The 118,561-nt window shown below is 40.9% G+C and overlaps 5 protein-coding genes across 9 annotated transcripts; 3 read left to right on the top strand and 2 right to left on the bottom strand.

Annotated features, from left to right (window-relative positions):
- Positions 1 to 425: 425 nt before the first annotated feature.
- Positions 426 to 9,521, bottom strand: pafah1b2 (platelet-activating factor acetylhydrolase 1b, catalytic subunit 2). Of its 2 annotated transcripts, none has more exons than XM_030746804.1 (6): positions 9,421 to 9,521; positions 8,626 to 8,707; positions 7,399 to 7,488; positions 6,865 to 6,981; positions 5,009 to 5,131; positions 426 to 1,077 (listed from the first exon to the last, which is right to left on the bottom strand). In XM_030746804.1, exons 2-6 carry the CDS (start codon positions 8,704 to 8,706, stop codon positions 799 to 801), a joined length of 690 nt encoding a protein of 229 aa, XP_030602664.1. In that variant the 5' UTR covers position 8,707; positions 9,421 to 9,521; the 3' UTR covers positions 426 to 798. The 2 variants fall into 2 exon arrangements, with proteins under 2 accessions (XP_030602664.1, XP_030602663.1); XM_030746803.1 differs by lacking the exon at positions 9,421 to 9,521 and adding an exon at positions 9,120 to 9,383.
- A 5,017-nt stretch (positions 9,522 to 14,538) lies between these two features.
- On the top strand, positions 14,539 to 22,737 carry mpzl2b (myelin protein zero-like 2b). Its single transcript, XM_030745620.1, has 4 exons — positions 14,539 to 14,727; positions 18,935 to 19,104; positions 19,370 to 19,580; positions 20,081 to 22,737. The coding sequence occupies exons 1-4, from the start codon at positions 14,667 to 14,669 to the stop codon at positions 20,239 to 20,241; spliced, it is 603 nt and encodes a 200-aa protein (XP_030601480.1). The 5' UTR covers positions 14,539 to 14,666; the 3' UTR covers positions 20,242 to 22,737.
- Positions 22,738 to 29,502: 6,765 nt separating this feature from the next.
- Positions 29,503 to 44,040, top strand: scn4bb (sodium channel, voltage-gated, type IV, beta b). The gene is made up of 6 exons (XM_030746582.1): positions 29,503 to 29,889; positions 30,161 to 30,428; positions 38,474 to 38,637; positions 38,740 to 38,959; positions 39,402 to 39,531; positions 39,713 to 44,040. The coding sequence occupies exons 2-6, from the start codon at positions 30,344 to 30,346 to the stop codon at positions 39,807 to 39,809; spliced, it is 696 nt and encodes a 231-aa protein (XP_030602442.1). The 5' UTR covers positions 29,503 to 29,889; positions 30,161 to 30,343; the 3' UTR covers positions 39,810 to 44,040.
- Positions 44,041 to 49,958: 5,918 nt separating this feature from the next.
- LOC115791815 (Down syndrome cell adhesion molecule-like protein 1 homolog) lies at positions 49,959 to 102,758 on the top strand. 4 transcript variants are annotated; one of them, XM_030746079.1, is made up of 33 exons: positions 49,959 to 50,181; positions 60,836 to 61,156; positions 63,523 to 63,669; positions 80,922 to 81,068; positions 81,154 to 81,432; positions 82,668 to 82,943; positions 83,115 to 83,411; positions 83,904 to 84,176; positions 85,027 to 85,311; positions 85,476 to 85,595; positions 85,697 to 85,873; positions 86,450 to 86,649; positions 86,952 to 87,048; positions 87,228 to 87,356; positions 87,449 to 87,616; positions 87,714 to 87,784; positions 88,109 to 88,349; positions 89,346 to 89,492; positions 90,710 to 90,865; positions 92,503 to 92,642; positions 94,859 to 95,012; positions 95,577 to 95,694; positions 95,836 to 95,999; positions 96,102 to 96,200; positions 96,454 to 96,642; positions 96,843 to 97,130; positions 97,245 to 97,400; positions 97,521 to 97,551; positions 97,671 to 97,789; positions 97,915 to 98,067; positions 98,310 to 98,510; positions 98,636 to 98,947; positions 99,690 to 100,446. In XM_030746079.1, exons 1-33 carry the CDS (start codon positions 49,959 to 49,961, stop codon positions 100,118 to 100,120), a joined length of 6,309 nt encoding a protein of 2,102 aa, XP_030601939.1. In that variant the 3' UTR covers positions 100,121 to 100,446. The 4 variants fall into 4 exon arrangements, with proteins under 4 accessions (XP_030601939.1, XP_030601940.1, XP_030601941.1 ...); XM_030746080.1 differs by lacking the exons at positions 98,310 to 98,510; positions 98,636 to 98,947; positions 99,690 to 100,446 and adding an exon at positions 101,513 to 102,758 and having other exon boundaries at positions 97,915 to 98,044; XM_030746081.1 differs by lacking the exons at positions 85,476 to 85,595; positions 85,697 to 85,873; positions 86,450 to 86,649; ... (18 more) ...; positions 98,310 to 98,510; positions 98,636 to 98,947 and having other exon boundaries at positions 50,060 to 50,181; positions 85,027 to 85,112; positions 100,327 to 102,758.
- Positions 102,759 to 106,549: 3,791 nt separating this feature from the next.
- arhgap35b (Rho GTPase activating protein 35b) lies at positions 106,550 to 115,388 on the bottom strand. Its single transcript, XM_030747069.1, has 7 exons — positions 114,724 to 115,388; positions 109,084 to 112,989; positions 108,779 to 108,920; positions 108,285 to 108,362; positions 107,985 to 108,116; positions 107,672 to 107,777; positions 106,550 to 107,575 (listed from the first exon to the last, which is right to left on the bottom strand). The coding sequence occupies exons 2-7, from the start codon at positions 112,795 to 112,797 to the stop codon at positions 107,164 to 107,166; spliced, it is 4,584 nt and encodes a 1,527-aa protein (XP_030602929.1). The 5' UTR covers positions 112,798 to 112,989; positions 114,724 to 115,388; the 3' UTR covers positions 106,550 to 107,163.
- Between the last annotated feature and the right edge of the window lie 3,173 nt (positions 115,389 to 118,561).

Consider the following 118,561-nt stretch of genomic DNA (forward strand, 5'->3'; position numbering starts at 1 on the left):
GTTTACTCCAGGCTTTTTGTCTTGTGCACTGCTGATAGGATATAAGTCTGAGGGGTGTTTCTTTGATTTTTTGGGATTTGGTGATACTGAGAAACATTTGAGTGTAACAAAAAATTCTTTTTATTCTTAAAACTGACTTGTGATTAATTAAAATGTATTTGTACCTTCAAGGGATGGCTCTGACCACAGCTCTTTGGTGTACTGGCCACAGTCATAACATTGTACAATGCTGAATAAGGCTCCGCCAAGTATGCACACGCTGTGTACTGGACATGTGTTTGACAGAGCCGTGCCAAGGAATTGTTCTGTGGATATTAACACATGAAGGAATAAATTAGATGCTGTTTTCTTTCCCTGTGGTACAGGTGACAGGTGGGGGCGGGGGGGGGGGGGGGGGGGGGGGGGGGGGGGCACATTTTATCCACAGGCCAAGATTAAGTTGTGTGCATGTGCCACTGCAGTCCCTCATGATCTCATTAAATCTGTCTAAAATGAAGAGTTACATGACCTTGGTGTATCATTTTCACATTACTGCTGCAATCACAGTGTCTACATCTGTAATGAGGTCTCTCTCTCCCTCTTCAGCACCTCTCCACTCCCAACCCTCCGCTCGTGAATGTGTGATCCGACGCCCCACGTGGGCCCACTCACATCAGGTTTCCTCATCCCCCTGAGAGTGAGCCCTTCCTCCTTCAGGTACCAGGGGCATGTCTCCCCTACAGCAGCAGCAGCAGCAGCAACAGCAACAGCAGCAGATGAGACATGCCTCTGGAGAAATGTGCTTCGTGGCCACAGCCCTCAAACCAGCGACGCCCGTCTCTCCTCTGGTGTCTCCTCAAGTATCTGCAGCAGCAGGTCGCTGAGGGGCTTGGCCACGCTGTTGTAACCTGCCGATGTAAGGTGAAGGAAGTCAAACATGTCCTGAAGGCTGATGGTTCCATCAGAGTGGACAAACTCCCTGCTCACATCCAAGAACTGAGCCTGGCTCAGCTGCGGCAGCCAAGAGCGCAGATGAGTGTTAACAGCAGCATTCTTCTCCCTGAGTGGATTGGGCCGTTCCCCTCGAGGCAGCAAACCCTGAGAACCACAAAAAAACAGTGTTGACTCATTTATGAAGATTATTATATTAAAGGACACATAATACGCTTACCATATTTTTATTCTTGGACTCCACTAGACAAGGCCTGCATTATTCAGAGTTCAAAATATTCTTCAAAATACTCCTTAGGCCTCCAGGGCCTAAGGAGTATTGAAGAGTAGCTGAAGGACATTTACCCTGAAGTATTTAGTTTGCTCAAGAGAAGAGCTTCTTTCACTAAAATGGAGTAAATCTGGAAGATACCACCCTATTCCAGCTGAGATAAAGAGGTGTTTTCGTGGTTGTCGTGCTGGTGCAAAAGTGAAGGTTTGAAAGTGGAGATATAAGCCCTTTCTGCCAGCAGTCATCAACTCTGTGCCCAACAAAAGTGATGAGCTGGAGAACTCAGAAAGTGTACCATAAGTGAAGTCTCATGTGTTTTACTGAAACATGGCTGAATCAAAACATCTTAGACTCTAATGTGGACCTACCTGGTTTCACCCTCATACAGTCAGACAGAGATGCTAAAGCTAGCGGCAAGAAAAAAGGTGGAGGTCTGGCTTTATTTGTGAACCAGAGATGGTTCGCTGGCTGCAACAAACAGAAACGACCAGAGTTATAATAGTTTTGGATTTTACATTATAGTTTAGTTTTAGTTAGTTTTTACTTTTTTTTCTCTAATTCAGTTAGTTTTAATTCGTTTTCAGAGTGGTTTTTATCGTTTTTATTAGTTTTTATTTTTGGTTTCATGCTTAGTTTTAGTTAGTTTCAGTATTAGTTTTAGTATTTTCATACCTGATCAGGTGCAAGATTCAAGGCGCAAAAGTGACTATTGTGTAATGAAAACTTGACAAAAGATACAGTTTACAGAAATATAGTCAACAACCAACTGTTCACAAGACATGCTAAATTTGTGTATTATTAAGGACACACATGAACATCAACAGGGAGAAACAAAGAAAAACATGAACTCCCAAACTCAATAAATTCTACAATAAACTCCACAATAAACTTCAGCATCAGTGCAGCAGATTAATAACACCTACATGTGGTGTTAAACAAAAACAAACTCTTTGAAGGAGTCAAAGGTCAAATCCATCTGCATCCTGATGTTCTCACCACCTGAAGCTGCTTCTGTTTTGGAGCTAGCTTGGTTAGATGCTCGCTAATTAAACCTGCAGGGTCTTTGCGGCCGCAGCCATTACTTTGCGGACCAGCGCGGTGAGCGCACGCACATGCGCACTCACACAGTTGTCCTGTGGCGCTCCCAGCTTAAACTCCGAGAGCGGAAACAATGATTTCATATCAATCCACAAGGCTTAAAATGAAAGTCAGTTTATCGATAATTTCAGTTAGTTTTAGTTAGTTTTGTAAACTCACAATTCAGTTTTAATTAGTTATCGTTTTTTCCTTTTAATTATAGTTTTTATTTATTTCAGTTAACGACAATGTTTTTTCAATTTCAGTTTTCGTTATTTCGTTCGTTTTCGTTAACTATAATAACCCTGGAAACGACAGCCACTTATGGGTGATGTGGAAAGAGCTGATAAACACATTTAGTTCTTCAATAGATTTGACTCTGCAGCCACACCCATTTCCACTGCTACTCTTCAGTCTTCTCCAAATTCTCCTCAACATGTGGGCATCCTCACTGCTACTCAGTCTTCTCCTCCACAAGTGTTTTCTCCACCACAGATACCCCATCTCCTTGCATCTCTAATGTGGCAGCTATATACATCCTGTATTGTACTGGTACCAAAAATAAAGCGGCCAACTGAACTAAATGACTACAGACCAGAGGCCCTTACGTCATACATGATGAAAACCTTGGAACGGCTGATTCTACACCTACTGAGACTCGAGGTTAAAGACAAACTCAATTCCTTGCCATTTGCATACAAACAACACATTGGAGTAAATGATGCTGTCCTCTACATGCTTCTCTGAGACCTAGCTCATCTGGAGGAATCTAATGCTTATGTGAGAGTTATGTTCTTTGATTTTTTTCAGGCACTTTCAATACCATCCAACCAAATATACTCAAAGACAAGCTCACAGAGATGGGTGCAGATTCTTCCTTTGTTTCCCTGATAACAGACTACTACAGACAGAAAAACCACAGTTTATCAGGTTGGGGAACTGTGTTTCTGGGACATTAACGAGCAGCATGGGGGCGCCATAGGGGACTGTCCTGGCTCCATTCCTTTTCACATTGTATACAACAGACTTCAAATACAATTCAGAGTCCTGCCACATCCAGAAATACTTGGATGGCGCTGCCATTTGGCGTGTATCAGGAATGGACAGGAATGTGAATATAGGGCTCTCGTTAATGCCTTAAGCGACTGGAGTCACAAAAACCACCTCACACTGAACACCTCTAAGACAAATGAAATGATAGATTTCCTAAGATTAAAACCTCTCTACACTGTCAGAGTTTGTGAGGTAGGTGTACAACTAGATAACTGGACTGATCCCTGAATACAGATGAACTATACAAAAAGGGCAGAGCCATCTCTTTTTGTTAAGGAAACTAAGATCTCTGCAGTAAAATGCTGAATATGTTCTCTCAGTCTGTGGTGGTAAGTGTGCTGTTCTACGCTGCACTCTGCTGGGGTGGCAGCATCAGAAACAAAGATTTAAGGAGACTGGACAAACTAGTAAGGAAAGCTGGCTCTGTAACTGTAGTCATAATGGACACGCTGGGAGAGGTGGTGGAAAAATGCACACTAAAAATGTGAGAAGCCATCCTGAACAACTCTGATCACCCACTTTATAACATCTTTACAGAACAAAACAAAACAAACAAAAAAAAACAGCACTTAAAGACTCCTCTCTCTCTCTCTCTGCTGTAAAACAGATAGATACAGAAAATCATTTGTACCCACAGCCATCAGACTTTTTAGTTCTTATACAAATAACAGAGCATGTCTGACATATGAATTTCACTCTGAGATCAATAAAGTTATTCTTGTAAAAAGCTGTTGCAGCTTCCTCCTCTGTTTTCGAGCCAACTTTCTTCTGACTGATGCTGCTGAAACAAAAGATTTGAATAACAGATGGGTGGGGGTTCTGTGCTCACATTCAGAGTTACCTTAGTGATAACCACGTAACACAGATCCACAGTCCTGGATTTATATATTTTGCAGGTGTGTAAAAAAAAAAAAATCACATTTCTCAGCTTTAGGTGAGGAGCGTGAATATTTCCAACAGCGGGGCGAGTAACACGAGGTGAAGGCTGTAGGTCTGGGAGCTGCCTAGGCTGAGGCTGACTCTTCCCTTTGGTTACAAAATGTTTCAGCGTCTCTTTCACGTTTTAACGCTTTGAGAGTTGATTGTGGTCTCCACCTTCCAGGTCAAAAACGTGTCGAGCCTGACTTATTGTATTTTGCACGCTTATCCGTGGGATCCATTTTAAATTGCCATTCAAATGTTGGATTGGCGCCTGAAGCCGGCGACCACATACATATGCCGTGTTGCGGTGCGGGCGGCGTGGGTTCGCGTCCCGGCACGTCACCAATTTGCCCATGTGTCTTTTCATGTATCTTTCCCCCATTTCCCGTCTCTCTCCACTGTCACAAAAAAAGCCGCTGTGGCCAAAAATGCAAAAAAAAAAAAAGAAAAAATTTTGGATTGTCTAATAGGCCGCCGCTGATTGGTTGGAGCAGAAAAATATGTTGCAGAACGGCCAGTCACGCAGCCAAGCAAGTTACTACTTCAGAGCATGTGACCAAATCTTTAAACAACCCCCCCGCCCCCAAAAAAGGATATACACACTCTTTCAGCATGAACGGCTGATTGCTGGTGTGGGTTACCCATTTATAAAGGTTGATGCAAGGTGTGCTGTACACAGTGATGTGTGAGTGTGATTTTTCTCTTGTCAAAGAAGGTTTGTTAGCAACATAAGATGAAACACGCAACTAAACTTACCAGGACAACTATCTTTGCCTTTGGGAGGCGGGAAGTGAGCAGTTCTGCAATGGCAAGAATTCCTCCTGCAACCTGCTCTGCTGTGTGTTCATAATTGTTGGTTCCTACCCACAACACCACCACCTGGACAAGAGGACAGACAATGTATTTACTTTTGCTAAACACATTAAACTCTGCAGAATTAATATGAAAGCAAAAAACATAATATATCACACGTAACATAATAATTAAGCAACACATTGGTTTGTTTTTAGAGCACTGTCCAAGCCTAATGGACAGATATCAAGTTTAACTAAGAAATTAAACATAAGCAGAAAGTGCACCAGATGGTGTCTCATTGTACACTATATTGCCAAAAGTATTCACTCACTCATCCAATTCATTGAATTCAGGTGTTCCAATCTCTTCCATGGCCACAGGGGTATAAACCAAGCATCTAAGCATGCAGACTGCTTCTACAAACATTTGTGAAAGAATGGGTCGCTCTCATGGGCTCAGTGAATTCCAGCGTGGTATCTTGAAAGGATGTCACCTGTGTAACAAGTCCAGTTGTAAAATTTCCTCACTACTAAATATTCCACAGTCAACTGTTAGTGGTATTATAACAAAGTGGAAGTGATTGGGAACGACAGCAACTCAGCCATGAAGTGGTCAGCCACGTAAAATGACAGAGCGGGGTCAGCGGACGCTGAGGCGCATAATGTGCAGAGATTGCCAACTTTCTGCTGAGTCAATCGCTACAGAGTCAAATGTGTGGTACAAGAACAGTACGTAGAAAGCTTCATGGAATGGATTTCTATGGCCGAGCAGCTGCATCCAAGCCTTAAATCACTATGTGCAATGCAAAGTGATGGATGAAGTAGTGTAAAGCACACCGTCACTAGAGCGACGAATCACGCTTCAATCTGATGGCTGAGTCTGGGTTTGGTGGTTGCCAGGAGAACCGTACTTGTCTGACTGCATTGTGCCAAGTGTAAAGTTTGGTGGTGGGGATTATGGTGTGGGGTTGTTCTTCAGGAGTTGAGCTCAGCTCTTTAGTTCCAGTGAAAGGAACTCTTAATGCGTCAGCATACCAAGACATTTTGGACCATTTCATGCTCCCAACTTTGTGGGAACAGTTTAGGGATGGCCCCTTCCTGTTCCAACATGACTGTGCACCAGTGCACAAAGCAATAACCATAAAGACATGGATGAGTGAGTTTGATGTGGAAGAACTTGACTGGCCTGCAGAGTCCTGACCTCAATTTGATAAAATACCTTTGGGATGAATTAGAGCAGAGACTGTGAGAAGGCCTTCTCATCCAACCTCACAAATGCACTTCTGGAAGTATGGGTAAAAACATTTCCCATAAACACACTCCTAAAACTTGTGGAAAGCCTTTCCAGAGGAGTTGAAGCTGTTATAGCTGCAAAGGGTGGGCTGACATTGTATTAAACCCTATGGATTAAGAATGGGATGTCACTAAAGTTCACATGCGTGTGAAGGCAGACGAGCGAATACTTTTGGTAGTATAATGTATGTGTATCAAACCAGAAGCCACTCAGAGGACATCCTCTGGCAAGGTCAATACTGAAACTCGTAATTATAAAGAAAGAGCTCAGGGTCTGCATCAAAATTTTATGGGTTCTCTCTCTGCCCGTACTCCACCTGTCAACAGAGTTTCATGGACTTTCAACAAAGTTACAGGCTGTTGCCAGGTTAATGCTTTCTAAACATACATTAACCCTGAATAACATGGCTAATGGAGTCACAAAACTCAAAAGCAGTCAGAGTGTGTGAGATTTAAAATTGTGTGCATCAATGTGAATACATTATACTGTTCTCAACTGCCTTCCTCTCAGTGGGCTCGTCTCACCTTGGGACGAATGTTCTCCAGCTCTCCGTTCTGCAGCCTCCACAGTACATTACAGGTGGTGTCCCCGCCAATGCCAAAGTTAAGCGCATGAAGAGGAGAGAACAACTCCCTCCACACCTTTGGACAGAAAACCATAAATCTGCATCTTAAATGAGCTGATTGTGATAACTAACAAGATGCTTTACATCATGCATCATCAATGAAGACAAACATATGGCTTTTATTTCTGTCTTTGCTGTCCATTTAAATACACATGAATCATATGGCAAACTGAATTAAATATTATCCACACACACATTTTTCACATTCAAATTCACTGCAACTGAAATTGTAATGTGCAGTACCCTCATTCTAACTTTTCCCGCATTGGTACTGCTAAGATTACGAAAACATCTTTGGATAGCACAGTATGTGAGTTTGGTTTATATGGAAAAAAAGAATATACGCACTATCTGAGATATTATTTTAGTGGCAGCTGATGTCACAGGTGCATCAGGCTTAGTTTAAAAATGTTTTCTAAGATTTTACTCTCACCTCATACTGCTGCATTAGTTGCACCATGGAATCCCCCACAAAAAGCACATCTGGCTCAGCATCCTTGCACTCCTGTACAAACCTTGAGTGCTGCAAAAACACAAGCGAGCCGGTGATATAGTGCATTAAAAAAAAAAAAAGAACATCTACAATTTATTAGAAGAAAAAAAAAACTCTGCTGGAATCAGTAGCATATGAGAAATTTCCATCGGATGTAAAACTCTTACCAGTAGGATAACACTCGTTGAGCCATCAGAGTCAGACAAACACGCAAGCTCATTATAGTCAAGACACACTTGGTGCCACATCTGATAGAAAGCTTTGCGTAAAGCAGGCCGTCTCATTGACAGTCCTATAATAGCTTTGGGAGGATTAACTTTGTGCAGACTTTCTAGGAAGACCCACTAATGAAGTGCTGCACTGAAACAAATAAAGTCGTGAAAATGATTATAAATTGTAAGCAAATGGTTATTATTTATTAGGTTTTTTTTAGTCTGATCATGAGCTCATGACTAATATAATAATGATTATCCATGTTAACCTCCACTTTCAATCAGACACTAATATTATTAAGAATGCCATCAAAACATCAACTGAAAACACAGTAACTGGTTTCACCAGATCGCAGCACAATCATGAACATCAGTAGTTAAGAATCAAAAGTTTAAGAAAAAAAATCTAAGAATAAGGTCACATAATCCAAGCCGAGTCACATGTTAGCCTAATATGAGAAAAGTACAGAACACTAAGCTTTGGTTTATAGGTGTGAATGTGAGTGTGAAGGGTTGTCTGTCTGAGTGTTAGCCCTGCGACAGACTGTCGTCCTGTCCAGGGTGAACAGCAGAAGATGGATAAGAGTGAAAGTCCCACGACACCATCCTCCTGTCCACTGTAGGAACTAAAAAATGTCACACAGAAACTCCCGATGGTGAAAAGCGTGCAAAACTGTGAAGATCACTGCACAGGTGCAGGTCCACAGTACCGGCCCATGCCAATAATGTTACATCTGAGTTGAAATATACAAAAACTATTTTTCCAGTTAAGTTTTGTTTGTTTAAACACTGATTTACTACCAGTATTTACCATGGAAACACATAAATGTGCCCAAGACTAGGGAACTATCTTTGATAAATAATGCAAATCGCTCAGACTGCTTCCACACATACTGAAGATATCAGGTATAAATCACACACAGGGATAAAGAGTGAATGTTAACACTAACACTACCTGTGACAACCACCGTCCATCTCCTTGAACATCTTCTACAGGCTGAGGGACTGCAGCTGGGTTCACGTCATCCCCACTCATCCTGAAAGAGATCCCAGCGCTTATTTACACATGGAATAACACGCAGATTTTGACGGTGCTACCTACGGGAGGAGGAAAGGAGTTCATACTGGTATAGGCTAGAGAGGAAAGCATCTGCACCGCCTAGCTGACGCAGGAGCTTAACGTTTTAGGCGCAGACAGACTGGCCTAATGCGGATTGCAGGCCACTTTCGCTCTCAGTGCGGGTGTTCATAAATCACAGAGCATATCGCATTAACTCCGCTAGGGTCCTGTTTATCTGACGTTAGCTTGTTAGCTTCTAGCTAATGACCGGAGACTGTTGTGTGCATCTCTGATACACGTTTGCCATGCCCGTCGTTAATTGGGGGGAAAACAAAGAAAAGAGAAAAAAAAAACCCTGAAATTAGTTATTAATTTACAAGGCAAGCTACCTGGCAGGGTGTCAATTATCGGCTCCCTCGTCTGACTGTTAACTTTTTACGCCCCGGCTTTGCTGCACTGCTGTCGGGTAGTCGACGCGTATGATGCTTGCTAGCATGTGTTAGCAGCCTCAAGCTAAATGAGACAACAAAAGGTGTGTCAAAAGGGAAAGAGCACAGAGACGGTTTTAGTGGGAAGAGTGCACGTTTAACACCATGAGCCGTAACACCGATGGAAGGCAGCGGACACTCTCACCGGGTCAACGTCTTACCACCGCAATAATGCACATAACCTAAACCTGAACACAGGTACCTTCTGTAATCTGTGGAGACCAAAAAACACAGATTCAAGGCGAGTTTTCCCCCTCAGGACGAACCGCAGGACGAGAAACACACCACCGCAACAGCTGATCGCGCAAGGAATCATGGGTAGCTCGTGTGCTTGGAAAAATTCACTTTTTTTTTTTAACAATACAAAGGATTAAGTTTTTTTTTTTTTTTTTTTTTTTTTTTTTTTAAGATGGTTGTAATTAGTGTAACACCGGCCATGAAGATGTGCTCCTGTGTCGTGCAGTGTAGTTTTTAGAGCGTGGCAGTGATCTCTCCCTGATCCCCCAGCCCGGTGTCAGCTGATCGCAATGCATCACGGTCACGTTAGAGCAAACGCTGCCGTGGAAAAGACAGGAAATAACACATTCCTTTTCTCTAGCTGCAGCGCCACATTTGGCGGAAATGTGGTTTACATGGATAGATAGATATTTAATTGCTACAGCATTATTATTAATAATAGTGCCACAGGCCCATACTGAAGGCCTTATTGCGAGAGTTTGTACAACAGTGATAAATCAGAATCAGAATCAGAATACTTTATTGATCCCAGAGGGAAATTTCTGTTGTTACAGCAGCAACCGTTTATAGAAAAAATAAAACACTAATAATTTAAATAAATTAAAACTAAAACAGAGAAAATATAAAACCAAAAAGATCAATTTGAAATATATACACATGTACAACAATTAAGGCAGTGGCTGATATTGATATAAATCTGGAACATTCTGTCTGTATATGTACACATAATAAATTACACTGGTGAATCGTAGTGTCACCTATTTAGGGAGGAGTTATAGAGTTTGATGGCCACAGGTAGGAATGACCTCCTGTGGCGCTCTGTGGTGCATTTTGGTGTAATGAGTCTTGCACTGAATGTGCTCCTGTGTCTCATCACTGTGTTGTAGAGTGGGTGGGAGCCATTGTCCATAATGGCCTGCAGGTTAGACAGCATCCTCCTCTCTTACACTGCCATCAGCGAGTCCAGCTCCTCTCCCACATCACTGGCTTTGTGGATCAGTTTATTGAGTCTGTTGGCACCAGCCACCCTCAGCCTGCTGCCCCAGCATGCAACAGCATAGAGGATGGCACTCGCCACCACAGACTCATAGAAGATCCTGAGCATAGTTCGGCAGACGTTGGAGGACCTCAGCGTCTCAGAAAATAGAGACTACTTTGACCCTTACTGTATAGGCATCAGTGTTCTTAGCCCAGTCCAGTTTAAAATAAGATAATAAAGAAATTAAGTTAAATAAAAATAAAATAAAAGATTGAGATTATGGCAAAATACAATTCTAGCAAATAGTAGTGCAAATGGTATTAATAAATAACATGCACAATATAAATCTAAGAAAAACAGCAGCGAGAAGCTTTGATATAGAAATGCCTGTGGAATCTTATGTCCTGACAGGTGTGTTCACCTGTCACAAAAAGGAGAGCAGTTTTACACTTTTATTGAAAACAGCAGGAGTGACTTCCTGAAGTGTTATTTATGGCAGCAGGATTGAATAAGTCGGACGGAGAATGGGCTCTTCTGCCTCTGTAGTGTGGAATGGAGAATCATGGATGCAGTTTGTTCAGTGACCTCCTGTCCCTCACTGACTCAAACGTGTCCAGATTCCCGCTAAACAAACTGAGCCTCGATCACTGCTAACACCCATTTTTTTCTTTTCAGTGTAGACATTCTGTGTTACTCATTAAAAGTTTGTGGCTTTTTCAATGACACGTGGAGTGAAATGAGCTTTATAATAGCTTTTCTTCATTTGTTGAAACCTTTGAGGTTGCTTTTGTTTTGCAGAATTTCACAGTTTCTTCTTCTTTCAGCTGCTCCCTTTAGGGGTCCCCACAGTGGATCATCTTCATCCATCTCACCCTATCCCTAGCATCCTCCTCTGTCACATCAACCCTCTGCATGTCCTCCACCACTATATCCATGAACCTCCTCTGAGATCTTCTTTTCTTACAGGTCTCTCTTGCAAATGAGACACTGAGTCTCAATGGGATTACCTGTATAAATAAAGGTTAAATAAAAAAATAAAAAAAACATAGCAACTTCATCTTCAGCATCCTTTGTCCAGTATATCCACTATCCCTCCTCTGCACACTTTCGACCTATCTCAGCCTTGCCTCTCTAACTTTGTCTCCAAACCACTCAACCCTAGCTGTACCTCTAATATACTTATTTCTAATCCTGTCCATTCTGATCATTCCCAGTGAAAATCTAAACATCTTCAGCTTTGCTACCTCCAGCTCTGCCTCCTGTCTTTTTGTTAGTGCCACCTTCTCCAAGCCATACATCATAGTAGGTCTCAATACCATCTTGTAAACCTCCCCTGTAACTCTTGCTGCTATCCTCCTGTCACAAATCACCCTGACACTCATCTTCACCTACTCTACTCTGCCTGCCCTCTCTTCTTCACCTCTTGTGCAATGTCTGTTTCTTTGGATGGTTGACTCGAGATGTTTAAACTCATCTACCTTAACGACCTCTGCTCATTGGGGCTTTTTCTCTGCCACCCCCAACAGTTCCTCTCTCTCTGGAGCCCAAGAGCTTATCCCAGCTGTCATAGGGTGAGAGGCAGGGTGCACCCTGGACAGGTCACACTCACATTCATACCTATGAATCACCAATTAATCTAACCCCACAAACTGCATGTCTTTGGACTGTGGGAGGAAACTAGAGTACCTGGAGAAGAAAACACAGGGAGCACAAGAAAACTTTACACAGAAAGGCACCAGCCAAGATGGATTTGAACCTAGGCCGTTTTTGCTGTGAGGCAACAGTGGTAGCCACCACACCACCGTGCTGCTAAAAAGTCCACTGACCTCTCTCCTAGGCATCTCCATCCCTCCATGGGTATGTCAATTGGACCAACCACCTTTCCACTCTTCATCTTCTTTATTGTTGCTCTCACTTCCTACTTACTAATTTTCTGCACTTTTTGTTTGTTTTCCTATGCAGACATGCCCTGAAAGCTCTGTACCAGGTTAGGAAAAGTCTCCCTACTTTTAGGCGCAGGGAAAATAACATACTAAAATCAACCACCAGATGGAGGCCCTGCACATCTCTGCACAAGATTTCAGTATTTTTTTTTAAAGAGGAAGTGGAGCTCAGCCATGGAAACAAACCGTTTCTCAAATACCTCTCCAATAGTGTAAAATAATGGCAAAGCTGGTGTAGGATCATCTCATGTCCATCAAAGAAAAAGACATGCAAGTGGTGCCTTAACTTTTTTTCTGGTCTGCTTAAAGGATTTAACTAATTTGTTAAGGAAGACAAAACCTTTGTCATGTGCTTTAGATATTTTACCCATGTCTTGTTTTTAAATTAAGCTTTTTAATTCTTTTGATTAGTTGTGACTTTCAACTGGATGTGTTACAAGCTATTTCAATCATGCCATTGTTGATCCTGCACTAACTAAATTGCCATTTTGTCAATGATTCTGGAGAAAGGTGCTGCGATGCAGCTTCCATCTTTTTTAGATAAATTTCAGTCAGGTTACTGTAAAATGCATTTGACTGAAACTTGTCTTCTTAAAATTAAAAATTATATTATAATAACTGCAGATGCCGGTGATTGTTCTGTGCTGGTCTTATTACATCTCAGCTCAGCTTTCAATACAGTGGATCACAGTATTCTCATTGATAGGTTAAAACATTCACTGGGAATTACTGGTGATCCACTGAATTATTTTCTTTGCTTTATGGTCAGGTAAATGCCAATTTAAATAATATTTCTTATATTTTTTTATCTGATGATATTTAGCTGTGTTCTTTTAAAGCTCTTTTTAAGCACATGTGCTTTCTACACTTACATTTTTGACTGACTGTTTATCAGCTATTAAGGACTGGCTGCCTGCATTTTTTCTGCAGTTAAATGAAGAAAAAAACAGAGATTTTTCTTCATTTAACTGAAAAATCTCAGTCTGATCCCAAAAATTAAAGCATCCACTGAGTTCTTTGGTTCTTCCATCAAACCATCTGTAAGTAACCTTTGTTGTACTGGATAGTTCTTTGTCTCTGAATGCTCAAGTGAAATGGTAAATAGACCAGTTCTTATATAGCACTCTTCTACTCTACATGAGCACTCAAAGCACTCTATACAGCATTTCTCATTCACTTTCAAGTGTTTTTTTTTTTTTTTTTTTAAATCTAACACTCACACACACACAATCACAAGCTAATGAACGAGTCAAGACCAACTCGGGGTTCAGTATCTTCCCTGAGGATACTTTGGCATGCGGACTGGAGAAGCCAGGGACTGAACCACCAACCAGTTAGTGGGTGACCTGCTCTACCGCCACCCACTTTAGCTGTTGACTCATTGTTCTTTATATTGGCCACAAGGTGGTAGCAGTTAGCAAACAACTGACTTTATAGACTAACAGAATGCGCATGCTTGTAAGGCTTTACTGATGCACTTGATATACCAGATCCATAATTTGCAAAACTTTAGTGATATCTTCCTGGGATTTGGTGTATAGACCAGAGGTATTAGCTATAACATGGGCATTACAGTGGGCAGAGGAAGTCAGCCTCAGCCTCAACTCTAATGACATTAAAATAGAATAAGTTGGAGGCCTGGCGAGACCTAATGGCAGAGCTTCTGATTTTGCAGTACAGAATGATCAGTGGGTTTTCTTCTGGTTCCAGAGGATGCTAGGGTACAAGGGAATGAAGCAAGACGCATTATAACAGAGCGGGAGCGTGCGTCAGAACAACTGAATGTAAATTTACAAGACTAAGACCTGCCAATTATAGGCTGCATTATAAAAGATGGATGTAGCTTCTAGGAACTGAGCTGAAATTTGACTACTTTTGATCGTTTTTTATGTTGGTTTGTGACACAGACCTGGCACATATTTTGACTGGAGGAAGAAGAGAGTGAGAGTTTATTTTTTGTTTCTATTATATTATTTCCTGTTTTCTATAGAGGTTGTGTTCGGAAAAAGATAAAGGTACAGCCTTTAAACAAAGTTAAAAACGAACTAGCCCTTACCGAGCCCGAAGACAGAGCTCTCCAAATGTGGCAAAGTTTGCGCTTACAGGTTACAGGTTGTACAGGCCTGTGTTATGCAATAAGGTAAAACTCCGCCCATCAGGTGGTACAGAGAGGGTGAAGTCACATTTTCTCCTCACCGAGCAGCTCTTTGGCGGCGAGAATCGGGGTCCTGACTCTCTTTAATTAATTACATGAAGAGATTTTTACAGCGGAATTAATCGGAAGCCTAAATGTTTTATCCTATATGTTGGATATTACCTCTGCTTCTCCTGGGAGGGTTCGTGGTGCCAGGTGAGAACAACTTCCGGGAGGTAGATCACTTTATTAACGTGGGGTCCCGAACACAAAAACCGTGTTTAATAAAACGAAACACAACAAAGTAGGTAACTTGCTTTGTCTCTGGACCATGGCGACCTGTAAAGGCTTGTAGTGGCCTATTGTATGGTAGCTCGCTTTTCAGTGTAAAGAGTATAAAGTACACTTACTGCAAGCAGTTTCTGCTCAGTTTCTGTCATAGGCGTGGATTATTTCTTTGAGACTGTACTATACACTGACTAGTCATTTTATTAGGCACACCTGTTCAGCCGGTTGAAATACGCATCGGCCAATCACATGGCAGGAAATCGACACGGTAAACTCAACCTGCTGAAGTTCAAACTAAAGAATGGGAAAGAACGGTGATTTTAAGTGACCGTGAACGTGACATTTTTTGTTGTTGCCAAATGGGCTGGTCTGAGTATTTCAGAAACTGCTGATCTAGTGGGATTTTTCCACACAACCATCCCTAGGGTTTACAGAGGATGGTCCAAATAAGAGAAAATATCCAGTGAGTTGCAGTTCTCCACGGCAGAGATCAGACTACAGGCAGAAATGAGGGGGCCTGACAGTGAGACGCAACAGTTGCTGGTAAACAAGTTGTGAGAATAGCCAGGAAGACTGCCAGCAAGTTGTATGGTAAAACATACTTTGGCTAATTATTCCAAAAGCGTAATGACACCAAATTCGTTGTGCTTCCTCAGGGAGGGGCCCAAAACCCTACTGTGAAGTTTTCTGCATAAATCAGCATTGCTGAGGTATAGACTCACTTCCTTTTTGGCAGCTTTGCCATCATTAGTTGTTGCGGGCAAATGCTTCTCAAATCAAAATGAAATGTAATAACTTTTGTGAGGCTTTTGTGACAAGATGTGAAGACTTTATTTCACTATGTATAAAATCCAATATGGCAGCTCAGGCAATTGAGTCACCATCAAAACTTGGCACTTATATCAGGCTCGGACATCTGATAGTATTAGTAGGCACTCAAATGTCATTATAAATTTGAACACATAAGCCAAACATGTTTTTACTAATTATAGCGTCCCCTAAAGGTCAGAAGGAATTCTTGTGCTTTCTTCTGAGGAGGTTAAGTTTGGTTTTGATAGGTTAAAACATTGCTGAGATATTTTGTTTGGCAACTTTGCCACTGATTTTGATTGGCTCTGATGGACAAGCACTTTGGAAAATCTAAAATCCATCTGATAACTTTTGCCAGGCTTAGCTTGAAAATGATCTGAATCCATTATGTGAACGTTGGACAAACTTTGTGACCTGTGAAAACTTTTGAAGGATTTCCATAAAATCAAGCATGGCCGAAAGTGACGTCAAAGGGTAACGTTGAACTTGGCTACATCCAAGGATGCCTCGATTTCCAAAATTGGTCTCACTTGTCACAAATGCAAGTCCAACTTTGCCCTAATGGTGGCACTAAAGTGCTCAAGGTAGTGGCATATAACTTGATGAAAATGATAATGAGACTGTCCTGACTGTGCCAAATTTTTCAACTTTTGACCAGATGGTTCTAGGGGCTGCCATAGACTCCCATTGGAGAGGAAAAAAGTTGATGTTAATGATGATGATGATGAATAAGAAAACCTAGAATCACTATGGGTGCCCACAGCCTTGCTGCTTGGTCACCAGTAACTGGTTGTTACAACCATGGTATGCAGAAGAGCATCTCTGAATGCACAATACATCAATTGTTGAAGCACATGGGCTACAGCAGCAGTGTACCCATCTTCTGATGACTGGGACCTCTGGGATGAGGAGTTAGGGGAGATTCACATCATGGGTGTGTAGCTGACAAATATACAGCAAGAGAAAGTTGGGATTCCACTCACTGCAAACACACGACTTTCCATTAGTGAAAACTAAGGTCACATGTGTATTGTCTGCGTTAACTGATCATTTCAGCAGTGATCTAAACTGTTTTGATTACCAGTTTTTCAGAGCCAAGTAGAGAAACCGGGTGTACAGCTCTATTCAGGACTGGAGAACAATTTTACCTGCTCTCTCCCACATATTGAAACAATGTCCCATATTTTTAGTTTACAAAAGTGAACACGTCTCACAGAAAGTGTTTGACTCAAAAAGCAGTCTTGTCTATGGATGCATCCCTAATAAAACCCAGAAAACAATTACCAGACAGAGCAGCAGCTGAAATAACAGTTAACAGTTTTAACAGCAACTGCAATAGAAAGACTTTATGCATAATGCTATAAAAAGAAACTTTAGCTTTAATTTATGCTCATAAGAAGTTGGAGCAAATGCATTCAAATTAAATATAGTATGTTTGTCCTGCACACAATGGATGCCAAACCTTTATATTGGATTATCTGTGTATCGGTAATCTTCCGCACCTTTTTGCCACTTTTAGTTTGGTGAGGTCTGGTCACCTTAATGTTGAATGCCCACCTAACAGGAAACATGTCTGGGTCCAACATTCATCTTTACTGTAGCCTTGTTGCGCTTCCTTTTGTTTCAGTGTTTCTCTGCACAGATGTGTCGTCTGATAAGTGTTGTTAAGAATGCCAGTGTCTCTTTCCTCATCGTTGTGTCATTCTGAGCAGTTGATGCCAAAATCCAGTTGAACCTGCTGCTGCGTGTGGAGCCTGTTGGGTGTTGTTTGGAACGTGAATCCAGGCAACACACAGCGTGGATTTTTGAATGAACTCTCATTAAGAGTATTTAACATGTGATATTTAAAGTCGTTTTTGGCATATAATTGTGAAAGTTAATGCTGCACAGCATTTGGTCATACAAAGCCATCTCTATCATCTAGTTTAGTTTACTTAATTTTTTCAATTTTTTTTATTTTAAGAAAACAGAAATGAGCAAACTGCTTAATGTATATGCAATATCATGTGTATGAATGATATTGCATATACAATATCATGTGTATGCATAATGTATATGCAATATAATATAGTTTAACACAGTTATCCATGTGTTGGTTGGTCAATTAGGCTGACAGTTATGAATGTGCAGGAGCTGTTTGAACACATAAACTTGAAAACAATCAGCTGACTCACAGACATCCAAAGTCTCAATAACCATCTCCATCAAAGCCTCATCAGGCACTTTGGGATAGCAATTTCTTAGGCTTAACCAAATTAACAAAATTTAAGGATATTTTAATTGTATTTTAGTTTTCAGGGTTCACAAAATTGTTTCAATTTGAATGTTTTTCAAAAGTCAAATTTTTATTTTAGTGCATTAAATGTTTAATTTTTTCTCCCCATATCAAGTTTTAGTGTTCAATTTAATTGTAGCCAACTATATTAACCTTGGTTTTGTGTAATCCCAGTGGCTACAGTGACAGGTTTTCTGATTAAAAGTAGTAATTTGTAAATGTTCCCACATTCGCTGCAGTGAAGGAGATATTTGGGAGGAGAACTGAAACTAAACTTGTTTGTATTTGAAGTGTATCAGCAGTATGCTCCCACATAGCCTTGGAAGGGCTTGATAAGCTTTCCAGTAGTTTGGTGAACAGATTAAATGGTTATTTCTAAAACAAATTCTGATGGGGACTGAATGCATTTTGTAAGTTTCACTTCCATTTTTGAATCTGTTGTCTCACTTGGATACTTTATTATTATTCATAAGGGGTCGGCACAGTGGATGGATATGTGTATTATGTTTTGCACAGATTCTTAAGCCAGATACACCTCCTGACACAACCATCCCTGGGATTTGTGAAGAGAATCTTTCATGTGTTAGGAGAATTTGTTTGCCACTACACTATGGAGCCATAATAGGAGCTAAAATACTGCTTTTAAAAAAACTATCACAAATTTAGGAATGTTTCTATCTTCATGGCTTCTGTAAAAGCAGATTAATTAACCTCAAAGTAGGTGTGCTGTAGCAGCTGTTGTTAAATTAGTATTAGTATTTGCATTTGTTTGTTGCATTTGTTGTTGTATTGGCAGGCAGTGCCTCGATAGTTGATTTCATATGGAAACAACACTACGCAAACTCACACTTTATATTTAAAGGCTATAACCACTAAAGGCCTGAGGCACGTGGCATGTTGCTTTTAACTGGCAAGGACATTCCTGTGTTTAATGACATAACGTCACCTGCAGAATGACACAGTGAAGCTCATAATGTGGAATTTAAGAGCTGTTTAGTGCAGCAAGCTGGGGAAGCTGTGATCGTCCTCACTTGGTTGTCTTTATTTCAGGAGTGCGGCATGTTACTGGGATAGAAATTAAAACTGAGAGGGAAGTGGTAGCAGTCAATGGGACCGATGTGAAACTAAGCTGCACCTTCAGTTCCAGCCATCCGGTGTCACCTGATTCTGTCTCAGTTTCCTGGCACTTCCGACCCCTCAATTTAGGATTGGAGGAGTCTGTAAGTTGAAAAATCATCTTTCTATAAAAAATGTAATGAAATGCAGTCCAGAGTTTAAAATTTCAACAATTTTGTTATATTTTCTGTGTGTGTGTGTGTGTGTGTGTGTGTGTGTGTGTGTGTGTGTGTGTGTGTGTGTGTGTGTGTGTGTGTGTGTCGCCAAAAGTTTGGAGACACTTAGCATGTCCAAACTTTTGACTGATACTATACATATAATTTCTGCACTTTTTACCCTTTTAGTAATTTTCTGTATTGTGCGTGGCAGCTGTTTTACTACCATGAAACACCATACCCTCCAGAGTCTGGGCGCTTCAAAGATCATGTAGTGTGGTCAGGAGATGTCACGAGAAAAGATGCTTCCATCACTCTCCAAGAGGTGAATCCAACCTTTAATGGTACCTACAGCTGTCAGGTGAAAAACCCCCCAGATGTGCACGGCACTCATGGAGAGATCAGCCTCAAAGTTGTCAACAAAGGTTAGACTATTAGATCTCAACCCTCACTAAAATGACACCTGATGGACTGAATGATTTGATTTAAGTTTAAAATGTTTAAATTACCATGTGACGTGGCATGCCAGAAACATGGGCATGTTTGTTGGCACGGTAAGAGTAAATTGGTGATTTATTTATTTTTTAATTTAATTTAATTAAATTTTTTGTGCAAATGCAGTATATTTACCTTTGTGTAATTGGCACTGGAGTTACATGATTTAAGAGATGGAAAAAGTTAGACAGACTCAATAAACACTTATTACCTTCTGTGTTTTCAGTTTCTATTTAGAGAGTGATACATTATTGATCGTGGAAGAAAAATTCAGCCTATTATCCAGGCTTCATATAGAGGTCATAGAGGTCAAACCATGAAACATTTAAGCACATGATGCAAGCACTACATCGTGAAGCAGTAGAACAGTGTGGTAAACCACTGGGATGCTCATTTGTTTTTACTTTGTTCTCTTCTCTCTTGTTGCTAGTGTCCCTGTCTGAGATAAGCTTGCTGGCGATCATAGTTGGAGGTGCCTGTGGTGCAGCTTTGGTCCTGCTTAGTATCTTTATGGTAGTGAGGTTCTACAGTAATAGGAGGAAGGAAAATGACATTGAACTGCACGAGTCGAAAGACCCAACTGTGTGGTGAGGGCCCGAGAACTGGAACTGCTCTGCTCCTCTTCCTCTTGGTAATGGAGTCGTATTAGCTGTTGAGTTTATTTTGCTGGAGGAGACAAATTAGGGCATCTTCTTCTACCATTTTTTTCCTCTATTGTGAACTGCTTGAATATTACTGTATTTTATTCAGCTATTTCAGTATTAGAGACGAAACACCTGTCTGCTTAATAGATACACTTTGTATGGATATATACTGTAAATATACTGAAATCTTTTTACAAAGTTGCTACTGCTTATGACTACTGAATTCTTTGTATCAGAATGTTTCAAATGTAGATTATGAGATGTAAATATGGATGTTTTTTGTTTTGTTTTTTATAAATGTGGCTACTAATACTTGTTCATTACCCTCAATTCACAGCAGCAGTGCTGACTAAATAAGTGAGGCTGTATTACTGTATCACACAAGTTATTTGACTGTAAGTTTTATAGATATATATTTAACTGGAGCACCCCTTCAAGGTAATTGTTGTCTTCCACATAAAGAAAAGCAAGAAATGCTCAGTAGCACTTCATGCATGATACTGCTGCGGTGAACTGACTAAATACTCTATGCTGCCTGCTACTAACACATTATGTTAAAGCTCTGGCAGATAAAAGCTGAGTGTCTGGGTAAACTCTTATATAACCCAGCCGTTGAACCCAGCAGTGAAGATGGCGATAATGGTGATGACCACAATGATGATTAGATAGATGCACTTATTTGAGTAGTATTTTCATTGTTCATTAACATAACTTTATTGTTTTGATATCTACAAGATCCATTCAGAAAGTTTTTTTGACCACCTATAAAAATCAAAAACTTTTGCTGATTGAAGTCTAATCTTCCCTTAAAAGAACTTTCCCCGTGCACCTCTGGAACACTTGCAGCTTGGAGGCTTTTTTAGATGCTTTTCGTCTGCAGAGTCTGAAAACTTTCTGTTAACATCTTGTAATTTATTTTATTTATATATTGTAATGTACAGCATACCGTACATTACAGTAAATGATAAAGTAGTTCTCCGTCAGTTTAGCATTGTGCTTCTGAAGCATCTGCCCACTTCTTCAACAAAGGCGGGATGTTGTAAAATGTGATTTAAAAACAGAATGCAATGATTTAAACCATTTAAAGATTTTTATATTTGAAAATTTTAAAAAAAAGTATTTGCTCATTTTAAATTTGACATCAGCAACATGTTTCATAAAATCTGAACTTATTTTGCAGCACTTCTTCATTTCATAATGCTCCAAATTGTTTTCAGTGGGTGACAGGTCCAGACTGGGTGGTTCAGGCTGTTTATCACCCTCACTCTTTTTTACTATGGAGCCATGCTGCTGGAGTATCTGCAGAATGTGCTTTGGTATTTTTTGTCTGAAATAAGACTTTCATTGCACCAAACTAGGCACTGACATCAAGTCAAATGGTGTCCTCCTCCCAATATTTTCCTACAAAATTCAAGTTGGGCAACTTCCCACTCTGCCTCGGTGCATCTTAAATGAGCTTGAGCCCAGAGAGCTAGAGCCTGGCAGCTTTTATGGAGCTTATTTATGTGTTTTTCCTTTAACATCAAGTACTCTGGATGATAAAATTGTCAACATTGTTTGCTTCTTAACTTTATGTCAGAAATCTGTTTTCCCACAGGACCAAAAGTCTTTTTGCAGCCAAATGTATTTGGCTGAAACACAGAGAACTGTTTGTACATTATCAACAGCACAGTTCAACCAATGACATTTCAACTAAAAAAATCAAGTGTGTTTAGCAGCTAGAGCATTAAGCTCTAAGTCTTAAACAGAAATAATATCCAGGTTATAACAGTCTGCTAAGCTCACTCCTTTTTAACTATTACAAATTGTTTTCATTTTGAAACTTGAAAAAAAAAACCCCACAGTTGACTCAAGTTTCATCACATGAAGCTTTTGCTGCATGAATAAAGGACGTATACAACTATTTTACTTATGTATTAATACTCCCATACTTCTGTAAAAGGCACTGGTGTCTAAAATATGTAGAGTTCTCATTTAATTTTAATTATGGGGACTAATGGCTGCAATCCTTGTTTGCTTTAATGTTTATGATCGCTGTGCTGTTTTGTCATTTGTGCTAATCTCATGGAATTTCCACCCAAACACTGGACATGTATTGCCCTCAAACAAATGAGCTGTAGATTTTTAAGGCATAGGGTCTAGTGAAGTGGTTCTTTGCTAACACCACCCCTTGCCAGTGTAGTGGTTGTCTGTCTGTGCTGCTGCCACAAGAAAATGTGTCTTTACAGATACTGCTAAAATAAACAAACAAAATAAAAACAGGAGAACTGATGCTGTCTTTCAATTTTCAGCTTCCTGTAAGTTTACCAGCAGATTTCTGAGCAATAAGCAAAGATTACTATGTATTTTTCCTTTTGTATATACTATAAAATAAGCAGGACTTTAGAGTTTTGATCAAGTCTTCAATTGTTATTGCTTTTGTCTGTGTAGCAACTTTTGAATAAAGAACATCTTTTAAAAAAAATCATAAAGGATTATGAATTATTTTTGAAAAGAAGGGGTAAGGGTGTGGACAGAGAGGCTCTGAACTGAACTGAGTTGCGTGGGAGAATTCAGCATACCAACTGTCAGTCATTCCTGTGTAACAGACACAACAATGAATTACTGCAAGTCAGTCTTCCCTAAAATGGTTCAGTGAAGCTTGCAGCTTATATCCTCAAAAGTCACTTTGTTGATGTTTTTTGTGTCTTGAAATGACTGGAAATCCTCTCACTAGAATAGAAAGGATACTGATGACTTTGCTTTGACTGCTCACAACTGACTGGAAAAATCTGAGAGTATCTTTCTAGAGAGCTCGAACTTACAAAAACAGCAAAAAAAAGTACGTGGGTCACATCATTGGTATCTTGAACACTCATTTTTCATTTTCCTGAAATTGAATTATATAGTCCATCTGTCCTAAGAAAAACAGCACTCAAGCATGCTGTTAGAACAATAGTTACTAAGGCGGGGTGGAGAGACTAACTTTGGACGTGTAGGGACTTGTCTGGAAGTGTACAAGCTTATAAACCACACTCTTCTCCCTACTGATTAACTTTCTCATTTTATATTGTACTGTAACAGAGTCAGTTAACTTAACCTGCCCCTGACCAGGTTTTCTTCTCTCCGACTACTCCCCTCCTGCTGCACCTGAACCAGTTGTGTACCACTCTGATTCATTTCCTCAGTCATAACAAATTAATCTACACAGCCAGATTACATTGCTGATTTACAATCAGATCAGAATAAATTCTCCATTTTTGTAACTATGTGACTCTGTGTACAGCAATCCAGCTGTCAGACCCATTTACTTTCAATGGAAAAGTTTAGGTTATTGTATGTTACTGTACCAATCATGGTTTAAATCAAACCTATCTGTATCAAGCTTTAGTCACACAACACACTGATCAATGATCAGTCATCTGTCCCATTGTAATCGGAGATTATGTGAATATCTGAGTGAAGATGAAGCTGAAATTACTTTACTACTTTACTTTTCTAAAAATAGAATAAATGTATTTTAAAAAAGTGTAACTTTGATATCAAACTTTTGTACAGGTTGAGGTCTGGACTTTGACTGGGCCACTGCAACACCTTGATTCTTTTCTTTTGCAGCCGTTCTGTTGTAGATTTGCTGCTGTGCTTTGGATCATGACCCAGCTTTGACCAAACTTTAGCAGGTAGATGATTTCATATTTGACTCTAGAATACTTTGGTATACAGAGGATTTCATGGTCGACTCAGAGACTGCAACGTGTCCAGGCACTGTGGCTGCAAAACAAGCCCAAATCATCACCCCTCCACCACCGTGCTTAACAGTTAGTATGAGGCGTTGTGTTTGGATTTCTTCCATGTGTGGTACTGTGCATTACAGTCAGACATCTCTTCTTTGGTTCCAGAAATGTTATGGTTTGTTCAGATGCAACTTTACAAACCTAAGTCGTGCTGCAGTATTTTTTTTTTTTTTTTTATTTAGACAGAAGAGGCTTTCTCCTGGCAACCCTTACAAACAAGCCAAACTAGTTCAGACGTTTTCTACTTGTGCTGTCATGAACTTTAACATTTAACATGCTACCTGATGCCTGTAAAGTCTGAAATGTAGTTGATTTCATAATATAAGAGTATTACTAGTATAAGCGTGTTACTACTATTTAATTTATTGCTTTAGTTTCATTGGTTTTGTTTTTAAATATCATTCTAACATTGGTCTTTGCATATATGACTACATCTGTGAAATGTACTTTATGAAGTAAGCTTCCTTACAGTTGTGGTCAGAGGTTTGCCTACACCGATCATAGGCATGAATGTCATGGTAATTTGAGTCCTTTAATGATTCTTTTTGTTTTTTTTCCAGGGTGGAATGAGTGTACAGCATACATCTTTAATGACTTTGAAAAAAAAAAAAGAATTAGGTGCACAAGTTCGAATTTATTTTGGGATTTTTTTTCTAGTCCACACAAGGTCAAATATATACATATATTCTTAAATATTTTAATTTGTTTGACAGAACTCATTGGATTGACCAATACTCAGAACAATGGGAAAATTCAAGGAACAGAGGGAAGATCTAAAAAGGAACTGTAGATTTGCACAAGTGAGGAAGGTCTGTTTCTAAACAAATTTTCCCAACTGATTCTGAGATAATCAGTTCAAACAATTGTACCTAAGTACAAGTTTTTCAGATGTGTCACCACTTTGCCAAGGTCTGGTGAAGACGGCCACCCTCAGATGAGAGGATGTTCATTAACAACCCAGGAACCACCAAGGCACAAGCCTGCTTTGAACTGGAAACAGCAGCATCAGTGTCCACATTGAACCAAGTTTTATATCTCCACGGACTGAGAGAGTGCTGACCAAAAAAGAAGCCCGTGCTCCAAAATGGACACCTTCAAGCTCAACTGAAATTTGCATCTGCCCACGTGGACAAGCCACATGCTTTCTGGATAAACGTTTTAGGGTTAGACAAGACAAAGCTTAAATAATAACTTTATTGTCCACATTAGTGGAAAATTGTCTTCGGTTCACTACTGATGATAATCATCAACACACATTCATACATATATAATCATATAAATACATAAAAACTCCAATAAGACAATAAAAGCCATTAAATCGTATTATTCAGTATACTAATTGCATTTGGCACAAATGATCTTTTATACACCTTTATACTGGCTAGGGGCATCCTATAGGGCATCAATTCAATATCAAAATAAAGAGGGTGCTCTCAGTTAGCAACAATAGACCGGGTTTTCCTTAGGAAGCGTGCTGATACAGCATATCCAGAGAGATTTGTTGTCGGCCAACGATTTTTCCTCCAGTACTAAAAATCCTGTCTAATTTCTTCCTATTTGCCACAGTCAGGATACCATCCCAAAACTGAGATATTGAATGTCAGGATGCTTTCAATCAAGCTGATGTACAATCTTTCCAAAATGTTTTAGCTAATGCCAAAGTCACTTAACATCCTAATGAGAAATGATCTCTGACTAGCTTTCTTACAGATGGAATCAACATTCTCCATAAAATTCATCTTGTCATCAATATATGTTCCCAGGTACCTAAAACAATTAACAACTTCCACAGACTGACCAGAAAGTGAAAGACCTGTAACTGGAGCTGTGCAATTCAAGACAAGCTATTTTGTCTTGTCAACATTAATCAACAAATAGCAAGACTTATACCTCTCCTCCAACCTGTGCACCTGAGCAAAATAATCTGGGTTAAAATTCTTAAAGAAGAGACTAACAACTGATATATCATCAACATATTTTAATATCTTCACATTCCCATTCTGAAGCTGCATGTCATTTATATAAACAGAAAATAACAATGGTGATAAAACACACCCTTGTGGGGCTCCCACGTTAACCATAATTTCATCAGATAAAACATGATTAATGCAAACCCTCTGTGGATGATAAGTTAAAAAAAATCTCTAATCCAGTGAATCAGTCCTGGAATTACCCCATGTTAATTAGGTGTTGCAATAGAATATGTATCCTCATTGTATTAAAAGCCGAAGTCAAATCAACAAATAAAATTCTTGCCTGAGCATCTATTTGCTGTAAATGACGTGCAACTATATTAACTAAACACAGTGTTGCATCTTCTGTACACCTTTGCGACTTATATGCAAACTGCATAGGATCCAGATGATCCACAGTATCTGAGGTAAGATATTTACTAACCACTCGCTCCATACATTTAGCCAGTACAGATGTCAAAGACACTGGCAAAAGTCATTAAGAACTTTGGAAACTGGCCTTTTGGGAAGTGGTTTAATTATACAGTAGAAGTCTTCCACATATTTGGAACTGTACATGTATTCAATAAAAATTGAAACAGTCTGGTCGGGGCACTCTTCAGCTGTACTGAGCACACTTTTTAAATGCGTCCATGCAAATAATCTGGCCCAGGTGCTTTACATGGCTTAATCCTTGCCAAACAATTACCAACCACTCCTTCAGACAGCTGAATTGTCAGGCTCTGAGCTACTCCAGCCATCATGGTACTGGTACTTTTTTTAAGGCCTTCAGTATCAAAACGAGCATAAAATTGATTTAGATTGTTTGCAAAGGAGAGGCTATGAACTGAGCAGCTGTGAACCTGGACATGTTTGGAGGAATAAAGGTGAGATCTTCAAACCTAAAAACACTATACCAACTGTCAAACATGGTGGTGGTAGCATCATGCTCTGGGACTGTTTTGCTGCCACTGGTACTGGTACATTGTACTGATGGAATAATAAAGAAGGAGGACTACCTCCAAATTCTTCAACTTCCTCTCAAACAGCCAGACTGTGAAACATGGACACAACTGGATGTTCCAACAGGACAATGATCCCAAACACACATCAAACCTGGTTTTGTAATGGATAAAGCAGGCTAACATCAAGCTTCTGGAATGGCCTTCCCAAAGTCCCAACTTCAACCCTATTAAAAATTTGTGGACTGTGCTTAAAAGCCGGGTTTGTGCCAGGTGTCCAACCAACTGAAATGAACTTTACCAATTCTGCCAAGAAGATTGATCACAAATTCTGTCAGAATTGTGCCAGAAGCTTGTTGATGGCTACCAAAAGGGTCTGGGCAAGGTGTAACTTTTGAAGGGACATTTAACATTAGTTTTCCACCCTGGAAAAAGAACAGTTCAAAGAAATCATTAAAAGACAAAATTACCATGACACTTATACTCATGATGAGTGTCTGACCACAACTGTCAGTAAGGGTAACAGTAAAGGACCTTTACTTGAAATGGTGCATTTTACAGTCACATGTTTTGCTGCAGTAAATACAGATACCAAGATTTTCTTTTAAAAGCTCGGGGTACATCTACACATCATTTGCAAGTCATAATGCATTATTGGACACACTGTAATAAATATGATGTCAACCAGTAAATACATTTTGTACTGACTGTAAATGGACAGTAGTTACAGTTGTCCTGCACAGGTCTGCAGTAGCTCTCTGTCTTTCTGCAGCAGAATGCTGTTGTTTTTTTTTTTCCCCCCTTATTGCAGTTCTGGAAGAGTTCCCACTGCTGCTGCATTGATACTCCAGTGGAGGGGCCTGGAGAGGAGAGCAGTGAGCTTGCAGCCTGGCCACATTATCTCTCACTTCATGGGAGCTCCACACCCATTAAAAACCGTCTCGACTCTACTGTGACCTTGCACCAGGCATCACCTACCTGTACGGGTTTACAAATGGAGCTATGAATAATCCACATCAGCAATCACTGTTGGTGTATATTTGAAATCCTCTGATTACCTTTTTCATGGCGTGCATGTGATTGCTTTATTCAGTCTCACACTGTTTAAACAAGCACTGAGAAATAACTTTGCTCAATCAGCATCTTATGAATGATACTTCAGTTTACATACCAACATACTGATGCTGTTAGCTTAGTTTTGCTCAACTCTAATAAATCTACTACAGAAATAACAGTAATAACACAAGATTTCTATTAATGGCATTCGAGCTTTTACATGACAAAACACAAAAGCATTTCAAACTGTGTATAAACTTGTAAACTAAAAAAAAAAATGCACTTCAATAGTCCCCAAAATAAAATCCTTCAGTGAATAATCACAGTATCAAATACTTGCAAGTAAGAAAAATACAGTTATAAGCATATAAGGCAGATACCTGCATCTGTCAGTTAAAGCCCTTGGAATGGCAAATTTTTCCATTTCTTTTCTTGTAAATGACAAAATAAAAACAGAAATAAACGTTCTATCAGCAGAGAAAAACAAGCAGGACGTTAAGTATAGATCGGTTATGCGCAGACGTGAGTTGTTCCGGTGTCCTCTATCTGTCTAGCTGTACCTCGACTCAGGTGGCAAGCTCTGTCACATGGTCTCTGCTGCATCCTTGTTAGAACTCGCAAATCTCTCTCTTCTTTCTTTGCTCCAGAATGAAGCTGCATTTATTTTTTTGTATTTTACAAACTTTTATTCTTATAAGGTTATGTTTAATAACATAACCTTATAAGAATAGATGCAGCCACCTCAGATTTTTTGTAACAGATGGAGTTTGACAGTCAAACAAACTTAAATACATGAATATAGTCTTAGTCAGGTCTCAAACTAACTTAAGAGCTGAGGACTTCTCTCCTGTGTCTCCTGTAGTGAATAGTGCAGACATAAGGTATGACTGAGCTCTTGTTGACTGATGGTCTGTGTATGTAATGGGAAAGGAGCTGTCATGCTATTAAAAAAAAATGAGTGCACACACCATCTTGTGTCATAATGTACTTGCAGCTGCTTTGTAACAGATCAAAAGAAAGAACTGAATTCCTTGTGAAACACAAGATAGTGTAGCTTTCTAGTTACACACATAGAATATACACAGCTCATAGCTGTGAATGGTAATAATTTTAAAACAAGTCAGTGGAAAAATTATCTACTTTACTGTTTTCCACCCCTACTGTAATTCTCTCATATTGAGAAAGATTACATTATTGATGAAAGAAGGATGAGAGAATTATTTGTCAAAGGTGTATTTAAATGTGTGTCTAACTGGGGACCAGGGGGCCTATGGCTACAGACCCAACCTCCGCTTCAACCTGCACTGCAGAACTTTTCTTTGAGCTTCATAAACACTGTCAAAAGTGCCTGAGTCTGCATACACACCAACAGAGGGGGTGCAGCGGAGAGGAGGAGTGACTCTCCTCCTGTTGGAGGAGAGAAGGAGAATTAGAGGGACATGGGGGACAGGTAAGGGAGGGGAACCAGAGATGAGGTAAGAGAGAGGTGGCATGTAGCCAACCAAGAGGACGGGGAAAAGTTGGGAGTTTGCTGGGGAGAGGAACAGGGAGATTTGGCTTCACTGGGGCTTTACTTGAAGAGGAATACGAACACTGGCTTTTCCCCTGGATGTTTGTCTCTTTGTATTTCTGTCTTTCTGCTTACCTCCCCCCCTCTCTTATTTAATTGTCTCTCTCCTTGGCTGGCGCTGCGATGTGGCTGTCTCTGCAGTAAAAGTGCTGGCTAGCAGATTCTCCTTGAGTGAACCCTGACTGTGCGCAGTGAGCGCTGCTCTGCCTCCATCCTGTCCACACTGACTCAGCTGTGCATGCAGCTGGTCGGCCCGTGAGTGAGCAGCAGCTGCAGGAGCAGGTAGGCAGTACAAAAGTTAAACTGTACTTACTGTCAGGTCATGTTTATTTTCACTGAACTTCCTTCATTTAAAAAAAAAAAAAAACATTATTGCATGTGCACTAGACTTGCATGTTCTGTGCACAAATGTAACTTTTTACTGTGGTACTGCCTGTGCATTTATTGCGTTCATCACGCAAGATTTCAGTTAATTAACCTTTTCCGTCCTCTCTCATCTCCACGTTCCCTCCATCTTCTCACCCTCCTGCTCTGCCCTCTGTCTAACCTACAGTCCCTTCTATAGGAGTGCTACCCTAAAACAGCTGCAGGTGCAACACTGGGAGTCCACACACCCAAATAGCAGCTTCCTCATTTTTCCGGTACACAGAGAGTTGTGCTGAGGAATATTCTCCTGCCTGCCAGAGCCGAGGCTGGATACTGCAGCATCATTTGTTTCAGAGCAGATCTAGCAGCCATGGGGGTCCGGTGGATTGTGGTTGAACCAGTGAGGCTGGGCCCTCCATACGCAACCTTTGGCCTGGTCTTCTCTTTGCTGCTTGGTAATGTCTGTCTTTATTTTCATATGATATGCACAGTGCTAGAAAACTCGCATCAGCATTTATTTGTGTTTTTAGGTAGAACAAGGCTGCTTTGGGTTTTTTCAGATCTTACACTGACTTTCATCTCTGACCTATGCAGAGCATAAAGATTTGGGGAAGAAATGGGCCATACTGTGATTAGATCTTTTTTTTTGCATGGTGTTCCATTTCATCTTACGGGTAAAATTGATTGCTGGTTTTGCATGGAAACACAGAAAGGACACAATAATCTGTCAGTGTTTGAGGTAAAGTGTATGGATTGTAAAGTTATGTAGGTCTTGCAATTAAATGTTGTTTCAAAAGGAAAATGGAGAAAGCTACAGAAACCTGCATGGGGCACTTAAGGCTGAGCCGTTTGCAGTCTATTTACATTTGGTTCTGGCCCAGATGGGGTGGTAGGGGGTGGGGGTGGGGGTGGGGTAGGTGGATGTCCTGTAAACTGACATATTCTGGTGAATTTATGTGAGTCATAATCTTTTGAATCAAGCAGTTGATGGTACTTACAAGTAAGTGTACAGTAGCAGTACATATCTGAAAGTAACCTTAAAGATAAATTCACATGCTGATGTGAGCCTGAGATTAGTGATCACCAACAGTTAGGTGATCACATGGCTTGACACCTTTTTAGAGTCATCATTTAATTTCTATTTATGCCTCTTCGGGGGCATCAGTGCAGCAAGCAGGCATTAAAAATTGAATGCTCCCTTGTTTGAAACATTATCTGTAGGAGCTCTGGGCTATAAAGTTCCCTTACAGTCCCAGTTCATTTCAAGTCCAGTAAAGTGCATAAAAAAATAATCCTTCACAATAAATATCCTATGTTCATCTCTTTAATACCAAATTCTCCTTTTAACACTGTAATACATTCACACACAGGAGCAGATGTGTCACTGCCAGTGTGCGGGTAGGTTTTTTATTGCTTATTTTCAGAAATAGAATAGCTATTTTTCACAGGTGTTGTCCTTTTTTTCTTAGAATGAACAAAAAATGTTCAAGAAACATGTGCAGAAACTGCACAGTAGACCAAATCAGCAGATGCAGGTGGCCACACAGCAGAGAGAAAGGCGCTACAGCAGTAAAAGGTAGCTAAGGATAGTGATTATATTGTTAGAGTATATAATGATATTTGTATTGCATAATGCATTATGTATAATGCATATATTGTATAATAAACTGTGAGGTATTTTAGAAGACAGAAGATTCAATTCAATTCAATTCAATTCAATTCAGTTCAATTCAATTCAATTCAATTCAATTCAATTCAATTCAATTCAGTTCAATTCAATTCAATTTTATTTATATAGCGCCAAATCACAACAAACTGTCGCCTCAAGGCGCTTTGTATTGTGGGTAAAGACCCTACAATAATACAGAGAACACCCAACAGTCAAAACGACCCCTTATGAGCAGCACTTGGCGACAGTGGGAAGGAAAAACTCCCTTTTAACAGGAAGAAACCTCCAGCAGAACCAGGCTCAGGGAGGGGCAGTCATCTGCCGCGACCGGTTGGGCTGAGGGGAGAGAAAGACATGCTGTGGAAGAGAGCCAGAGATTAATATCAATTAATGATTAAATGCAGAGTGGAGTATAAACAAAGTAAATAAGGTGAATGAAAAGAAACAGCATTATGTGAACCCCCCAGCAGACTAGGCCTATAGCAGCATAACTAAGGGATGGTTCAGGGTCACCTGATCCAGCCCTAACTATAGGCTTTATCATAAAGGAAAGTTTTAAGCCTAATCTTAAAAATAGAGAGGGTGTCTGTCTCCCGAATCCAAGCTGGAAGCTGGTTCCACAGAAGAGGCGCCTGAAAGCTGAAGGCTCTGCCTCCCATTCTACTCTTAAGTATCCTAGGAACCACAAGTAAGCCAGCAGTCTGAGAGCGAAGTGCTCTATTGGGGTGATATGGTACTATGAGGTCTTTGAGATAAGATGGTGCCTGATTATTCAAGACCTTGTATGTGAGGAGAAGAATTTTAAATTCTATTCTAGATTTAAAAGGGAGCCAATGAAGAGAAGCCAATATGGGAGAAATATGCTCTCTCTTTCTAGTCCCTGTCAGTACTCTAGCTGCAGCATTTTGGATCAGCTGAAGGCTTTTCAGGGAGCTTTTAGGACAGCCTGATAATAATGAATTACAATAATCCAGCCTAGAAGTAATAAATGCATGAATGAGCTTTTCAGCATCACTCTGAGAAAGGATGTTTCTAATTTTAGAAATATTGCGCAAATGCAAAAAAGCAGTTCTACATATTTGTTTAATATGTGCATTGAAGGACATATCCTGGTCAAAAATGACTCCAAGATTTCTCACAGTGTTACTGGAGGCCAAAGTAATGCCATCCAGAGTAAGTATCTGGTTAGACACCATGTTTCTAAGATTTGTGGGGCCGAGAACAAGAATTTCAGTTTTATCTGAATTTAGAAGCAGGAAATTAGAGGTCATCCAGGCCTTAATATCTTTAAGACATTCCTGCAGTTTAACTAATTGATGTGTGTCATCTGGCTTCATTGATAGGTAAAGCTGAGTATCATCTGCATAACAATGAAAATTGATGCAGTACTTTCTAATAATACTGCCTAAGGGAAGCATGTATAATGTAAATAAAATTGGTCCTAGCACAGAACCCTGTGGAACTCCATAATTAACCTTAGTGTGTGAAGAAGACTCCCCATTTACATGAACAAATTGGAGTCTATGAGATAAATATGATTCAAACCACTGCAGTGCAGTACCTTTAATACCTATAGCAAGCTCTAATCTCTGTAATAAAATGTTATGGTCAACAGTATCAAAAGCTGCCAACAGACTGAACAGACAGAAAAACAGTTTTAAAGCCACATATGGAATAAAGTGCGGCAGTGACCATGGAAAATAGAGGAATTTTTATATTATTATTATTATCTGAATTGTAACCTAGAAATTTATCTAATGTCATTGCATTATGCCATTCATCCACAGCTTCATTTTTAAACAGTGGTCAGTCATATAAAGCAACTTTCAAAGGTTAGATGTCTTTTTCATGGACGGTATGTTGGTACCCGATCATAAATACCTTTAATCTCCAAAGAATGATCTATTCCTGTCTCTGTGTCACCCTCACAGTAGTTGGTGGGTTTTTGCATATAGTTGTGATTTAAAAAAAATTTGACATATATGGGTTAGAAACTGGAACACCACTGTACTACTTTTATCTGAAGCACCATGACTCATAAAACATGTTTTAATGAACAGCTAGGTAAAAGAAAGAAAGAAAGAAAGAAAGAAAGAAAGAAAGAAAGAATGAATGAAAGACACAGTGTACAGTAGTCTGATTTAATGAGCAGTAATACCAGGAGGTTTTCAATGTGTTGGGGGCAAAACACAAAGAAGATAAAATAGACACTGAATTTCCTGACCTTGTGTCAGCAGCTTCAGTATCTATGCTGATAGCAACACTGTCCTTGTAATGGAAAACATGTTTTTTAATGGCACACAGACTAAGAGGAGACTAAAAGAATGAAAATAAAATCAAATAAATACTGTGAAAAAGCTCTGGCGATGAATGTGAATCAAAATATATGCATATATGATACTGCGGCGTGATGCTGCTGCTCTCTCATTACTCATTTTGCAAGCTTGCTATGCTGCATTGGAGCAGTTGAGGAAAAGATTGGAACGTGTGAGTTTTTGTGAGCAAGAGTGAGATGAGAATGAATCAATAATATTCCCACTTACAGTACACTCCCACCCCCCACCCCTTACACGTTGTCAGTGTGTTTCCTGTTGGCTGCAAGTGGTGCTTGCCAGATGTTGACCTTGAATGTGTTATGAACACAGTGTCCACAAACCAGCGGGCAGATTCACAGGAATGTTAGAAAGAGTGAAACTACTGATCATATTTAGGTCTATGTTAGTGTTTTCTATGCATTCAACCTGCAAAGCACCTTGTCAGCATTTATTTTACCTCACATGCTTCACAGGAAGCATTAAGCAAAAGGCACAGTGGTATAGACGAGAGAGAGAGAAAGAGAGAGAGAGAGAGAGAGAGAGAGAGAGAGAGAGAGAGAGAGAGAGAGAGAGAGAGAGCTTCTGTCTGACCTTGACCTGCTAAAATTACATGCTGTAGCCATCTGCTGTCTGTGACCTTCACACAGAGACACAAAAGTGAGTGATACGTTCTAAGGAGTTACAGCTGTGATCAGAAGTTTACATCTTGGGCATGAATCTCATGGTAATGTTGGGCTTTTAATGATTTCTTTGAACTGTTCTTTTCCCAGGGTGGAACGATTGTACAGCATACACCCTTAATGACTTTAAAAAACAAGAACTGGGTTCACAAGTTTATATTTATTTTTGGATTTTCTCTAATCCACATAGACTCAAAGGTATACATACAGGCTCAAATATATACATACACTCATTTAAATTTTTTAATAAGTATTGCTGAAGGTTCTACAATGTTTTTAAGTCAACAAGGCCAAGGCCTGTTAACATCTCATTAGTGATCGTCTACAACTGGTAGTTTCTCTTTGCCAGTATAAAGCACTCATTGGATTGACCAGTACTGAGAACAATGGGAAAGTCCAAGTAACTCAGTGGAGATCTAAGAAGGTGAATTGTGTATTTACTATTTATACCAGCTGGGGAGGTCTCTTGGAGCCATTTCTAAACAACTGCAGATTCGGAGATCATCAGTTCAAACAACAGTACCCTCAGATGAGAGCAAATTATCTAGGATGTTCATGTTCACCTAGGCAGAAGCCTGTCATGCACTGGAAACTGCTGGAACACTAGTGTCACTGTCCAGAGTGATGCAAGTTTTGTATCACCATGGACTGAGATGGTGCCAACCAAGAAAGAAGCCCCTGTTCCAAAATCAACAACTTAAAGCTCAACTGAGAAAAGTTTGATGGTCAGATCAGACAAAAACTGGGCTAATGACAAGAGTTATGTTTGGAGGAGTACAGCTGAGACTTTCAAACATAAGAACACTGTACCAACTGTCAAGCATGATGGTAGCATCATGCTCTGGGGCTGTTTTGCTGTCAGTGGTACTGGTACATTGTACAAAGTGAATGGTGGAATAATGAAGAAGGAATTTTTCAACTTCACCTTAAATCAATAGGTAAATGGTTGAAACACGGAAATAGGACAGTGATCCCAAACACACATCAAAGCTGGTTTTGGAATGGATAAAGCAGGCTAACATTAAGCTTCTGGAATGGCTTTTCCAAAGCCAGGCTTAAAAGCCGGGTCCATGCCAGGAAACCAACCAGTTTAAATGAACTCTACCAATTCTGCCAAGAAGAGTGATTAAATATCCAGCCTGAATTATGCCAGAAGCTTGTTGATGGCAACCAAAAGTGTCTGATTGAGGTGCAACTTGCTAAGGGACATTTAACCAAATAATAGTGGAGGTGTATCTATATAGCTGAGCTTGAATGTATACTTTTGACCCTGTGTGGATTAGAGAAAATCCTAAATCAATTCAAACTTGTTTTTAAAGTAATTAAAGATGTGTGCTATACAATCTTTCCACCCTGGAAAATGAACAGTTCAAAGAAACTGTTAAAAGCCCAAATTTACCATGACATTTATGCCCATAAAGAGTGTATGTAAACTTCTGACCACAACTACCTGCTTTGTTTATAAATGATGATATACAATTAAATTTTTTTTAAAAAGTCAAAGCCAAATTTTTAAATTGGTGGAAGTAAAAATGTAATCACAGCACTCACTGATGCTGTCTGACACTCCTTGGTGTTCAGTTACAGTTTTCACAGTAAAGTCACAGCAAGGACAGTATGGTGTTGTGTTACCGAGTGTTTGAATTGTTTCATGCTATTCATAGACATGCTATCTATGGTGTTAAATATATTTTCATAAAATAATAACTGAAGTGTTTGGATAAAGAATTTGTGATCTATGCCCATTCCATGTAGTACTAGTGAGTTGTGACTGTGTATGTCTACTTAAAAATGTTTTCAAAATGGTCTTCAAGGTGACTTTTTTTTAATAATAATTATTCACCCCTTTTTACTGTACACTAGTAAAAGTACAGAGCAAAAGAGCATGTGCATTTTGCACCACACTGAAAGACATTTTAATAATTTTATTTCAGTGTTTGGGTGTGTGTGAGGCAGATTTACTTCTGCCCATGAGCATAAAAAAATTAAAGGTTCCCAAATCAATTTTAGCATAATATAGAACTATTTGATTCAAACATTGTCAATTAAGATATAAAACATAAATGAAGGACTAACATTTTGGGAAATACCCCTTATTCACCTCATTGCCCTCAGTGTTACAGATATATTGCATTTCTGATGAATATAAACTAAACCCCAGCCATCAGTATTTTTACACCTCATGAATTTCTACACAATCAATCACAATCACAGTTATTTCTTGACTAAAATCACTGTGAAGCAAAATCTCCACCAGCTGCCTCACGATGACACAAAGTCACTGCTCCCAGGCTAAAAATAGTCCAGCATGTAACCTCCCATTAAATCACAACCAATCTTTTTTCAATTTTTAGTAAGTGTGAAAAAGTCTCAAGCCACCCCTCATTTCTTTATATTTTGTTAGGAAAATGGGAAATAGGTGTTCCAATTTATTGAAACATGCAAACACACATGGAAATAATGTACATAAGGCAAAAACAGAGTCTTGAAAGTCAAGAACATTGAAAGCTCTTCTTTGGATATTGGCTGTCTTTTGTTCTGTTCTCTGTCTAATGATCCCACACTGTTTTGATAATGTTGAAGTCTGAGCTATGGGGAGGCCAATCCAGGACTGATAATATTCTACTGTGTTTTTCTATCCAGGTATGCTTTTACTGCACTGGTAGTGTGTTTAGGACCATTGTCATGCCGAAAATCAGATGATTTCCAGATGGTATTGCATGCTGGATCAAACTCTGGCAGTACTTTTCTGTCAATTTTGACAAGATCCCCAACACCTCTGGTTGGATTGCCGGCTAAAACAGAGCCTCCACCGTGGAGGCGCAGATGACTGCAGACACTCACTGTTGTACCTCCCTCCTGATCTCCTCCATACATATTAATAACAATTTGGAGGAAGAATTTTGACTTATCACACCATCAGACCTGTTTCAGTCTAGTTCTTGTTTCTTTAGGACATGACTTTCAGATACTGTTCATCTGCTGTAGATACTTGTTTAGGCCTGCCACTTCTTCCTTTGTCCTCTGTTTGTCCAGTTTCCTCAAATTTGTTTAAGCACACAATGCACACCATGCCTAGATATGCCACGTTTTCAGCTAATATCTCTTTAGGAATCATCTTGTTGGTCCAAAAATTTAATTACTGTCAAATTAAAGAAAAAATTATCTGTTTTTGTGACCAGCTATTAGTAACAAAGTGCCTAAAGATACAATTTCAAATTTGTTCTTTACTGAGTTATCTGTTTTGTGGAGACAAAACACTGGTTAATCCCTTGGGTTAGGTGCCTATTTTATACTTGCATGACTAATGGGTCAGTGTTAAGCAGCTTAACAAACAAAAACATTCCTGTAAAAGTGGTCAGGTACAAGAGCTGGACTGAAAATGTGTGAAAAAGCAGCCAATGTCCAAAGAAAAACTTTGAAAGACCTTCAGAAATCCTGGGCAGCTACTGCTCAAGACCATTTTAAAAGTTACATGTTTGTCTCATTGGAAGCAAAATATAAAGAAATTAGGGCTGGCTCAATACTTTTGCACAGTATTGGACACTGACATTTTGCTTCAGAGCTTCAGCTTCAGAGGTGCTGCTTGAACCAGACAAGCTGTTTCCCTGTTCTCTGCCTTTGTATCCACTAGTTGCTAGGTGCAAGCTGCATGTTTAACAAACAGATACAGAATTACTGCCTTCTAATCTAATTCTCAGCAAGGAATCACTAAGCAAATAACCAAGACAAAGAAAAATGATAACTCCAGCATACTCACCTTACACAATGGTACTGCACTGTAAGACCGGTGTGTGCCCTGTCTCTTTGTTATTCCCATTCCTCTGCTTTCTCAGGTGTATGGTCTGCTCAGGCCCTTGAGATGTCTGTTGGGAAAGTTCCCTTCCTCGAGGCAGTGAATGGGAGCACAGTTACTTTGCCTTGCACCTACGCCAGCTGTATTGGCATTGAAAATCTCTACTTCAACTGGCAATTCAATGACAACGGCACCATGAAAAAGGTAAAAACCTTCCACTCGATTAAAAGATTTCTGTTCAGTGTTTGGTGACTTGTGCAGTAGGCAGCAGTTTTGGGATGACTGACATCTTGCTGATGCCATCAGGTTTGTGAGTCAGTGATACCTTCAGAGGGGGTGGAGCCAGACGTGAACATATACTGGAAGCGTGTGGAGTTTGTGGGGAAAAACCATCACAACAACGTCTCCATCTTGCTGTGGAACATCACCTTTGAGGATGGGGGACAGTACACGTGTTTCGGACGCAATCCCAAAGAGCACCACAAGAACCACAGTGCCATCTTCAACCTCATAGTGGTCGATGAGTGTGAGTGTTCATAGTCTATGGTTAATAGTCTAATACGCGAGAGTCTGGTCGAATTTCTTTTTCACAGTTAAGTGGATTCTGTTTTTAAGGACATCATTATTAAATTCTTAACCAGCCAGTTTTGTCTACGCAGTACTTTCTCTGCCCTGTTGAGCCAATCATGTGAACTCTACATGCTGTCACAAAGAAAGGTATTGCTTGATGCCTCCATAAAGAGCCATCAGTAGCTCTAAACATGTGGATGGCTCAAAGGTCACAACACATCAGCTAAGACAGCAGCCAGGGCCATAGGTTATGCTGAGACAGACGACACCCTAACAACACATAAGGAAATCAGGACACTCATACTAGAGAACACTGTGATGAGCAAATGTTTGCCTTTAAGTCATCGTGTTTAGTGACTTTCATCATTATGTATCTGGTCATTTGCTAATACCTGCAGTGAGGGAAGTGGACAACACGCTGACCATCATCATAGCTTCAGCTGTGGGTGGGGCCATCGCGCTGCTGATGGGCTTCATGCTGCTCAAGAACTTCACTCTCTTTGTTCTCGCCAAGCTCGAGGAGAAAAAGTGAGTCTTCTTTTTTTTTAAGGAATGCAGCTGTTTCATACTGTTTCATTTGATTACACTGTTGGTGTTTAGCATCACGTTAGTACAGACAGTATGCATGCTGAGGAAATTCAGCTTGACATGAAGCTTTGAACTGTTGTGTATCTACAGTTTTAACACTTCTCCTTTACCCCAATTGCAGTAAGGAGTGCCTTGTAACTTCATCAGGGATTGACAACACAGAAAATGGCCTCTCAGGATCCAAAGCTGATTCAAAACCAACACCAAAAAAGAAATGAGACAATGCATGTAAAACAACAGTGTACATAAATATGACAGTGCTCATATTTATATGCCTTCTCAGCATATATTTGTATATGCTCGAGTGTTTGCGCACATGCAAATTCATCATGTTCAAGTTAAGACCTTAACTCTGGCTGTGGCCTTCAGAGGGGGAAATTATACCAAATGTGTACAGAGTAGTTCCAGATGATCTACAACTAGATATTATTTAAAAAGTGCACATCATTTTTACATAACTACATCATTTACATAAAGGCTAGTAGCACCTAACGCTTGACTTATTTAGTGACTGAGCCTGATGAAAGTTAACCAACTACTAATGAATTGTGGCTTGGTGGTACTCAAAAGAAATATCAAATGATCTTTATTCCCAAGTTGGCTTTCTGGGTGGGTCAATTCAGTGTAGACAGACCTCAAGCTCCAGCAACAGCAGTGAAGATTTGACCTTAAAGAGACTCAACTAGAAGAGGACACTTTTAAAAGGCTACCTATTTTTGGAACTTTCCCACTGTTACAGGCTCTGTAAGAACAAGAAGTTTGAATGACTAATGAATATTTAGCCATCCAATTCACAATTACAAGCCAAGTCTTACTTTCTTGAAGCAAAGCAAATAATAAATCTGTTGGCATTATTTTTCTGTTATTTTGTGTTTGTACCTTGACCACAACATATCATTTAAATACACCGTGGACACCAAATTTAAAATGCTGCGCAGTGCACAACAGTCAGCTATTTTGTGTTATACAGCAGTATAGCACACAGTCATGTGAAAAAGAAAGTACACCCTTTGATTCAGTAGATTGTAGAACCAACTTTAGCAGCAATAACTTAAAATAGTCAGTCTCGCAGTGTGGTGCAGTGCATTATGGCCAAACATCTCTTCTTTGGGCTTATCTGTCCAAAGGACACTGTTCCTGAAGTTTAATGGTTGCAAACCACGCGGCCATGCTGCCATGTTTCAGAGAGAGAAGAGGCTTTCTCCTGGCAGCGCTTCCTTGTTCAGTCTTTTAGAAAAAAATTTTTGTTAAATAATGTTAAATGGTGTAATATGTTATGTGTTGTTCATCATCTGCAGTTGTATTTACCAAATTTTCAGACCTGCTAAGAACCAGATTTTTTTTTCTTTTTTTTTTTTAATGTCCTGATATGGAAAACCTTAGAACTGAAAGAGGGTGTGCTTTCTTTTTTCATGACTGTACATGCTGCTGCCAACTGCTTCATGCAAAGGAAATCATTGGGTTCGTCTCTATAATCAGACCTTTACCTTACCATGTAAAATGCCCTGAGATGACTGTGGTTAACTGGCATTATATAAATAAAACAGAAATCAGCCAAATTGTATATAAGAAAAGCAAATACAGGCGTGTTTATTTGTTCAACCATTAAGATAAATCCTCTGGCATATTGTTTTTGAAAACAAACAAAAGACAAAGCAATTGATGTGCACATTTTATGACATCATGACAGTGTGATGTAATGTATACAGGCTATTCTGAGTGGGTCCACTACTAAAACGAGTTAACAGTTGTATGTTATTTAGCACAGGTGTGTGCTTTGCTTTATTATCATATATCAGTTACCATCTGATGCCACAACCAGAGTACAGAAAAAAAAAAATTGACTGTTTTTCATCTGAAGTCAAAGAAACTTTTTTTGTTTAGGTGCTTGAAACAGGGGGGAAAAAATGCAAGTAATACAACTGGGCTGAACCCTCCTTTAACTAACACCAAGTTCACTCACAACAGGAAGCATATCTGCAGTAACTTTTTACCCAACATCTAGATTATCTGGTTTATTTAAAGAACTAATGCAACGACTGTATTAACACAATGTGGCAGGATTCAGCCCAGTTCTTCCTCCTCTTTGCTTGATATAAAACACAGGTGCCTGTTAGTGCTTCTATGCTTCTCTGTCACTTAGGACAGCTACATATTATAAAACAGTTTTTAAAAAATTCAGCAAAAATTAATAACACAACAAGCTTCTGAAATCAAAGGTTAGACAATCCCCTCCCCTTAGAAAAATGAATGACCCTTGCTGCTTTTAAAAGCAAAAATCCAATGCATTTTAAGCATGTGCAATACGGGCAAAGGCTTTAAAAAAATATACTTTTGGAAATACATGTTTTACTGTACTAACACTTGTAGCATCAGCTATGAGGTTAGCTGTGAATCCCATTTTATACCATGCTAACTTCAATGTGCTAACTCTGTCTAAGGCTAAGCACTCCTTGACGCATGCCTAGATCAGACACTACATATTCCCTCTGCTTAGTATGTGCCTGTTGAAATGGCTTTTCTCCTAAGCACTGATAAACAATCATTTAGTTAGTGTTTTACTCTTTGCAATAAATAATTCTTACCCAGTGCACTGCAGAGAGAAAAATTAACTGAGCATCCATGCACAAGCACTTGGTAAAACATCCATAAACTTTGGGAATATGACTGGTGGATCTGGCAGGTTGAGTAGGGGGGCTGTATATCAGGTATAACCTGTTCAAGCAGGAAATAAGTGATACTCTCTGGCTGTGCCAAACAGGGATAGGGTGACCAGATCCCGACAAACTAAATGTGGGACAAACACAGTGTTTGTGTGGGACAAACTGGGACATATTAACAATGCTGGGAGGTAGTCAAATGTATTATATTTGAATGCAACTTTTCACACTGTCTTGCTATGGTCTCATGTGATAGTCTTTATATGTTCCCATAGTCTCTGTTATTTCAGCTTCTTTTTTGTTTGGTAACAGTCTTTGGGTGTCAGTAGGGATGCACTCATAGATTAGCATACCTTTTCTGAGCCATATCTGACAACTTAGCAAGTTTTAGCCAATTATGACATACATACACATACTGTGTCACTTCACACCATATCTTTTCCTGTGCAAAATTTAAAAAATTACTCTAGAAAAAAAAGAAGAGCGACAAAATCTCTATGTGGTGTGGGGACACTGAATAAAATACAGTGCAGTCACATTTAGAGGGACAGAGGGACATTTGATCACCCTAGACAGATGTGATTTCTATACACCAGGAGAAGAATGTATCAGCATCAAACCTAATGAAATAGTAACAAAGATTTAATCTGTATTCACATTATACATCTGTGGCACATTCAAGACACTCAATCTCTGGCTTTAAAATGCAATACCTCTGCAGAGTGGCACAGATGTGTGTCATCTATGACTGTGTCGTGCCACATTTACATGTAGTCTCACGAGTCTATGCTCAGTCCTAAATAGTGTAATGGTTCGATGGCTTTCTGAAAGTCACCCTTAGATTAATAATTATGTGCCTCTGGTCTTGTAACAATGGCTCAAAGCAATATGGCTATTATAATCTATTATAAAGATATATTTGTTTGTTTTTTTGTTTTGTTGTTTGTTTGCTTTTTGTATGTATGTATGTATTATCCAAATGCTAAGTAAGATGAGAAAAAAACCAAACAGCACACAGGAGTAAATAGTGAACCAGTATTGGTGAACATTGATGTTGATGTATTTCCTGGATGGAAACAGATCTGTGGTACAGAAAAGGTTGGATCTTGTCAAAAAACATGCTTATTTGCTTTTCTTGCTGTGAGTAACATGAGAAAATTGGTACTGCTCATTCACAAAGCTACTGCCACCAGCCAGTTAGCTTCATTTTGTCTAGCTTTTTCAAAAGGTAACAAAGTTCACATATTAGCACCTCTAAAGCTCTATGAATATGAAAAACAGCCAAAGCATGAAACAGGTTGCTGTTTATGGAAGGTTACAGTACATGCAAGGCTGTTTTCTTTACTCTCTACTGTGTTTACAGTGACAAAAATACTCCAAGAATTCCGCAAAAACACACATTAGGTGTTAATACATGAGTGCCACTGATAGGTTGACTTTTCATATCCTGTTCAACCTGCAACTCAACCATCTCTGAGGCCCAGCTTCATTTCTGAAGGACATATGTTAGTGTTTGTATCAAAGAACTCATCTAACTCTCAGCAAGGGAACAAGCACACAGGTTTCTTATTCTCAGTATCTTTAAGAAGGATATTGCAGGTAAGCAAAATGCAAGAGTCATTATGGGCAATATTCATTTGTTGTATGTGTCTTTGCCAAATTATTTTTTAGCTTTAAAGAGAAAATCCACCTTTGGGCGAGACATTGGATTGTATGGTTTAGAATCAGATCTTAACTCTCAGGCTGTTGTTGTGACTTTGGAAACATGAAGACAAAGTTTTGCACAATTGTAAGGTAAAATATATTTAAATGTAATAAATATATTTAATTGTAAAAAGGGTGGATTTTTTCTGAGTGTAAAAGATTCATTTTTGTCAGGTGTTCTTGGTTAAAATGGTGTTTTTTTTTTTCTTCTTCTGTTTAAATCATTGTTTTCCTGAATTAACTAAGAAAACCAAGCTTTAGGTAAATGTGCCAAACCAAGCTTGGGCGAATGTATGATGACAAGCAAGTCTATGCAAATCCCAACAGAATCGAATGTGAATTCGTCGTACTGCACCTTGGCATAACTGTGATGGTTCTGTATGCAATACAATAGCAGAAGATATCCTGGATCAAGGAGTTGTAATGGTGCCGCTCATATGGATAAAAAACAGAAAGCTTTAGAATTTCTGATTCCCTCCAATAGCACATGTTTGTGCTCTCTCTCTCTCTCTCTCTCTCTCTCTCTCTCTCTCTCTCTCTCTCTCTCTCTCTCTCTCTATATATATATATATATATATATATATATATATATATATATATATATATATATATATATATATATATATACACACACACACATAATACACATATAACCCAAACATTTATAATTTTCAGTTTTTTTTCCATATGAGGATGTAGGGTGAATAGGGAACATCCAAAGGGAGGCATGGAGCTGGCTGGAGCCCCTGTACTTGATTGGACCTTGCAAAGCCTGAAGACTCAGAAAGTTATACTCGACCGCTGCTCTCAGTAGAAACATACAGCTACAATGCTCTAGCTTGCCCTTAAATGATGTCCCCATTTTCAGCCTCTTATTCATGCATACCAACTCTTGATCTCTTTATTATAGAACAATGAACTCTAATAAAGTTTTGGATAAAATCTGTCGTGTGCTGTTTAAAGTGGTGCAACACTAAACCAGATCTTTGACCTCACTGCCTCCTGTTGGGCAGAGGGAAGAAGAACAATGAAAACTTATCTTCACAGGACTTGCACTTAAAACAATTCAAAGATTCAAAGAGAAGGGGTTAAAAAAAAAGAAGAGCATAGAGAGACAAGGACAGAGCAAAAATAATGATATGTAGCATGGGGAGTGAAAATAGGGGCGTGGAGAAGAAATTCTCAGTGCATGATGGGAAGTCCCCCAGCAGCCAGAGCCTATAGCAGCACAACTAAGGGGGGGTTCAGTCATCATCTGATCAAGCACTTGCTATATGTTTTATCAAAGAGGAAAGCTTTAGTCTTAATCTTAAAGGGAGGGTGGTTGTGTCTCTTGAATCCAAACACAGAGTTGGTTCCACAGCAGAGGAGCCTGATACTTGAAGGCTCTGCCTTTAGAAGCCCTAGGAACCACAAGTAAGCCTGCAGTCTGAGTGTGAAGTTGGGTGTGAGTGAACTGGGATAATAAGATATCAAAAGGTCTTTAAGATAAGATGGGGCCTGATCATTCAAGACCTTGTATGTGAGAAGGATTTTAAATTTAATTCTTGATTTAAGAGGGTGCCAATGAAGAGAACCCAGTATGGGAGAAATATGCTCTTTCATTCTAGTCCCTGTCGGTACTCTAGCTGCAGTAATTTGGATCAGCTGAAGGCTTTTCAGGGAGATTTTAGGACAGCCTGATAATGAATTACAATAGTCCAGCCTACAAGTAATAAATGCATGAACTAGATTTTCAGCATCACTCTGAGACAGGATGTTTCTAATTTTAGAAATATTGCGCAAATGAAATAAAGCAGTCCTACATATTTGTTTAATGTGCACGCTGAGGGACATATCCTGGTGAAAAAGGACTCCAAGATTCCTCACAGTGTTGCTGGAGACAAAGGTAATGCCATGCAGAGTCTGTTGTTTGACACCATATTTTCATGGTCTTCTTGGTAAATATTCACATTCTTGCAATATGGTCTACCTTAGCAAATAAACTTTTTTTTAGTGACAGCAGAATACAATTTAAATAGCTATGTTACATTTTTATATGTTCTATTAAAAATGCATGCCTACCTATTTAATGTGTTTATTAAGCTTTTAGTGTTTGGTGATGTTTGTTTTGATGCAGCATTTTCTAAGACAATTATTCTTCTATGGGAGACATTTAAGAAAATTTACATTTTTCTTTAATATGGCTTGAAAAACTAAATCCACAGTTGTGCCACACAATGGTAATGACAATATTTAACAAAACAGAGAGATCTTTCTGTGAACTTTTATGCTCGGAGGCCATAAATATGCATATGTTGTCTCTAATGGTCAGGAGCAAAGATTCCTGTTTGGAAAAAGAAGTTTGAGAGAAAATGACCCTGCTTCACTGATTTAATCTCTCACACCTTCCTTACACATTATGTCATAACACCTCATCAAGGAAGCACACTCTACTTCAATATTTTGGCCATAATTAGTAGCTGTTTAGCAAACTGAGTTGTTCCATCCAGTTTCAAACACACAGTTCAAACACGGAGCATAACCTTGACCCTGATGTCCTCAGTATCTCTAGCCCATTTCCAAGCCATCTTTCCTTGCTAAGATTTTAGAAAAAGTTGTCCTCCCCCAAGTTTTGTCTTATTTTAATACTTTATAAATATTTGGCAAATTTTAGTCTAGCTTTAGAGGAATGCCAACTACATCATCTGCCCTGTTTTAGGTATACAATGCTATCCTATCTTGTTGTTTCAGTTTCCTGTGCCATTTTCTTCAGCACAATATTTGCCAAGTACTTGCAGAGAGCAAATTCTGAGAAGTAAGCTGAATGGGAAAAACAAGATCCAGGCAATCAACGCCTACGCCCTGCCAGCCACCATAACTCTGCTGGTATAATAAACTGGCCAAAGGAGGAGATAGAAGCAACTTACATCAAGACAAGAATGCTCCTTACCATGGAGGGTTTCACCCCAAATCCAGCACCCTGAGACTGTACGCTAAGTGGAAGAGAGGAGGCCAAGGACTAGTGAGTATCAGAACCACTATCCTGGATGAAACAATAAAGATCCATGAATACATCAGGAAGAGGGCCATAAAGGATCATGTGCTTAGTGACTACCTCAGGCAGCAGAAATCTGAGAAGTAAGAGGAGGAAGAACAGGAACCATCAGGGAAGGACAGGCCCCTGCACGGCATGTACCACTGGCAGATAGAAGTGGCTGATATTGAAAAATCCTACCAATTGCTGGACAAAGTTGTGCTGAAAGACAGCACAGAGGCACTAATGACAGCACAGGAACAAGCTCTAAGCACAAGATCGGTAGAGGTTGGGGTCTACCACACCAGGCAAGACCCCAGGTGCAGCCTGTGCACAGACAATCCAGCACATAACAGCAGGGTGCAAGATGCTAGCAGGCAGGGCATACATGGAATGCCATAACCAAGTGGCTTTCATAGTATACAGGAACATCTGTGCCGAGTATGGCCTGGAAGTCCTGAGGTCAAAATGGGATACACTCCCAAGGGTGGTTGAGAATGACCGAGCTAAGATCCTGTGGGATTTCCAGATACAGATGGACAAATTGGTGATGGCTACCAAGAGATACCAAGAGATAGCATCATCAGGCTCGAGAAATACCAAAGGCTGAGAGAAGAGTGAGAGACAATGTGGAAGGTGAAGGCAACATTGGTAATTGGAACACTCGGGGCAGTGACTCCCAGACTGGGAGATTGGTTCCAGCAAATTCCAGGAATGACATCTGAGATCTCTGTCCAGAAGAACGCAGCTCTAGGAACAGCTAAGACCCTCAAGCTTACGACGTGGGCATATATGGCTGCCAGTGGAAACGAGTCACCAGTCTTTGTTGATGATGTGACTGCTGATAGAAGTAGTATGATGAAATATGCAGGGTTATACTCTATGCTCAGACTCAGCCAAATGCTATAAAACTGATCAGACAGTACTTCACAGAGAACGTGAGTAAGCAACCCAAGAATTTCTCAAGGTAAAGAAATGGGATATTCTTCATTTACTAAGCCAGTTACCATCATCAGTTGATCTCAACTTAAGTTACTGAAGACAGAACTGCAGGCAGAAAGACCCATAGACAAGCAGCAACTAAAGGCAGCTGCAGTAAAGGTCTGACAGAGGACCTCAAGGTAAGAAATGGGGCTGGAGCCTATTATATCTGACATAAATCAAAACAGGCAGGGTACCTCCTAGATAGATCGTCAATTTTTCATAGGGAATTCTAATAACAATATGAAGTTTATTGGTAATAACCAGTTTACATGATGAAGAGATAGATAGATAGATAGATAGATAGATAGATAGATAGATAGATAGATAGATAGAAAGATAGATAGATAGATAGATAGATAGATAGATAGATAGATAGATAGATAGATAGATAGATAGATAGATAGATAGATAGATAGATAGATAGATAGATAGATAGATAGATAGATGTTATATAAGACTTGATCTATGAGGTCATATGAATAGTAAATCATTGTCAAGAAATTACCTGAAATGGGCCCGCTAACATGTTTGATCTTAGTTCTACCAGCAGGTGTCAGCAGTGACCTTCATGTGGAGTTCAATGCTCAACCCTCGAGTCAGATCACACCGCAGGAGCAGCCGCTGCAGATACGGGGAGGGATGGGGAGGAGGCCGGCTGACAGACTTCTCTCGAAGTTAATACAGTTTCAAGACAGACCGTTTTAATGAGTGACTTCTGACCTCTCGGTGTCATACAGGCATACTTGCAGTTGTGCTACTTCTACTTATAGGCTGTTCCCTGTTTTTGACGCTACACTTCTGTTCTTGAACGTGGACGTGACATGAAAACTTTTACTAAAATTTAGGAAAAGATTTGATTCAAGAAAAGTTTTTCTTTCTTTTTTTTTTTTATTTTTAACATGAAAGCAGTTTTTAATCGGCTAGTTTCACTGCTACATGCATATTTAGTTAACTGTTATATAAAATAAGCAAGTAACTGTTTTTGAAATTATTATTATTATCTTTTATTATACATTCATGACTCCAAATTAAAGCATTCTCTCAAATCATTTGATTCAGTCCAGGCCTGTTACCGAGTGTGCCAGTTATACTACATTACAGTACATCTTAGTGTTTTGCCAGGACAAAAATATTCTACTCTATTTTTAAAAACTTTAGGTCGTCTGCAAAGTCACTTTGTCAATCAGCCACATTTTACACCGAATTCAGTTAAAGGTCTTCTGCATTTATTCATAATGTTTTAACACTGGCTTTTCTATTGGTTCTTTGAATGCAAGCTGGTGTGTAGCTCGAAGCAGAGGATCACTTTTCAGATTCACCACTAGAATCCACAGCGACTTTAAATATTCTATGAACTGGGAGTGTCCTGCTACTTGCCTCCCTCCGTTCATTTATGTTTATGCAGTGGCACTTTACATCAGGCGCGACAGAGAACGGAGGGGCGAAGCAGAAGTGTAGGAAGTTACTCAAAATCCGTAAGGGCTTCACTGAAACCTTTTATCCTTGATTCAGTTTACCTGCAGCGTAGTATGAAGTGTCATGCCCCACACCCTGCTACTATCTCCTCCTTTCTGTCTGCAGTGCATTTCTGTGCGCAAATGTCTACGCACGTTGCACGGCTCTGAAAGACAAAGAAAAAAAAACAGTTGTGGCTTACTGTCTTCTGCAGCTTCTCGGGCCCTGTGATTAAAGCTTAAACTGAAATGAAAGCATAGTGACAGATTTTTACACTCTGAGTGGCTTTTGTAGATCCATATTGCGCAAAGAAAGGCGATCATCAGGGGCGCACAGGTGGGTGCGCTCTCCAAAGGTGCCAACAGATCTGCATATGCGCAGCTTCGCAGCTCAAACAATTTGAGAATTTAGACACAGCTGGACTATAAAACGCACTGTTCGGCTAAAACGAACCCGCGGCTCTGCTGTCATCCATCGTTCCGCGGTGTTTGATTAGTACAGGGAGGATGGATTTGTATGCACGGTAGTCTTGGGAGGAGAGGAGGGACATGGGCGGGGCTGAGGCGCCTCTCATTTCCCCTCCATGCTTAGCGGGGCAGCAGGGCTGGAGAGACCTCCGGGGAGCACAGTCGCCAGTCCACCACGGAGACCCGCCTGGCCAAAAAAACGCGCCTCACACTTGCCAGGATTGCCAGATATTCCTGAAAAATATACCTGCTATTTATGGCATGTGGCTTGTAACTTTACTCCTGCTGTACTCTCTCCAAGAAGGTAAGAGAAAAAAGCAAAGCTTGGGATATTTCACACCCTTCACACTGACTGCTGGAGTCCTGTAGTTTTTTTTTTTTTTTTTTTTAAGTTTAATGAAATGTAATGCTGAGGATTATGATTCATTTGAAGGTTTGAATGGTGTGTAGCGTGTGCATTGATGTGTCATCGAATATTTTGCAATGAGGAATTTGTTGAAAAAATATCCTTTAAATCAAAATGCATAAACCTCCCGCGCTGAGTAAGTAGGAAAATGTGTGAAAGTAGGGGTGTGAAGTGCTTTTTTTCACCCGAATGTGTAAGGGTTTTATGCAGTGGACCCTGATCTCGCAGATGGAGCTGATAGCACGGATTGTTTTCGCATTACCAACTCCAGTTATGAATATGTAAAATGGCTGAATAGGGAGAATGAGGTGCAAATACATAGGGAGGGTTGAGACAGAAATGAAAACATGGAGCGGCCTGCAATTACATAAATTGATTGACAATTTTGGAACACATTCACCCCAAATGCTGCCCTTCTGTAAAGTTTTTTGGGGGGGTTGGATGCGTGTGATTTTTGAAATCCTGACGCTTTCATTGTGTAGCATTTGCTAATTGCAGCTGTTTTGATGGGCTGTATTTGGCTCGAGCGCTGGCTTCCTCAGAGATGCTCTCATTTTTTAAGACGAGATTTTAAAGGGTATTAATTGATTTTCCGTGCGATGACAAATTGTTGCCATTTTAAAATGGATGACGAATAAAAGGCCCATTCTCCTAGAATGGCCTTATTAGTTTAATAGGTCTCCACCCACATAAAGGCCATAATTAAGTGTATTCAGATTTTGTCCTCCCTTATTTAATTTATTTGGTCCTTTGAAATTTTCTTTTTGTTTAATTCTGGCTGAAATTGTAAAAAAAAAAAAGAAGCTGCATTTATTTAAATAGATTCGTTTATTTTCTTTCTTGTTCAGTATATGCAGCAAATCCCTGACCCTATTGCAAAGTTGATCTTCTGCTGTTACAGTGCATTGTAATAATCCTGAACAAATCTGCGTCGAAAATATCAGAAATTCAACACAATCTCTACTTGAGAGCATTTTCTGGGCCTTTGTGTAGCCTGCCTATTTAGAGACTTGTTTACATATTGTATGCCCTTATTAGCACAGGCCTTAAGAAGCTGAAAATGTATTTATCAGAAAGTCTGGTAGATTGACAGGAAAAGAAATATGGCCGTTCTCAGAGCAAATGATCCCAAGGAGGCCATCCATTAGATTCATTTGCCATTTTTAAGTTCTGGCATTTTCTGTCTTTTTTTTTTTTTTTTTTTTTTTTAATCGATCAGCTATATGTGCTATATGCGTTTTATTCCAATTTAATGCGGTTTTTTTTTTTAATTCACATAAATAAATTATTCCGCTTGAAAGCTGTCATTTCATAGCCTCGCTGGCTTCTGTGGAATCATATTAAAATATGCGCAAATTTATTTCGCCAAATGAGAAACTCCAGGGGCGTGGGTGCAGATTATAGACTTGCCCGGTCATGTTCCTCGCTAATAGCGCACCTGGACCCCGCGGACGTGTTCGCGCTTGTGCCAGCGCGTGCGCCGCGGGTTCTTGTTTGTGTGTTTGTGTTGGCGGGCGCGTGGAGGAGGGAAAGTGAGTGGGACGCCCCTCATGGTTTTGTTGTTAGCTGATGTTTTGAATGTTACTGAAACTGGAAGTTCTCCATTGTATTATTATTAGTTTTGACAAGATTCTTTACGACACGATTTAATGCTTTTAAAAGGTACAAAATCATGTCAGAGGTTCGAGGAGGCAGCCAGGAGGTAGGGTCAGTAATAAATATAAATAAATAAATAAAAGCATACACATTTTAGTAATTTAGTATTATTTACAGTTAAACGAAGATTTAATTATAGCGCTAAATGGTGATTTATAAGTGAAATTAGTTATCTTTCTTTAGCTGCAAATCAAATATAGCCACAGACCGTCTTCTGTGTAATTGTGGATTAATTAGCAGGTAATAAAGTCAAGTTTAACGTGCAAGGCCTACTGTAGGCCTGTTTTTATGAAATCTAATAAATTAAACAAAATATGAACATTTACATATAGAATATGAAAGACGCAACTTGATTTTTAATTGCAGGTGTGCAAGTAAGTAAGGTGATCCAGCTTCCTCGGCTCTCCACTGCTCACCCCTTTGTAAATAGAAATGTGAAGAAACCCCCCCCCCCCCCTTTTCCTTCCCCAGTCCAATTCCCTTTGCAAGGCTACACAATTAAAGCTGCAATCTGAGCTTTATGCACCACTCAATGACAGAGATGTGTGGTCCACGGGGGTGCCAATCATTACTCAGGCAGGGCCCAGCCCTCCATTTTGTACCAGGTCAAGCCTGGCATGATTTAATTTTACATTGAAGAATGTAAAATTAAAACTTAAAAAGGTTAAAGGAGAAATAAGGAACTCTCTGTGTGATTTTGGCTTTTTAAAGAGGAAAATTATCCAGTTTGAGCTCTTTTAATTGAAAATAACAGAACTGTTTCCCAACTAAAACATTACTATAGAGATTTATAGGAAAAAGACTTTTAAAAAAATTAGATTATAAAGATTTAATGTTGACTGATCAGACAGACCTTCTACAAATTCGACATGAAAAACAAGTTACATATGATTTAACAACACAAGTGTCAGTTATCCTCGACAATTTAATAAAGAAAACATTTCTGCAGTTAAATTCATTGCCAAATGGTGGGGAAACTGTGCTGGTTTTCAGCAGCAAAAAAGGGGCTTATTGCACTTCCCAGCTCACCAACAGGACGTCACAGCTCTGTCACTGTCGTCCTGCTCTCCTATTCGCTCTGAAACCTATTATACACACAAATGAGTTTATAAATAAGAAGTCATCAATGAAAACAGGAGAAAAATAGGGGTGCAAACAAATACAATTAACAGTCAGAAATTAAGATTTTCTTTTCAGTCAAGAACTCCGTGTAACACCACACCAGTGCCAAACTGAGCCAGACCTCCTCCAAATTTTATTGGATGCTGGAGCTGCACATTTTTAGAAGGAGGGAGTGTTCAGCAAATGTCAAATCTCTGAAGCAAGTAGTTGTTTTTGTTGGATCTCCCTCTCTCTACCTCCATCTCTCTCTCTCTCTCCATCTTTCCCTCCCTCCATCGCTTCCTCTCGCAGTACCTCCCCTCCCTCTCTCTCCCTCATCACTAGGCAGAATTAAAGGTTGGGGGAGGGGCAGTTTATGCAGACTGTGCTGGGACTTGTGATCCACAGATTTGATATTCACATTAAGAGAGAAACTGGCTGCTTTGATGTGAGGGGGAGCAGGTCCCAGGGGGACTGCTGAAGTAGCACACTTTTTTTTTTTTTTTACTGACACAGCACAGTCCGGGGGGGTGGGGGGTGGGGAGATGATTGTTGGGGATAGGGTGTACAGAAAGACAGTGGGTGGGGAACAATGATACCCCTTCGTTGATTAGATGTAACCTCAACACCCCCCTCCCCACTTCTCCACCCACCAACCACCTACTTATGCCAGACCCTTGAGGATTATCCTTAAGCTTACACCTATCTTTATCCCCCTGCATCTCACCAATATTCAATTCACACCCCTTCTACCAGTGTGTCTCCTTCCAGTGCATCCTTTACTGCTTTGTGTTTCCACACAGAGTTGCACTCCCTTTGCCCCCTTATCAAAACACAACTCAAAACTTTCTGTTGCAAAAACAAGATGAGTGATGGAGAGGTGGCAGGCATGGAGTGGAGTCAGTGTAGTAGCCACAGTCTGCTTGGAAATGAAGTTGTTTCCAAAATAGCAAGAACTGGCGGAGAGGATGGGAGAGGGTTTTGACAGATGACATGGCAAATGTAAATCCTACTTTTGACCTTCACTGCACATGTCACATCAGTTAATGACAGATGAAAATGCTGTGAAAATTATTTTGCTGCTGGAAAGGAATGGGAAGATGGAGATAGGTGAAAAAAGAGGGGGGAAGAGAAGCAACTTGTGGCTGTAATATGTCGGTGGTTGGTTGCAGGCACACCTGAATGGAACTTTTAGAGTTTGTTTACCTCCTTCATTACAATATAGTTGTGAACATCAGGTGTGTGTGCGTGTGTGTGCGTGTGGGTACACACTCCTGTGCACACTCACGTCCTGGAGAAGCGTAGATCAGCTGCATTATGCATGATGAAACCTTGCATAGGTTATGACTTCTGCCTCCTCGGCATACATATTCATGCGTGACTCTCTGGCAGGATGTATAAAACAGTGGCTGTGACTCTGACAGCCTAAGCTTTAGCTCCAGCGGTGCCTTCGGTGCTCCAACACCTTCCAGTGAGGGCTGCTTTCCTCTCTGGTGCTGTGTCTGAACGAGCTTGATGAAGCCTCCTGGGTGCAGTTGAACTACAGCAGCAACAACACTGAAACCCCACAGCTTTGGTCAGTACTGCTTTTAGGGTAATGTCTGTAGACATGCTGCTAGATTTCAAGTCTTATTAAGGTTAGATAATTTCATGATGCAAAGCCCACTGTAACAACGGTATCACGATACAGTGATTTTGCAGTATTTGATATCTGCCCCAAAAAAGGTAAAAATAAGGAATTATTTATTTATTAACTGCAGTGTGGTTTCAGTGTGTGTGCTTAGCATTTCTTAGACAATTCCAACAGTTTGTCAGTTTAATTTATTAGCTCTCTAATTAGCTTTACCCCACTGGTCGCTAATTTCCCACTGAGTTTCTTCTTCCTCACTGCAAGTTGGTGCACTTTGCCCTCATCTGATAAGCCCCACCAGAAGGAATCATGAAGTAGTGACTCTGGGCAGTCAGACTGGTGGGGGAGTTTGTTTAAAGAGGCAGCATATTTAAAAAAAATATACAGATATTTGGAACCAGTGTGTCATTAATTGCATTGCAAAAGGAAGTGACATCACTGCAAAAGGTGGTGTTGTTTGAATGAACAGGACACCATGTTTATGGGATGTAGTGTCAGTAATTCAAAGCATGCTTACAGTTTTTATTGTAAGCATATAAATTATAAAAGATGGCCGTAACTACTGTGATGATACCCACTGGTTTCTGAAGTCCTGTTCTGAAGCCTCGTGACAAAGGGCAGGTCTAACTTGAAGAAGAAACTTATACCACAAATAATCCTCCATTTTGAAACATAGTATGACCAAGATTTACAAAAACTATTTAATTTTTCATTTCAGTATGACCCAAAATGAGCAACTGAGCCCAGAAACTACGTAAGTGTTTACAGAGGTCAAGACAGAAAGTTGATTTCCTGTCGACTTCTATAGGACCAGAAGTCTTTTTGCAACCACTGCTGTCACCATCTGGTGGCTTTCAGATGTTTAAGGCACTTCTGCATTGGCTTCATATTTACAGCCTGAAGATATGTCCATATTTTTAACTCTCTGTGAGTGTAAAGCCAGTTCTATTTGTTAAATCAGCACAGAGTAGAACAGTACTGAAGCTAGACAATTAATTGATTTGCCCCCCACCCCACCCACACACAAACAGTTTAATCATTTCAGTAATTTTAAAAAACAAAATAATTAGTTCTCATACTGTGAAGTTTATATTTGAAATCTTCTATAACTTGGGACAAATACTCTTTGGGTAAGGCTCTACAAAATAGGGGTGACAGATTTTCTATTTTTCGCTTTTTAACATTTTTTTTTATGCGTTTTCAAAATTTTCCAGAAATACTGAACATTGATGCTTGCCTTTAATCCCTACTCCTCCCTTATTCCTAGGCCAACTCTTTTAAAACTTAGTGTAAGTATTCAATATGAAAAGCTCTACAGCATGCTTCAGACCAATGTTGTCTTTTCAATTTTTTCAAATTTTATGAATTTTTGACATTTTGAAGATAAACAGTATTTCATGTTTAACTTCAGTGACTACTTCTCCCTTATTTATTGGTTGAATCTTTTGAAGTTTACTACAAATATTCACTGGGGAAATCTATACAAAATGCTGAAATTTTATTTTTTATCCATCCATCCATCCATCCATCCATCAATCCATCCATCCATTCTCTTCCGCTTATCCTGTTCAGGGTCACGGGGGGCTGGAGTCTATCCCAGCTGTCATGGGGCGAGAGACGAGGTATATATATATATATATATATATTTTTTTTTTTTTTACAAATTTCCTAAATTTGTAAATAATAATAATAATAAAGTAAGTGTCAGCTCAATGATGGTTGACCTACAGTCAAATTACTTTCTGTTCCAATATATCACATATTGTCCAAATACAACATTTGACAGCAGAGCTCTATAGGCTAACAGGTCTCTTGTTTGGATAAAAATTGGGGTTGGGGGTAAACATTTTTGCATTTTAATGTCAGAACATGTTTGAGAGCAAGTTCTGACATGCCCCTTAGTTTTAGATTACTGTAGGACGAACAGCTTTATACACAGTTGAAACCCTCACCTTGGATTCTCACCTTCATGACTATTAAGAAAGCAATCAAATGAAGTTTGAAATTCAATTATGTTTTTTTCTTCTTCCTAATTTAAAGTAACTACAATGGGCGGACCACAACTGAACTGAATAATTGTGTTATTTATGCTGTTTTAGTAGTTCAATAAAAATCTGTCAAAATGTGATTGTTACTTGATGATAGCAACTGGTTGAAAGTTAGTTTGGAAGTTATTGATGGGCAAGGCACTGCCTCCAGTGGTGTAGTGGTTAACACATTTGCTTGCCAAGTGAAAGGTTGCCGATTTGATTCCAACCCAAGACCCCTTTGGGGTTGTGTCAGTAAAGGCATCCAGCGTAAAAACGCTGCCAAATCAAACATGCAGAGTGACCCTTTGTGGCAAGGGAATAGCCAAAAGTAGCTACTACACTGATTTGACAGGCTGCTAACTGCACATGCTTTTTGTGGCATGTCTGTGATAAAAACACATCTTGCCATTTTTACTAATTATCCTTATTATTGGTTGCAAAAGCTTCCTGGTTTGGTAATTTGGTTTGCAAACCTTGAATTGACCATTCTGTTGTTTAATACATAAACACTATATAAGCACTTTGAACTGAGGTACACTAGTCTCAGTTAAGTTTAACGTTATAAAAATGCTGAAAAGTTGTGTGTGGATTGTGACATCTGGCCAAGGGTGATCTTCATCTTATACATTATATCATTTGTCAATTAGGCATAGCATTTACAAGCTATGAGTAAGCACGTGTGTTTACAGTGTTGCTGGCATTTTGGTTCTTGTCACATAATCCCTCTATACTAGCTGGCACAGGTCATAAGTAACGTTTCATCTGTTGGTTTTAAATTGAGTGGAAACTCTGCCAGTCTGGCACAAACCAGTGCCAGCTCAGCTTTACAGTGCACCTGGTGTAGAGTGTTAATAATGCCGTCCCTCACACACTTAACAAAATAGCTGTTTTTGGTTTGTCAGCCAGCTGAACACTTTAAAAAAAAAAACAACCAAACTATAATGTGTGGCTGTGCTTAGTTTTGGAAGCTTTTCCATTTAAACATATTTTCTCACTTCAGCAGATATTTGGGATTTGGTCTTTTGCAGTTTCTAACTTTAGATTTTTCAGTGGATCATTTTTGTTAGGTTCGAGTTTTGCATTGTGGGTTTTTTTTGGGTTTTTTTTTGTTATTGTTGTTTGTTTGGGGTTTTTTTTATATGTTCAGTCACAGCTTTCAAGTGCCAGCACCACCATGGCAACCCCCCTCCCTTGTGTGACTGAACGCTGAGAGCTACTTTTGTGTATGTGAATGTATTTATGTGTTTGCATGCGTGTTTATGTCAGCTGAGTGCACGTGTAGTTTGCCTGGCTTTGACCAACTCTGAGTGGTAGGACTTTACTCTGATCTCCTCATATTCCACTTCCCACTCCATCAGTCCCAGTGCTCCCAAGCCCTGCCTGGTGCCAAGGCCCCCAGGCCATATAATCTACTGTATGAGAGGTTCTCCTGATGCCCAGCCCCCCAAGCTCAGGGTGACCCCCTCACTCGAGTACTTTAGTGCTGTCCCCCCATTGGGAGATTATAGATATTGCAATCTTTAATATGGGCTTTATGCTCAGGGGCCATTACCAGTAATCTGCAGAGGGGAGGGAGTCTGACCTGGTTTTTGCAGCCCACCACTGGACTGCCAGACACATTTTCATATACCATCTGTAACATGCTGCCCAGATTTATCAATCCCTGCATCAGGGACAGTGGCACTTCTTTAAAAGGAGGCAGGAATTATTGACTAAACCCACTAAATGGATAAGATAGCTGCATTTTTCTTCGATCTGGTGCATTGAGCTTAGTCCTACCATGATGATACTGCTGATGGTGTTGATTTATTCTGCCAGACTTCACTTGTTAATGTTTGACCATAAACATCACCCATAGCTTGAAGCCACCCTTCATTGATTACATGCCCAAAATCTAGAAAGGTCGGATGGGCCAACGGAAGAAATGCATCATATTATCACGTGCAGATTGGTTTTCACTCCTGATTAATCATGAATTTGATACGTTTTGTAAAACACTGCAACAGTATGAAAAACTTGATGCTCAGTCTCACACCGATGGTTTTTATAGCCACAACTATTTTGGTTTATGATCACCTGTTAGCTTTATCTGCATGATTATTTAAAAAATTATCTCACATTAAGACTGCTATTTACTTGGTTAAAAAATTTGCCATTACAATTTAATAGCAAACAATGGCAAATACTGAAATGTTTTGTTGTGTTAAAACTTCTGAAGATGAAAACAGTTGGCTGTGATCATTGCTGTTTGTGCTGTTTGTTATCATCTTACTCAAGAACACACTCAGATGATCTAGATCATAGAGGAGTCAATACCTTCTTCTGTGTGTGTTGTTGTCTTTTTTTATTCTTAAAGCTGAAACCATTAGATCTTTAATAAATGGAGTTTGGAGCTTGGGCTTTTTTCCTTTTTTTTTTTATTAATCAGGCAAAATTTTCAAATATTCCTTCACTGTCACCTCTAAGAATGTAATGCCTACATTTGCTTTAATGGATTTGAGATGTGTGTGTGTGTGTGTGTGTGTGTGTGTGTGTGTGTGTGTGTGTGTGTGTGTGTGTGTGTGTGTGTGTGTGTGTGTGTGTGTGTGTGTGTGTGTGTGTGTGTTTTTTAATGCTTTGAAGCATGAAATGTTTTGTTCCACTGTAAGTTTTTGTTGACCAAATGAGTCATAAATTAATCAACAAATTAAAATGAAATAACGTAGTTGCAACTCCAGTGTTTATATTATCAGAATCTAAGTTTGCAGTTATATCTGTCTCATTTTATTTCATTTATTCACATTAGAATCGTTGTGCTGAATTATTTTTAAAAAATTAATATTTTCCAATCCATTTGAGCCCCAAGACACTCAACAGTTGCTTTGTGGTGTCAATTTTCTTGAAGGGCTTTGCAAATTGTCATCAGATCTGTTATGTAACTGCATCCCAAACTATGGTGAACTTACTGATATGCAATGAGGAAGTGCATTAGATATATGGAAGATATGAAATTAGCAATATAAAAGCAAAAAGAGAGTCTCATAAAAGTCAGAGATAATGCCTAAATAAATCACGTTAACGGATTTGTTTCATTGAATCGGTTAATGTGAAAATACCAATGAGAATGTTACTTATTCTGATCAGTTTTACTTATAAAATACAGTCATAACAAGCAGTATTAAATAGCAGGGCTATTCAGAGGAAATATCAGTTGGATGTATTTTGTAAAGTGAGTGCTAAATTTATGTTTGGATCTAAATCCTTCAGTATCACTTAGTACCTTATGTGATGTTTTAAAGTCTTTTTGTGCTGCGTTCAGCCGTAGGAGGGTGAGCATTTGGTGGGCAGTTTGTATTAGATGACATAATTTAGAATTAGCGGTGGCTAACATCCACAGCTGTGCAGTGTCTCCCTTCCATTTTTTTCTTCTAATCTTTCCTGTACTGACCCCAAATTTGAGACAGCCTGCCTCATTTCTTTTTGTCACTGTCCTTTCAGTGCTGGAGGTGTATGTGTTTAATCTGAGTGCCAATGAATAACATTCCTGTGTGTGTGCATGTTTGTTGAGTGTGTGCATACGTGTGTGTGTGTGTGTGTGTGTGTGTGTGTGTGTGTGTGTGTGTGTGTGTGTGTGTGTGTGTGTGTGTGTGTGTGTGTGTGTGTGTGTGTGTTAAATATGTAAGGAGATTAAATAGACTTAAATCTCTGCGTCTGGCATAGAAATTCCAATCACATACCCTATCTGCATGTTCTCTCTCTCTCTCTCTCTCTCTCTCTCTCTCTCTGTTTGTCTTTATGTGTTTGTACATGTACTGTATGGACGGCTCCTCCCCCAATCCACCTAAACCATCACAGGCTTTGGCCCAAATCCCTTGCTTTCTGCATCATCTGACTGATGTTTGCAGCTGGACATTTGACACACATTTGTTATGATTATTTTGCAACAGATTTGAAGGACACTCCCTGTCTGTACAACTTTTGTACATTACTGCAGTGCTTAATGCTTTAAATCAATGCTGCTGAAATCTGACAAGTTTATATTCACACTATTGTGTGTTTTCAGTGTGTATACCACATGTAACAGGTGCTTGTTATTGACTTCTTACTTCCACCTCAGTCTGCTAAGTGATGATGTGTTGTATGTTTGCCCCTGCAGTACACAGTGAGGATGTGGGCTCTACCAGGCTGTACTTTGTGAATGCCTCCCTGCAAAGGGTAACCTACTCAAGCTCGGTGGGGGTGTCCCTGCCCTGTCCAGCAGGGGGCACCCCTAGTGCCATACTGCGCTGGTACCTGGCCACTGGCGACGACATCTACGACGTGCCCCACATCCGCCATGTGCATGCCAATGGCACCCTGCAGCTGTACCCCTTTTCGCCCTCTGCCTACAACAGCTACATCCACGACAACGACTACTTCTGCACTGCCGAAAACCAGGCCGGCAAGATCCGCAGCCCCAACATCCGCATCAAAGCTGGTGAGTTGGATGGACAGTTAGGAAGGGAATGACCAAAAAGAGAGAGTTGTGGAAGCATAAAGTAGAGCAGATGTGATTGACAGCTGCAAAAAGCCCAACCCACACACAGAATCACCTGCCCTAAAATAGCCTGTCTCGACCTGAACACAGATTGACCTAGAACACAGTCTACAGAGAGAACATCTGCATCACGTACTACATCAGGCCTTGGCCTTTGCTCACACCTATTTGACTGTGCTGGTGATAAACCCACTGCACTTTACACTGACATAACCCCTTCATCTATGGCATGGCACCATCTGGTAGAAATAAATCCAAAACACAACCCTTACAGTTCTTGGGGTGAAGTAGCAGCACCATTGTGAGCTATAACTGCATCCTATAAGATGAAAAATTGTGAGAAAGGGTTATATGAGCTAACTGGCTCATCCTTGTTGGCAGTCCTTCCCCTTATCAAAGGTCAGTACAACAGAGGAAACCAGGATCTTGACAGCCACTTGAATTTTTCTCAAGCAGTGCCTTTTGGTGCTTTGCAAGGTGTTAAAAGCAATTCACTGCATAATAAAGGCCTTAAGTGGTTGTATACAAAAAGTTAAATTTATTTAATGCTAAAATTGTGTAATTTTTGCTTTGCATAAAATACCTCATATATTTTGTAGTCACTGAAAGAATACAGTTTTCTGTATTGAGTTATAATAAAGGATCACTCAGTATACACTCGTAGACTATCTACAGTCTATTCTTGTGAATTTTGACCAGAAGCTGCATCTGTTGCCATCATATTCCCATTTCTGTCCTCCTCCTCCTCCTCCTCCTCCCTGCTCCCTCCATCTTCAAACTGTCCTCTTGTGCCAGACTAAATATAGCCACAGCACACTTCTTTAATTATCTCTCATTAACAAACCTAATTGGTGCTTTCCATTGATTAGAGCATGTGAGGCTGCTTTAATAGGCGAGACCTCATCTAAAGTAAAATAGTACAACTGGGGTTTTGGGAAGCTCCAGCTCTACAATGAGAAGCGATACATGAAGAAGAAAATTTTAAAAAATTACCTAATACACAGATACATCAACATCAGCAGATACATACAGTTACACTACATCTATTGTCCTGCCCTCCCCCTTTCCCATCATTCATTCAGGCCAGTGAGTCCCTCCCCCTTCCTGCCATCAACATCTGTTTTCATATTCTGCCTCCCAACACCAACCTGAACTAATACTCATATTCATTCTAATACTAATACTAGTGCCCAGTTGAGGATTTGAGCCAGGACCCTGAGCTGCATGCCAGCCGCTTGCTGCCTTCATTCCCACATGACCCAAAAGCCAGCCCTCAGGAGCCGAGGGATTAGAGTGAACCAAACATCCTGCAGTCAATGGCTTCAGTCGGGCCTTGATGCACAGGTTATAGAGTCAAGCAGGATGTGGGCGTTCAGTCGCAGCTTTGTGCTTGCACTGCCACCAAACAGTTAGTGACAGGAGTCAGATTTATCTCGGTGTTACGGCTTCATGGCTAACAGCAAAGTATAAAGAAACTCTCATGAGAGGCGTTTCATTATATTATTTCCAAAGAACTCAACAAAGGCAGTTTATTCTATTTATTTATTTAAAGAAGATGTAAATTGTGGTGCACCGGCAAGTGTTTTCTTCTTGCAGCAGGAATGCATGCATGCTGTCATCATGTCTGTTACCAGGAAAGGAATTCCGAACCAGTTTCTTAGCAACCTTCAGATACATCCTAGCTTTCATGTGATTTCGCTAATGAGCTCCTGCTCATTCAAGAGAGTGTAAAATATTGCATGAACCTGAATAAACCAAAGCACCATTAACTCTTCAGTGCAGCTCATTCTGTTGTATACTTGCAAAGTTCTGATCAAAAACATCAGTGTTTTATTATGAAGTCATCCCAAAGCTAGAAAATGATTTCCATGATTATCCTGCTTAATGGCGGCTTGTGCCATTTATGCCAAAAGCTGAGACAGGAATAGATGAGTTCAAACAATAGACAAGAGTAGTTCAGTAATTTCCGATGAATAAATGTGGAGTGCTGTGGTAATTGATAAAAGGACGTTTTGCTCTGGAGTGTTAATGTGTTGTTTCTGATGATGTAAACACGGTGCTGATTAGTGTTTTTGCCTTGGAAGAGGACTAATACTACCATGTTGATGGCTTTCATACCCTGTCAACACATCTCCTAAATGGTACACATCTGGGATATTTTATGTCAGTTATCATCATTTTTCAATTTCATGTCTTTTAATATACATTAAGAAATAAGAAGATCTGTATTCATGGGTAGAAAGTCCCATTTAAAGGATTTCATCCCCTCTGCATACAGTATTGTATCTAATATTGTGTTTGTGTAGTTTTCAGGGAGCCCTACACTGTGCGGGTGGCGGACCAACGCTCAATGCGGGGCAACGTAGCTGTGTTCAAGTGCCTCATCCCTGCTGCTGTGCAGGAGTACGTCAGTGTTGTATCCTGGGAAAGAGACACCGTTTCCATTGTCCCAGGTAAGACATTACATGACATTACATGGAGCATCCTGGGGAGGGCAGAATGATTGCTGACTGTTGGATTGAGGGTTATCTTTATCTTCTATGTGTCTCTGTTTGTGTGTAAGAATGGTCAACGTGCCACTGTGCTCCATGTTTGACCGAATTCTTAACTCGTGTCTTCTGTCTGCTCACTGTTCTGGATCACTGATCCGGTCCCACTCCTCCTCCTCCTCCTCCTTCCTGCACGTATCTCCACCCTCACCCTCTTTCGTCTGCCACCCTTTTTCTTTAGACATTTCCTTCTTTCCACCTTTGCTAACACTGCTTCCCACATCACATTTCATTTTCTCAAGCTAATGCCAAGTACTGCTTTTAATTGTGTGTGACACCAAAGAAAATGAAAGACAGAAATCTCTTTCTATGTCTTACAACTGTTCCACACTTTCTCCTCATCAGATCTATTTTGGTCCACTCCCTGCTTGTCTTGCCACCGTGTCCTTGAAGAACAGGGCCACAATTAGAGACACAAGATGTCAATAGGACTGTGCCCTCACATTCATCTTCATTAACCTCATTAGTGTATGTGAGTGTGTGTGTACAGTATGTGTGTGTGAGAAAAGATAAATGTTGAGATCTGTCTTTATGTCTTTTTTTTCTGTTCTTCGTAAATACATTAAGTGCATTTTTTTCTTATGATTTTGTTCATGATGTGGACCTAATTATTAAACCCTTTGCAATAACAATAAAGGGCAGAGGGAGGAGAGATGGAAAAGAAAAGCAAACCAAAAGAAGAGTAGCAAGGAGGGTAGTAGGGCAAGAACGGCCTCAGGTCCTGGCAGATGGCGTTTTATATTATATGTATGCAAAGCACACAGACACTGTGTCACACATGTACATGCACCAAGGTTGCAGTAATTTGTCATTTTCAGACATTTCAGGGTACAGTATTTTTCACAGTACTGAAGCATTTTAGTGTACTTAGTGTTACCTTTTTGTCCTCAGTTACCAATGTGGCTGCATTAATGGACCACATTTTTCAGGACTGTGACCAAAACACACTTAAATCACTCTATATTTGTGCTCCTGGCCATACCTTTGTTTTGTTTTTCACTAATAACACTCACAAAATGATTCTTACTTGCGGCCTTTTTTTTCCCACATGCTACTTTTAATTAGCTAAATACATTGGAAATTGCTCATACACACATCAGCCAGCCAGATCTAAATGTTCTGTTTGTTGTTTTCAAATTTAAATCTTCTCGTATGCATTCATAGTTTGGCTTTTTCACTCTTAACATTAAGAGTTGTTGATGTCATGCTTGGTTCTGATGACTCCTGAACATAAACATAGTTGATCTAGTTTGGATATGCCAGCCCTCTGTGTTTAAATCTGTGATTTCTATGTATGGGGTGTTTCTCTACAGTCATGTGGCTTCAGTGTGTAATTAGGGGTATATAGGTCAGTTGATGAGCAGTGAGTGTGAAGATCAGATGCTGAACATGATGAGCTGCTCAGTGAACTCAGCATTCGTTTCACTACAGCAGCAGCTCACACAAACAGAGCACACACTGGCAGCGTGGCTGCGTTCAACCTTGACCCTCCAATCAGCAAAATGACCTCATCATCCTTACAGCCAATCAACAGAGTCTGCACAACAGCTCATAATCTGAATATTGTTATTGCAGTCTCACATGGAACCACAACATGCAAACATATCCATGGACACATATACAGCACTGCTGTGATATTCTTTACATAGCTGGCCAGCAAAGGGCTGTCTAGATAGATCTAATGAAAATGTTAAAATTGATTTTATGATTCACTCATTAGGCGTGCATGTGAGTAGGTGATTGCCTGTCTTGACTATCACACCCTCCTGAGCTTAAGTAACACAGCGGGAGATGGTGCAGTTGATTTTGAGAGAATAAAGCCCCTGTGCAACGACATGCAAGACCCTCTCTCCTCACGTGCTTTTTTTAATCAGACGCATTCGTTGAATTGTTTGGTTTTTTTTTTCCCCTGCTTGTTACATTTTAGGGTAATGAGAAGCAAGGGGCAGAACAGAATCCTGTAGGTTTTGCCACGTAGTCATACGACAGTGACAAGCAGTCATAGTCACACAATTGTTTGCCACTGATCTTTATTCTGATCAGACCCACTTAAATATATCTCTGGTAGCAAATGCTGTGTTATCTGTTACTGATAAGAGGGGCCATTGTCTGATGAAAATGGTCTGCAAACACCAAGTCAAAGCATTCAGTCATTCCATTCTATCTTTTGTCATCGAGCGGGCTTTGACTGGCTGTCACAAAAGAAAAAAAATAATATTGTTCTTTTTTATTTTCAGAATTGCATCTCAGTTCATAACTCAGTCCTTGTTTATGACTTCATCTTTTTAAATGGAAATTGAGGTATTTGATTCAGTGAAGTTCCCCACCTTCAAAGCAACATTTGTGCCACCACTGAGCCAACAATGAATCTCATCACAGTTCCTTCCTGTACCTCCCCTTAGTGATTTCTCCCTATCTCAATACAGCGTACAGCAGGAGTACACAAGTGACTACACAGAACTGTTTTCTTTAAATTAGAGGTGTCGTGATAACTGTGATACTTAAAAATGATCCGCGAACCTGAATTGGATAAGCAGAAGAGAATGGATGGATGAATTTAAAAGTAAAACATTATGTCACTAATGAACACGATAATATTGTAAATATTTGTGGTGCACTGTGGTCGACTGATCTGCTTACAGACTTTTTCACTACTTTCATGAACGTGTATTTTCATTTTAATTGATTTGCCAAAAAAATAACACAAACCAAAGTCACAGCCAAAATTGACTGATATTATTATTAATTTTTTTTTCTATTAGATATGGCAACAATGTCATTGTGAAGTGCAAATCTGATATTATGACATCCCTAAATTAAATTTAAAAAAATGGATCAAAATTGTTTATTTCCACTTCATATCTGTGCTTTTGCACTGAGGCATTGTATTGTGTAGACTCTGATCAGTAGCACAGTCACATATTGGTCTGAAGGTTGAGTTGATGACATAACACAACGCAGCCATGCCCTTTGAACCCCAACAGGTTCTATTTTGTCAAACACACATTTCCCATCTGGAGCATTTTGCGTGTGTGTGTGTGTGTGTGTGTGTGTGTGTGTGTGTGTGTGTGTGTGTGTGTGTGTATGAGTGTATTTGTGATTATGTGTATGTTTGTGATTATGTGTGTGTGTCCTCTTGCTTGTCCCACTTTCCCGTCCAGCCAGGACAGTGCGGGGGGGATTTTAAGAGGGGAGGGGTGCAGGCAGACTGACCTATTTCCCTCTCACTTCCCTGTCCCATACCATCCCTGTAGCTAAGCTTTGTGTGTGCGCATGTTTGTGTGTGTGTGCCCACGCGTGTTTGTGACCCCCAAGAGACAATCGAGGTCTGCTAATCTGAGCAGTGATCTGAAGGAGGCGAGCTGGAGCGGAGACAGAGAGATGGAGGGTTTGTGGACAGGACTAAAGACAACAGAGGGACACAGAGAGGGTTCAGCTTGCCGATTGAGGCCGTCAGTCTAACCAGCAGAAAGCTAATGAGTGGGTCCGATGAATAGAGACTGGACCAGCAGATGGCTGTAGCCACATGGTGGTCCACAGAAGATGCCCAACCATGCCCCATCTAATCCACCTGCCACACTGGTCTTGTTTATGTATTTTCACAGTAATTTTATAAACACTGCCTTAAAACTCAATGCTGTAAAGCAAAAAACAGAATTACAGTGTATATATAAGATTGAAAAAACAGGATTAATAAACTTCTGTCCTACATAGAGCAATTTTTTCTATTCTCATTCAGTCACACTCCAAACACCCACTCTATCTTGTTCTGCCCCCTCTCATATTGAGCAAAATAGTCACAGTATATCATAAGGCAGACACTTTTTGTACTGTAACCTGTCATAACCTGTCAGTGTTTAAATGCTGAGTATCAGACCCTGATGTAAAATTGGATTCTAACAGGAGTCACCAGGTGGCGAGGTCACTTACAGGCTACATTACAAATCAATCCTTGGCCCCTCGGGTGCCTGCTGGACACCAAGAGGTTGCATAGGCTCAACAGTACACGGCCGTATACACACACATCTACACATGCAGCTGAAGTGATTGATTTGTAGGCTAAGGTGACTCATTTGCAGATGGGAGTTTGACGATGATGAGATGAGCATGCCATTCCATTTTATCAATTAATATGCAGATTATTTATGTAATTGATTAATTTATTTTTTTGTCTAAAAATATTCTGAGAAACGCTTGTTATAATTTCTCATAACCCCAAAGGGAAAAAAACAAGTATACAAAACTGTGAAAAAAATAAATTATATGCACACAACAAGGATGCTTCTCCTTGCTGTATGTGCATTAGAATATAATATTATATAACATTAGAACTTTATTCCCATGTATACACACTACAGTTGTTCTTCTCTGTAATTAGAAAGTCAATGTCATAAGGTTTCACACAGGTGCAGGAGAGAGGTGACAAAGGCAGAGGGACCTCATGGCGAGCAGCAGTGTGTTAGGACACCATGTCTGTAAATCTGTGCTTGTGTACTCAGAGCAGGAATACATTAATGGATACACTTGTCTGGGACACGACAGACTCTTGTAAACACACTTTGACACATACACTTGCGTCTAGTAAGTGCAATTGAACAAGCCTCTCTGCACACATATGCACATGCACCCTTCAAAAGTAACACAATAAAGCCATTTTCAGATTTTGCATGAACCAGCCTGAATATGGCGTACTCATTAAACATTAACCCCGGGTACATTAAGGTTGTGGTCTGCTCTGCTGTGCGACGCCTCTCCTGTTGTTGTGCTCAAGCCGCCTGGGTATATCAGGACGTTGTGTGACAGAGGAGGATGGGGAATTTGTGGTATCCCCAGGGCCCTTGGAACATAACCCCATCGACTGTCGTCCTGTCCCCCACACCCCCCCACCCTTGGGTCTCACATCCTCTCTCTCTCACCTCTTCCTCATCTGCCCCTGCCTCTGTCCCATGTGGCACATAGCAGGCAATTGGGAGGGGGTTAATGGGGGACTAAATCATGCAGATGAAGTCTCTGTTATGAACATATACCTGCAAATGTATAGCAGTATCACACAAATTCAGGAATGAGCTGCTGGAAAAACTGCCGTCCTGGGAAATAACAAATAACACAAATGGGTGGAAATGCATGGATTTTTTTTTTTTCACTTGCTTTGCAGTTTGTTCACCTCTGGCAGTTGTTCTTTCACTTTCTATGGATATTTTTGCCCCCCTCATATTTGCCCCAGTGTGCTGAGAGCCGGACAGGAACAGATGGGGTGCTGGCAGCCATCTTTTACTCAGTTAGGTTGAGCAGGCACGTGGGTGGGTGTGTTAATTAGCACAAACCAGTGAATGTGTATGCATGTGTGTTTGCGTGAGTGTGAGTGCGCGTTGCAAGGGGCACAATAGGCATAATTATCTCTGCTTGAGAAGCCCAGTTGGGAGGGGAAGGAGGGTGGAAGGGTGGCATGGAGAGGCGGAGTTCAACAATGGCCCAACCACAGGCTTTGTGTGCACAGAGCAGAGGGCTGACAAGTGTCGGCTGTTATTGACTATTTACACACTATTACACTCGCCTGCTCACGTGCACTTAACACAGAAATGCGCACACTCTGACGCTTCGGTCTTGTTTGCTTTTTTCTCTTTATCTCCATCAAAAATACACAGGCTCACTTACACACACACACACACACACACACACACACACATGCAGCATGGGTATGTTTACAGTGCATCAGTATATCAGTGTCACTCAGAGTAAGAGGGAATGATAGGAAAGCCCCTGCGAGCACATCACTCTGACAGAAACCTGGCCACTATCTAACCCTTCAAGCCGGGTTGTGTGAGACTACATAAACTGAGGGAGAGAGTAAGGGAGAGTTTAGGAAGTTTCTTCTTTAGTGACAAGATTATTCTTATTCTTTTGTTCTCTTTACAATTCTTGCAATTATGGAGACATATAGATCTAGTAGAAGAGTGAAAGTACCAAAATTCTAAACTTCGTGCAGAATTATATTTTCAATAAATGCCAGTAGCAAATAGTGGTATCTAAGCTGAAGCTGTACCACCACCAGTTAACAGCCCAGTTTCAGGCCATAGCTGCACTCCGGATCAATCAAAATATTCAAATCAGTCATTATTGTTATTATTATTATTGACATTTTTTATGTAATCAAAGTAACCACAGAGTCCCCAGTGGCTTTGTAAGAGATAGCTGTTAATCTGTACTTCTAACCACATCCACAATCATTAAGAAAAGTGAAAGCAGGAAGGCTTGTGTCAAGGCTTAGAGTAAAAGAGTTGCAGGGTTTATGTGGCCTGGATTGGGTTAAGAAATAGGATTGAAGTAAAGAGGTTTTACCCCTTTTTTCCTGCTTCTTTCCACTTTTTTGTTTAGGCCAGCGTAAGAGGGATTAGAGCGAGGAGATTACAGCAGGATCTACTAAGAAATTGTATTTAAGGAAATGCTTGTTTTCATGACCGCTTGCAGCAGTAGCTTGAAGTTTGGTTCACTTTTCTGGCTTGACTTCTGTGTTGTTGTTATTAAAGACAGTGATTTGCTCTCTAATCCTGGCTTTCTACAGTTCAAAATGTATAGGTTTAAAGTGTGGCCCCATCATATTTTATCCTGAAGTGTTATTATTGATGTTGTATGTTGTAATTTTGAATAATTATTTCATTTGCACACACTCAGAATAAACACATTCGCTATGATTGATTTTGGCACAGTCAGTTTTCTACTTTTGTGACACTCTGTCAGCGATGGAGAGATTCTTTTTCTAATGTTTCTGTGAATGCAGTTGATCATTTACAGTTGCATGAGAAGGCATGATAGGCGATTGAATGGGATCCCCTGTGGTCATCCAAGTGCCGTGTTCCTACATGACCTCTCAATCAGACCTATTGATCTGCTTCACTATTAGCTGTCCAAACATGCACAAAGGCCAGATCAACATCACAGACCATGACTGACTGTGGGGTGTGTGTGTGTGTGTGTGTGTGTGTGGGGGGGGGGGGGGGGGGGGGGGGGGTCCACTGTGGTTTGTTGTTTCTTAGCTGTTGTTTATATATTAGTAGGCACATAGGAAATGTCCATTCTTGCAGTAGGTGAGTTGTTTGATTTCTGTAAAATGAAACTCTCTGAAGACATAAGTAAACAATTGAGCATATATAAACAATGGGGAAGAAACAAATAGCAGTCCCCATTTTCTAGAATCAGCCTGAGTTGGAACCATCTGACACTACAATGAATTTTCAGTGTTGTGCAGATAATGGGATGCTATCCTGCAAAAAGTGACAATGAGACATGATGTTTATCTTCCATGGGGAATGCAGACGTTGAATATATAGCAACATATACAGTACAGTATACACTTATGAATTTAAGAGAAATGTCACTAGGAGGATGAGTATGCAAAGCAGACAAGTGGTGAAAGAAAAAGAACAAGAAGCATTATCTATGATCAGCTTCAGTTTTTTCAGCCAGTATGTGATTTACTGCCAATATGTGTCCACATCTGGATCCAGGAATTTTTGGAAGAATTTCTTATCATTGTTATATATAGTGTCATAATTATATATCAAACTGAAAGCAGGCGATTTGGGAGGAAAAAATTACATAGTAGACCAGATCTATATATCTTTCTGGAGCCAGTGACTAATTCAGTGGAGGGAAATTTCATATCGTCATACCTTGGCAGAGGTATGCAGACTGCTCTATTTATTTTAGTTATTTTTAAGGTATAGTAAATAATGTTTTGAGGTTATTTAATAGGTTTGTAGAAGCCACATCTGCTCTCCCCTCCCTCATTTTCACCTCATCATCTTCCTCCTCACCTTGAGCTTTACCTCCTGAACTGAAGTCAGGGCGCTAATACACCAAAACATGCATAAACGTACTTATTTATTCCAGTTATTTATTACCAGCATATTAGACAGTCCCATCTCCAGACAGCTGACAATTAGCTAAACAACAATAACAGCTGTTATAAGCTAGCCAGCTAATGTTAGGCTTGAGTGTCCTAAAAATTGCACTTTCCCTCTGATACACAGTTTGATTACATTCTCACATCGTATGAGAGTTTATTTGTGTCCAGTCCAACAATATTAGAGCCACTTCAGAGAAAAAGCAGCTAACACTGGCAAAAACAGCAGTGCTTACCAACAGAAAAGTTCAGGATATACTCAACAACTCACTTCAGTGTCACTGTCATTGCTCAGAAGTGAGGTTCACTGACTCATCGACTAATATTGGACTCCTTTCACAAAGTTTTACAGCCTCCTGCAGAGTAAATAGATGTAAACACGTATTAACAGCTGAGTTAAATGGCGGACTGACAGCTTACACTGATGTGCGGATTGATACTGAAATATCGATACTTCCAATATCAGACCTTTATGCTTTAAAATCGATTCTCAAATCCAAGTATCAATACTTTCAATACTTCAGTCATTTGAGATAATGTATCTTAACAAGAACACGTTTAGAAAGTAATGGAATTATTAAGATATTGCGTAAATGAAACAGGGTTGATGGGAACTACTTTTTCTTCTGCCTGGTAAGTGTGTAATGCGTAAGGACGTAATGCCTAAGCACAGTGTGCTGCTGCTGCTCACTCACTCACTCAAACATAGATGCAATGGCAAAACGTAAAAGAAGTCACGTGTGGAGCTATTTCAGCTCCACAAATAGTCAAGATGCAATCTGTGATGTTTGTGGGAAATGAGTAATAAATGAGGCTGCTACCTCAATGTACTTCTGAGATTAAAATAAATAAATCAGAGTGATGTCTTGTGGTTTTTATGAAGCTAAGATTTGAATTGCACCACTTTTTTTTAGATTTACCAGACACATTAGGTGTTTTTGCACAAAGTATCGGTATCGCCGATACCAGCTTGAATTTTACTCAGTATTGGATCGGAAAGGAAATCTGTGGTATCGAACATCACTCTACAGATGAAGGACAGCCAGAGTTGTTTGTCCTAATGTGGCCACCGTAACTAAGATCATGCACTTGAACTGGAAAGAGTAAGAAAACAGAATTCAGTTGACTGCAGTCTGCAATCTACTGACATCTAATGGCGAGATTTTACACACTGTACCTTTAAGCTCATTTGAAATTCTAACCATGAAGAGTACAGAAGAGGAAACAACAGTAGACAGCAGAACATTTGTCTTGTGTAGGCTTAGCTGGAATCTGACATAGGGTAACAAATACAGACTGACAACCTTTGATCTCTGGAGCAATCAATGTAAACACAAGGGGAAAGTGCATAGTCTGAAATGTGAGTTACAGATGTAGAAAACACATTTTAAAAAGGCTGACTAACCTTTCTCTTTGTTTGGCAAATATGGACAGTTTCCATTCAATTCAATTTTACATATAGATGCTATTTCTATATTACATTCACAACAACAGTTGCTACAAAGCAATTTGCTTACATAGTATAACATTTGGATGTGTCACAGTGTTTCTTTTTCACCACTAAACTTTACCAACTGCATGTATTATGCAAGAACAGTAACCAAATTAGTGATTCTTTAAATCTGGGACTTCTCCCTTTTAGATGATGATTTCCACAACTTAATTGCAGTAAAGACAAAGAAGATCAGGATATTTGATCCTTTGATTTTTGTTTGTATTTATGGTTGTATCAGTAATTCCCCCCCTTCTCTCATACTGGGCAGTGACACTCCTCTGCCACCAGCACTCTAATAGGGAGGGACCAGGCAGCTCACTCAGTGCTGCTAATGCAGCTCACTGCCCCAGGCCATAGGGCTAAGCTGGAGTACACTACATCTCATCTCATCTCTCTCGCTCTCTGTCGCTCACACACACACATATACACACACATATGATGGCAGACACACACCATAAATCCAACACTGTCTCTTATCTGCAACTAAATCAAAACAAGGTGGAGGAGCGAAAAGCTTTTCACTGCTGGATGTTTACTTTTTACTGAGTGGCATTTTTTTAAAGACCGAAGTTACTTCAGTGTTTAAGCTTTAGTGCACAGACAATTAGCAGTTTAACAGGAGTTAATGGGACATCCAGTAAAAGGTAGGTGTTTGGACCATAGTGGCACGTGTCTCTACGGTGCAATGTATTGGGATGTGTGTGTCTGTGTGTGTGTGTGTGTGTGTGTGTGTGTGTGTGTGTGTGTGTGTGTGTGTGGTTTCCCTCTCCCGGGACTCTCATTATCACTGCTGTCCCAGATGTCACCAAGCACATGAAACACACGTCATGAATAATGGAGTCCTATTTCTACATCTCTCCCCATTTCTCTCCTATCCACCCACTCTCTTTCCCCTGCATCCCTCGTTTCCTCTGATGCTTCTACTGATGCTTAATTTCCTCTATCTGAGATGGTCCATTTAGCTTTATGCTGCATTGTCGCCCTGTCTGGTTAGGATGGCTTTATGGGGGGTAACATGGCACCTCTGCAGCGTTGTGTTGAGTTATATCTATGCAAACAGTGTCTTTTGCATACAATTGGTTTCATGTCTGTTCCCGACGGTCCATTCAGCCTCTCGATACACCCCTCCACATCATCCCCTCCCCCAGTGTTTACTGTTTAAAGTCACACAGGGCAAATTGGGACAGAGCAGTCAGTGGAGCAGAAGAGACATGGTCCCATCACGGTGGAAAACTGGACTCTGCTTTCTCTGTCTTTTTTATCTCCTCCCTCTGTTTCTCTGCCTCTCCTTGGCCTCCATGTTTGTCTCTTCCACACTTCTGTCCCCCCAACTTTATGTCATCCTTTACCCTCACGGTGAGTTGGTGTACAACATCGCACAGCGGCAAGGGGCAGGGCAGGGCAGGGCAGGGAAAACATGATTGAAAGATGAGGTAAGCAGTCAGAATTGGTTAGGAAAGAAGAGAGCAGTTAGGATTAGACAGTGAAGCGTGGCTTTTTAATGAAAACATGACAGAGCCGCGGCTCCCTCAATGCCCTGCAATCTCGACCCCCTTCCAGAAAATGAACGAGTGACAAAGAAACGAGTGAGGGAAAAAGAGAGAATTGAATGCTGAGACACAGATATTGCTCATGTGGTGTTAGTCCTGACTCGCACATTGACTCATGCTCTGCCTGTTGTTAACAAAATCTGTTGTATTGAGGAGATGCAGTGGGGTGGGCTCCTATGGCACAATGAGATTTTACACCTCAGTTGCGCCAATAAAACCTGCTTTGAATATGAATTAAAAGGAGTTAAGAGGGTGCCATTCATAGATGTTAAGTAAGTGTGCAGCATAATAAAAGCCAGGAAAGTGTATATATTTAATTGGTTGACACCTGCTTCTACTTGGGCTTTTAATGTACAGAGCATAGAAAAGGGAGCAAGCAGAGGGAGGGCTGAGAGGGCCCTCGCTTTGAATAAAGATGTAACACCCCCTTTTTTGCATGAAGGAGTGGAGAATACAGGCTTTGACTGTTATCTCCTTCTTACTTTACCCTACATCATTCCCTTTGCTTCTACCCCTTTTCTTATCCTTTCTTTCTCGTTATCACAGTCAAGTCATTGACTCATTGGTGGCCCTCTTCTGCTTTAAAAAAAATTCCTCTGCTGCAAAACTGGACTACTGCCATTCACGGAATCCACGGTGCTAATTTTAACACGTAGTTTATTATTTTTTTGTGCCAGCAGGGAAATATTTTTTGTCCTATTTTAAGCCTGGTAGGTGTTTCTGTGTGTGTGTGTGTGTGTGTGTGTGTGTGTGTGTGTGTGTGTGTGTGTGTGTGTGTGTGTGTGTGTGTGTGTGCGCACGTGGGCCTCGTATGTCTGGATTTGTGAGCACCAAGCATATTCCAGCACTGCAGAGAATATCTCCCGAATATGTTGTGTATTTTTTTTTCTTTTGTCTTCTTTCTGTGACAGTCACAAGTCTTTGATCTGCTCCTCCCCTCCTCTGTCTTCTCACCTTCTTTCAAAATCCTCTCTGCAACTTGCTGTTAAGAGCACAGGTATAATGCAGAAATACAGAATGCGATTTTTCTATTGTCAGACTCAGAATATTGTTTTTGAACAACTGCAAATCATTTCAAAGGAATATAATCGATCTGCCAAATTAAAAGAGACTAACGAAGCTTTGACACTCAGGTGCAGTTGTATTTTTGTGTAACTGGAGATCAGAGCTCTTTGTTACTTTCTCTGATACACAGAAGGGCTGAAAATATCAAGACTAAGGCAGTTCGCTGGCACTGTAATCAAGTACTTTGATAAAACCTGTAGTTTTATTTCATGAGTTACATCTCCAAAGCTGTTTCAGTATAGTGTCTCCTATAGTGAAGAAATATAACCTGAATGGCAGAAAGGCAGACATACTGTTTGTATATCTGTTTGTATGTCTATAGTGTCCCTACTGTATTCTACAACAGTTTCTCACAGTAAAATATGACTGCATATTATGCTCCATTAAAGTGTTATATACTTTGTTTTTTTTTTTTGATAACATAACATGATAACATGGTGATGTTATCATTTTATGCTGCAAAATCAACCCACTGTCAGAGTTATTATAGTTTTGTATTTTTTTTAATCAGGTGACACAAATCCCTCTGTGTCAGGAAGTGCATTTGGTGTAAAAATCTACCAAATCAATTATGTGGAGCTGCCTTCTCTGGTGACCCCTTGTGAATAAGGGAGCAGCCAAAAGTAGCTTTAGCAAATACTAAACCTAAGCTCCTCTAGCTCCTTTATATTTTTAGGTTAGTTTTACAAATTCCCAAATTCATTTCATTAGTGGCATTTCATTAGTTAAAAGTGCCAGTTTTATTTTTATTTTAGTGAACAAATATTTTCTCATCTACTTTTAGTCTTTGATTTAGTTATAATCAACTATAATAATAAGGTATCGTACAGTCATCACATAGATATTTCAGCTCAGTGTTGTGACATGTGAGATACGCAGTGAAAAGACAGTCCCAGTTTTCCTTTAAAGCCTCTGTGCAGAGATAACTGTTTTGTGCCGTGGGCATCTCTGACTGTTGTCAGTTTTTAGAGGAATATAAAACCTGTGACCTTCGCTGTGTGCTACTCATCATAATGAGCAGTAACCTTCATTTGACTGGGAAAGCCCTTAGAAGCAAACAATCACTGCCTTTGACCGTCAGCAGTGTTGAGCGTTGAATGATGAAGACTCCAAGGGTCAGATTGTAAGGATCCACCAGAAGGAAACAAAGCAATTTGAGTTCGATAGCTCATTAGCCTTTTCCAAACTCATTAGATATGGGTCCATATTGGAAATCCTGTGGGAACAGAGGTGTTTTACTCAGACCTATCAGTGTTACACACTCATATGTTCTTTTCTTCTTGTCTTGTACACTGGAACCTGGGCAGGTTAGTGTCATAAGAATATTCCTGCTCCTTAAATAGTCTGGTCCAATCTAGGATATTGTGGAAATTTGCACCTCTAAACATGTAGGTCAGATTCACTGTTGGGAATAGCTTTCAAACTGTTCATGAATGAAGTCAGAAGAATTTTTGTGCATCTGACAAATTGTTGGTTATTTCCATGATTTTGAAGTACAGAATTAGATTAAATTAGCTCTGAAACCAGTAAACCTCAAACTGAGGTTTAGGAAATAGGAAAAACTATAAGGCAGTGTGTTCTGTTGTATGTTTTTGTAAAATATTTGTGATTGGATACAGAGCTTCTTGCATGGGGAAAGCTATATTTAGCAACTTCACACTGATCCTACTTTTCTTTATTGATTTAAGTGACCTCAACAGCCAGTTTGCCATTACGGGTTTCGCATTCGCACAACACCTAGGGTATCAACATTTGGTCCTTGATGATTGTAAACACGTTGTGCTTTAATAATTGCTGAAAGTACACTGAAATCGTAACAGGATGCCAGTGAGAAGACCCTAGCAACAGGGAGAGGATGAAGAAAGCGTGAGAGTGGGAGGGAGGGGGGAAAGATGCAGAACATCAATAAATAATGGCCCCACTGAGGAGGTGGAAATATGGGCCTCGTTATCTTTGCGCCGACGCCTTCATTTGCATGTGAGAAAATGAGGCTGCTACTAATTCGCATACACGGTGCGCACACATACACGTTGTTGGACCCACATGAGCTACAGCATATATGTCCTATTTATAGACTATTTCTTGCTTTTATTTTTCCCTATGCTTTCACACATTTACACTTCCATTATTTTTTTTCCCTTTCTTTCCTCCTCTTTGGAATTTGTCACCGCAGCAGCTCTAGTCTGTGTGACTGTGAGGCTGCCGGCATTTTGTTGGTTTAAAAAAATAAAGTGAAAACCCACCTTTATCACACAGAGGCTTGGAAGGAACTTTAACTTTACTAATGCCCCGTTTAACATTGCACAGCATACCACTGGAGTACGCAGAGTCACAGAGTAGTTGCCAGGTGAAACGCCACTGAGTTGTTAGGTAAAACAGGTGAATTTTAAGTGCCTTGCTCATGGGTAAGTAGTCTCTGAGGGAACAATGATAGACTTAGAAAACCAACCCAAACCGAGTGTGTCTCTGTTTGCCAGTATTTACATTTTTTTAATGGCCTTCAGTAAAAGAGGGGAAAGAGAAAATCCAATTTTGTTATTTTTTAATCAAAACTAAAAATTTGCACATACCTGATTAAACCATCATATTGCACATGCAATAGGCAGTATTTTTCTGTCAAAAATAAAAATTCTTTCCCCATACTTACAACTGGAGATAGAGATTTAAAAAAAAAAAAAAAAAGTTCCCCTCTGGACCCAATCTGCATCTGGAAATCACCCTGTTTTTTTCCCATGAATGCATCTCATTGAGAGTGAGCAAACTCATACAGGATCTAACAATGTCACAGTCCTCTAGGCCATGCAGCTTTTTTCAAAGAGCTTCTTCTCGGGTGAAAGGACTCTTTAAAGAATCATTTATAGATGATACAAAATACTTTAACCTCTAAGTAGTTCTTTCAGAGCATTTCAGAGGATCGCTAAGTGCCTCACTCTGTTTTTGTTTTTTATCTAAAGGCCATTTTGGTTAGATGGTAAATGGGCTGGTATTTATATACTGCTTTTCTAGTCTTACTGAGCAGCCACAATACTTTTTTCTTTGTTTATCAGTGTTTTTAAAACTAATGCTAAGGTAATAAAACCTGCTAAAATGCAAATGTTGCACAGTGTTTCAGTTCGAATTAGTGTATTTACTGACTGAAACTGAGTCAGTTCTGGCTTTGAGTCTTTGCTTTGTGGTTTCCCCTGTGGCTCAAGAGTTAACAGCTTCCCAGCTGGGACCTTTTTGTGCTGCATTTGTGTTTTTGCATCTTTTCACCAGATTATTTACAAATGCTATGCTTAGTATACATGGAAGAGTTGAAACTAAGGACAAATTATAGCTTAGTCAAAGCTAATAAAAAAATCCGTTATCTTCAGGCTCTACAAGGGTCTGAGTAACATGTTCAGTACATCACATGAAGGAGGTGTAACTAAAAGAAATTTGCAATAGAAACCACTGTACCGTTCTTTGTACATTTTTTGTACTTGCCTGTACAGTATGCATGTTTTGCTGATGCTGTGTGTGTGTGTGTGTGTGTGTGTGTGTGTGTGTGTGTGTGTGTCTGTGTGTGTGTGTGTGTGTGTGTGTGTGTGTGTGTGTGTGTGTGTGTGTGAGAGTGTGAGGGAGGGAGGGAAGGAGAGATGTACAGCTCTGTTTCTCATTGTCTAGTCAAGTCAGCATGAATAAAAGCTGAGGGAGCACTGTGATTTAGGATTTAGTAATTAATATTTTACTCTGTCTGCCACTCTGCTCTGCTTAGAAACTGAGAGCAAAAAAAAAAAAAAAAAAAAGTGATATTGAGAGGAAAGAAGAAAAGGGTGAAACTGATGATATGAAGTGAGTCAACCAAAGATAGACTGATTCTATGAACAAACTACTCAGTTATGATGGCTGGATAGTGAGAGGACTAATGTGATGTGTATTGTGTAATAAGTGTTGTTTAAGAGGCTGCAGATGGGATGAATTCAGTTCTCTGCTGCAGACAGGGAAAGAAAGAGTGGCTTTGACAGATCCTGCTGACTCTCTCTCTCTCTCCCCCTCTCTCTCTCTGTTTCTCTCTCCCTCTGTCTCTCCCTGCCTATGTCAGAGTGTTGTGACAGGCTAGTCGTCGGTGTTGTGGGAGTAGCAGTCTTAAAGTGCTCATTATCCTGTAAGGCTTCATTCTAAGGGGGCAAACAAAGGCTGCTGTGAAATTGCAGCCTGTGCCTACTCCCGGGTCATAAAGTATATTCGATGCAAACCCATTCACAGTGTATAACTGCTACTTTCAGCATACCTGCTCAACCCTCTGAAAGACCCTGATAAACACAGACTTTGCAGATAAAATATTGATGCTGGTGAATGTGAAAGCAGCCAATCCAGCTGTTGCCTTGTGGTTGGGTGCTAAAAGGCACAACTGATAATTAACGCTTACAAACCTAAAGAAATCTTATTGTACAGCAGTGTGAATCGTCACAGTTAAAGTAAGCTGTGAGATTACATGTATTGCATGTGATTAAATGTCCCATGAAATAATACAGCTTCCTTGATGTGAGGCTTTTGGAATTCAGTGGGAAATTTAAGATAGATACACTTTCTCATTGTTTACTTTTATGTAAGAAACAATGTGCTGGTAAAGGGAGTCATTACAAACCGACTTCTCTCTTCGATATATACAACTTGGAAACTTTATAATACTTACATAATGGTCCTCTGAGTAGCACGAAATAAATACTAAGAAAGAAAAGACATAGGTGCATACTTGATCTTTGGCCTTCCCGTTTTCTTATGACACATAAGAAGAATCTAGCTAGGTGATGGTAGTGTGATGTGTAAGAGTTATAAGTTGTGTGTAGAGGGAAACAGTAAATCTGTCTCTCCTCTGCCTGTGGGTGGTGTAAGTGACCGCTGGGTGTCCTCCAATTCTTGAAAGAGTGCCAGGCTTTGGAAAGCAACATTATTAGGCAGGTAGTGCCAACTGTTCAGGCAGCTGTTTGCTCTAAGAACAATAAGGTTTTGCAGTATGCACTATGTATTTGCACCAGGGTAATCATCACAAAGGTACGGGAACAGGAAGGAGTGAAAAGTTTTTTTAGACATGAGGTCTTCAGACTGATGTTTTCTCTGTTGTCAGTGCTCCTTTGAGAAGATTAATGTTGCTCTTTTCATAATGTGTCTTCCTCAGGTAACAGGTTCTCACTGACATCCTTCGGGGCTCTTTACATCTCTGATGTTCAAAAAGAGGATGCCCTCTCCACATACCGGTGCATCACCAAGCATAAATACAGCGGCGAGACACGGCAAAGCAATGGAGCCAGGCTCTCTGTAATGGGTGAGCAACTTGTGTGTCAACTTAACTCTTGCTCTTTGTTTTCTCTTTGCCTTGGCAAAAATGTAACACCAGCTCTGCGTTCCAGACCCCAACGAGTCCGCACCCACCATCCTGGACAGTTTCCAAGCAGGGGAGGTGTACGCAGGCCAGAGTATTGAGCTCCCTTGCATAGCAGGAGGTTACCCAAGCCCCACTGTGCGCTGGCTAAAAGATGGTCGCCCACTGCCCTCAGATGCCCGCTGGACACGGCGATTGACAGGACTGACCATCAGTGACCTGAGGCAAGAAGACAGCGGCAGCTATGCATGCGAGGTCACCAACAGTTTTGGCTCAAAGGAGGTGTCTGGACAGCTTCATGTGATAGGTGTGTGAGCATCATTACACACAAATGCATGCATACAGTTTTGCAAACAATCTGACAGACTGGCTTGCTATCTTATCAGTGAATCAGCCTGGCAGACAGACACATTTATAAGCACCTTTAAGTTTTTGGTTTGGGGCACATATGTAAGTCCAAGCTAAAGTGTGTCTGTTACAAACATATGTGTGAGCTGTATGATGCTCCATCATATCAGACCTCAAAAGGAGGAACAGGGCAGTAATTCACCCAGGCTGATTCCATATCACAGCTGCCAGCACCATTTACCATCAGAAAAGAAGGAGGGTGAGGAAGACATAGATAAAGACATGGGGTCATGCAGGGGATGATCAGACACCCAGACAGTGCTGGAATGACATTATCTACAATGTAATAACAAGATAATAAGAAAGGCTGAGCTAAAATGTGTAAAGTATACAAAGAAACAAAGGGAGAGAGGCGAGATAGAGCAATAGAATAGAAAGGCGGCAGGCTTTGCCAGTGGGCACATCATGGCAGCACAGTCTGTGACTCTGACAGGGTGTGGGGGGGGTTGGGGGGTTGGGAGGCACACTGATGCCCCCCAGCATACACCACCAGCTGCCTTATTGCTCACTGACATTTGCGCACACACGCACGCACACACACGCACACACACACACACACACACACACACACACACACACACACACACACACACACACACACACACACACACACACACACTTAGATACACATTCTCTCTGACACACAGACACACTCACACACACAAGTGGACAGAGATGTGAAGCGATATCTCCAGCTGCTTTTTTAATGAGTGCGTCCAACTGATTGAGTCACCACTGCTGATTGTACTCGCTCTCTTTCTCCTCATCTCTGTGAATGAAAACGCCTACTGTAAGCATGAGTTCAAGTGTCATGTTTTGAATCTGGTTTAATGATTTTTGAGTGATGTAGGAAAGGTAAAAGAAATTGCATCCCTTATCGCTCAACTGAACACAAAAATTCCTTTTAAAATAAGCTAATATGATAAGTCAATAAAAAGGCAAATTAGTAGACTACAAGTCATTTTTATTTTAAAAATCTGTCAGAATATCATTGTTGTATTTATGCCTTTATTAACATCTTTTGATTATTATAGCAGATATAATGTTAAAGCAATACAAATTTCTTTCCAAAAAAAATCTAGTCTGTAATATATGTACATTTATGTTTTATGAACTCCTGTTTTCTTCTCTCAGATCCACTACGAGTGACCTTGTCCCCCAAGAATCTGAAAACAGGCATCAGCAGCACACTGTTCTTCACCTGTACTGTGGAAGGCTCTCCAGAATACACCATCACCTGGTACAGGAACACAGAGCCAATTGTCCCGGACGAGCACATCTCCATTCAAGGACAACACAATGACACCCTGCAGATCACTGCAGCTCAAAAGCTTCACTCCGGGGCCTACCAGTGCTTTGCTTCCCGAAAGGGCCACACTGCTCAGGACTTTTCCATTATTCTGCTCGAGGGTACGTGGATGGGAAGTAAATAAGTGCAGGTTATAGAAGCCTTAGTCTTTATGTTGAAAGCTGCTACTTTTGCTGTGGACTTTCCAAGTTGGTCAATATTCTGCTTTTCTGTCAGAACTTCTCACTCTCTGTTTATGTCCTTCTGTTTCCGCTCTACCTCTGTCTTCTCAGATGGTACTCCTCGTATTGTGTCTTCCTTCAGCGAGCGGGTGGTAAACCCCGGCGAGCCTTTCTCTCTCATGTGTGCGGCCAAAGGAGCCCCACCCCCTTCCATCACCTGGACACTGGACGATGAGCCTGTGGTTAGAGATTCAACCTACAAGACCAGCCAGTACACCCTGTCGGACGGCCTGACTGTGTCGCACGTCAACGTCAGCAGTCCACTCATTCCGGATGGAGGAGTGTATCGTTGCGTCGCACGCAACTCGGCCGGTAGCGCCGAGTACCAAGCGCGCATAAACGTAAGAGGTGCCTGTCTGCTTTTCAATATAAATGCACTCTACACCTGAATCTATACAAACATACAGGAGCTAGTGAGAACCATTGCACACATTTCTATCTATCTATCTATCTATCTATCTATCTATCTATCTATCTATCTATCTATCTATCTATCTATCTATCTATCTATCTATCTATCTATCTATCTATCTATCTATCTATCTATCTAGATACACACAGTCACTTAAGTACAGTGAATATCTGATTAGGCTAAAATCAACCAATATCCTCTATCAGATTTTAGTAAAGGGGGCACAACTAACCTCCCTCTCCACCTGTCAACTTGCCCCAATCACTCTATCCCTCAACCTTTATCTCTTCACCTCCTGTCTCCGTGGCTGCCCTCTATATTCTGCCATGACCTCCCTCACTTCATCTCCCCGTTTCTCCGACCTCTGTGTCTCTCTCTTTCTCTGTCTCCTCCCTCCATCCCCTCCCTCTCTTTCCCTGTGTCTCCAGGTCCACCTCGAATTAGACCCATGCGAGACATCACCGCAGTGGCCGGCAGGAATACCTATATAACGTGCCGTGTGATTGGGTACCCATATTACTCCATTAAGTGGCTGAAGGACGGCATGCAGCTGCCTGATAATCATCGTCAAGTGGTGTTTGAGAATGGCACATTGAGGCTCACAGACGTGCAGAAGGGCGCAGATGAGGGGACCTACTTGTGTAGCGTTTTGATCCAGCCTCAGGTGTCAATCAACCAGACTGTCCACGTCACTGTTAAAGGTAAAGCTGAAGAGAAGTATGGATCCATTGGGCAGTGTTTTTGGTAAATATGTACCTAGTTTTTTCAACCTAATTTATAGGATGAAGCTGCAGTAGAGATAAAGTGGCCCATCAATGACTGGGATATACTGCAGTTTCACCCTTTTCCTAAAATTATTCCAGCTATGGGCACTCATTCATAGCTAAAATTCAAAATGCCACTTAAGTGAGAAAAAAAAATCAATCATCAATATTAATCATTTTGATTTTCAAACTGCTTGCATTGGCTTAAAAAAAGAAGAAAAAAAAGTGATGTGAGCAAATTTTCCTGATAAAGAGCAATTAGTCACAACTATTTAAAGACACCAGTGTACAAGGCTGTCAAGTGCAACTTTATAGTAATGCCTTTCAATGCAGATTGATGGTGTTTCGGGGTAGATTTTTGTTTGTCATGTGCATTTTGTTTAGTCTGTGAGCGGGATAACGATGGCAGTAAGCAGGGCAGCTGGAGAGGTGTTTGAGGGTGTGTGCATGTGCCTGTGTGTGAGTGTGAGTGTGTCTCTGATTTAATTAGATGAATAATAATGAAGCCTAGATTAAATCCCCCAGATGTCTCAGCTGTAGTACCCCCACCTCAACCTCCATTACCATGGCAACGGAATGACTTCCCCCTGCCAATTGGACTGTAACCAGAGCAGCTATTATGGGCTGCAGGAGATGTGGGGTGGGGTGGGGTGGTGGGGGTGGGGGGTACTGGCCAATGACCTTCTCTTTCTCTCTCACTCTTAGCGTTGCTTCAGATGGCCACATTGCCACTCTTAAACATCTATTGCTGCCTTTATTCAATTGATTCTCTTTCTCTCCACCCTAGTGCCACCGCTCATCCAGCCCTTCGATATCCCCTCTACCTCAGTGGGGAAGCTCATGTACATCGCCTGTGTGGTGTCATCTGGGGACATGCCCATACGCATCACCTGGCACAAAGACGGCCAGCTTATCGTGCCAGGCTCTGCCTCTGGTGTTGCAATAGAGACCAAAGAGTTCATGAGCTCCCTGCAAATCTCCAATGTGACACTGAAGCACAATGGAAACTACACCTGCATTGCCAGCAATGCTGCTGCAACTGTCAGCTGGGAAAGACAGTTGATTGTTACCGGTGAGGGATTGAGCAATGGAAGGATGGCATAGCAGTGATGAACTAGGGCAGTGCAATTGTGATATCTACTGTGTAAAGCAATCTTAGAATTGTTTTGTCATCATTCATTGCAGCTTTCACTGTTTGACTTTCATTTACGTTAAATCAGTATTTTTGTTTCACAGTACCACCCCGTTTTGTGGTGCAGCCCAACAATCAAGATTGCATCTATGGAAAAGCAGGAGTACTTAACTGCTCTGTGGAGGGTTACCCACCTCCGAAAGTCATGTGGAAACATGCGAAAGGTAAAATCTGCACATCATCTTCATGACACTGCAGTAACAGCAACACATGAACAAGAAAAAAATGTCATGCTTACATGCACACTTTGTGTTGTGTCCTGCAGGGGTAGGAAACCCTCAGCAGTACCATCCTGTCCCACTAACTGGCCGTATCCAGATCATGTCAAATGGTTCTCTGCTGATCCGACATGTTCTTGAAGACGACCGGGGGTACTACCTCTGTCAGGCCTCCAACGGAGTGGGCTCAGACATCAGTAAAAGCATGATCCTTACTGTCAAGAGTAAGTGTCAATCCTCTGCTTTTTTGGCATGAACCCACTTCTTTTCAAACCCACATCTCCTGGATTGCACTGAGATAAGTCTCAGCTTTTTGGACAGGGATCAGCTCTTCTAAGATGCACTTTTGCCCCAGGCTAGTGCGGCCTGTGCTTAACATAGCCAAACCTAGTCTGTGTCCTGCACATCCTTCAGTGGGGGTGCCTTTGCTATTGACTGATGTGTTCCAGCTGTCGGCCTGTGTGTTACAGAATGTTTGATGGGGAAAAGGGCTGATGAATTAGTGATGAAAGCAAAACCACAGGAACCTCTTCAATCAATAATCTATGTCTAAGTAACAGAGGAGGAAGAGAAGCAAAAGTAAAGAAAGAAAAGAGTAAGAAGAGGGAGGAGGTGGTGTTAGAGGGCGGTGGGGCTTGAAGCATGAAATGAAAATGGGGAATAAAATGGAGAAATAGGGATGTCTATACATCTGTAATATATCCTTGCTCAGTATCCAACATTACATGCCCATTTCCCTCATGTCATTATTCCATATAAAATAATTTGTCATGCTGACACTTGTCTCTGAATTTGCACAGTTCCTGCCATGATCACCAGCCACCCCAACACTACCATGGCGAGGAAGGGCCAGATCAAGGAGCTGAACTGCACAGCACGGGGCGAGCAGCCCATTATTATCCGCTGGGAGAGAGGGGACACAGTCATTGACGCAGAGAGAAACCCCCGTTACTCCATCAGCATCAACAAGAAGGGGGATGAAGTCATCTCCACCCTAAAGGTCAGATAGATTGTACTTGTCAGACCCTTAACTTCTTTTTATGCCATCACACCAAATGTGCAAGGAATCGCTTAATTTGCTAAAAAAAAAAAAATTATAAATTTTAAAAAATGATACTATAAGCTATTGTATGGTTTAGTGAGCTTAGTTGTGCATGCTTTCCCCATTTTCTGTTTTTTTTTTTTTTCTATAAATATTTTCTAAAATGTCCTTTTAAAGTAACTAATCATGGGAACTTTATTAACATATCGTATTAATTCATTTCACACGTCACCTTTCCCTGTTTGTGCTGATGCACGCAGCTAAACCCAGCTGAGCGAGGAGACTCTGTCTTCTTCTCCTGCCATGCCATCAACTCCTATGGAGAGGGCAGAGGGCTCATTCAACTCACTGTACAAGGTATTTCTACAAAATACTGCAAATGCCCACTTATTTTATTTAATTCAGCATTAAGGCAAAAAATATATATATATAAACAACCTAATGAGAAAACATTCTTTAATGAGATCTCCAATACTGATGGTCGTAAGAAAAAAACAAAACAAAACTCTTTTTTTTTTTTCTCCATCCTTACTCAGAGCCACCAGATCCTCCTGAGCTAGAAGTGAGGGAGGTGAAGGACAGAAGCATGAACCTGCGCTGGATCCAAAGGTTTGATGGCAACAGCATCATCACCAGCTATGATATTGAGTACAAAAACAAGTCAGGTAGGTTATTAAAATAAAATAAGCTTAATCCTTAACGTGAAATTTGTTTTAATGATCAGAACTGAAAAAAAAAAACTGTCCATATTTAACAGACTCCTGGGATCACATGTACACAACTAGGAACATCTCACCAACCAACAATCAGGCCAACATTGTAGAGTTGCACCCGGCATGTGTTTATAGCATCCGCATGTACTCCTACAACAAGATTGGCCGCAGCCTTCCCAGCAAAGAGCTCACAATCAGTACTGAAGAAGCACGTAAGTGATTGCTTTCTAATATTTAGCTTTGTTTTCACTGTATGGAGCAGCGTCATCACTAGTAGAAGTAAAACCGTTTGATATCTGCCATCAACAGCACCTGACGGGCCACCGATGGATGTAATCCTGCAACCGATGACATCTCAGAGCATACGAGTTACATGGAGGGTAAAAATCACTACTGCTTACACTGTGTGTCATTACACAGTGCTTTTTGTTAAGCCTAGTATCAGTGCAAATAACTAGAAAACAAATAATGGAGGGATATAAAGATATCCTCCATGATTTAAAACAAAAAGGTTTCTGTGATCTCATAAAACAAATCCAAAATGTTAAGAGTTAAGAAACAGACATTTGGGAAATGATTAGTTACAGTAATGTAAACAGAACTGAAATTCAGAATTGATCTAGTTTCATTTCTGTTGCTATTTTTTACATATTGTTGCCAAATTGCAGAGTAAAACTTTTTCTTTGTCTCTCCAAAACTTTCAGGCTCCAAAGAAGGAACTGCAAAACGGTGTGATCCGAGGCTACCAGATTGGTTACAGAGAGAACGGTCCAGGTAGCAATGGGCAGTATAGCATTGTGGAGATGAAAGCTACAGGCGACAGTGAAGTGTACACCTTAGACAACCTAAAGAAGTTTGCCCAGTATGGGGTTGTGGTCCAGGCCTTCAACAGAGCTGGGACTGGCCCATCCAGTACTGAGATCAACGCTACCACTCTGGAAGATGGTAAGCAGACAGCAAGATGAAAAAAAGAGGAAAGGAGGGTAAAAAAGAGGAGTAAACTGTGACATACAGTTTAGGAAAGTGTGGGAGCAAAAGAGAAAAGGACTGTAAGAAATAAATTCAAAGATTCAGACAGCATGGAATCTCTTTGACTTGTACGAAAGGAAAACATTGAAAAAAAAAAAATAGTCAAATGCAACAACAGGATGGAACATGCTCAAACAAAATGGCAGAAATGAATTCGCAGCACATCCCCCATTATTCTTTCTACTTTAATTAGCACCTTCATTAGGCTGGTCGAGAGCGAGAGAGGAACAAGGAACCCCATTACTCTTTAAATGTCTGCCCACTCTACCTCCTTTTTCCCTGGTCTCCTTTCTTTATCTTCTCTTTCTTCCTGTGGGTTTCCTTGTCGTCCTCCTCGTGGATCCTCTGTCTATTTTATGTGTTTTTATGTCTTATACTTTTTTGGACCCTTCCCGTCGGAGTAGAGAGTAATGACAGACACCCTGAGTGATGGTAATTGCCCGAGCAGGTAGTCAGAAGCTGCCTCTACAACAGCAATTAGTTTAAACAAGAACACCATCTTCCTTTACATTTTTATCCTCCACATTTCAGCTCACACCCTACTCATCTGCATTTTGACCCCTTTGGTGTAGCTCTTTTACTATTTATGTTGCTCTCTCTGTGCTCTTCCTCCTCTCCACCCCCCCCCCCCCCCCCCCCCCCCCCCCACCCACACACACACACACACACACACTTCTCCTCTCTAAAAGCTAGGAAAGAAAAGGGAGCTATTCAGGGCTAATTTGAGCTTATTTGATTGATTGATTTCAGCAGAGATTTCCTGTGGTTTGTGGCTTTGAGATGTCATTAGTTATCAGCACTTCAGCTGCCATGCTACATTGGTCAGGATTTCAGTAGAAGCCATTAAAACATTTAGAGTACTCAAATATATTTAACTGCGCAGCACTAACACTCACTCTCTGTGTCCTCCAGTGCCCAGCGAGCCTCCGCAGAACGTGAGAGCAATCTCTGTGACATCGGACGAGGCAGTAATCACATGGGCAGAGCCTCCACGGCTGACGCTGCACGGTGTGCTGAAAGGCTACCGGGTTGTGTTTTGGTCCCTCTTCCCTGACGGAGGTGGGTGCTGTGGGGGCCAGGCCCAGTGGCCAATGCAGAGTAATTATCACCTATCTCATTCTAAGATTCACCAACCTGCCCTCCCACTCACCTACCTTTCTGTCAGTGCTGTGAGTCAAAATGTGTTAATGTGTATCCACACCTTTCTCATAAAGCACTTCCTGTTCCTGTATGTTTTTGAATTTGTCTGTTTGTCAAGTAGACTGTATGTTGAAGATTGATATAGCATCTCAAAGGCTCAACTTTAGCTTAAGAGCTAATCTGGGTTTTGATGGCTGAAGTGACCATATTTAGATGAGGGGGTGGAGACCTGCCTGCATTTGTAGGGGTGCATCACACAGACACAGGTACCTACTAATTAGTGCTGAATAATATAAAATAAAATACTCATCAGAACTATAGCACAACACTCTTGGTAAAAAGAAGTACTTGCAAACTGTGCAGTATTATTTATCCAGATAATTGCATTAAAAATGCTCCAGAGGCACCAACACCCTAGACACAGTCAAGCATCATGCACCTAATAATGCAAAGTATTAGTCCTAATTACAATTAAGTGATTGAGTGATTTTTTTAAAGCTCCTGCACAGTTTTTATGAAGAAGAAAATTAGCCATAGTGACCAAAGTCATTTTTTGTAGCAGGCTGCAAACATGTTTATTTCAGCTCTTAAGTTAGTCATTTTAATTTGAGAGACGCCTCAAGTGATCATTCAAAGGTATTGGAGTTTTTGGCACTTCTGCACTGGCTTAATTTTTCACCCCCAGAGGCTGCTCTTTAGTTTTTCATAGTTTCTTTTTTAGACTAAGACTAACTGATCAAAAAAATCAGAGCTTAGCTATGAGTGTCTGTGTGTTGCAGAGCCACTGTCTGTGCAACTCCGTCTCCTAAAAATGTATTTGCTCTCATCTGACCAAGACCAAGATCAAGACCAGATCTTTTGCTGAAATAGAAAGATAATTGTTTTAAATCAACATAACAATTAATCCTTCACTTAAGGTATTCATGTACAATAAATACCTTAAGACAGAAATAAAACCTTCCCCTATAACTGCTACCATGCAATCCAAGTAATGGTCACATGCCATCCAAAGCATATTTACCAAAGAAATGTACCTGCAAATAAATATGTTTTATAGGAGACAGAGTTTGTCTGTGTTGGTCCTGTCCAGATAACCACCACTACTGTATAAAACAAGTTTTCCTCCTGTTACTCAGAATGGGGAGAGATGCAGAACATTACCACCACACGTGAACAGGTGGAGCTGCGAGGGCTCGAGAAGTTCACTAACTACAGTGTTCAGGTGCTGGCCTACACACAAGCTGGAGATGGGGTCCGCAGCAATGTCCTGTATATCCAAACCCGAGAGGATCGTGAGTCTAAAATTCATTATTTATTAATTTTTTTATGTGCAGAAAAGTGTGCAATGCAAGGAGGTGGGGAAATGGAAGGGAGGCAGATCAAAAAAGGGAGCTGGTTGTATCTCAAACCCATAACAAAAGCTCATTTATGCCGGGAAGCTCCATTAGCAGTGCTAATGAGAATTAAGAGGCTTTGGGTCCACAGCTCAGGGCTAAGGGAGGGGTGGCAGGAGATACTGGAGGAGGAGGGGGAGGCGCGAGAAGTGCTCTGTTAGAGCATACACCATCCAGGAGTCAGCCATCAGCCTGGGCCTGCATCCTTACCACCAGCCCACTTGCCATAGGCATAGGGATTAACTCCTTTTGGATTAGAGAGAATTAATTTTGTGCTTACACCATTGGAGGCAGGATTACAGCCAGATCCATGTCTCTTTATAAAGGAGGAGGAGGGGCCTCTGGGGTTGAAGATGGAAAGATAGAATGGTGATCACACAGCCTATTCTTGGCTGACAAGAAATAATGAGTAAAAAATTACAATTATTACAACTGTAATTATAGATGATTTTTTTGTTTTGTTAGTTTTTTTGTGTCTAGACCGTTGTTCTCTTCTGATTGGCTCAGTAGTCCATCATGTGTAGATGAGACTGTTCACTTAGCAGCATTCTCTTCCTCATCATCACTTGTGCTGGCTATGTGACAGACTGACTCGGCAGACTGACTGACTGTCTGCCTGTCTGGAGTCCTGGGCAGATTTTGGGCACCAGATGGGACCTAACTCTCCCAGCTCTTAACTGATGCTCCTGCTTTGACATGGGGGTACACTTATGATAATGATGATGCCCTCCTCTGCTCCTCGCTGCTGCCCCCACTGCCATCATTGCACCCACTAACTACACCAATGATCCTGCTTCTTTAAAAACATGCATCTCTCCTTTATGATTTTTTTTTTGTTGTTGTTTTCTTGCCCACTCATGTTCTCTGTATGGTGAAGGAGTCAGAGGGTACAGAGTGGCAGCATGGCTACATCAGGGGGCCTCACAAAGAAGAAAAAGAAGAGTGGGGGGGTTGGATTTAGAGGGCTGGGCCTTACACTGTGGTAGCCTCCTTCTGTAGAGGCCAGATGAGGCCCACTGTCAGGCACAAGTTATATTTATGGTTTGGATTGAATAGGGTTGGTACTGTGGACCCTGTACTATAAGACCAATGAAACAAAAGCATTATTGTTCACCTTTCACAGTATGCAATGTCCTGATGTTTTTTTGTTAAGTATGCATGTTTTTTAAAATCCTTTTTGTGCCATTATCTCGTAATCAGAGTATTAAGCAGTATCCAGTGCCAAGCTGAAGTGGCTAACAGAGGATCAGACGCTAATATCTAATCTGTTTGAGAGTTACGAGAAGCTGGGAGTCTCAGAGTCAGACTGCTGACCAGTGTCTCAATGAACATATGTCACAGCCGTCCACTCAAAAGGGTGTTCTTCTAAGTCTTTCCAGAGCAGCTTAGTACAGGCTAAGACTACCAATCTGTGAGAAAAAAAAAGCCTGCTCACTTTAATAGCCATCCAACACCCAGCATGTGCCTGCACAAACACAAACATACACACACATATGCATGCCCGCCATGCTGATGTTGATATATGTTTTCTCTAGTTCCTGGACCACCGGCTGGCATCAAGGCAGTTCCCTCCTCTCCAAATAGTGTGGTTGTGTCCTGGTTGCCTCCTCTCAAACCAAATGGCATTATCCGCAAGTACACCATCTACTGCTCCAGTCCAGGATCTGGACAGCCAGTGAGTGCTTCCTCTGTGGGTGTGATTCAAAAGGGGCCAATAGAAAATCTCTGAGGTCCATGAGAACCAAGTAACTTATTAAATCACCACCAATGGATATAATTCATTTGTAACTACTATTATTAAATGAACCTGTGTGTGTGTGTGTGTGTGTGTGTGTGTGTGTGTGTGTGTGTGTGTGTGTGTGTGTGTGTGTGTGTGTGTGTGTGTGTGTGTGTGTGTGTGTGTCTTTGCGCGTGTTTCTCTTTCACTGTGTTTGCACCATCGCTTTATTTCCTGCCCTCCCAGATGAACAGATGAGGTTGTCTTGGCAACGTGATGAGACGTAGATATGCAAATGAGGCAGAGAACAAGCTCACACATGCACACTGCCGCATCAGAAACACACACTCACGGAGACATCACATTTCGACATTTTCTATTTATACACATACGTGCGGCATTTCAATTGTGGTTAGATCATGTGCACACAAACACCAGCACACGGTGAAGTCTGATATCAGGCTAGAATCTCACTTTCTTATTATTCAGAAATACTCCTCCCTCTCTGTGCATGAGTGCCATGTAAATGAGCACAGGCAGGGAGGAGGGGAGGGAGGAGGGGTGGGGGGGTGAGGAGGAGGAGGCTGAGAGAGAAAAAAGAGACACACCATTAGAGGTAGGGAAAGACCGAGGGGAAATGAGAGAAAAAGAGAGGGATGAGGGGAGAGGGAGAGACAGGCAGGGTGGAACGGAGGAGAGAGGAGGGTATCAGTCACATCGAGATGAGAGTGCTTTTGTCCGTCTTTTCATTATCTCCCTGTATCACTCCCTGGATCACCACAACACCGCCACAATGCTGAAGGAATGTTCGAACCCCCTACACACAAACACACACAGACACACACACACACACACACACACACACACACACACACACACACACACACACACACACATTTATACATATCCTTCCCTCCCTGTGTCCCTCCATCCACTCCTCTTCACTGGGCCAGACAGAGAGGGATAGAGGGGAAGAGGGAAAAGCAGGAAAAAGCAAATGGTGAAGGAATTGAAAATGAACACAGAGATGAACAGATTAAAGAGATAGAACAGAGGATCATCTTAAGAGACAACAGTGTTTTTGTGCACGCGCTACTGCGTGTGTGCGTCTGTGTGGATGTGAGTGCGTGTGTTCATTCTCAAAGGTTTGTTTGGAGCAAAAATATATCCACAGGAACATTAGTGAATCTATTATCCAGCACTGAGGCCTCAAGTACGATATTATAAGTTGCAGGAGTTAATTTGTGTCAGATTTATTCTGAGTAGTGGAACAGTCCATTCAGACTTGTTCCAAAATAGGATTGAAAATAAACAAGTGGACACAGAGGTTTACCTTTGCTGTTTTGCGTTTTCTTATGTTATGCTATCTGTTTTCAACTCTGAGTAGTCATACTTCTGGATGTGCATGTGTGTAATTTGATCTATTTGTTTAACAATCAAAATATAAAATAAGATTGCCTCGTCTGTTTGTCCTGCACAACTGAAACAATCAATTTGCCCTGCAAAAAGCACTCGCTCAAAAGATTCAAATCATGTCAGATTGTATGTAATATAACATTTGTGTTATATTATACAAGTGTGCACAGAAATGGGATCCATAAGGAGGTCAGGCATTGCTGAGAAAAACATAATAGGGAAAGAGTCAAAAATGTTCATTGCTGTCAGTGTAGCAGACAAAACCTCTCACAGATTTGAGATACTCGTACTGCAAAGTACATGTGTATCATTTCTGGTTTTTATACAGAAGAAGGCAAAGGCTGCTGCTGGTGCTGATATATAAAAATCTAAAAAACAAAGATTACACTGACAATAGTATTTGGCTTTCCCCTCGTTTCTACAGAAAGTGTACTTTTCCATTGTTTCATGATACTGATTTTTCAAGGAAAGGAATCTATTTCCAAAAATTGCACAGACCCTTTTTCACAGTGCACATTTTGATAGGTCACAGTAAGTAAAAAAGCAAATTATGTCAGCTACAGGTCCATTAGTTTCAGGGTCCTGGTATTATGTATGTTGTCCCAAAACTTATTATTAATTCTTTTCCTACATCTTTTTTTTTTATTTCAATATACATTGTAGCCCAATAATGTAGCATTTCAAGCAAGTACACAAGCTGCCGCCACTCCTATTATATTACTATGTTATAACATGACATTGCGTGCCCTCTGTCCCAGGCTCCCAGTGAGTATGAGGCCAACCCAGAGATGCTCTTCTACCGTATCACGCACCTTACCCGCGGTAAACAATACCTCATCTGGGCTGCAGCTGTGACAACTGCTGGAAGAGGCAACATTAGCGCAAAGGTCACAGTGGAGCCTGCTGGGAAAGGTGGGTCCTCCAGGCATACCAGTTGTAGAGAAGAAGGGTAAAGAGATTTGTGCAAAGGTTATCAGGGAGAGCACTCTAGACATGGCTACGAACCGGCAGCATGATCTCCTTTACACAGATCACTTTCATCAGTCTCCCTCCCTCTCTCTCTCTGTGTACAATCTCTGCTATTGATTGACAGCCCTGGTATTGATTGAGCAGCGGCTATGTTGCAAGAAACGCTGTTGTTAATTATGTGGTGATGAACAGGGCCTATCCAGTAAAATGACCCTTGGGGAGAGAGATAGCAGGCAAAAATCAATAGAGGGGAGGATTTATGGAGAAATGATAGACTCAAGCCTAAGAGTTTTGAAAGGGGACTACATTAAAACACTACGTTACAGCTTTTTTAATCTGTCAGGAGAAAGGCCTTTTTCACGCCCACTTATTCATCCAAAAGTAGACACAGAAAGGCAACATAACGTATGAATAAAGACATCTTAGTGTAATTCTTACTATGTGAGTTTAACAGCATGTGTTAAAGATGTAAGCTAAGTTTTACTGGCTGTGTCTTTCTGTGTGCAGTCCCAGCTAAGATCCTGTCCTTTGGGGGCACCGTGACCACACCCTGGATGAAGGAAGTACGTCTGCCCTGCAGCTCAGTGGGAGAGCCTACTCCCACGATTAAATGGACCAAAGACAGGTCGGACTGGGCGTGAAATACGCTTTAGATATCAGAGATACAAGTTGCTCATGCAGATGAGGAAAAATGGATTTAAAAAAACATGCCTACTTATGTATGAGACTCTTAATCTTGTATAATAACCTGTCTGCTCTTTATCAGTGAGGACTCTGCCATCCCTGTGACAGCTGACAGCCAGCGGCAAATCCTATCCAATGGTACACTGGTGCTACGCTCAGTCAAAGCAGAGGATTCTGGGTACTACACCTGTACGGCCACTAATACCCTAGGCTTTGACACCATCATAGTGAACCTTGTGGTGCAAGGTAAGTAGAAATAGTAGATCTATTTGAGTGAAATGGACACAGAAAGTGTGTTTGTGTCTGCCCTGGTGCTGAGTTGCTGTCTGTGTGTATGTGTGCATCCAGTTCCTCCTGACCAGCCGCGTCTGACTGTCTCCACTACTTCCACTTCCTCCATCACTCTGGCTTGGATCCCTGGGGATAATGGAGGAAGCTCAATCAGAGGTTTTAAATATTGTTGACCCCTTTTTTCTGAGTGTGCTTCACACTTTTGATGTCATTCGTACTTATCCAGTTGTGCATTGAGCCTATGTTTCTGGGTAAAAAGAAGTCAAACTGGAGCCGGCTGTAGCTACTTGTAGCTGATTGTTGCCCCCTGGTGTCCAATAGATGTAGCTGCAGCAAGGACACACCAGAATCTTTATTTTTCTAAGTAACTGTGTTTGACATAAAGTAAATCTGTGCTTCGTGCCTGCAGGATTTGTGCTGCAGTATTCTGTCGACAACACAGAGGAATGGAGGGATGTATTCATCAGCTCCAGCGAGCGTTCCTTCAGGTTGGACAATCTCCGCTGTGGAACTTGGTACAAGGTCAAGTTGGCTGCCAAGAACAGTGTAGGCTCAGGGCGCATCAGCGAGATCATTGAGGCAAAGACCCACGGAAGAGGTGAGGGATGTAGAGAAAAGTGTTGAAGCTGGGGAAAGGAAAAAACTTTTCTTTTTCCTTTTAGATGTTTTGGGAATAAATCTGACACCCACTTGCTTTTGTCAGTGTTTTAATCTTTTTATATTTGTACTAGCAGTACAGTTTTCTTAAATTGCTTTGTTAGCATTATCTTTCTAACCTACTGTTGTTTCCTTCTCCAGAACCAGTGTTTAACAAGGACCAGCCGCTGCTAACCCACATCAACTCCACTCATGCAGGGCTCAACCTACAGGGCTGGACCAGTGGGGGCTGCCCCATCACTGACCTGATGCTAGACTTTAGGCCCAAAGGTACTTGGGCCTGGCAGAGCCTCAAGGCCAATTCCACAAATCAGCTCTTCCTAAGTGAGCTACGAGAGGCCACCTGGTACGAGCTCAAAATGAAAGCCTGCAACAGTGCTGGGTGTGGCAACCAGACCTCCCAGTTTGCCACAACTGACTACGATGGCAGTAAGTGTATCCTAGTTTTTCCAGTCTTTGCACATCTTTCCTCAGTCATCTCTATTTCCGTTACTGACCCTTATAAATTTGATCTCATTGTTGTTCTTCTTCGACTCCCATTAGGCACAATCCCCCCTATTAAATCAGCTCGTGGCGAGGGGGATGACGTGAAGAAGCTGTTTTCCATCGGCTCTCCTGTCATCCTGGTTACCCTGGGCGTTGCTTTGCTCTTCATTATACGCAAGAAACGCAAAGAGAAGAGGCTCAAACGACTTAGAGGTGTGAAAGAAAATGAGAAAGAAACCGCTGAATTTGTGTTTAATGTCAGTTTTATCTGCAGCACACAAAGTGACAAGTTCGAAGCTAAATATGTCTAATTAATATATTGTCTTCTTACAGATGCTAAGAGCCTTGCTGAGATGCTTATCAGGTAAGAGACAGCTAACTTTGTTTCTTATGGGTTCTGTATAGAATATTGGTATTTTGCATAAATAAATCCCTTACAAGAGCTATCAGACTTATATGTGTATTTCTTGTCTCTGTGTGTAGCAAGAACAATCGCAGTATAGACACTCCAGTGAAGGGCCCTCCTCAAGGACCAAGGCTTCATATTGACATCCCACGTGTCCAGCTACTCATTGAGGACAAGGAAGGCATCAAACAGATAGGCATGTGACTGCACAATGACAGCAACACAGCTGCCGTTCATAGTGTAGTTTTTAGAAACCTCTAAGAGATCATCTTTAACATTTTTATGTAACTGATTTATTTCCTAATTTTGTGTCCACATCAGGAGAGGACAAGGCAGCAGTGCCGGTGACGGACACTGAGTTCAGCCAGTCAGTGAATCCGCAGAACTTCTGTACAGGCGTGTCTCTGCATCACCAAGCCCTTATTCAGAATTCAGGCCCTTTGATTGACATGTCAGACATTCGACCTGGCACAAGTGAGTTTTTTTTTTTCTCACACACACACACACACACACACACACACACACACACACACACACACACACACACACACACACACACACACACACACACACACATTTGTACTGTATGTGAGTTTTCAGTGAAATTGTTTGAGCATGTAAATATAAGTCTCTTATTAGATTTAAAGACAATTAATACATGGATACTGTACATCTTTAATGCCAAAGTGTTCTCTGATCTCTGTCACCTCTCTCAGACCCAGTGTCCCGAAAGAGCATAAAATCAGCCCACAGTTCTAGAAACAGGTACTCCAGCCAGTGGACACTTAGCCGGCCGAGTCAGAGCCAGTCAACCGCCTCGGCACGAACGCTGACATCTGACTGGCGGACGATGGGCTCTCATGGCATCACAGCCACAGAGAGTGACAGCTATAGTGCCAGCCTCTCACAGGACACAGGTCAGTTATAACTGGCATACTGTGCACATACTAAACCCTTTGGTAAACACTCACACACACAATAGAATGCAGCATAACTTTAACTTCAACATAAATTGTTGAGACAACTACATTTATCCTTTCAGATAAAGGTCGGAACAGCATGGTGTCCACAGAGAGCGCCTCCTCCACCTATGAGGAGCTGGCTAGGGCGTATGAGCACGCCAAGCTGGAGGAGCACCTGCAGCACGCCAAGTTTACCATCACGGAGTGTTTCATCTCTGATAGCTCATCTGACCAAATGACGACAGGTACTAATGACCCAGCAGACAGCATGACCTCCCTCAGCACACCCTCTGAACCAGGCATCTGCCGCTTCACTGCCTCACCACCCAAACCGCAGGACTACGACCGTGGTAAAAATGTGGCTGTGCCCATTCCCCACCGCGCTAACAAAAGTGAGTATGAAAGCTGAGACCTACATGGGGACATTTCTGCAGGAACTAATTCTTTATTTAACTTAGCATCTTTGATAAGTGATAGGTGTTCTGTTTGTTTGTTTTTTACTTGTTTTACATTCAGTGCACATGTAGGACCACACATTATTACAGTTAAGACATCCAGTACACACTTCTGCTTCTCTTACTGATGAATTGCAGGTCATAAATTGAATTTGACACGCAAGGATGAGCATAACAAAAAGCCATTGACTGCTAAAACAAAACCTGTGCATAGAGTTTTTGTTCCAAGCAGCTTTCTATCCCACCTCCACACCAGTTTCCCCTTTTCATACTATTTCTGACTATCATATCACCAGTGCCTGCTCTGGTCTGTGCTGGATCTTGTATGCCTTTGCTCTCTGCCCTTCAGTATACACAGTGAAGGGCAAAGAGGTGCAAACAGACCACAATATTTAGGTTGCTAATATTGTTGTGGGGATTTAAAAAAAAAAAAGTCTCTGTGTGAAGTTGTTGTAGGTAAAAACCAAAGAAAGTTTTTTATTACACTATAAGGATAAATATGCATGGCAGGGAATTATTGTGACTAGATAATCCAAGGATGAATCCGAAAATATTTAATAGCACTCAGTAATAATAACTGCCAGCCCATAATAGACTAGAAAGACATGTACTACATAAGGAAGCAAAACCTCCAATTCATCATAGAAAGTGAATATTTCTGTTCTGTTGCCCTTCTCAGGTGAATTCTGCAACCTACCCCTCTACATGAAGACGGACCCATTCTTCCGCAAGCAAGGGGAGCTGCATGACCCATGCCCGGCTGTGCCGCCACGGGAAGCATCAATCCGCAGCTTGACGCAGCGGGCGTATCACACCCAGGGCCGTCACAAGACTCTAGACCCTGCGAAGCAGGCCCAGACACTGGGCCATTCTGGGCTGGGCAGTTTGGGTGTGAGCTCTGGCACTGCCACCTTGCCTCAAAGGACTCTCACCATGCCCAGCTCCAATAATGCAGCAACAGCTTCCACTTCCAGCACGAGCAGCAACCCCACCAGCAGTAACAAGGTGGGGGGCTCCAGAGACTCGCTCCTAGAGAGCAGCTCCTCTGCACTGGGGAGGCTGCAGAAACAGAGTGTGGGGGCCTACTCCAAGTCATACACGCTTGTGTAGTCCATTCTTCTGCACAGACTGCTGTCCCACTCCTCAGCCAGCCCCACTCTGGCGCTCTTTGGTCTGGGCCAGAATGGGCATGCAACCATTTTTTCTTTAAACCCAACAAATGGTGAACTGCCCAGCATCCTGTCTGATTTACCTTGGGAAAGATGTTGTCCCAGACAGAGACCCAGCTAACCCTACTTTTCATGTTCATGTGGGACTCTATAAAAGAACTACTAACTCCAACTAACAGTTCCAGCCGGCTGGTGCTCAGCTTCAGTCAGCTCTCACAGGAGCTGCACAAAAACCAGGAAGTGATTCTGTGGTCATTTTTGAAATATTGACTGTAACCGAGGAACCAGAACCTCTGTGTTTATGAATATGAAGACTACAATAGCCAGTATGAAGCTGTGTGGCCATCCTGTCTCTCATACGCACACACGCATACTGTCCTCCATAGTTTGAGTATTATTGTCAATTTGCAAGCCTTCCGATTAAGATCCCTATTCTTGCTGTATCTTTCACCCTCTTTGTGTCTCTTAAAGTCCCATAATGCTATTGGCAGATTCTCTAATTTTGATTCCAAAAGTAATGATTCAGGTTCCCTTCCAAGAAGATTTCTGTCACATTAACATCCTCCACACATCACTCTGCAGCTGAACATTGTCTAACTTTAACAAATCATGACAACCCAAATGAACCAGCTATAATTTCTCACATTACAAATACAGAATATTTGGTATTATAAAGAATTTACATATATATTTCTATGTAGGTATATTATTGACATTTAAGTGAAATTATGACAAAGTATAAATTTTACATACTACAATAGTGTAGTATTATATACAGCAATTTAATGTTAATGTCAAATTTTAAGAACGAGACAATCGCTCAATCATGAAATTAAAAAAAGAGAAATTTAAAAAAAAAAAAGGTTGGACTAAAGAGAGAAAATGTTTAGTATATTTACAGGATGTTTTGTATGTTACTGTATGTAGGCCGACTAACAGAAGGGTGTTTTGCTTACATTTGGACAGAGAGTGATGCTTCCCTGTCTGCACAGTGAGATGGGAAAAGCCAGATAGGCAGCAGAACATGACATCCTCGGATCGCGATGCCTCCTTGGTTGTTTGGTGAAAACAATCATGACACAAGGCCTTCCAGGATTTCTGTAATAATATAAGTCTGCCCGTGAGGATATAGGCTCCTTGACTTTTTATTAAGCATGTCAGCAGCCTGAGTGGTTGGTAAATACAATAACATTCAGAAACCAAATCAGTGTCTCAGAGGATCCCCAAATACGTTTTATGCTAGGAGAAGGTTTGCTGCAAAGTGGTCACAGACTTTTAGTTATTATAGAGTATTAAGGCTTCTATTTGTGGCATGGATGGCAGAGACTGACAGTCACAGAATAGAGCATCCTACCAACTTCTCAGTCAGCCATGCCACACAGCCAGTCTTTGCTCTTCATAGATAAAGAGACAACTAGCTGAAGAAATCCCAGTCATGATGTGAATGAAGTAAGATAATTTAATGTCGAGAGATGTTATATGTCAGGGAGTTCAGTTTTGAAAATTATATAATGTTCGCTCTCAATTGATATCTTTGTTGTTGTCCTGTTTTGAGTACTGTAAATGTCCCACTTTCTTTTATCTCAATACCCCTCTATTTTGCGCTAATGTACATTCACACAAGAACCTACTGGAGTGTCTTCTTGAAGCATCTCCACGATAGTGTTTTTGTGGTTTCTGTTTATTTATCCATTTGCTTTGTTTGCTTGTTTGTTTGTTTAGGGGGAGGGGGTTCTGTTCTTCTGTTGATTCTAAATTGTAATTTTCCGTTTAACTTGTTTGGCGTATTGTCAAAATTTTTGGTTCCAGAGGCCAAACGGTACAAAGCTATGTGGCCTGTGGCTAAAACTAGTTCAGCCAAGTGAAATCAGGGACTCATAGCTCTTTTGGTCACACAAACTACTATTGTATTGTGTATATACTGGGCAGAAATCTGTCTGTAAATCTGAATCATTCAGGCTCCCGTCATTTAATCCCTATTCAGATAAATTTAAGTAAAAAATTCACCACCCTAACCATACGAGATCCCTCATCTCTACCTTTGTCAGTGTTGTTTATAGATTAAGTCTTGTACTGTACATATACACAGTTTTGTATGAAGAGCTATTTTCGTCAGAATAAATCAGGGGACACATCAGGGTTGAATGCCCCAGTTTCAAAATTGAAATAGTATCAAAAAATAAAGTATTTTACTTCTGAAATGGGCAAAAAAAAACAAAAACATTTTTTTTTCTTTCCCTTTATGTTTTTTGATACTAATTTGTTGAATTTTTATTCTTTTTTTTTTAACAGTCTTTTGATGTTGTCATTTGTCCTGTTTACTTTTTTATTATCATTATTTTATATTTTGTTCATCCTCAAATTAAGTCATTGCATGCTTGCTAAAAGGGAAAAATTGAAGGAAAAAGTGTATGAAAATCCAAACTTTAAAAAAAAAAAAAATGTTGAGGGTATCCCAAACATTTGTTTGAGTTGCTTGTTACAGCAATTGCTTGTGTTCAAAGGTACATTTTCTATGAAAAGAAAGCAAAAACTAAAAAGATCATTTAACACCTTGTGCAATAAAGCTATCTTTCATACGTCACGGCTTCTGTCATTATCTTGAGGTTTGTTTGCATTTCTTCTGAAAATGCTTGAACTAACATGGATATGGAATTTACAACCAGATCCGTGTTCATACCTGTGAGAGCCTGAGAAATTACGGGAAAAGTAAATGAAAAATTAGCTGTGGCACATTGACATCATATGGCACTACTTTTAAAGAGAACCGTTTATGCTTTTCCTTGTTTTCTGTCATATTTATGCTGTTATTATGGTGGATACTCATATTAAACGTGGCTCCGTTTCTAGAGTTCATCTTTCCATGAGCCATAAATCCCTCAAAAAACTGATTTTTCTATTATGATGCCCAATAGCCCCAATAAGGTCATCTCAGGTTTGGGCAGAGAGTAAACTGAGTGACTGCACCAAGGCCAAGAATAAGATAAGTAAGGATTATTTTGAAATGTGAATCATGCAAAGCTACTCTTATCATGCCCAAGAACAGAAATAAGGGCCTGTTGATACAACACGGGATGGATCCATGCTTTCATGTTGTTTACACAAAATTCTGGCCCTACGATCCAAATGCTGCAGCAGAAATCACGACTCATTAAACCAGGCAATGTTTTTCCAGTCCTACACTGTTCAGTTTTGGTGAGCCTCGGCATACTGAAGCCTCAGTTTCCTGTTCTGAGCTGACAGGAGTGGCACCTGATGGGTTCTTCTGCTGCCGTAGCCCGTCTGCTTCATGGTTTGATGTGCGTTCAGAGATGCTCTTCTGCAGACCTGGTTGTAACCACTTGTTACAACCAAGGTATGCAGCTTATCAGCTCAAAGCAGTCTGGCCATTCTCTCCTGTCCTCTGACATCAACCAGGCATTTCAGACCACCCTCTGTAAACCCTAGAGGTCCCTGTTCTGATGCTCAGTTTGAATTTCAGCAGGATTTCTATATGCCCCAAAGCATCGAGATTCATTGAGTTGACATTGTTTAATTGGCCGATTAGATATTTCTATTAGTGAGCTGCGACTTGTACTTCCATAAGATTTGCATACTTGAAAGACACAAATTAAAAATTGACTGTATCAGGGTGCAAAAATAACCTTCCATAATGCAGCTCCAAGCTGAAATGCATTCAGTTTAAAATACAGCATTTCTGGAACAAGTTTTTTGGAATACTAGAGCCATGACTAAGGTAATAATATCATTATGACATCATGTGGTGTATTTTCTCAAATTTCAGAAAGTTCTTAAAAGTCACAGAAGTGATGTTGTTTTCTCAAGCCCCTCACTATAAGTAAAATTCATCTTCATGTGTAAACTCAATGGAATTGGAGCTACAACAGTAAATGTCAGTACATAAAACCACACACACAGAGACACATGTAAAGAGTGGCCAGGGGATGATGTGTAATGAAAAGTCCACCCTCTTTCTTATATGTACAGTCACAAGAGGGCGACATAATGTTATGTTTGACCCTTCTCTCCAGAGGTTAACGGATACTGTGAGGACGGTATTCTCCCAAAAGAGTGCAGTCACTCATGACGGATACGCTGTGAATAATTGATGCGTTTCAGAGTCACATGTATCATGTGCCTCTATAATAGAGTTACTACTGTAGAGGTATTTCTGCATGTATGCTGTGTAGAATAAGCTTATTATTATGATTATTATATTAAGTTTCATATAAAAGAATCTTCAACCATTGTCCTTGCCAATGTGTGGCAGCAGCCATCTAGGCTATTCATGCTTTGCTGTGCTTGTTTATTAAGCTGTCAATCAAGAAAATAGTAGTAATAGAAAAACACATCTTTTACTCCACAGTTAAAAAGTGGAAAATAACAGCCTTATATGTTGTCAGATGGTAGCGCAGTGCAGAATGGCTTTTTAAAGTCTGCCAGTAGCCCACCCCTCCGTTTTCCCATAGCAGTGACTTTTTTAACTCACAAAATGGGATGATTGATATTCTTAATTCCGTGGTCTCCATTGTTGTGACAACCTTCATCTGGCTGCTATTGTGTTGGATTCGCAAAGTATAATCATAAGAATGGGCTTTTAACAATGAACTTCCAATCTCATTTCAAACCTAAACAGAGAAAAGGATCAATGACCGACAGACGCACCACCCAGAAAACTGAGGACAATTTTACAAGATTTAATTTATTAACTATTATACAGTTCACATAAGGCCTTCATCTTCAAACACTATTCTCAGTCAGACAAATTCCATGGTTTGCTCCTGGTGCACAGTACATCAACTTTCACGTTGCAGCTATTTTCACTTCAGTATCGGTTTTGTTCTAATTTCACGTTTTAAAACGGGGGGGAGGCTTTCATCCTTCTCCCCCTGGTGTGGCTTTTTTTTTCTTTTCTTTTTTTTAAATCATGCACTAAACTCAAGTGGCCTTTAACCATTCACAAAAATTGTAAAAATGGACTTTCAATCATTGAAATACACACTAGAAATGTTTTCTACCATTGACTAAAGGGCGGTGTTCCCAACATACAAATAAACAACCATCGTCGAGTAATATGTACTCACTTTTTGCCTCAGTGACCGGCAGATGTGCCGAGGTTGTGCATCACGAGTGATGCCGTAACATTATATACTCCAAGGAATCGTGTTATAACGTTGTTCGGTTGGTTCTGTGCCAGGTACAGCTTCAAGCTCCGCGCAGTTTGGGAAAAGCCCTCATTTTAGTCTGACGAACAGGTAAAATGACTGACTTCCAACAGCATTATGATCCCAAAAGTACCAGTAATTAATGATCCTACGTATTCATACCACTTATGATCCTACTATTCTCTGGTCATAGCAACCAAGAACTATACCAGAGCTACAGTCCTCTGGTGATCCACTTCTCTCATCTTCATTGAAAGAACAGTGCTTCCTCTCATAGATTTAATCGTTAAAGTTGTTAGGCCTTCATTAACAGGGCTACCACTGCGAGTGTACAGCTTGTTTTCAAAGAAACTGAGGGACAATATGCCAAGCACAAAACTAATTAACTAGAGCAAGTAAACTGCCACTGGTGCTTCCTGAATGTCTCCCATCCACACATATTTCATTGTATTGTATAGCAGGACTAGCAGTAACAGTGCGTTGAGATTACTAAACCTTCAGAGTTAATATCACATGAATACAAAGAGCTTGGTTTGATAGACAGCCACAGCAACATGTCCAGCAACCTATCATATTTCAAGTGTTTGGTTTACATGGACAACGGATGGTAATGTAAATTTGCATTATGGTGTGGCTAGGTTACACATTCAGAATGGCAAAGTTTGCTCCTTCACTTGGCTTAGCAAAGTCTTGTCTGATATTCGAATGCCGTAAGTGAACTAAACCCCACCCTAAACACCCACTCTGATCAACCAACAGCTAGAAAGAGGACAAACGAAACTATTTCTTCACATGGCTGGATGAATGAGGAACACCAGTGGATTCGGATTTCCCACCGACCTAAAATGGGACCCCCGGATCCACTTTTACAAACGGATCTTGTTTCACAAGCCTGCACTGATGCCACACTCGACCACTAAACAAACAATATGAACAATTCAACCGTGCGGCATTTCTTCATATTTAACACTACACTATAAAAAAGTGCTTCAGATAAGTTTGTGGATACAAAAACAAGTCTGATGTAAACAAAGTTTGAACTGCCAGAGCTCTGTCGAGGCAATGGGTATGGCTGTTTGAGCTGTGAAATTAAAAAACACACAAGAAAACAAACAGTATGTAAAAAAAAAAAAAAAAAAAAAAAAAAAAACCCTTATGAGGGGGAAAAAAAAAAATCCAACAGTGATCATTAAAGTGCATCCCTGGATGTGTTACTCCCACCCCATCCCTTCCCTCCCTCCCCATGCTGACCCCTCAAGTAGAGCTGATGACAAAAACCCAAAAGGCAGACACAGAGGAAACTCTGCTATATGGAGCAAACTGCTGCCCAAAGGACCTACAGAGGACCAGTCTATAAATCCAGTGGCAGTACTTTCAAGAGAAAAAGAAACTAAAAGAGTTTTACACATTACTAAAAACACGGTGGCCACAAGTCATTTCTTCCAGCTTGGCATAGAGGTTTCTATTTCTTTGTAGCGTAGGATAAGTGGTGGCTGCTTACAGACGAGAGGCTTGTTGTAGCAATGACCCTGTCCTCCTCTTCTGACCTGACATCCAATTCCAGGCGATCAGAGGGCAGAGGAAGCTTCACTGATAATGGTAGCCTGTTCTGATGCACACAAATATGAATATAAATGGCAGGTTGGGGAAGTTTCTCAGACACTTTCCATCTTCAGTCCTTATAACCTAGGTTGTCCATGATCAAAAATGTAATGCGCAAGTGCACATCTTTTCTCTCTTTTTTTTTTATTTTTTTTTTTTAGTGTGTGTTGGTGATAAGGTCCAGCATCATCATGGGCACACATGGTTTCATTGTCTCTCACAGTGTCTCTTGTTCAGCAGGGGAATGGTGGGAGTGGGGGTGCTGGTGGAGGGGAGGGAGCAGAGACTGCAGGGGAGACTGGGGGGTGGTGGGAGGGGACTGCTGCAGAGGGCTGAAGTGAGGGGTGGTGTGGGGAGGAGAGGAGCGGTAACAAGAGTAGGCAGAGCTCCCGCTGAGGGTGGTGGTGGGTGAGGCAGGGTGGCCTGCTAGGCCGGTGGGGGAGTCGAGGAGGGGCTGGTTGTAGAAGAAGAATGCACACTGGTGGATGAAGGTCTCGATGATTGTCTGGTAGGTGCGTGTGGCAGTCAGAGCATCCATGGTGGAGAAGTCTGGCCTCATGAGGGTGGGCCAGAAACAGATGGACAAGTTTTCGCTGGTCATCAAGTTCACCCTGCTCAGCTGGCTCACCCTGGGAAAACACAGAATTGATTCATTCTCATACAGTGGGGAAAAAAGCAGATGAACCATGCATGACAGTGATTTAAACAGTAAACAGGGGACTTACTTGAGTAAGTGGCTCATTACATATTTGAAGACGTCATAATTCTCCCTGGGGAACCTCCTCAGGACATCCTTCATGGTATACAGCCTCTGTTCCCTGTCACTGATTTCTGAACAAACACAAAACACAGTTTTTTTGAGACTTCATCACTCAAGGTGATTTAAAGCTACAAGTTCTCTCTACACCGTCAGAAAAATGTTTGTCAAGCCTAAAATGGAACAGCTCTGCCAAAACCTTCCCTCCCCTGTTCCTTTCTAAAGAAATAATCTTTTTATGTTGTAGTAAAGACCCTCCCAGCCCAGCAGTGTTTGCTTACTGAAAGCATCCAGTAGGTCCACCTGCAGAGCACAAGGCACCAGGGGCTCAGGCAGCTCAGAGAAGAAGCTTTTGAGGGCTCCAGCCACAGTGTTTATGGAGAAGTCTTTCTCCACTAGGTCTAAGCTGTGGTCTACACAAGGAGAATGACAGTTAAAGCCCGTCAGTAGTAGTTTACATCAGGAACGAACAATGAGTTCCATGTCACTTTCTTTCAGTAATTCTGCTTATGTTTTGATTAGGCAGGCACATAATTACCCGTCAAACAGCTGGTTCAAACAAAGTACGATGAGCAACTCACCCTGTTCAAACTGCCTCTGCATGCTTTCCATCTCTGACTTGTTGCCGCTTACGCGGTACAAACCCTCTGTATTCAGGCCTGAGGGAAAACGAGCACAGTAGAGAAAAGGGGAAAGACGTGGGTGGGTGTCACAGTGGGAAACAAGCAAAGCACAAACACTTCATCAGCCCCTTTGCAAACAAACACACCAATACAGATGCAGCAGATTAAACAGATGCTGAAGATTAAAGACGCCCTAGTATTAATTTCACAACGCATTACGGTCATTAACAGGTGCACAGGTTTAGGAAATATGACAACAGGCATGTTAAGTTGATTAATCACTAAAATAAATTTCATAAAAGACATTTACCAAAATTACAGAATTAAAACTGATAGATGATCAGTACAGTGAGAATTTCTCTGAAGAAAACTTGAAACCCTATTTAGCATACACGTAAAAGACGGCAGCACAGAATGAGCCATTAATTAACCACAAAAAAAAAAGCACTTACCTGTTGTCTCAATGAAGCGGACACACTTTTCAATGAAGAGAGGGATTGGTCTGTCTGGGGATACCGTACTCGCTAGGGGAACCCCGAAGTAACTGCTCTCCAAGGGCTTGGGAATAGCTGGACGGGGCTTTGGTCTGCTTTTCTGTGGGTGGAGACAGAACTCTTAGCATCTCAAACCGATAATTACATCAAAATGCACATTTACTAAATTGATTTGGATGCTATACATTTTGAAAAATAGCTTTTCACAATAAAAAAACAAACAGTAACAACAAAATAATTAAAAATAGTGGTATACTGCACACCTTGGCTGTCCGTCGTAGGCTCTTCAGAATGTTCCTCTTCTTTGGGTCTTCACTTTCCTCATTTACTAGACTTTCACCTTTAAGGGTCCCAAAGTCATCTTCTTTGGACTTTGGAAGAGCTCCCATCTCATCATCGCTGCCTATGAAGCTTGTGCGAAAGCTGCTGAACTTGCCCAACCGCTTAGAGCGGTCACGGTAAAGACGAGGCTTCACGCCAACTGCTGAGAACTTCCTCCTTCGCTCCAGAGAGCTGCTGTCTGCTTCGCTGTCTGAGCCGTTTCCATTGGAGTGCATCCTGTTGGAGTTGCGGATGGTGATGATTTTTCCTTGTGTGCTGTCATGTGGTACTGAGTAGATGATCTCTTCGTTGCTAGGGCGGGGTTTTGAAACAGCGTCAATGGGTTCGGCGTAGTCTGAGGGATCGTATCCTACATCGCCGCTGGGAACCCAGGTAACAGCAGAGGGCAAGGAACGCCGATGACCTAGTGTGTCGATATACGGGTTACGGCTCACTTTCCGGAAGTCAAAAGTGACGCCTGGTTTAACTCTCACTTGAGGGGGTACTTTGTTGTTCAGTTTGTTCTCAAAGTCCCTGATATCAGATATGACCGAGATGTCACTGGAATCTAAGTCAGGCATGTTGAAGCCGCTACTGTGAGAAGTGAGTGTGCCATCATAGTATGGTGGAGACGGTTCTACATCATCCTCTGAATCCAGGTACATAGTGACAGGACTAGGAGAACTGCAGCGTGGGGAGTAGACATTTTCATTGGTACATGCTTCAGCAACATTATCGTACATGTGCGTGGCCTCCACAATGTTGCGTTTCTCTACTACCTCCATCAGAAAAGGATGGAACATTTCTATCCTGTGGAGGCCTCCCACCACCCCTCCAGATCCACAAACCACACTGCTGAAACGACCCTCAATCTCATGGGCTAGTTCCTCCCCCTGGATCAGCTGTTCACAGGCATAGTCGCTGTCAGTGAGCTCTGCCTGGCTATCTCCCACCGCCAACAGCTGAATTGGGATGATGTCCTGCACCTCGCACAAGAATGCACAAAGGGTCTCCAGAGAGGCTTTTCGGGTGACTGAATACACTGCAATGTAGCCGTGTACTAACCTGCTCTTCCTCAAAGTGAAGGAGGCATGGTATGAGAGCAAAGAGAGCTCTATAGCCAGCTTGTGTCCACCAACGGTCTGCTCCAGCAATACTGAGGTGCCACTATTAGACATGGGTCTGCAGTGCTGATGCATTAAGAAAGGGGACAGGAGCTGCTCAGTGTCATAGGGGTCTCCACACATTAAGCACATGACAATGCGAAGGTCCGCCTCCGGGACTGGCTGAGTGTCTCGGAGACCTGGAGGCTCAGGGAGGAGGGGTGGGGAGCTGCTACTAAAAGACGTGCTCCTCCTAATATCCAGAAGGCCCCTCAGCACCTGGTTTATTTGGGTCTCACTGATATTATGGCCATAGCCCACACCAGGGGAAGCAGGGTCTAAAAAGCTACACTGCAGTCTCCTTGCAACCTGCTGCCCCTGTGTTATCAAGTTTAAGGCAGTGTCTCCACCTATATCAACATATGATCCTACACCTCGTTTAGTGACTAAAAGCAGTGATGTTGGCAGTTGTGCCAGCTGGCTATCCCTTCGGCCTAGAGTTGACTCCCTAAGTCGCTCAAGGCTTTCAACCACATAGGAGAGTGATTCTTTTGAATTATACAAACACAAACATCCATGAGGGGTGAAAGTGGGGGTGTAGAAGGAATTAACCGGAAGACGTACATTTCCATCGATAGGTCGTAGCGTCAACTCATACATCTTCCCATCTAACACATACCAGTCATCATTTGTGCAGAGAGCCCTAATCTCATTGGCAAATTCTCTGGCCAGTCCATCCTTCCCTAGTATAACAAGGTTTATTCTGTCGGCTTTGGTGTCCCCAAAATGAGCTTTCACATCAAAAAAGGGGTAATGCGAGGGGAAACGTGAAGCTAACAGTTGTTCAATCTTAGAGTCTACGCAGTGGGGACTGCTAGGGCAGGTCTCCTTCGTTGGGTGATAGACAAAGTGGATATGCTTTAATACCAAAGCATCTCTTTCAGCAGGAAGCTTTTGTAGTGCCTTGAACCTCTGCTCCTCCCCCAAAACCTCTTGAATTGCCCCCATCTTCTCCTTGCTGGGTTTAGCATCCACTTCAAGCTCATAAAAAAGCTCAGAGTACTCCAGCAAAAGTTCCTGGAAGTCTTCTTTAGCACGGTCAATGATCTCCTTCTGATGCCGATTATAGAGGTCCAGGTACTCTGGCTCTTCAAGCCACTGGTAGAACTCTTCATTCATGATGAAGCTTCGGGCCTCCTCCCAAGGTTTACCAGGTGTAACGAAGGGAGAGGAAGCCAATTTCTGTTTAAACTCCTGTCTCATCTCTGCCCGTTTGCACTCATTGCGCAGATGTTCCAGATGAGCATTAAAGATTTCTTCTGCTTCAGCAGTCTCCAACAGGTCCGATGGGATTCGCTCATCTTCCATGTTATCGATGTGAGATGTATCCTCCCATGGTGAGTCCTCCAGAACAACAAACCAGTGAGTGAAGTGCTGCTTGGACTCGAGGACTTTCTGTACCCCAGACCAGCTGAGCTGATCTATCTCATCCAGGTCAGGCACTAAAGAACTAAGTGCTAAAGGCAGAGTGCTTAAGTATATTTTTCGACGCCTCTCAATATGTTCCTGCTTCAGACGGTAGACATGCTGTTGAAAAAGCTTCTTGCATTTAGCCGTTCCCTCCAAGAAGACATATTCTTTGTACTCCGGGGAGTTGTTCATGCGTCGACTGGTGTTTAACCAGGTTTCGTTGTGATTCTTTACTATACGGTTGATTAGCCATTCATAGCGATCCTTGGCAGAAGCGATCTGCTGACTCTGGAGCTTTAGGGCCTCAAAGTAAGGAATGATCTTGGGCTTGCCCCTGCTCTTGTCAATAAGCTGAACCAAAGTGAGGAAGGCGAGGTCCACATTTATATTTGAACGTGCTGATGTTTCAACTACTGGTAGACTCTTTTTTGTGATAGCAAAGGTATGTGCATCTTTGATGTAGCGCTCTACTCCTTCATCGCATTTGGTGAGAACCAGGACGATGGGCTTCTTAGTCTTGCTCAGCTGACCGTACAGGTTTGTGACAAATTTCAGCTGGTCGTCAAAGTTACGGTTCATACCGCGGCTCACATCGACACAAAGGAGGAAGCCATCAACCTGCAGTTTGCCCTCTGGCATTTGTTTTTGCTCAAAGTCTTGCTCCAGACCCAGCTGATCTGTACAGAAGTACATGAGCTTCTCTGCTGAGGCCAGCTTGGTGGCTGCTGCCCGTTTGATATAGGGCTGCATAGCAGTGCTACGGTGTGGCTGAAACGTCTGGTCATCAATGAATTCTGTTTGCTCCACAACATGCATCCTGCACTCAGGCCCCTCCTCGAGAACCCGTGACACCTCCCCCCAAAACAGGAAGTGATCATTATTAACCACTCGACCCCCAAAGTCGCTGGTGCTTAGTACAGACGTGTGATCCAAGTAGAAGTCATCAGCACTGGGTCGCACAAACCTATTACATAAGCAGGACTTGCCAACCCCACACTGCCCCTTCTCTTTCTCTGTTCCTGACAAACCCACCACAATGAGGTTGTAAATGGGCGACCGCGCATCTTGCTTTTTGGCCATCATAGCCTGCTGACACTCATCCTGCCTTAAACAGGCACTGTATGAAGGAGTTCACTTGAATGTTTGTCCATAAAGTTGCTGATCCACAAAGGAGATCAGATTTCTCTTTTGTCTGCCGGGCTTAAATTATAATAGAGAGCAGCGCAGTGATATGAGCAGAGGGTTCTTTCATTCACTCCTTGCATGAATCAGATCCTGCCAAAAGAAGAAAAAAAAAGAACAAACAAAAAAGAAATCAGACAAACTAAGCATTCAACCAAAAACTCATTTTGAATTAAAGGAGGAAAACAAAACACTGTGAAAGAGAATAATAGGGCAAATACCAGCCCTTCTTCCCCTTAAGCAACTATAATAAAAAAAGAAAATATCATTATGCTACTTTAAGATGTAAAAATCTACTTGTCAGCTTGAATAAGGCCTTTTATTATTTCTATCCTTCTTAATAACAGATCCATCCGTAATAATAACAAAGGCACATTCTAATCTATTTTGTGGTTATTCCCTTTGTTTGACAAGGACTGATGAACCCTTTCAATGGTAAATGCCGTGAAGAATGCATAACACCAACCAATACTGGTTCTCATGATTTTTAATTGATTCTAATTTGTCTGAAATCGCTGCATTAATATTATATACACACACCGGCATCATATCCTGCCACCAGCAAAGCATAATGAAAACAGACAGAATAACAGGAATACCAGTGATACAGTCCCCTTTAGGGGCCAAATACAATCTCAAAAAATCTCATTTTTGCACATTTCATTAACTTTGTGGTGAAATTTCCAACTATTATTCTCTTTGAGGAAATCTCGTACTTGATTGTGCTTCATCGAAACTCTTGAATAATCTTTCATCTACTGACAAATTTATTAATCAACTTATTTCAGTAGTGGTTTCACTGATCTCCAGAATTCCTGTGAGACATCTAATGAGGATCAAAAGATGAAATTAATCCCAGGGGAAACATGTTGGGAGTGGTGCTTTTCTTAAATGACAACCTCAGCTGATCAGTGAGCAGGGTGACAAGCATTAAAATGACTATGGTGAAAGCGCCTCAGTCAACATTCTTCAGCCTAAAGGAAACAGTAGCTACCAGCTGCATCGTCTCTAACAAAATGAATGAAGAGCTTATTGACAGACTCGCTCACACCTACCGTCAATGCCAAAGGACAATGAACTTGCTCACACTTAATGTTACTGCCAATTTTATGGCAATGACTAATGCTTCCATTATCATAGCACTGATCCAATTCTGCTATAACTGTCAGCAGATAATGTAAAGGTGCAAAAAATAAACCGTATACAGAGTCTCATTAATGTGTAATTATATTCCCTGGAGTGAAACATCCTGCCAAAAAAAAAAAAAAAAAATAAAAAAAAAAAAGATGAATTTACAGGGTCATAAAGAAATATTTAACCTGCCATATGAACATGACCACGCATTAGACGCAGATTCGTGGTGAGGTCAATAGCAACCATGGGCAGTCCACAGGGCTCAGCTGAGCTAGGCCTGATACCCAATGAACAGACAAGTTCTTTGCAAATGAGAAAGAAAAAAAAAAAAACAGCCAGCATGCCTTGCCAAAACGCTATCAACAAAACAGCTTACTAAAGCGCCCTTTTAATCAATTTTCTTCACACAACCTACTTATTTATTTTGTTAATGATAAAGATTGTGTACCCTTACATGCTCTGCAAAGGATTAACAGTTAACATGGGCTTGAGGGTGCACAGAGAGGGGTGACCACGCCAGGCCTGCTGTCTACATAATGAAATGGCAGCGCCGAGAGCCGGATAGCCTACCTCCTGCACTCCTACAGACAATCTTTAACGGGAATTTATTTACCCAGCTGTCTCAGGGTGTAGCACTCGGCAGCTTCGCTAGGAAATAGCCAATAAAGAAGAGGGAGCACGTAGGATACATACCATTGCATTTCTCCCCTTTCTCCTCCCGCATCTGTCAGGCCAGCTCTTGCCGCAGCCCTCGCCGCCTGATGTGCATAAGCAGCCGCAGAATACACCGTGGGTCGGAACTATTCACACATAATACCGATATCACTACAATTTGTGCGATGAGCTCATCTGAATACAATATTCTTCACCCATGTCTGGATTTCTCGTGTTTTGCACTACTGTTTTGAGTGAAATTAAACACGGGAAAGGCAAGAAATAAATATCCCGAACAATAGAACAATCCGATTTTTGCTCTTGCAACGCCTTTCCCCCGTGCGAAATTCAGACGTATAAAAAAATCTGCTTAGTCGTCTTCTCCCCGGTTCACCACGTTGCTTTTCCAATAATTATTCTGTCCATTGTTGTGCCCACATAATGCTGGGCCGGTCGCGCACACGAAGAAAAGGGTGAGTTTGATGCAATCGCCGGCGGTGTTTCGCTTAAGAAATGCCTTCTGCTGCGACACAAACCGCTCATGTCCCGATCAATTTATGAGCAGATTGCGTGTGTGAAAGTGGTATTTCTGTCAGCTTTCCGATAATGGCGGCGGCCCTCCTCCCCGGACCTAGTTCTCCTCTTCTTTTCTTTGGGAAAACGGAGCTGTGGAGACGGAGGGAGCGAAGAGAGGGACTCACCCAGCGGCGCCCTCACACAACTGCAGCAGGTCAGTGCTCTCTGCTGCTAGCTCGCCACACTGCTGCGGAGCTCGTTACTCTGAAGTAATCGATTCCTCGGTATCCACAGTCCGAGTAACGCCACATTTCTTCAACAGTCGCCGGAGCGTGGCTATTTGAAGTAAATCGTTTAGCAGTAGACTGCATAAAGAGTGCGGCTGCATCTTCTACGAACTTTGTGTGTCTAACTCTGGTTTAATGTCAGGTAACTGTTTTGTAATGAGCTTGCAACAATGCTACACAAAGTTGTTGTAAGCTAGCTTGAAGATTGAAACCTTCAGCCAGAGCATAAAGTCTGTTTATATAAGGATAACCCACTCTTAAGTGAAGACTTTTAACTATATAAACCATAACGTAATGTACTACTGGTTAGTAAATTTTTGTAAATATTTTTTGTATGAGTCTAGCTGTCACAGTAAGGCAAACCTTTTGGAAAAGCTAACATTGCATACCCATTTCAAAATGCACTCATTTTACTTTTTAAATACAACACAAGCAAATACCAATACAAACACAAATTAAAATGTTACCTTAACAAAAATGTACTTTACATATTTTTATTTCATTGTAGTTTTGGAAGTATACAACATCAGTAAGTTTGGGTTACTTAGGTATTAGCTTCATATAAGCCAATTAAAGTGGTTTTTCACACCTGTATTATTTTTGTAACACAGTGAACCCATGCCATGTTCACACCATCACATTAAATAAATCAAATACATGAGAACTAACTGAAATTATGTTCTGTACTCACAAAACTAATTAAAATAAAAAATATAGAGGTGATGCCCTTAGTTTTAGTCTTTCTTCAGTGTGTGTGTGTGTTTTTTTTGTGTGTGTGTGTCTTAAAATGCCTTTATGACATGAAGTATTGTGTTTATATTTTACTACCTATTCGGAATTTTTAAAATCTTGTCCATGACACAATAACTCCTACATTTTAATAAGAATGCAAGTTAAAGTTTAAATGTATTTAATAAAACCTAAACTGGAACTAAATATTATTATCACACAGTAAAACCTGAACTGAAACTAGCAAACTCATAATGGAAATGACCAAAAATAAACAGATGTGAAAGTAAAAAAGTCTAAGTTAAATAAAAATCAGACTAATGAACAAATAAACGATAATCTGCTGTGGATTGACTTTCACAGTTGTGGAAAGGTTTGTTTGAGTGTGCCTGCACTCTGGTCTGTGCAGACACTGCTGTCTTATTGTTATATGTGCAGGTATTTCAAGCAGGCCATATTTTAAATTAATACTTCTTTATTTGACATGGTTCTGTGGTTTTTCTGTGTTTATACAAAATTCAGCTTATTCTCCTGTTTGTGTGTGCAGGCCAGCGTCTGCTGCAAGTCTAAGTTCCCACCCCCCTCCCCCCAAAAATACCATTGAACTAGAGTACTGTTAATATCACAATGCACAACATAACTGGATGAGAGCATGGATAGGACCAGTAGGAATGTAACTTTGTACATGTACTTGACTATTCAATAAAGTTCAAATTTAACATACACTGCTCAAAAAATTAAGCTTCTGGGATATTGATCTGGTCAGTTAAGTAGCAGAGGGGGTTGTTAATCAGTTTTAGCTGCTTTGGTGTTAATTAACAACAGGTGCACTGAAGGAAGAACAATGAGACAACCCCCAAAACAGGAAAAGGTTTGCTGAAGAAGAAGTTGGCTTCCTCTCCCTTCATCACACCTGGTAAATCTTGGGAGGAAGCCTGAAGCTTTATCGTGAATGAAGAGTTCTGTCAGTGGCTTGAAGAGTCAGAGTACCTGGACCTCTATAATCGGCATCAGAAGGAGATCATTGACTGTGCTAAAGAAGACTTCCAGGAGACAGGCAGTTACTCTAGGGAGCTGGTTCACCCTGAGCACATGTGACAGACATGAAACGGTATGGAGAAGCCGTGGAGAACGTTACGCTGCCTGTAACATCATCCAGCATGACCAGTTTGGTGGTGGGTCAGTGATGGTCTGGGGAGGTATATCCACAGATCTCTACACACTAGGCAATGGCACCCTGACTTCCTCTTGGTATCAGGATGAAATCCTTATACCCGTTGTCAGACCCTACGCTGGTGCAGTGCGTGTTGGGTTCCTCCTGGTACACGACAATGCCCGGCCTCATGTGGTGAAAGTATGCAGGCAGTTCCTGGAGGATGAAGGAATTGATACCACTGACTGGCCCCCACACTCACCTGACCTAAATCTAAATGCCCTGGTCCAGATCTGGGAGGAGATCCCCCAGGACAGCATCCATTGTCTCATTAGGAGCGTGCCCTGATGTTGTCAGACATGCATACAAACACTTGGGGGCCATACAAACTACTGAGCACCATTTTGAGTTGCCGCAATGAACTTTCCAGTAAAATAGATTAGCCTTGAATTCAGCCCTCTGTAGTTTGATCATTTTCATTTCAATGTGGTGTCCTTTAGTTCCTAACACATTATCCAGTCTGTATCAGTATAGATATCCAGCATGATTTTTTTCCCATTGAGATCTGATGTGTTTTCAAATCATTTGCCCAACACAAAATTATGTTCAAATTCTTGTGCAGAACCACTCTCTATGTAATAAATTTTTAATAGGACACAGGGCTGCACATGAACCTGAAAATTGTTCTCAGTGTTTTCTACGCCATTTTCTACACTTTTATTATTTAATCAGTTTATTTGTAATTAAACATTCTGATTTCCTGTGGGTCTTCGCTGTCTTGTTTTTGCTTTTCCCCATGCCATCCTGTTTTAAAAATCCGGGAAGCTGCCCTGCTCTTGATCCTAACTGAGACTGAAGGTCAGACCTAGACTCCATGCGTTAACTATATTTAACCTTTCTCCAGATCATGTCACTTCAGTGGTGGAGCTGTTTTGCACTTTCAGCTCACATGCCCACTTAACACAGCCACCTCCCCCAGGCAATGCTGACTTAACTCTTTGCTAGGTTCCTGGAATATTTAACTTGTTTGAAATAAGCTGCACTATTTACATTTGTCATAAATACTGTTCATTGCAAACACCCCCAGTAAAGTGCCAAAGTAAGCAGAGACTAGAAAGATCTGGTAATGCAGAGTCATTAAGTTTCCCAAAAATGCAAAACATCATTTTAAATAAAATTGTGTTGCAGTACA

This window comes from Archocentrus centrarchus, chromosome 14 (assembly GCF_007364275.1).
Source record: "Archocentrus centrarchus isolate MPI-CPG fArcCen1 chromosome 14, fArcCen1, whole genome shotgun sequence".
Classification (NCBI taxonomy): Eukaryota; Metazoa; Chordata; class Actinopteri; order Cichliformes; family Cichlidae; genus Archocentrus; species Archocentrus centrarchus.

Excerpts from the sequence above, each read along its gene's own strand:
- pafah1b2 (XM_030746804.1), bottom strand. The coding sequence starts at position 8,706 with ATGAGTGGGGATGACGTGAACCCAGCTGCAGTCCCTCAGCCTGTAGAA. Across the intron at positions 6,982-7,398 it reads AACTAATGCAGCAGTATGAG|GTGTGGAGGGAGTTGTTCTC; the intron begins GTGAGAGTAAAA and ends TTCTGTCCAAAG. Across the intron at positions 1,078-5,008 it reads AGGCAAAGATAGTTGTCCTG|GGTTTGCTGCCTCGAGGGGA; the intron begins GTAAGTTTAGTT and ends TGTGGTTCTCAG.
- arhgap35b (XM_030747069.1), bottom strand. The coding sequence starts at position 112,797 with ATGATGGCCAAAAAGCAAGATGCGCGGTCGCCCATTTACAACCTCATT. Across the intron at positions 108,117-108,284 it reads GCAGAGGCAGTTTGAACAGG|ACCACAGCTTAGACCTAGTG; the intron begins GTGAGTTGCTCA and ends CTCCTTGTGTAG. Across the intron at positions 107,576-107,671 it reads GTAATGAGCCACTTACTCAA|GGTGAGCCAGCTGAGCAGGG; the intron begins GTAAGTCCCCTG and ends GTGTTTTCCCAG.
- scn4bb (XM_030746582.1), top strand. The coding sequence starts at position 30,344 with ATGGGGGTCCGGTGGATTGTGGTTGAACCAGTGAGGCTGGGCCCTCCA. Across the intron at positions 30,429-38,473 it reads GGTCTTCTCTTTGCTGCTTG|GTGTATGGTCTGCTCAGGCC; the intron begins GTAATGTCTGTC and ends CTGCTTTCTCAG. Across the intron at positions 38,960-39,401 it reads CCTCATAGTGGTCGATGAGT|TGAGGGAAGTGGACAACACG; the intron begins GTGAGTGTTCAT and ends TAATACCTGCAG.
- mpzl2b (XM_030745620.1), top strand. The coding sequence starts at position 14,667 with ATGTTTTATCCTATATGTTGGATATTACCTCTGCTTCTCCTGGGAGGG. Across the intron at positions 14,728-18,934 it reads GGGAGGGTTCGTGGTGCCAG|GAGTGCGGCATGTTACTGGG; the intron begins GTGAGAACAACT and ends TCTTTATTTCAG. Across the intron at positions 19,105-19,369 it reads ATTTAGGATTGGAGGAGTCT|CTGTTTTACTACCATGAAAC; the intron begins GTAAGTTGAAAA and ends TGTGCGTGGCAG.
- LOC115791815 (XM_030746079.1), top strand. The coding sequence starts at position 49,959 with ATGGGCGGGGCTGAGGCGCCTCTCATTTCCCCTCCATGCTTAGCGGGG. Across the intron at positions 87,357-87,448 it reads TGAGTACAAAAACAAGTCAG|ACTCCTGGGATCACATGTAC; the intron begins GTAGGTTATTAA and ends CATATTTAACAG. Across the intron at positions 96,201-96,453 it reads TGGAGGAAGCTCAATCAGAG|GATTTGTGCTGCAGTATTCT; the intron begins GTTTTAAATATT and ends TCGTGCCTGCAG.